The 144,179-nt window shown below is 41.4% G+C and overlaps 2 protein-coding genes across 8 annotated transcripts; one reads left to right on the plus strand and one right to left on the minus strand.

Moving 5' to 3' along the window:
• Positions 1 to 10,519: 10,519 nt before the first annotated feature.
• On the plus strand, positions 10,520 to 104,689 carry KLF7 (Kruppel like factor 7). 7 transcript variants are annotated; one of them, XM_033230533.1, is made up of 5 exons: positions 10,520 to 10,953; positions 12,371 to 12,610; positions 53,984 to 54,617; positions 91,093 to 91,216; positions 98,476 to 104,689. In XM_033230533.1, exons 2-5 carry the CDS (start codon positions 12,509 to 12,511, stop codon positions 98,525 to 98,527), a joined length of 912 nt encoding a protein of 303 aa, XP_033086424.1. In that variant the 5' UTR covers positions 10,520 to 10,953; positions 12,371 to 12,508; the 3' UTR covers positions 98,528 to 104,689. The 7 variants fall into 7 exon arrangements, with proteins under 7 accessions (XP_033086424.1, XP_033086423.1, XP_033086425.1 ...); XM_033230532.1 differs by lacking the exon at positions 10,520 to 10,953 and adding an exon at positions 10,969 to 11,107; XM_033230534.1 differs by lacking the exon at positions 10,520 to 10,953 and adding an exon at positions 11,230 to 11,321.
• LOC117094603 lies at positions 11,059 to 11,870 on the minus strand. The gene has a single exon (XM_033230538.1). The coding sequence runs from the start codon at positions 11,617 to 11,619 to the stop codon at positions 11,071 to 11,073; it is 549 nt and encodes a 182-aa protein (XP_033086429.1). The 5' UTR covers positions 11,620 to 11,870; the 3' UTR covers positions 11,059 to 11,070.
• Positions 104,690 to 144,179: the final 39,490 nt, after the last annotated feature.

The raw sequence follows: 144,179 nt of genomic DNA on the forward strand, positions 1-144,179 counted from the left end.
AGCTGGCGGGATAATTCCTGGTGAAGGATGTTACCAAGCAGAACAACAAGTAGTCACCCCTACTGCTTTGAGGAAGGGGTAGGTACTCACACAGAAGTCACATGCTAGTGGCCCATGGGCCAAATTTGGTCTGCTATTGTGTAGTTTTTTGTTCTTTGTGAAAAAATTTTTTTTCTCGTATATGTGGATTCCTTGTCAAAATTAAAAATCAGTAGATTTCACAATTTTTTTTTTTTTGAAAGATAGAATGATCTAGCAGCACATGGTGGATCTGTATTGTCACAGATGGCTGGAGTTGAGCAGTAGCCATCTCCTTTAAATGCAATGTGCCTTCTCCAATTATCCAACATCCTCACCTGGCCCACCTTACTCATTGAGGATACCTGTCTGGTCTATAAGCATTTGAGTTTCTGATTCACATGCCAGTCTCTAGGGGCTTCCCTTACCCTGAGGGTCTAGACATTTCCTTAGTTTTGTCCTGCAAACATCGGGAGAAATTAGTTAAATCTGTGGAAGGGTGGGTAAAATTCAGATACATGTAGAGACTGGGGATGTGTTACAGAATAACTGCATAACTGACATCACAAATGTTTAAAGCTAGGTCTACATTAAGAAGCAAAAAAAATTTAAAAATTTTATTTGAATTTTGGTTGCAATCTACATGTTCTAAATATATATGGTTCTTGCTGATATCTCCCTAATCTTTGAACCCGTTCCAGTCTTCATAAGTCATCATGGATCCTTGCATTGTATTTATTGATGGATGGATGGACAAATGGATAGAAATCATGCAGGAAGAATGGAGAACATAGAGGAAAATGTAACCAAATGAGTACTATTGTTTCTTTCTATGACATATAATCATATAGTAAGTGTGTAGTAAGTATTCTATGTCAAGCATGGTGCCAGGTTTTAGGGGATGCAAAAAAAGAGCAAAAAACACAGACATGTTCTGAGAACCTTGTTACTTTTGCCCTTATTGTTAGTTTCAGCTTAATAGTTAGGACTCTAAAATTTGAAATACAGGCTCACTGGGTTCAAATTCAGGCTGTACTCCTTCTGTGCTCTGTAATTTTGAGCAATTTACTTAACCACTTAATAAAATAAGGATGATGCCAATAATATCTATTTCTTGATGTTGTTTGGAGGATTAAATGAGAGAATCGTGTAAGAGCATTTAGTACAGCACTCAGCGCTTAGTGAGCATTCAGTAAATTATTCTAAATTAGCTTCATTCAAATACCTGCAGTAGGAACACCAAAATGAGAAAAGAAGGTTCATTTGTGTGGATACACACACACACACACACACATACACACACACCCTCACTCAAAACTGGTCTTACATTCACACTTCTCTTCCCTTTCCTCCTTCTCCCCTTTATCTGCTGCCTCCTCCTTCTCTCTATGACTTCGAAGTTAATTTTTTAAACAATTTATCATAAACTTTTTAAACATATAGCAATGTTGAAAATTTTTTTCCAGTAAATAACCATAAATAGGTGAGATTCTGTGCTCTAGGGGCACTGAGTCACACTAAGCAAAGTTACAAGGATCTAATGGATAAATAACAACATTGCTTGATCAGTGTTTAATGGGAGATGCAGCTAGAATAACAATGGATACCTATTATATTTCTTTCTCCCTTATCCTCTGGTACTTGACTTCTGTCTTTTATTTAGTGCTATTTTTTGGTATTGTAGTTCCTGTATTTTATTGTATTTGTTCATACTTCCTCTCTGGAATAGAAGAATTAAGAAACAAGTATGTAAATAAATAAAAATAGATACTATGTGTTTACAAAGTGAAATCTCATGTAAGTCAGTTCTTTCAAAAGAGGAAATCACAGATCAGAAGGTTGCTATGGTAAAGACAAATCAAAAAGGGGAAATTCATTGTTGTCAAATACTTAGTAAAGCTACTAAAGTAGATCCGTTTCCATTCCAAATTATCTTTAAAGGTCACTTAGGACAACAGTTACCCCAGGGCAGTGTGGAAGAAAGTTATATTTAACCAGTCCTTACTCTCTAGCTTTCCTTTGGCTAATGCTGTCACTAGTTCACAAAAAGGCCATTATTGTATCACCTTTTGAAATGTTACAATATTCAAGATTATAGTTTCTCTTAAAATGTGATAAATGTAACAGTAACTGTCTTAATAGATTGAGAAGTGACTTAAATTCTGAAAAATATATGACTCTAAATCCCTCTGTAAAGTGGGTTCTTTGAGAACATCTCATGTACTTTGGGTAGATTTTGGTAACTTTAATTATGAAAATTTTTCTAGGTGCCTTAGAACTTCTATATTCTTTCAAGCACATTTGTTATCATTTGAGCTAATACCATCTCCTCCTGTTTAGGCCAAGCTGATAGAATCCAGCACAAGCAATATGGTGTGCAAACAATACTAGAGAAAGCAATATTATTTTTAAATTTTATTAAAGATATTTTGTATGTTCTTTAATAAATTGTTTTTTAAAATAATAGTTTTGAACATGTAGAAAGGACAAAACAAAAAGGATTGATTTAACATAAATAGTCCTCAAAGATTGAAAATTGATATCACAGGAAAGTAAAGGATTGGGGCTTACGTGTGGCACAAGGAGAGCTGGGTGGAATTTTACATTTGGACAAATTGGGTAAGAGGAGTAAGCCTCTCTCAGTTATACTACTTTTTGGTCTTCATCAAATGAGATTGCACTGGCTTCCCAAATAATGACCAAATGGAGGCAGAGCAGCTAAGGGCATGCCTTCCATGATGCCCAGTTTGGGAGAAGCCAAAATGAAATGACACAGTATAAAGCATGACCACATGGCTTCAAATAATCTTTGAGCATTGCAAAGCAGGAGGAGGAGATGAGAGTTAGGAGAGAATTGCTAAGCATTCTGAGGTGGGCATTGAAGCATTATTTCTCCCATTTAGATGGCACAAATGGAGGATTTTAAAGCATGTGATAACTTACTCCAGAGAAGAGCAGGGACCAGTATTAAAAACTGTGACTCAGCTGACTTTTCAAAGCATTCAAATAAGCATCCTTCTGGTAAAGAAAATTTAGTCAGATTCAAATGAGAGACTAGTCAGAAAAAAAACAGAAACAGAAACAAAACAAAACAAAATCCTGCTTCTGACATTGTTAATTTTCCAAACTACCGAGATCTATCATATATATAAAAACTCATCATTGAGCACTTGTGGAATAGGTATCTTTCACTTAAAGGAATGGTCATTGTCAGCAAAGTTTGCAGTACAGAGATTTTCCATCAAATCCATCTTATTCTCCCATTGATTTCCATTACGAAATCCAAGATACATTCTGCTGTTAAATCCCATTAACTGCATACCAAGCCCTTTGGAAATGGCACTTTTAAAAGAAAAATGATAATATTCTGATAAAACATTGACAGTGATATTTAACATATTAATAATTACACTGTGTTGTATTCAACATGTCACAACAAAAAATGCTCAGGATGAAACACAACACCATCTTACAAATTGTGCCTCACATGCCGCAAAAGCTAAGAATCCCTAAAATATTAGCAACTTGATTTCTCACTGGCTTCACAACTATCTGGGCATTTGTGTCATTGTACAGCAAAGTTAATCCTTTTTACTGTTAAAAAATTTTTTTTCTCATTTCCTACTGGCTTCACAACTATCTGGGCATTTGTGTCATTGTACAGCAAAATTAATCCTTTTTACTGTTAAAAAATTTTTTTTTCTCATTTCCTACTGCTTCTTTTCCAAAATCTTTGTCCAGAGACCCCTGAAAGCTTGTGATGCTCTTCTTAGATGGTGAAAATCATCCAATTAGGTTCAATCACAGCAGCTTATCCTAGTGCTTGCTGGGATCTCCTATCATTGGAGGAACTGGGCATCTCCTGAAAGCAATGTTGCAAAGGGAAGCAGTAGATCTGATGGAGGTTGGACTGGACACTTCAAATGTCTTTTCTGAGACACAGTACTACTCTCTCAGACATTGATATTGGTAATATGTCTGTGTTTACCATTTTATTTGCAACCTAAGTCCTTTGCATAATATATGTTAAAGGACTGAATGGTTTACATAATATATGTTGAATGACTGATTGAATTCAAATGATGATTTTGTTCTTCATAGAGGATACTGACACTTTAGGTGCTGATAGCTCAAGCTAGAAAAGTGACTACTGATATTTATCTCCACAGGAATCATGTAATACAGGTCATACTGACATTCAAAGTCCAACATTCTAAGGTTTGGACAGAGCATTCTTGACAGTGAACTTTTGCTGGACTCGTAAATTCCTTACCTTTATCATGAGGGTAGGTGAATTTTTGTTAAGCAGTAGATCACTTGAGTTAGAAGGAAGAAGCAAACTGTCTCCTGGGTCACATGCCCATAACTCACAATCTACCAGGCCCCTCTTTTACCCATTTTGTATGACCCACTGTAATGTAAGATGTAACATTAGGGTTGGCTTTGGCATTTGATTTAAAAATAAATGTTTTGTTAAACTATAATATACCCACAGAATTCTAAAAACTAGTGGCAAGATTGGGATGTCTTCTGAAGAAGATAGTAAGAGTTTTTGGTTAATTCACCGAGACCATTTTTTAAAGCCCATCATGTCTAGAAATCTTAGTATGTTAGTGTCTTAAAATTAAACAAACCTAGGAAGTCAGACCCATGCTAACTAAACTCACAAAAAACACACATATTAACTAAAATGTCTTTGGACATTTGCATTGACAATAGCAATAGTACTGCCACAGTGACCAGGCTCCTGTGGTTGTAACCAGTACATTTTTTCCTGTAGGCAGAACAAGTGGGAAGTCAAATTATGAGCAGAAAGTGAGCACACAATGAAAACAGAGAGACGTATTTTTAAGAAATATTTTTATCCAGGACACTAGAGGCCTGAGGAGACTACCATTTATTTTTTCTCAATCATGAAATAACTCTCACAAGTAGCCACATACATGTTCTCATGTTCTTCCAAATTCAAACCATGTTTCTCAGGCAGCCCTGTTTATCAACCTCCGCCTCTATGACACTCACGTTTTCTATGACACAAGCCAAGTTCACACTTTCCTCCAGTGTAGTAAGATTGTGAAGAGAAGAAAAAGTCAGTACACGAAAATATTTATTAATGACAGGACCACTTATAAATTAGTCTCCCACTCAAACGTCCCTTCTTAACACCAGTCTTCTCTCCTGCTCTCACAGTGGCAAACATTTACAATACAATGCAGTATATTCAATTATACTGCAAAGTAAAACTGCAAATCGTGCCAAAAGTGTCAGATTTTATGATATCTGTGAAAGTAAGGTTGATAAGGCCACTGGCAAATAGAGATTTGTAGAGTTAAACTAACAAGTGAAGGTAAAATCAACAGGGAGGGTGACTATATTGCTGCTTCAGAAGAGAATACTCCGAATACAAAAAACTAATTGAGACCCTCGGGGAAACTGATGAAGCCCTCTAACATTTTTACAAAATGACCCTCATTTTGATTATCCTGTAAAAGTCAAATATGAAATAAGGCATGTTGTAAGGTGTGTTGGAGAGAAAAACTAGTAACTTTTCCTCCCTTATCACAAGGTTTATGGCTGCCACTCCGATAACAAAAGACAGTTTAACAAGAGAAAAGTATCACAAATTTATTTAATCGAAGTTTTACATGACAGGGGAGCCTTCAAAAATGAAGACACAAAGACCCAGGGAAAACCGTATTTTAATGCTTAGGTGTGATGAAGGATGAACAGTCATGTTGAAGTAGGATTGGATACAAAGGAGATATGGCCTAATGGTAATAAACTGGAAACTTAGCAAGGCCTGTTTGTTCAGATTCTCTTTGGCCTCTAGGGAGGGGCAGAATACCTGTCACATGAAGGTCTTCAGGGCAAAAGGGAGGAGGTCAGAGAATGACCTTCTTAGGTTTTATGGCTTGCTTTGAGGGAGAGAAATTTCAGTCTCCAATCTGTTTCAGGAGAGAAAATAGGAGTAGGGGAAGGTCAGAGAGAAATTCCTGCTTTCGTGGCTCTCCCAATCTCCTTTGGCTCAAAATACTCAGCATGTCAAGGTGCCATACATATTGGAGTATTGTGTTCTGGGCCCCAAAAAGTGCTTTACATTTTGTAGAAAAATTAAACCAACAATAACTTTCTTGATTTATTCATTTTACAATTAGCACATAGTTGTACTTGCAACATAAATATTATTAAATACAGGCATACTTTGAAAATACTGCTGAGTTTGATTCCAGCCCACCGCAATAAAGCAAATATCACAATAAAGTGGGTCATGCAAGTTTTTTGTTTCCCAGTGCATATGTTATATTTACCCTATACTCTAGTAAGTGTGCAATAGCATTGTGTCTAAGAAAAAAACAATATACATACCTTAATTTTACAATATTTTGCTACTAAAAATTGGTAACTATCATCTGAACTTTCAGCAAGTCATAATCTTTTTCCTGGTAGAAGGTCTTTCCTCAGTGTCAATGGCTGCTGACTGATCAGAGTGGGTTGCTGAAGGCTGGAGTGGCTGTGGCAATTTCTTAGAAAAAGACAACAATAAATTTTGTCACACTGATGCTTCCTTTCATGAAAGGTTTCTCTGTAGCATGCAATGCTGTTTGATAGCATGTTACCAAAAGTACAGCTTCTTTCAAAATGAGAGTCAATCTCTCAAACCCTGTGATTACCTTATCAACTCATTTTATGTATAATATTCTAAATAGTTTGTCATTTCAACAATGTTCATAGCATCTTTACCAGAAGTAGATTCCATCTCAGAAAAGAACTTTCTTTGCTAATCCATAAGAAGCAACTCCTCATTCAGTTAAGTTTTATGATGAGATTGCAGCATTTTTGTCACCTTTTTGGGCTCTACTTCTAGTTCTTTTGCTATTCTCACCATATCTGCAGTTACTTTCTCCACTGAAGTCTTGAACCCCTCAAAGTCACCCAGAAGGGTTGGAATCAACAACTTCTAAACTCCTGTTAATGTTGATATTGTGACCTTTTCCACAAATGAATCACAAATGTTCTTCATAGCATCTAGTATGGTGAATTCTTTTCAGAAAGTTAATTTACTTTGCCCAGATCCATCAGAAAATCACTATCTATGGCAATTATAGTCTTATGAAATATATTTCTTTCATAATAAGATTTAAAAGCTGAAATTACTCCTTGATCCACAGGCTGCACAATGGATGTTGTGTTAGCAGGCATGACAACATGTACAACTCCTTATATATCTTTATTAGAGCTCTTAGATGACCAGGTGCATTGTCAATGAGTAGTAACATTTTGAAAGGAATCTTTTTTCCTGAACAGTAGGTCTCAACAGTGAGCTTAAAATATTCAGTAAACCATCATATAAACAGATGTGCTGTCATCCAGTCTTTGTTCTTCTATTTATAGAACACAGGTAGAGTAGATTTAGTATAATTCTTAAGGGCCCTGCAACTTTGAAAATGGTAAATGAGCATTGTCTTCAACTTAAAGGAACCAGGTGCATTAGATCTTAAAAAGAGAATCAACCTGTCCTTTGAGGTTTTGAAGCCAGGCATTGCTTTCTTCCTCTAGCTATGAAAGTCCTAGACAGCATCTTCTTTCAATAGAAGGCTGTATCATCTACCCTTATCAATGATTTTAGCTCAGTCTTTTGGATAATTTGCTGCAGCTTCTACATTAGCACTTGCTCCTTCCCTTGTACTTTAATGTTATGGAGGTAACTTTTTCCCTTAAACCTCATAAATCGACCTCTGCTATCTTCCAACTTTTCTTCTGCAACTTCCTCACTTCTCTCATCCTTCAAAACATTGAAGAGACTCAGGGTTTTGCCCTGGATTAGATTTTAGCTTAAAAGAATGTTGTTGCTGGTTTGATCTTCCATCCACACCACTAAAACCTTCTCTATATCAGCAATGAAGCTGTTTTGCTTTCTTATCATCTGTGTGTTTATTGGAGTAGCATTTTTAATTTCCTCCAATAACTTTTTCTTTCCATTCACAGAGTGGCCAACTGTTCGGTGCAAAGGCCTAGCTTTTGGTCTATCTTGGTTTTTTATATACCTTCTTCGCTAAGCTTAATTATGTCTAGATTTTGATTTAAAGAGAGACGTCACTCTTCATTTCACTTGCACACTTAGAGGCCATAGTGGGGGTTATTAATTGGCCTAATCTCAATATTGTTGTGTCTTAAGGAATAGGGAGGCCTGAGGAGACGGAGGGGAAAAGCCAGTTGGTGGAGTAATCAGCACGCACACACACACTAGTTATTAAGTTCTATGTCTTATCTGGGCACAGTTCATGGTGCCTCAAAACAAGTACAATAGTAAAACTGATAACTGATCACAGATCACCATTATCAGATATAATAACAAAAAAGTTTGAAATACTGTGAGGATTACCAAAATATTACAGAGACACAAAGTGGGTACATGTTGTTGGGAAAATTGTGCTGATAAGACTTGTTCCAAGCAGAGTTGCCACAAACCTTCAATTTATATAAAAAAGCAGTATCTGCACGGCATACTAAAGCTATGTACAATAAAATGAGGTATGCCCATACAGGACAGAATAAATGCATTTTAGTAACACTGAGTTTTATTTTCAAACAAAGTCTCAAGCAAACCTTTCTTCACTGATTGGTCTGAAATTTGGTCCCTGTTTTAAGTGGATTTACTTTGAGGAGTACTAATCACACTGGGATAATAAAGACTTCCTATACTAATGAAGCAGAACTTTATTGGTGGAAACAGCCTGATGCCTTGAATGTGTCTATTTACATATTAACTTTTTACTATTTTATTCTTAAAAATATCCTCATTTATTTCTAAGCTCTCCCGGGCGGGGGGATAATTTATTATTTACTGTAGGGTGTTTCCTATAGGATTACTTCCAAAGAGTGACATTATTAGAAGTAAAATGAGTACCTCCCAAGGTAATACTTGTGGAGAAGACAGATTTTGGACTCAATTTGGAGGCAGACCTGTATTCCAATCTGTTTTTACCACTTACTAGACACATGGCACTGAGCAAATTACATGCACTCTCTAAACTTCAGTATCTTCATCTAAAAAACTGGAGCACTAATAGCTCCCTCACAGGATTGTGGAGATCAGAGGTATGTGTCAAATGCCAGGTACAAGGAAGGTAATGAGTAAGTGGTAGTGACAACAGTGCAGTTTATTTTGGTTTGCTGAACTGCCAAAGTTCTCTTGCGATCTTAACTTGTTGATTACTTTGTACATTTGGATACCTTGCATGTGTTTTGCAATGTGAATCTTGGGTCTCTAGGCTATGAAAAGTAGCTAAAGATAACTAATATTGAAAATGTGCCTTTCAGAATGCCTTGCTGCATAAATCTCTTAAAATGAATCTAAAATATTCTACAAAGCTTGGAGCAAAGATCATAATGAAGTTTGCAGTATTTGCTTTGTAAAATTTTGGTTGAGTCCTTTTGCAAGTCAGATGGCTAATAGTTACATAGGAAAAGTCTCAATGGAAGCCTCCTCCTCCGGCCCCACCCAAGCAATTTTTGTAAATATATATTGACTTAAAGCTGAGGAACCCCATTTTTCACCATACAAAGCTCAGTGTAGAACAGTGTGGGGAGTCAGAGGCTCTTGGATTTGAATCCCTGCTTGACCACATCCAGGTTGTGAGACCTTGACCAACTTATTTAGTATTTCCAAGCCTGGGTATCTTCATCCATAAAGTTGGGGATTATAAAAGTGCAAACCTTGGGGCTGTCCTTAAGATTAAATGAGACATTGCATATAAAATGTTTATGTACATACGGCACATTCCAAGTGCTTAATAAATGGTAACTATTATTTATAAAATCTTGAAACTCACGTTAACCGATATGTCCTGTTTTATTCAAAAATGGTTATAATGTGACACACATAAGTTTACTTGAGTCTCAAGTACCAAATTACATGGTTGGTCTTGCCTCACCTTTTGCCTCTAGTTTTTCTATACCCAAGTTCCTTTCCTTTCCCTATTATTCGCGAACATGTTTTTTGCCCTAGTGTTTCTCAATGGCTCCTGCCCATCCCCCGAGTTGAAATAGCATGGGGGTCGGAGGAGAGGAGACCTTGTAACAAACTAGCAAGGGGTTTCTACCTTTCCTCTATCTCCAAGATCCAATAGTATATTCTCCTAATGGTTCTATTCGTTTACGTAGCTCAAGTCGGGAGACGATGATAGCTAATATTTAGTATTCACCTAATAGTGTCAAATACTATGCTAGGTGAGTTACCAAAGATATTCTGACTCTTCATAACAATTAGACAACGTGGATGCCACTATTTCTGTTTCTGAGATGGGTAGGTAGAAGTTCTGACCCAGTAATTCGCTCCAAGTCATGCAGCTAGTTAGCTGGCAGCGTCCTTGCACATCTAATTGCAGATGCGTGTGCGTCTACATTAGAGTAAATGTACCAATTATACTCATACAATGAATGTTATGAATCTGGCCAACAGAATTCCAGACACTAACAAGTAAATAAATCAGGCTTTCCTCAATCCCAGTAACTCCTGTTTAATATTCCTCGGCAAATACTGAATTTCAATCTGTGCTTGTTTCATAGAGTAGAACCTTTCAAATGTTGTGTTATCGAGTCCTACACAGTCAACGGGAGGGAAAGAAAGGAGGGTGATTAAGGTGAAGTGTTTCTTCCATTACTGGTAGAACGGTTTCTCATCTCCTAAACACCGAATTCTGCAATCATTCCAAACGTGGAAGCTCAGCTCACAGTGCATTTTGGGGAAGCTTAAACCACACTAACCATTTAAGGTCAAGCAAACAATTGGCCAACCCTAACGTGTATTGTGCAGGGTTTTCATCTCAGATGTAACAGATCTCTATATGTCTACATCCCAACTCCAGAAAACGAGAAATCGAGTTCCTCCTCTCACCATCGCAGCTCTGCAGACAACTCGCTGGAGACCCCATGGTGAGCCTCACGTAAAGGCCTCGCAAGCTGCCAGCTCCAGCCTGCCTCCCACATCTACCTAGGCTCCCTCTAGCCTCTTCAACGCACACTCGAGCAACAGGCCCCTCGCAACCAACTCTAGCCGCCGGACTCCAGACCGGGTCTCCCGCTCAGGGTCAGAAGGCGGCGCGGGAGGGCAGCGGCGGCGGCGGCGCCCGCGGGGCGGGGACTGTGCGCAAGCAGGGGGCGGGCGCAGGCCGCGGTCTCGCTCCGCTCCCCTTTGTTCTCGCCCATTGTGTGGCACTTCCTCCTCAAGCGCTTCTCTGCACCCTGCCAGTCTGTGGGGAGTTCGGGAACGGGCCCTGGATGCCTTTTCTGCTTGTTTTTGAGTACGTGAGGACCTCCCCGGCACCGCCACGCGTGGGTCCCCCGTGCCCAGGCGGAGGCGAGGTGGCCAGTGTCCTTCTTTCCCGCTCCGCGCCCTCGGCGGCTTTCGCGCGGCCCCCTGCGCCGCGCCCCCTCCAGGAGGCGTCCTGACCCCGCAATCCGGACTTTCACCTCCCGACCGCCAGCCTCAGCGCAGCGGCGGCGACGCGCGACCCCTCTGAGGGGCGCAGGCTCCGGACGCACCGGGCTCCGCCAGGCACCTAGTCGAGGGTCGGAGGCCGGCGACCAGCCCGAGCCCATCCGCCCTGGCGTCCCGGGAGCTGGCGCGAGTGTCGCCGCGACCCTCCCCGTCCCTTACGCTCGCGCTCCCCGGCCTCCGGGCGGCCGCCTCAGCCCCCTTATATAGCCCTCTAAAAATAGCTCGCCTCGCACCGCCTTGTAAGGCAGCAGGGAGATCCGCATCGCGCCAATCCGCGCCCGCCGCCAGGGCCAAGCCCCGCCCCAGGTCCCGCTCCGGGCTCCCCATTGGTCCTCAGTGACTTCATGAGCCCCCTGTTTACCTTACATGGTCACACGCGGCCTAATGGACGCCCTCCTCCGAGATCCCACGGCTGCGCGGAGAACCGGGCGGAGGGAGGGAGTTTGGGGAGGGGGAAGAGCAAGAGGAGGAGAAAAGGGAGGGGGAAGACTACAAACTAGCAAGGATGGAGTGGGGGGTGGGGAAGGAAGGGAAGGGGGGGAGAGAAGCGATCGCGAGAGAAAAAAATGCAACCTCCCAAAATAAAGAGCAAAGATTGCATTAGGAGCGAACAGCGCTGCAGAAATAGATGGCAGCTTCGTGTCAGTGAGTTTGCATCCCCCTTCCTGATCCACGAGCTGGAGTGATTAGAGCCCTGGAAGGGAATTGTTACTCCCGTGGAGAAGTCCCCTTTTCCTGGCAGTCGTCTGCACTGTACACGCTGGATGCCTCTCTCCATCCACCCCACTCACTCGCTCCTCTCTCACCTCCTTTCTCCCTCTCCTGCATTGATTTTTTTTTTTTCCTTTTTAGTTGACTGAAACAAAACAAAACAAAAGGGCCACTGGATGTCTGCCTTCTTGGGGGGTGAGCCAGACAGACTGACAAACAAACAGCCCCAACTGTGTTCGGGGGAGGGTTTTGCCTCCCGTTTTGCCCGGCAGCAGCAGCATGGACGTGTTGGCTAGTTATAGTATATTCCAGGAGCTACAACTTGTCCACGACACCGGCTACTTCTCAGCTTTGCCATCCCTGGAGGAGACCTGGCAGCAGGTGAATGATTTAAATTACTTGTGTAAATCGTGTGGTGGCGGCGGAGACGCAGGGGCTGCGTTGGTGTGGGCTCTGGGTCGAAATTTTTGTTTGTTTGTTTGATTTTTTTTCTTTCCTTTTTGGCTGTCTGTTGTTGAAAATGTTTTCTGAAACAGTCATCTGCGCTTACCTCTCCACCCACCCCTAACCTCGTAGTGTGCCGAGCTGAGCAGCCGGTCCGAGCTGCCTGCGTTTCAGTCGCCCAACACACATCCCTGCGCACACGTTGTCGGGTTTGCTGTCCCCTATCAGAGACCTGCCGAACTTCTGGGGTTCGGAGGAGCCGGGTGGGAAGGTGGTTTGGGGTGTTAGCGATTGCTGACAGGGACCACGTTCTCGCATGCATGAGCTCTACCCACTTGGTACCTGAAATCAGGTTCATCTATTTCAACTGGTGCTTACGACCATCGGATGGGGGGCGGGGGGAGGGTGGGCAGGAGCAAAGCGGAGTGTTTTTCAGTAATTAGCGAGTGTCAATAAAGAATAGGAGCTTGATTTTGAGATTAGAAGGTAGGCAAAAGAGAAAAGAGCCCAGTGACAAAAGATACTCAAGGAGGACGGGAAGATGTAGCTGAGGCTGACAATGCATTGTAGGTTTTCCCAGGGTGATGCCTCTATGCGTGTCCTTGTTTCTCTTTTTTGTTTAGGGTCCTTCTCTAGTTAGGCAGCAAAACCTCAGACAAAGACTGATGTGTGCTTCCATGCCTCTGACTTTGTCTTAGAGGACTAGTTAAGAAACTCTTAGGATGCTGAAGGGCACCGATGCCAAGTTGGCTAGCCGTCCCAGGGAGGATGAAGCGGGGCTGGTGACAAGTTCACTGGGCTTTGTGAAGTGGAATAAAGAAAGTGCTGGTCAGTGGAAAGTGCTGGCTCTGCTGCGGAAACAGTGGTTTTTTTCAGCAGCGATTAGGAGCTGCTGAGGGGACATTCTGCAGGAAAGATGGTGGGTGGGGGCAGGGGGACACGGGTATTTAAAAATTCTACAGTGTGCACCATGGAAAGTCCAAGAAGACAGTCCGGATTTGCACATAGGAAGTGTGAACTTGTACAGTCCGTCCTGGAGAAACCCGCTTGCCCTTGAGGGGAGGGCTGTGAGAGGCTCGGTGTGTGGCTGCTCATGTAACTTCTCCGCTTAGTGACAGCAGCTTGTTAAGGCTAATGAACGGCTGAATTTCCTCTGCCGGGATCCAAAGCAGGATTTGCCAGCTTGAGGCTGAGATGTAACAGTCGCTGCTTTAGCAAAAGAGGCTTGGCTTTTGGTATAAGGAGCTGAGTGGCAAAGCGGATCCTCTAACTGTACCGTTGTTACTAGTTCTCTTCTGGTCAGAGGCTGTGAGTTTTCCTCCAGGTATTGGCCTCTGGTGTCAGTGTGTCCACACATGCGTTCCTGTCCAAGGACGCTGGCAGATGCTTGACTGTCTCTCTGTGAACACATACACAGTTCACATATTTTTAGCATACAGTCTTTATTCGATGCATCCTTATCCTTAACAAGAGTGTATCTCATGAAGGGCCTCACTGGATCTTTTTCTTCCTTTTATTTCCAGTGCTAATTAAACCAAAATGTTGCCCGAATTTCATTTTCTGAAATAGCCTTCATTTCACACTGTCAGCCCACTGGTGTGGAATCGGTTGCATATTAACAACTGTCTAGACAGGTTAGAGAAGGGAATCTGTTGATTTAGTCAGCCTGCCCAAGGCAGCCCTTGTTTGTGACTAACTGTTAAGCAGTGTTAGAAGGAAGAAAGTTGGCTTTATTTGTTAGAACGTTCCCTACTGATGAATCATGCAACTTTGTTTTGGTTCAAGTTTTCAGAGTAGTAAAGCCAGATTTGGAGGAAGGTCTCTTCACAGGAAACCTGCTTTTCTAGATCTGGCTAGACCATCCAGGACAAACTCTAGATCTGCAAAGAAACATCACTGGTTTGACAATTAGAGGATGTATTAGATCTATTGTTTCCTAAGAAGCCATCTCTGCTCTTCCTTCTCCCCTCCTCCCCCTGCTCCTCTGCCTCCTCCCCCTTCAGGGAAGCTCTAGTTCAGTTTCTACAGGCAAAGGATTTTTCACCCCTCGGAACCCCCTCACTTCTTGCCTTAACCCTCTCTAACTGCCAGCCACTCTCACCTTAAAACCGTTAGCCAACTTATTCAGCGGCATGCTTATAGCCAATGCTGATGCATAACTTGTGGGGAAGCACTAATAAACAATATATCACTCCAGTGAGCTTTATGCTCTGGACTCCGTAGTCACAACTGCTCTATATAAAGGCGACTAGGACCATAGGTTTACGCTGATGACAAAACCTTTAGCCTCTATCCCTTCCTTCTTCCCCCTCCCCAAACCGTCTTGCTGCTTCTGACTATAAGGGGTGGTGATGGTGATATGCAACTGTTAGTTCCAAATCAACTATCAGATGATGAAATTTTGAGACTCTTTTGCTCAAAACAGCTCAGCAAGATTTCTGCAAAGAACCCCAGACAGGAAGAAGTTTCCTTATGCCCTGGGGTAATCCGATTTTAGAGGTCAAATGAGGAGTAATTATTAGTTGTTCTTCTTAAAGTGAACAATGTACCTGGGCTCGTGGAGATGAGCGAAATGTGGAGCTTCTGATAATCTGACTTGGTTTCTAGAGAAAGAGTGGCTTCGATGATAAACTGAAGAACACCTTTACATTTGAAAATTGAAGATAAATGATTTGGGGATTTTATTTTAAACTTAGGATATGGGATAATTGTCCTGCCTAATAGTCAGTGAGCCTGTGACAAAGTCACTGACTGTGGCAGGGCCACCTCCTGTCAGGGAGATCCTCATTTTGACATTGGATTTTCTGGCAATGATGCCTTAGCCACATAGCTCCAAGTCTGAAAATAATTGTTGCTGGTATAATTCTGAAATCCAAATGGACGTCACACATTAACAGCTCTCCATTCCTGGGCTCTGACTGCATACTTAAGCACTTGGCCCAAGTAACATCATCTTTCTGCCTGTCATATAACTGTAAATTACACTGTGCTCATGTGGTCTATTATTTTATAGAATTCAGCTGACGCACAGTTCTTAAGACTATCAGCCTTAAGCGCTTTGAAAACTTGTAGGAAAATTTCCAAGAGCTATCTGAGCAAAAGTAGGAAAAGGTCAAGGGTAGGACAGAAACCAGGGTTTCTTATGGGGTACCATTTGATATGGGTAAAGGGAAACTCATTCATGACTGTTTTTGCCAATAGAAATCATGATTTTGTTTTTAGACACACTGCTGACTTAGAAAATAAAAAGAATATGATGCAATGCTTTTATTTTCTTCTAGAATATACAAAGACTTTTAGAACTTTTATATATTCTATCTCTAGTCTGCTATTTCATGAGTGCAGGTCAAGCAGTGATGATCTAAGTCTTATTTGGACTCAGCTTTGCATCGTGTCATTGAGGAGCGTCTCATGTTTGCTTGAAAAGTCTTATGGAATTATGTTTATTGTTAATGCTGATTCATAATTGGCAGATGGGGTCAGTTTTAGGTCTCTCTTTGCTCGGAGAAAATTTTCCACTGCTACTGGAAACAAATAAATAAATCATAGAACATTCCTCTCTCCTCCCCCATTCCCCTATTGTTTTAAACTAATGGCATACTTGGCTACTGTAAGGACTAAAGTGTCCCCATAACACTGCAATTTCATCTTGGTTTCAGGCACCCTGAAACAATTTTTATGAGGGCCTTTGGTATAAGGAATCTCTAGGGGAAAACCTACAGAAATGGTTGCATTCCAAGAACAGCCTCATGGTACCAGGGATGGGATTTGGTCTGTGAGCCACATTACTTCTCCTTTTATGTGAAGATCTTGCCTTTGCACTTCCTTCTGCAGGCCTGGGCCACCAGGTGCTGTATCAGCCAGAAGACAAAGCAAACTGTAGGGTCTGTCCGTCCGCAGGTTTGCCTCTGTCCCCAATTCGCAGAAAACCTTGTCATGAATTAGAATTTCTTGGCAACAGCACCACCCAGGGAAATTTGTAGACACAAAGGAGCCTTGCTAGCCACACTGAAAGGATAAAATAACTGGCTTTTTTTTTTTTGTATGTGATTTGTGTGTTCTTCAGTTACTGTAAATCTGTTTCTTTATTTGAAACAGCAACTTGGTAGATGAAATAAAAATATAACTGCCCCTGTTATCCAGAATGTATCTTATCTTTATAAAGATGCAATCACTACATAGATGTAGCCCTACAAATGAAAGCACATGTGACTGCAATCAATCACACTTAGCCTTTCTTTAATAGATTCATTTCCATGTTCCTTTAATAGACACATCTTTGTGTAGATTTAGGGGCTCTCAAACATTATCATTCAGTCTACCTGTTTGCAGTTTGGTATTTTAAAGTGGGCAAACGTTGTAATGTAGTTATTTTTTTACTACATCTGTCCTTAGTAGGGGGAAAAGGAAGTCACTATTCTTTGTTCTCCATGAACTTCCCACCCCCACTCCTTACCCTGAGGAGAATGGGATGTTGGGGTCCCATCCATTTAAAAGGCAGAGCAGAAGATGCAGGATGACAGCCTTGCCCTGAAATGATTTATGTATGGGTATGTCAGAGACCTTAAGCATCCAAATGTGGGCTGCTTCTTTCTGCCAGCCTCTTCTAAACATAAATGCCAGTGGGGGCTAATTTGCCTCTCCACTTAAATGGAGATAGTTCAGAGAGGGTCCTAATGGGGACTTTAATAGCCACTCGCTTATGAATCTTCGCATTCTACTCCCTTCAGAGAATTCTCGTGTTTTAACTTTTTGAGTACAAGAAGACATTACAATCTTCTTTAATCGCTCTCTGTGCCTGTTGAGGAAAGAATACAGTTTCCTCTGGCCAGTCCCATCTGGCTGAAGTTGATAGGATAACTGGTCTGATTCCAGACGGGTCGGTGGATACCCCTTATCTTTTCATTTTATAGTATTGTGCAATGGGCTTTTAATTATCTTTGCTGGACCCCACGACTGGCAAATACAGAAAATGGCTCTGTGATTCCAGTTCACTCCATGTATCAGTTAGCGTATGTGTTAGAATTGCGGTTTGCTGAAAGTTTAGGACAGCTCCCCAACTTAACTTGAATGGTGCCAGAGGGTGAGGGGCAGAGATTTCCTCTCTCCAGAAGTCCCTTTGTTCTCCCAAATCAACTGACTGCTTGCTTAGCATAAACGGTGGGGGAAGGGGGGAATGTTTTAACCCCAAAATGCCAAATTTTACCAAGTACAGTGATTAGAAAACTCGACTACTAATGGTGTTAAAGTTGGTGAAACAAATTAGTGTCTGATTATTCATGTTGCATGTAACATTGACAAGTTAAAAAACACTCCTCTCTGTTATATTGTATACTCGTTTTAGAATATACATATCCTTATTCTATCTAACATTCCCCAAATAAACAAAGTGTTGCCATTACTGAGACATGCTATTACCTAAGATTGTTCGTGATTTTGCTCTGCTCCCACCTTGCCGTGATTTGTTCCTGCTAATTGGCAGAATTATTTCTACTGCCCTATGTCCCTTTAGTATTCCTTCTCGGAGTATTTGGTGTGATCCTAAGAACTTGGTCCTGTTTAAACGTATCATGTCCATCCCGACTCCATTGGAGCAGTACCACATGCTTGATATATAAATGTTATGGCTGAGCGTTTGCAGTAGCCTTGAGATCTGAGTCTAGTATCAGCCCAATTGAGGTGGGAGTGACTTCTGATTTCAGGGGGATACCATTCCTCATTGAGCTGGTAGATGGACCTAGTGTACCTTGTGGGATTTTTGTTGTTTATATTCAAGTATAGAAAATATTCCATAGTAAATACTTCATTCCTGAAGCCCTTGTTATGTGCATAATACTGTATTTGGGCAATGCAAAATTGAATTGGATATACATTCTATCCTCTAGGAGCTTGACTCTAGTAGGACAGAGAATGCATGTTCACAATTAAGTTAAACAGAATAGAGCGTGAGTGCCAGAAAGAAGGAAAGAAAGAAAGAAACATTCAGTTCTGTGTTGGAACACTGACCTGTGCCTGTCTGTATTACCCACATTGTTCCAACCTTGTTTATAAAACATGCTTGAGATTTACTAAGTTCTGTTGTGAAAAAGCTTTCAGCTAATGGCATTTTGTGGGCTGGAAACTTTTAGGGCAGATGAGTATACAGTGTGAATACACATGTCCATAATGGCCAGGAAACAGTGCCCATGTCTGTGCCATTCGGAAATGATTAGAGGTAATTAAAATAATTAACATAGAGCCATATGCGATACCTATTTTTGAATGTGGGTGTATTGACATTTCCTGAGGGTCATTTTGAAAGTCAGGTTCTCAGCCTTGTACCAAAGCGAGGAACATAGAATCTCAGAATTTCAAATCTTGAAAGGGTCTTAGTTTCCTCAATTCTAAAGTACTAGGGTTGAACTAAGTGATTGTTAAAGCCAGAGGCATTCCACTCTCCAAGGTCACACAGCTTATTAGCACTGATGGTTTCAGGGCCCAGGTCTCTCAGATGCCCAGACCAGTTTACTTGCTTTCCGTCACCTGAATATACCTTGACTCACTTCTGATTCTTTTCCCTTTCTTTTTCGCCTTCAAGGAGGCAAGAAAATTCCCTTTTTAGTTTTAAGAGTACTGGTACATGGAATTTTGGGATTGGCTAGGTTCTGGACCAAGTTACTGAATATTTTGGAGAAGGCTTACTTGTGTAATTTGATTCTTTTTCCACTTTTAATGTGTGGTAAATTGGAAAATATTCACTGTACCGACAAAATAGCCCCCAATTATAACTCGAGTCTTATAAAAATTATTGTCGTTTAAATAATAACAAATGGAGTGACTGTATGAAGGGTATGCAATGGGACATATGTGGTGGGGGGTTGGATGGAATGTAGGACTAGATGGAAGTAGAAAGCAACAAACGTGAAATTGCTTTGTTTCTGACACCTCACCAGCAAAGAGAGTGCCCAAAACTTGACCAGCAACCCGTGTGCCAGTTTATGAAAATCTTTTGAAATGTATTTAAATTCTTGAGAGGGTTGTAGCAGTAGTGAAGGAACTCAACCTCTGAGAGGTTTTTCAAAAAGTCTTTTGAGGTCTGATGGATGAAGTAGGCCTCATTTTTACCATTGTCCCTAATGAGGAAAGGAAAATGGAAGGGCTCATTTGACTTTTTTGCCCCAGTTTTTCCCCAGTTACTTTTTGCCCTTCTCTACCTCCTTGAATCTCTGGTAATTATGATGGTGAAAGTTCTGTCCTGGAATGTGTCTCACAGATCTCTTTCACTGCTGACATCTTAGAGGTTAAAATCTTCTTCCTCGTTCAGGGCGTCGTCATCTCCTCACAGCTGTAATCTACATCTCCACCTCCAGATAGGTCCCTGGGTTTCAGGCCCTCATTGTTTTCTAACCGGAAATAAGCAACAAGCAAGATGGACTTTGGGGTTGTTCCACCGTCACTTCAGCTGAACACGTCCTAAACCCCTAACTCAGCAACTTCTTCCATGGACTGCTTCCTTTTTCCTGGTTTCCCTATTTCTTTTAATAATGTGATTATTTGTCTCATGATCTGAGTTTGACATTCTAGTCATTGTAACTCCTTTCTTTTTCTTGAATCTAATGAAAAATTAGATTAAAAGATCTAATTAGCAGAAGTCTAAAATTAGTCGAAAAATCCCATTGATGTGGCTTCTGAGGTGCTTTAGCGTCAGCCTGTCATGGATGACAGCCTTGGCCATTGCCTTGCCACAATCCCTGTCACCTCCCTGGACTTGCCTTTCTGCCACCGTCACCCCAGGTGGCCTGCTTTCAAACTGTTCATGGCTCCCTCTTATACATAGCATGAGGCCAAACTTCCAAGAGTTCGGGTGTTCCAAGACTGGGTCTACATAGTATTTGCAAGTTTCCCCCCTTTTCGCGTGTAGTAAATGCCATCCAAATTAAGTGACCATGCTTTTCCTGCTTCTGTCTTTATTTTTGTTGTTTTCTTTAGCCTTTTTCCTCCTCCTCCCTCTCCCCTTCCTGATTTTCTTTGTCCAAGTTCCACCCATCCCTTAACTTTCAAATGGGTGCCAAACTCCCTCCCTTGCTACCAGCCAACTGTAACTGCTATGATTTCCATACTCTTGTGCAGAACTTTTTACTTCCTCATGATGCTTTACAGTTTTGATTATAATAAAGCTTTTTTTTTTTTTTTTTTTTTTTTTCTTTTCTGTTGTGTCATTTTTTCTGTTGGGTTTATGCTTTAAGGAGGAGTTGATGCCTTGGGTATAGTTTTGGTAGTCAACTTTTAGTGTATCACCTGCTTCTTAGAAAGCTTTGCACACAGTGGGCATTCGATAGTTATTTGAGGAGCATGTTATGACTATGACTTAAGATTTGACTATGCCTTTTTCAGTGGTTCTCAGTCGTGGCTGCACCCCAGACCAATAAAATCAGTATCTCTTTGGGAGGGACCCAGGCATCAGTGTTTGTAAAGCTTTCGGGCGATTCCAATATGCAGCCAAGGCATTGAGCCATTGATGTATAGAGGGTTTAATGGTATATCAGAGTTGGGATTACCTACTTCTATTGAAATATTTAATGTCTTGTGTAATTTGGAATCCACACGGACCGGAGGTTTATAGTAAAATAGGATCATGCTGGTGGATGTGCTTCATCTGGCACTTTTGTTAATAGCAGCTGCCCAAGTGTTGTTTCATCCTTCTTGCTTTGCTTTCCCTCACCCTAAAGTGTCAAAGGCAGTCTCTTTGGCTCACATTTCCTATGACCCTTCAGGAGTTTGCTTAACCTGGTCAAATTCCATTTCTGGAAACTTTGTGGTGTTGGGCTTTAAACTCCATCCTTGCTGGGTTTCAAATAATTCATTCTCAGTAGGCCCTTGGCCATGATTTTCCACTCACCTCATCCTGCTCTATGGTTTGAAAGGGCTGGATGCATGCATGTACATCTGTTGGACGATGCTGGAGAGGCATTAGGTAGCAGCTCTCCATTTTCTTACTGACCAACCACAGTGTTTGGAAGTAGACTCTGTTTATAAAGAATTTCAAAGGATCCATCTTTCTAGTAAGAGGAGCAAAAATAAACTGTGGAAGAATTGCTGCCGAGGACATTCAGGCAAGGAGGCTGCCTTCACACCCATAGAAGGCTTAGCTCCTGTGGTAATGACTGTGGGCGTGTAGTGATCTTCACAAAGAAGCCTTAGAAACGCCTCTTTTTCAAACTGTGATGTTTGCAAAATTGTATGTCCTGTAGCTACATCCTTTCATCTGTAAACTGTCTTTGATGGGGGTATGGTTGGCAAGAGAGAACATCAGGAGAGGAGCTCAGAGCTCAGGGTTGAAGGATGCCTTTTGGAAAGCTCAACCCAGCTGTGAAAACGGCAATTAGCTGTAGAGCAATTGCCCTGCAAGGGAGTGCCCACCTGCTCTTGACCCCGTTCTCACATTCACCTTCCAGAGCCGAGTTAGCAGGAATTCAATGGAGTGGTCATAACATTGGTGCTTATTTTTGGAGAGGCGGCAAATTTGCTCAGCATACAAAGGAGTGGAAATAGATTCTTTCCACCCCAACACCCCCTACCTTTTGAGCTTTTAGCCTTTGTTCATATGGTCACTACAGACCATGTTCGTGAAGTGCAGCTTCTGACTGTGGTGTTGAAGGAGTCTTCTGTGAGGCCCTATGCAGAACGGATTCTCCTGAGAGTGATGAGATGCTGCTCAAGGTCAGACCCGAGTCAACTTCATTTCTTCTAAGATTGTTCAGCCCTAATTTGTACATTCTCCTCCCCTTCTCAAGGTTCTTGCTTTTTTTAAATATGGACCAAGAGATGATTTCCACTGTGATGGGGCTTTTCATGTTTGCATATGAGAATCTAACAAACATCTGCGCTGAGCTTTTGTTTGAAGGGCTCAGGGTGTTTTGCTCCTGGTCTTTTGTCGTTGGCACATTCTTTCTGTAACTAGGGAGCAGACAGATATTACAGAATTTCCCATTCAGGGATGAGAAAATTGGGGCACAGGAAGCTTAAGCAAGTTGTCTTACTGTGGCTGCAAAGCAAATGAGTTGCAAAAAACCGTTAGTGGAATAAACTTTTCTCTTCCCTCTTTCCACTTGGCTAATCTTCCTGTCACAAAAATAATCATCATAGTACTGTCTCATATGTATGGGACACTTCCTAAAGATGATCTCATTTGAGCACCTGTATCCATCATTTCAATGAATGCTCACAACAAGCGTATGAAATGCATTTTCTATTTATCCCCATTTTACAGAAGGAAAAGCTGAGATTTGAGGTATTGAATGGCTTGCTTAAAATCATACAACTTGGAAGTATTTGAGCTGGGATCCAAGCCTCAGCAGGGCCCAGCACTCTTAATTGTTACATCTATACTGACTGCTGTTTAGGTAGGAGACATTAGGGCAGAAGCCAAAGGTTGTGACCTGGCCATCAGTGGCCCGGTATGGATTCCAGTAGTTCAGTAGTTCATTGGTCTGTCTTCTTTCTGGGCTTTGGTTTTCTTATCTGTAAAAGGACTGGACTGTGTGAGGCACTTTTTAAGGTCACAGTGTTTTCTAGTAGACAGATTACATGAAGGCTTTGAAATCAAGCAGAGGTGGAACCTTGAGAAAGTCACTTAACATCTTTGAGTCTCGTTTGTCATTTGTGGAGTTCTGAACTCCTGATGAGAATCAGCTCTCTGACCTAGTGTCTAGCACATAACATCCACTCAACAAATGCTCTTTCCTTCCCCATTTTCCTCTCAATAATAGTACACAGAGGCACAGTGCTCTTTCTCTCAGTGGTGTCTTTGGTCTCTTGAAGATCCCAGTGAGCCTGGAGTGCCCAGGAGATAATAAATGATGGAAGGCAGGGGAAAGCGGAATGCTGGGCATTGGATATGGTGTACCTTTATCCATCGACAAGGGAAACTCTCATTAAGTAATTTGTGCTTGAAACTGGGGGAGGACTAGCAGTACCCATCGCCCCCGGAAACTGGGCCTAGTTTGACATCCTTGGAATTTGCTTGGCTTGCTCATGCAAATGTCCAGTCTGTTTCCCTTTCTTTCTGTCCAGTCTGACTTATGACTTACGTATCTTACATTTTTCTCGCATGCAGTTATTTTTTTTAGGAACCAGAATTAGGCATATATAACATAATACAGTGCTGGTTACTTCACCTGCCATTTCTGCCTTACCTGATGACTGAGCTTACTGCAGCTTATGAGAGTGAATCAGGTTTTATGAGATCTATAAATATCTCAGATAGGATTTTTATTTCATTTCCCCCTTCAAATAAGACGTAATGGAAGCACTCACATACATAAGGAATATTCTTTCTGTGATAAAGTAGGGTGTTTTTGAATTGGCCTCTGAAAAGCAATAATTTGATGTGGTTGTTCCTGTCGGGAATTTTATGGGGGAGGGGAAGAATCATGCATATGCTGCTATAAAACTCGAAGATTATATCTTCATATTTAAGGTTTAGCCTAGCACCTATGGAGAGATTTATTTCAGAGATGCCAGCCCTGTGTGAAGGCTGCATTCTCTCTTTCTGTGGATTATATATTTGTGTTTTCTTAGCTACAGAGAAACCAGGGAAGGAAAGTCCCATTGGCTAGCAGGAGGTGGGCTCCCCGAAGGAACTTTTCGGTTCTTTGTCTACTCTCTTTCCAGCTGCCCCAAGGGAGGATGTTCTCATCCTTCTCTCTACTTCATGATTTTCCTGCGAAGATTTTCCACTACTTGATATATCTCCCTGAGGTTTTTTTTTTTTTAACCCTGGAATTACACTTAAAAAAAAAAAAAAAAAAAAGATTCTTAATAGCCAATACCAGGAATGGAAGTGATTTTTCTCACTTTGCTCTTTGAGAAGCATCTAGAAGGAAACTTGAACACCTAACTTTAAAAAATGTGTTACAAAATAAACCATGACACAATCATTCTAAGTGCCTCACTTTACCCATCTATAAAATGGGCTCTATTTGCCATGTCTTACTCAGGGCAGCACATTTAACTGTGAATTTCACTATTGTTTTTGAGAAATAAAATGTCTGACTCTGAACCTTTCATTGTTGTTTTTCTTTCTTTTTTAGCACAACCTCCCTCTATTTCTTCCCCCAGTTCTCACTAGCTTTGTGTTTAACTAGATGATAATTTAATTTGTTCTTAAAAGAATAAACCATGTGAACTGAGTGTACCTGAACCAAAGGCATGAGGAGGACTTCGGCTTAATGTCATTTATTTTTTTGCTGTTGTTTAACATCATCTCAGTGTATAACGTGATCCTAGCACTTTGGCTTTGCTGTATACACTCACTGCTCTGTGGTTATCATCAAATGATGTGACTTCTCTGGTCCTCAGTTTCCTCATGTGAACAGTGAAGGTAGATTTAGGAACAGTGAGATTATCAGACAACTGAACAGTAAGCTCCTAGACTGAACTGGCTTGAAGATGTGTTTTATTTGGCCAGCATGCATGTTTCAATTCCTTTTAATTTGAATGCTTTTAGACAGATCGTGCACTCTTCAATTAACCCTGTCTCCACTATTTCCACCTGGCTTAATTTCTGATGTTTGGCCCAGTGAGCATGCATTTGGGCTTGTGACTAGCATGTCTCTAAGGCACCTTCCCCTCTAAAATGTTCTGATTTGGGGACAAGCTTTATTTTTCAGTCATAGTCTCAAACTGGCTTGCTTTCTACTCTCACCCAGAACCATTTTCATTTCCTTTTAGATTTCTCTGCCTTGTTGAGTGTCTTTGTTTGGGATTCTGTTTTATAAAGCAATTTCCAAATCGCATCTCACTTTTTCCTAGTCATTCAGGTTCTGTTGTAGATCATCGAAATCTGGGATGGAAAAGACCATCTGGTTCACCCCTCCCCCTGCCTGGGCTTAGTAGTTGCTCTAGAGCATGTTCATTCCTTATTGGTATTTGTAACATTTTCCAATTTGGAAACTGACTCTGATTTTCCTGAGCATGCAGCCTCTTGGTCTAAGTGGGAGTAAAATGAGACAATACCAAACAATTTTTTTTTTCCCATCAGACATCCCTCATTAACAAAAAAGCCTGTTATTGTCACAGTTTCTTTTGCCACTCCCAGAGACCCAGCTGGTCAGTTGTTGTAAAAACTCCATGTGTGTCTGTGTAAAAAAAACATGTAACCAGTTCTTAGTTTTCTTAGTCTGACATAGAAGCATGTTGTAGAGAATTCCATTAACCACTGCAACTGCTTATTTTTTTGTGGAAGTGGATTTTATATGACTTGTTTCACTGAGGAAGTGATGCTTTTTGTCTGAAAAAGTCCAGGGTATTATAATAAAGTACTTTCCTGAGAATCAAGTAATGTGTTTGCTTCCTACCCTTGGCACTCAAATACTGCCAGCAAGGCACTTGGCCTTCCTTTTCTAATGCTTTTAGGATGCTATTCTACATTAGGAGTGTTTTTAAAAAAATGTATTCTTTTATATTGACTTCCTTATATTACTAAGGATATCATTTAGGTTGACCAGATGGTGATTTTTAGGGTCATTCTTTTCCTGATTAAAAAAAGCCATTTAAAAAAATTACTTGCTACTGGGTGTTCCTCCTTTTTTCCAATCTCTGATTGTCTTTTTTTTTTTCTTTTCAAAAAATTTTGAGTGCCAAATAAAGGCCCAAGATTATTACTACTTTGTGTGTGTGTGTGTGTGTGTGTGTGTAAAATTTTTCAAAACCAATGACTGTTTAACTGTGTGAATTAGCTACTATTAAGATATTTCTGAAAAAAAAATTTCTAAAAAGGAAGAGAGAGAAAAAGAAAGGGAAAGGCAGACATTATGTGGTCATAGAATGTCCTTGCACAGTTTTCCCTGCAAAAGAAAACCAGAATGCAAACCAGTTGTCCTCCTACCCAAAACGCGCCTGCCTTTTTCCTCCAGCTTTTGCATCCAGGAGGTCTTTTTTATGTCCCATATTTATAGAGATCAGGACTTCACAAATAGCAGAACTTGAGGAGCATTAGACATCTCTTTCCAATCCCTCCCTGCCGCCCTCCTCAATTTGCACATTACTGGCCTGAGCTTCAGAGATCATTATTTAAATCCAAGCCAGTTATTGGGCCCTTAAGAACTGTGAGCCTCCTTTCAATATTTTAAACATATTCACAGTTCGGGTGTGGTGGCTCACGCCTATAATCCCAGCACTTTGGGAGGCCGAGGCGGGTGGATCACGAGGTCAGGAATTCAAGACCACCCTGGCCAAGATGCTGAAACCCTCTCTCCACTAAATATACAAAAATTAGCTGGGTGTAGTGGCACGTGCCTGTAATCCCAGCTACTTCAGAGGCTAAGGCAGGAGAATCGCTTAAACCCGGGTGCCAGAGGTTGCAGTGAGCCAAGATCAAGCACTGCACTCCAGCCTGGGCGACAGAACAAGACTTTGTCTCAAAAAAAAATTCACATGTTAACACAATGCATGGTGCAGCATGGCTGAGGGAACTGCTTCTCAAAGGGTAGGCTGAGCTACACAGTGCTTCATGAGCACAAAGTTGATAACACAGAATTACCTTGAGAGGCAGTTTTATTCCCATTGCTATTTTCTTTCAGTCCTTCTAACTCAAGGAGACCGTCAGTTTTGAGGTACCATGTCTTTAACACCTCTCTAAGGCTTAGTAAACTCTCCTCACCCCTCCCTTTCACCTCCCTCCCTCCCTTTCTTCCATTGTTTTTTTTTTTTAAATGAAGAGAACAGGTCTTACACTCAGAGCTTTTGACAGGCAAACATCCAGTTGAAAGTTTGTAATACTGTTTTGATTTTGTTGTTTTTAATTTTATGATTATCTCCTATTAATGAACATTTGCAGGAAAAGAATTTAAAACACATGCAGCCTTAATATATAATGCCTTAGTGAGGCAATTAAAACTAAAAATAATAGGGGAATGATTGTACAGATGGAACGCTGGTTTGGTAAAAATCCGTGAAGGTGAAATGAAATTGAAGTTTGAAAAATACTAGTATCGTGGAAAATTCAAGGGATTTGCCATCAGAAAACCTGGAATTTAGTCCTGACTTTATCAGTATAAAACAAAGCAAATTTTTAAATTATGTTTCCCATATGAAATGCAGGGCTTATAATAGTAGGATTACTCTAACCAAATGCTATATGGATGTGAAAGTGCTTTGTAAACTATTACATGCTGTATGGTGTAATTGTTTTCTATTCTGCAGTAGGGGAGGCTTTTGTTTCATGCCTTAAACCATTACTTCTTGTTGGCTTTCTTCCTCTTTATGATTTCTATTCAGTTTTCCGAGCAGGAACTTAGTAACTTTTTATTTGTTCCAATGGGGCTGTTACTTGTGCCTTAATTGTGGTACTTTGAAAAATTTCCTACTGGTTGTCTAAATGGGGACGTAAAACTTTGTAATTTATTTCGTGTGTATTCATGTGTGTTTGCTTTAAACTAAATTTTGCAAAGTAAACTTAGTCTGTGGAATACAGTATTGTGTAACTATTGGATAGATATAATATGCTTCTCTTTATTTTTTAAAATACATTCTTAACAATTATGTTTTACCACACTCATGAAACAATCATGTACATTTATTTGTATGTGTGTGTATGTGTGTGTGGTTTGGGGAGAGGGTGGCGGTGGTATTCAGGGATGAAGGAAGTCTGGGTTTTGGGTAAAACTGAAAATTCTGGGGACTGTTTGCTTCTGAAAGTAGACGTCTGTGTGGCCACAGTGACTCATTAACAATACACTGTCACATGTTGTTAGATAATAAGAAGATGGGGACTTACCTGGATAGGAAGTCCTGGACTTACCTATGTGTCTACTTCCATGGAAACCTGCTAGTTTATGGCACACTGGGGTCAGAATGACAGAGCAGTATGTTGCTCTCAGAGATGCAGACTCTTGTCCCAGCCCACGATAAAGTTGGTAGAAGGTAACTGCAGCTCAGAAGGAAGGTTGAACTCAGACCGAAGGACCACATTGACTGTGTTGGCCAAGCCCCTGTGAACTCCTCAAATTAGTATGTTGAGATTTTCATCCTGCTTACGACAGGTGCTGTGCTGACAAGGATTGGGGATCCCAGGTGTCAGGTAGAAAGCTGCACTATCATACTGCCTTACCTAGAGTACTGGTTGAAATGAAACCATATCTGCAGCTCTGTCTGTGAGAGCCTCTCCGGATGTCTTCCTGTGGCTAGTAACTGTGACAGGAGTGCCTTGTCAACAGTGGACAGCGCCACCGCTGAGCAGAGTCTGAGCACAGGAGTCAGCCGGGATGGATCATCAGAGATTTCTTGGACTACTAACAGTGCTGCCGGTAGAGCAGATATGGGCAAGCCTGGGGTATGGGCCCAGGAGGCCCCTTTCTCTTTGTTAGTCTGGCACCCCTGCTGAACCTCAGCAGTGATAAGTGCTAGAAAAATGTACGGCTAGTCTAGAAGACAAAATCAGAGCCTCCTGGAGAGAGAGTGACAGCTCTGAGTGGGGGTGTTGCTTTTAACAGATTTTTAATTTTTTCTCCTCAGAAAATTATTGAAGACTCTTCTCCAAAAAGAACACACACCAGTTTCTTATTATTGACTATGAAATCAACATGACTGGGTGGGACTGGGGAAAAGACAGATTTATCAGTCCCTAATAGCTGATGGAAACTGCATCCTTTAGGTAGAACACAGAATTGGGTGTAAGGAGACATTCCTTTGTTTTTGTTGTCTTGAACAAAAGGAAGGACAACAGAGGACACACGACGGGTATATCATATATTAAGGGCACCAAGAATTTAGAGAGTGGGGAATCAAGTGAGGGTGGAGGGGTGATAGGAGATCCCTGCCCCCAAAGCAGACATGGCAAAGGAAAACTCAGAGAGCAGGAGTCATAAAGATGGCCCCTGGGAGTCAGACTGGTAATATCAGTGAGTGAGGCAGGCGCAGTATAAGGCACTAGAGAGTGGTGGGAACTATGGTGACATAGAAAGTATAGACCCTATCTGAAGGGGCAGCTGCCATTCAGCTCCAGCCAAACACTGCTCAAAAGAGTTGCAGAACTTGTTGCCAGATCTTTTGTTTTTTTCAAGAGAAGCTAGAAATCTGAATTTTTATATGTCAAAAAACCATTGTGGGCTGGATCTGATCACTAGGCTACCAGGATTTTAGCTCATTACTATCTTTTTGGGTTGAGTAGCTTTGTCTTTATACATCCGTTCAAAGCAAAAACTTGCTTGTAGAATGACCATGGGAAGCAGTACTGCACGGTGACTTGGGAGGAGTCTCTCTTGCTGTGCCTGACTAGGTAGACCCTAGGTCAAGTCGAGTGGGTCCCTGAAGCTCACAGCTTCCATTTCCCTGGCCCCAGACTTCCATGAGTAAGTGAAGGTGAAGAGGGACAGGAATGTCAGGCTCTCGACCAACCTTTGTAGGGATTTGTTGGGACATACCTTTGGCTCCAACTTTCACATGATAAATTAAATTCTGGGGTCAGGAATGTGACAAAACACTTGAGTATGCAGCTGGATTTTTGCCACCACAATGATTTGCAGGGAAGTGTTGCCATAAAATGCTTGAGATCATGAATTGGGCAGACTCCCCATCTGGAGAGCCATACCTTTCTCTGTGAAATTAAATATTTATATACTTTTAAGGTTTAGTTTTGATTTTTAAAAAGCGGATAGAAGCTTACTCAACTAATAAAAAAAAATGCTTCAGATCAAGTGGTAACATTCCAGGTTCACTACAGTTAGCTTTATTGGAAAACATGGTTTTATCTTTTAAGGAAAATCAAACACATCCTAAAATATTTCAAGAACTGGCTGATGTTACGACTTTGGTCAGAGAACCCATCGAAGCCACCAAGGCCAGGGGCTGGCGTTGGTATCCAGCATATCGTGTTATACAGGAGCTTCGCCACCTTCTCCCAATGGCGCCATCTCATGTAGCTATACTAAGACGTATTTTATTTTGAGACACTTTTTCAGTGGGAATTGGGTGGGTGTGGTAGTAAGAACACCTAGAAAAGAGGGGTGAAACCTTTATGGGGCCGGGGAGCCATGGCAGAGGGTGGAGTGGGGGATAGAAGCCTCCAGACTCCTCCGCCCCAGCCACTCTGCACCTGGGGCCTTTCAGCTGTTAAAGTGAAAAGCCAATTATCTTCTGTAAATGAGGGAAAAAAGAAGGAATAAAAGTGTCTATTATGTATGCTGATATGCATAACACTTCGAATAAAAGGATATATAAGCACTTGACAAGTTGAGGGAGAAGGAGGGGAGAGTGCTGGGGGCAAAGAAAGGCAGATTTTTTTACTTTTTATACCTTTTCTGTTCTGTTTCAATGTTTTTGACCTTCATAAATGATCATTGCTTTTAATTTTTTTAAGAGCAATTTGGGTGATGGAATGGTGGACCACTTATGTTACCCTGTGTTTCTGTTTTTTTGAAATTTTATTTGTTAACTGAAAAAATAGCAGGCATCTTAAGAGGACCAATAATTTGGACCACTAACCACTGTCTGTAATTACAGTACAATTGCTGTTCTTTTAATGGGAGCAACAAATTTGCCACACTTCACCACTCTCTTAACCTATTTGAGAAGATAGGTATAGGAACCAGACAGAGGTCAAATATCAGCTTTATTATTAATGAAACTGTATTTATACCCAATTGGTAAGTACGGTCTCAATCTAGCTTCCCCATACTTACCCTGTGCTGAACCCCTTCTAGCCCATGGGCTGACTCATACCGCAGGAAAGTATATGTTGCATAGAATAGCAGGTTGCCAGGAATCTCCATGCCCTACCTGTCCTATCTGGGCATCAGTGGGGCATTCATGTTCTGGCCCCAAGCTGCTTCCCCCAGGGAAGAGGGCAGAGTAAAGCCCTCCAGGAAAGAGGCCAGATGAGAGATGAATGAGCCATGCACTGTTCTCTCTTCTTTTTTTCTGGGATTTTTTCTTCTTTTTGTTTTTTCTTCCAGTGTTACCACTTTCTCTCTTGAGCAGGAATAAGTAAAAGGAAGAAAGGAAGTCCAGAAGCCTTACTTCCAGGATAGCCTGGAAAATATTTACTTGTGGGAGTGGAGACCCCCAAGGGAAACACAGGACAACAGAAAGGGTCCCCTAAGGAGAATGGAGACTGAGAGAAGAGGGAATATTCCAGAGGAGGTAAAGGGGAGGGTCCAGTAAAGCAAGGGAAAGCGGTCGGGTGCAGAAAGCAAGATAGGAAGCAGCAGTGACAACTTCACATTGGTCTGACTCAGGGGAAGGGGGCAAGGCCATGTTGCTCCAGGCCTTGGTACTTGAAGAGCACAGGCCAGAAAGTGACTGGGGGTGGTCAGGGGAGGGGAGTGATCCAAGATATGCTTAATTCTAGTGTGTCTTGAATTTCCCCAAAGTCGCCTGCAAGAGAAAATGGAGAGAATGTGAGGAATATAGATGGTAACCTCAATGGAAGGAAGGGTGATATATATAAAGAGATGAGAACAGGAGAATCTCAAAGACACCCTGGCTACATAGAGGACTTTGTCCTTTATGTATTCACCTGTCCACTTGCCTGTTGATCACTTTATATCAGAATGTTATTTACTTGTAGTCCTGCAGTTGACTGGCCCTTGCTGGAGCAGGGTCCATCACCCATCAGCAAGGAATGAAGACATTAGAATGGTCACACTCATTCATAATAAACCATTGCAACTCTTGAGAAGTAAGTAGAGAATACTTAATATCATCACTGTAATTTATTTCTCTTTGGTGATTCTTTTGGTTCTGTTTCTTTAATTCATTCACTTAATTTCTCTGCCCTTCTTCCTTTCCTCATTCCTTATCTCTTTCTTCCTTTCCTGGGGTCCTTCCATGTGCCATGCACTGTGCTAGGTGCTGAGGATGCAGTGGTGAACTTGACATTGCCCCTGCTCTTGTGGAGCTTAAAGTCTAGAGGTGGACCTGGAAGATAAATAGGCACAGAAGTTTAAATTGTGATTGGGAAATAAGGGGAAGATTGGGGTGCCAGGAAAGAATATTCCTTAGTGACATTCACAGTTACATCTGACATAATCAAGGAATATTTTTACTCATCTTCCCAAAAATGTTCTTCTTAAACTTTTTCCTGGAAGTCTGCAGTTAACCACTCAAAAGGAATCTAAAATGGAACAGACATTTGAGAACACTGACAACTTTCAGACACCTGTATTTCATTTATGATTAGTCTCTTTTTGGATTTTACAACTTCCCATCCGTATGTCTACCTGTAATTTTCATCTTGCTAAGCAAAAATGTTGTCATACTTTATATAGTAGGTATATTGCTAGTGTTGAATAGATGTATTATTGTTTAAAGGTTCATTACAAAAAACCCTCAACTTCTTTCTTAGTATATTTGTAGTATTTCTTCCATTGGAAAAAAATGAGTGAAGTAAAGAATAAGAAAAGTTACTGGGTCTTTCCATGTTACATATTAGATCATGTCAAATAAGAGATTTTGACTGAGCCTGCCAGTAAGGCCTTAATGATATGTTACTGCACAGTATTTCATAACAAAGTCTGTATACGTGTAAGCAGCAGGTAGTTATGGTCATCAGTGGTGGCAATTTGTTTTTATGATATAGATATGATGAGAGTTCCATTTCTTAAGTTCTGCCCCAGAACTGACTGGTGAGTTGTCATTGTACCTGTTGAGAGATGTAAATAATATCAATAAATACTTTAGGCTGCATTTGATTCTGGCTTAGTATGTGGCTAAAGGGGAAAAAACCTTTCTGGGAAGCGTGATGCTTCTTTAACAGCAAATGGATTGAACTGATGCAAGTCTGATGTGCAGCAGTGGGTACTTAACCTTCTATCTAGACTCAAACGCCAGAATTGGAGAAGCTGAAGCCAACCACGACTTCATAAAGATAAGACATTTACTTGATCTGCATGACTGGAGGAAGGATTTGGGGATTAAGATGTGTTTGAAAACTTAGTTGATTTACCTTTAATGTCAGCAGATTTGCTGCCCTGCAATGACAGATACGGAAGCTGCTTGGGGATGGTGGCAGGATGACCGAAAGACCAGCGCACATCTTCAAAGAAAGGGGAAGACTGAGCCGATCTGTGTTCATTGGGTGTCATTGGAGTTGGTGATACTGACTTGGTGATAGAGGCAGCTGGCTTGGGTCATAGGATGTATGCGAGGGAAACAGTGACCCAGCTGGGTGGGAGTCCTAGGCACATCAGAAGGAACACAAGGATAGGGTTGGTGGTGTCATTTCCATGAAGTAGAGCTATTATTTCGTTCTCGTGAAAAAATGTGTAAGTGTTCATTTGGGTACTTGTCAGTAACCCAAGAAAACAGTGAAAAATGATTGACAGTGAATGCTTTAAAATTTGTGACTGCAGATGAAGGAGCACACCATTTGCATGACACATTTGAAACTTCTGCCTTAGGTTAGGCCCTTGACATGACTTTTCACTCGCTGGCATTTTGGAAGTCTATACCAAACGACAGCTCTCTGCCATCCAGCCTTTGCTCAGTCTAGCTATGCTTCCCCCCCACCCCCCCCCGCCCGCCGCCACTGTGACAACGCCTAGAGCAGGGCCAGGAATTTTATGGGAGCCTCTCTACATTGTGTTCATCTGTTGCGCTTACACAGCAGTTGCCTCCCTTGAGTTAAGACTCAAATGAAGCATCCTTTCCCCTGGAGCCAGCCTGCCCCTCCCCTGGCCTCTCTCTCTCCACCAAGGCAGAGAGCAAAGCCCTCTCTTATGATATTGCAGTTAATAATGCTGCTCTATTGGTTTTGTGAGCCTCGCAGTCACAGGGGGAATGTGTGGGGGATGGGCCCCAAGCTGGAAGTGTGCCTCCTCTAACTCTCTTTCCGGCTCCAAAGCTTTTGTTTTGAATCTGGAAGCTTCAGACCAGGGCTGGATTTCCAAAGGTCAAACGTGCCTGCACCTTTTGTCCTTAATGAGTGAGCCTTGCCCTGGAGCCCTCGCTGAAGGCGCCTGCGTTGAATCTGAGTAGTAGCCACAGAAGCAGTAACTCCACAGCCAAATCCATTTGCCTGATGTGCCACCCTTGAGAGAGCCTCCACGAGCCACTGAGGGTTACTGGCCAGGAGAATGTGGCCATAAATGCATGTCTACAGGAATGGGTGAGGTTTCCTCTTTGCTTAGAAAGCCAGAAAAACATCAACAGAGAGAGGCTACAAAGCAGAAAAACATACCCAGGCCCTGAACCTTCAGTTCCCTCAACTGACAAAATATTTGAGGGTTTTACATAAAAACATTTTAACTTTTTTTTTTTTTTGGTAAGTGGAGGGATTTTTTTTTCATGTCATTTCTTCCTTTTGTTCCTCTTCCTTGTTTTCTGGTCCTCCTCCTCCTCCTTTTACTTTAAACCTCACGTGTGAAGATCAACTGATCTCTGAGGAACTGACGTGTCTTGTATTTGATGATGAGACTTTCTTAACTCATTGTTGATCTTGCTTCAGCTACCAGGCAACTCAGAGATGAGTTGAATTCTGTGCTTGATCCAGTGGCATTGTATTTTAGCTAACAATTTTTTTGGTAGTATTTATTTCCATCTTTTTGGGTTTTGTCCTCATTTTGATTTATGTTTTTGTTGTTGTGTTGTTCTTTAAATTGGGAGTATCAATCTGAAAAAGAAAATGCCTTGAATGATTTCTTTGACATTTAGGTACAGGAATATCACTGGGCAACATAAATACGGCTACTGGGTTTCACTAGTATCTTTTGAGCTCTTTAATCTTTCCCTGAGTTATCACGGAAGATCTAGAGAAACAGCTACTGCCTTTTAGAAGTGCATTGGCAAAGCTTAACCCAGAGCAAACCACCAATGTAATTGTCAGCCAAAAATAGAAGACATTTTTTAGGCCCGAGGGGGTGCGTTTCTTGCTGCTCGGTAACGCGTACCCCATGCATCAGAACCCTAGACGGCTCATCCTTTTCCAGACACACAGTGGGGCTTTCACCTCTCTACACCTTTGCTCACACTGTGTGCACTTTTTAGAATGTCATTGCTGCCTTTCTCTGCTTGGCAAAAGTTCACTCATTTGCCAGGGTCTGTTCCAAATGTGACTTCTTCGCAAGGCCTTCACTGACCTCTGCAGGGAGAGTGACTAGGTTCCTTCTTTGTGTTGCCATACCATTTTATTAAGCCTAGTTCTTAGTCGCATGTGCTGTGTTATCTTGAATTGCATGTATTTCTATCTCTCTCTTCCTATGATACCATGAGCGCCTTGTAGGCAGGTATTGAGCTCTGGAATCCCTTGAAGTCTCCAGCACAGTGTCCTATATAAAGTGGAAGCTCAGTAAATAATTGTTGAATTAATTTGAAAAAAGTACAAGATAACAGACCCTGCCCCTGAAAGGCCATCAGAGTTCAAACAGGTGTCACCTGTTTATCTTAGCAGAGCTTTTTCTCCCTAGGCATTATGTTACTGGGCAAAATCTACCAATCTCCCAGTCACCTCAGAGAATAGCATGCAATGAAAAATAATAGTAGCTCCTAATCAAGATTTTTGAAGAATTAATTGAAGAAATATTTATTGAGCAGCTATTGATTATGCTCTAAAGAAGTTTAAAGCTTGGTGCCAGACCTCAAGGCTCATTGGATTTGTCAGAGCTCTTGCCTCTTCCTGCTTGACATTTCTTGGTGCCTTCTCTACAGATCTCTCATTCTTGTGACAAGATTCTTATTGAGAGCAGGAATTCCAGCCAAGTACTGCAGGGCAGGAGGAGCTGAGCGGGGCCGAATGAAAGTGCAGTTCATCATTATTTCCTTCAGCTGGGTCTGTCCTCAAATAAGGGATTTCTTAGGGAAACTCTGTGGGACGTGAGGCTTAAGGTTCTCCAGCTGGTAACTACCCTGAGAGACAGTTATACCATAATTTGGATCCACAGGTAAGAAAGAACTGCCCAAATATGCCTCTGGTTTTTTTTCTTTTACCTCTTTCATTTGGAATAGAAGGCTCAAACTGGCAGCTGTGGGCCCTTTGCTTGTCTTACGCACTCTGACTTTTTAATATTAGTTGCCAACATTTAAACAATTGGGGAGATTTCACATAAACCCCAAAAGATTTGGGCTTCCTTTAAAAACACTTGCCAACTCTGGCTGTTTTCCACATGATACCAATGAGCTGGTGCTATGTAGCAGCTTCCCCTTTTAGATGGCATGTGCCATCCAGTTGACCACAGTCCCCGCCCCTCCCTATTGTCATATTCCTTGACTGTTTCACTAATGTATGTTATGCTCCTGGCCCCTGAATGTGTTTGAATTTGATTCCTAACCTAAATTTATCGGAAGATGTGTTACCTTTTAGAAGAAAGCATCCTCAGAAATAGCATCTATCTACTGCAGCACCCTAAGGACAAGTATGTGGTCTTGTATCATGGGACCTTGTCTAGGAGACTGATCAGAAACTGCAGTCCAGAGTCTGAAATTGAGATACCTGGAGGATGACAATGCTATAAGCAGAGGAATCAGAGTAGGGAATTCCATTTTCGTCATACCCTGGTTCCGTCAACAAACAAGATTTGGTCATGAGAAGTTTATTATATTCACAGAGGATTTTCATACCATTGGGAAGGATATATATATAGAGAGAGAGAGAGACAGAGAGAATCCATTTTATATATCTATATATCTGATTCGTTTTACTAATACTTTTGGTTTCTTGATAAAGAAACTGGAGACTGAAGATGAGATGACTTGAGGAAATGCATAGAGCTAATTATGTAGAAGGAGCTGGTAGAAGTCATCCTGACTTTTGTCTGTGTTCTCTTCATGACTCCACATTGTCTTTGATTTTACATACTTATAAAAAGTCTCAATGTTGAAGGATTTGGTGTCCAAGACTGATCAGGTACCCCTTACAATGAGATACTTAATTGCCTGCTTTTAACAAAGATGGTCTTCTACCACCATACATTTCTGAATCACAGTTGTCTTCCTCACCCATTGACCCACCGTTCTTTTTAGTCTGTTACTAACAGTTGATTATAGACACAACCACTTTAATGTTTAGACTCCATGTAGGGAGCAGGACCAAGTGTAAATTGTGCCCTTGAGGTGATCTGCTTCCCAGAGTTTGATGATCCTCTTGGTTAGAGATGTGTTACTGATGGGAGCAGCTACTGGCATCCAAGATTTTAATACAAGAATGAGATGCTTACTGTTCATCTGTTTTCCATTGCTCCTATTTTTCCTCCTCTTGTTGCTTCTATTTCTTACATGCTTTTTTTTTCCTCATTGCATTTTCTGTTTTGAACAAAAGGGATGAGTGATTGATAATACTGGTGCTGGAAAATGCATTAGTCTCTAAGGACTGGGAGAAAAGTGTTGACTTACTTAGTCCAATTTGTATTTTCATATTTATTAAAATTAGAAAATGCTTTTTAAAATGTTGGATAGCAGGTTCAAATCTCCCCTTTAAAAATTATATAAATTTGAGTTTCTGTGTATTTGGTATTAATCAAATAACCAAAATAAGGTCTTTAGTAAATTGTGTTTATAAGTTTTCTCAATTCAAATCTTAAAAAAATGGGCCGGATGCGGTGGCTTACACTTGTAATTCCAGCAGTTTGGGAGGCCGAGGTGGGCAGATCACGAGGTCAAGAGATCAAGACCATCGTGACCAACAAGGTGAAACCCCACATCTACTAAAAATACAAAAATTAGCTGGGTGTGGTGGCATGCACCTGTAGTCCCAGCCATTCGGAAGGCTGAGGCAGGAGAATCGCTTGAACCTGGGAGGCGAAGGTTGCAGTGAGCCGAGATCGCTCCACTACACTCCAGCCTGGTGACAGAGCGAGACTGTCTCAAAAAAAGAAAAAAAAAATCTTAAAAAATGATTTTAATTCTATCTCTTTTCCTCTCAATGACTACACTTGATGTTGACAGGTTGAAATGTCTGAAATCCCATTTGCCTTTAACAATTCAACCAAGACGTGCAATGAGCAGAGAAAACTTGGAAGTTGCATAATTAAGGGTGTTGTCAAAACCGAGACCACTAGGAGAGATTATGTAGAGAAATGTAGTTGAAAAGCTTATGGAATGAAGTTTGGGATCTGGTGGTTTCCAACTTGAGAAGATCCAAAATATTCATCAGGAATCCTTATTTTTCCAAGGTACTAAGAGATAATGGTTTGTTGGATTTTTAAAATGTTTTGAGATCCCTGGTGGAAAGTTCAGGGTTGGACCAGAAAAAAAACCCTAATTGTTAGTGGCCAAGAAACTCTTCATTCTGTTTCTGGTCTTTTTGGTAGTATGGTTACAGAACAGTGAAAAACTGAGTTTTCTTTACTAAGTTAGGTTCCCTATAAATAGGATGGGGATTTTAATCTTTGCTGCCTATTATAGTCTCACAGAGGGGACTCCACGGTTACAAGATTACAAGGTAAGTATTGACAAGCATTTTGAGATGCTTTTCACAAAAGAATTCTCTGTAAAAGAAAAAAGAAATGTATGTCATTTCATATGGAATGGATTGGAAGAATCCCAGTTTCACCTGGGTGTTAGAGTTGTTATAACTTTGTTCCTGTTTCTGTCAGCCTGTTTTCTAGAGAAAATGGAAGGTTTCTACAGGTCTCTGATTCAGTACATTGTGGGCTGAAAGCTCAGGGTGTGCTTTTAAAACAGTGACTCTAAAACATCCCCTACCTTAGCAAAAATGATCCTTTCATTCACATAGTTGTTAGCAAATCCTGATAGTGTAGATGCCATTTTCATTTTCTTTTCCAAAAAAGCACACACAAGGAAGAACTCAAGTTATTGAAGATCAAGCCAAATAAATGACCAAATTTCATGGCAATCACAGACACAGACACAAACATCAAAATATCTCCTTAATTAAGGCAGCAGCTCTGCTGGGGCCTACGTTCCAGGATTCTCAGCAGAGAAAACATGTTTTCTTTATAGAGGAGTTTTATTAGCAGCAGTGTTCCGGTATGTGGTTCAGGTTAATTAATGATGTAGTCACACTGGTGTCTTGCCATGAGTTTTATTCTAGTAACTAGGGCACTAGGAAATCGTATTGGCATATCTTGTCATGCCAAAAAAGAATTCTTAATTTGGACCATTAAAATACATTTTCATGGGATCTGTCAACAAGGTAGTTTAAGAATTCTTAATGTGGATACTGCCTTAGACTAAGAATAAACTCATCATTAACTGTAAGTAGCAGATAGGGGGTTTCAATGAATATATGCTATTCTTAAATATTTTTTTGGCTGAGATGATTGAGACCTCAAAGACCCAGACCACCCACAAGCTCTGGTGGAGTTGACCTTCATTGTATGAGAAGATTTGTACCAAGGACCACCTTTTTCCCAGGAGAGTTTTTATTAATTTTAAATCATGATGGTGTTTTAAAACTTAATTTGTGTTGTGCATATGTAGCAACCTTCCTTGGAGGTTGAAACAACAAAGCAACTGGATTGGAAATTAGATTTTTCCCCTTATGCTGCTAATGTAGTTCTTGATCCACTGGGATTTCCCCTTTGCATGGGCTGATGATTTCTTTGAAACTATATGGAAATTGGTTCAGACAGGAACAAAGGGGAGAGGGGATGGCAGTGATGATTCAAATTAGTGTCTCTTCTTCAATGAGAGTCTGGTGTGCCTGAAAGTGCATGTCATTCGGTATCAGTCAAGCCACCTAAGGTTAAGTGAGGTGCCAGAGCTACTGGAATCCAAACTTCAGGGTCTCAGCACTGGATTTTTCCCTGTCATGTTGGGTTGAATTGTTAATTTGAAATCTGCAACATTGTAATGGGGTTCAGAATTGGGCTAAGTACAATTTTACTTTTCTTTACATGATAGAACATCAACTCTTCCTCTCTCCCTCATCTTTCCCCAGCCAGCATGGGAAGGATTCCTGTTGCCTGACATAATGAATATAAGAGGAAGAACAGCTTTGTGACTCTGGGAACAACGAAAGATTTAGAGAGAAAGGCATCCAAAAATACATTAAATAGAACCTACACTTCACTGACAGTGGCACACTATGCGCACACGTGCATGCACACATACACTCACACTCATAGGAAGCCTGTACTGCTTATATGCCATATTTCCATCCTCCACTCTTGCCTAGTTCAAACTCCATACCCTCATAATTGGATTTTGGCTCACTTCCAGGTTCAGTGTTTGAGGGTTCTGTATCTGTGAAATAATGATCCTGAAATAAATAGCACTTCTCAGTAAAGATACCTTTCCATGTAAAATTCTTAAAGGGCGTGGAAGGGAAGGAAAAGCTTCTGTGTTTAGGAACTTATGGCAAAGACACCAGGACGGGCCCACATAGGAATTTTGAAGGACCTCACCTGTGTAAGTGGCGTGTGGGGCTTACAGAAAACAGAAGTCCTTGCCAACTGCTGGATTTGAATGGACTTCTTCATTTAAGAGCCTTTCATGTAAGGACTGATAGAAGTGGGGCTGCTAATGTCAGGGAACGAATTTCTGTGACCCTCAAATGCTTTGGAGACCAGTGGCTGGAGTTCTGGAGTTGCCTTTCTTAGGGAGATCCTGTTAGGTGATAGAAATGGGAATAAAGTGGGTTGAGCCTCTCTCTTTGATCTGTTCCCCCAGGATACCAGTTAATAAGGAGTCATCTTGCAGGTGAGGAGAGGGAAGGGGTGGGTTTTGTTCATGTTAGTGAATGCATGATGCAATATGGACTGCTGAGGAGAAAAGCCCTCTTTGTGTCTATTTGAAATGGGCAGCCACGAGCACCCATAACTGACCTCTCCACCCTGAAAACAGGCTCCGTTTGGCTTCTGTCTGATGAGTTCGAATCAGCAAGTGCCTTCTTAGTGCAAAAACTCAAACTGAGGAGAAATGATGAGGGAGCCTTTTGACCTAATAAGGTGAGCATTTTAGGATAGCTTTTCTGGCTGGAGACACCAGCTCACATGTTCCCTGGAATTCCAGGATTGATTAGTGGCTTCATTGGTGCATTGACTGATTCAACTAGTATGTTTTGGATGTCTTTTCCAGGCCCTGTGCTAGGTGCTGGGGATTCACTGGTACGTAGACTAAATCCCTGTTCTCCTGAAACGTCCATGCTAGTAGGGAAAGATAAATGATAAACATGCAAGCAAATAATTTAGACCTTTCCAGGACTTGGTAAGTACTAAAAAGCAAATAAAATGAGGTAGTATGATGAAGAATGAATGGGCTGTTTGGGCTAGTTTCTCTAGGCAGGTCAAAGAAGAATTCTCTGAGTAGGTGACAATGAAGCTAAGACATAATCGATTAGAAGGAAACAGGTGTGCAGTGACCTGAGGAGTCTGCGTTCTCGGATGTGGATGGAGTTACTAGGGCTCTGAGAGAGGGATAAACTGGGGGCATTTGTGCGAGAAGTGTCATGTCTGAAGGGGAGAAGGGGAGGATTAGAGGAGAGTAAGGTCAGATCATGTAGGATCTGGTTTGCCGTGGTAAGGAACTGAGAGTGACAATAGACCACTGAAGGATTATCAGCAAGAAGTTTGAGCCAGAAGGAGTCTTTGAGAGTGTGATTCATCCATTTTTCAGGGAAGGAAGTGAATTCTCTACTCAGATTCAGTAGTTTGCTGGAAAGGGGAAGGGTGGTGTGCGAAAGGGAGGCACTGAACCTGATTCCCAGGCCAGAGTTCTTTTCACCAATAAAACATGACAGTTGAAAATAGCGTTTTGTTCACTCGTCTTAATTGCTTCTCTTCCTGGTGGTTTCTGGAGGCCAGAGGAGAAAAGAGGAAGTGGCAGAGGGAGAGGGCATTCTCCAGGGCAAGGAGACAGCTTTTACTTCCCACACAGGTGCATACTTTCAGGGCTACCCTGTGAACCTAAATTGGCCTCTCCGTTTAGAAATCCAGATCTGTCCCAGACAGTAAGCATTTACATTTTTTTTTTTTTCAAATGAAAAACGTTAGAGACAAGTAAATAACACCTATAGTTACATCTGAAAATACTGACGTGTTCTACCAGAAACGTTGGTAATAAACTCATACACACTGCTTCTGATGTTCCTTTGGTGAAGAAGGAAGAATTTCTGGCTTTTGTGATACTCTTGAATCTCTTCCTACCTAGGATTGTGATCACTGTTGACTTTCACTTCGATTGTTTGTTTGAGAGTTGATTCAATTACTCATTCATTCATTCATTCATTTGACAAATGCTTGAAGCCGGCTGCAAGTCAGGCACAGGTCTGATATCTTTGAGGAGTCACATTCTCATGAAGTTTACATTTTAGATGCTGTGAGGTTTGTATCCATGGTGAAGCAGGAAATTAAACCTTCATAGCATCCTGTAAACATGGATTATTGAGTGTCTTAGGGCTTTTATTAAAGGCCATGAGGTCCCTGTCAGAGGAGGTTTCTTCCAGGTTCTTCACTTTCTTCCAGGTTCTCCAAACTCTTTTTTTTTTTTTAACCACCCAGTGACAGCAGAGCTATGTATCAGTTCCTCTGAACTTGTGCTGAATGAGCCTTTCTCACTGTTCAGTCTTCACTCTCCTATTACTGTTTCGCTTCATCATAGAATTCCAGATTAGCGGGCCCATAGAAGTTCAGCTGGTAGATGAGAAAACAGCCCATTGAAGTTAAAGTCACCCAGCTAGTCAGGGTTGATCTTCCCAACTCAGAGTCCCCTGCTTACTTAAACCTTTATATCCAACAGGTTTACTTCACCTGGATACTTATTTGGTATTTTTTATTTTCCATCTCCATGCCGTCAATAGGTTTCTTTATATCTTTGGAAGTGTATATATTTGGAAGTGTAATGAAAAATAACACTAGTTATTGAACAGCTACAACATACAGAATGTGCACGCCAGGCCCTTCCAAGTACTTGGCGTATATCAATTGATTGAACTACAATGCTTCTGCGTTGTAGGTACTACTATTACCCCACTTTACAGGTGAGGAAACTGAGGCACAGAGTGATTAATTAACTTCTCCCAGGGGGATTGAGCTAGTACGTAGTGTAACCTGATACTGGACCCAGGCAGTCTGGCTCCAGGGCCAATGCTTGGGCCCCTGTTCTTCTGCCTCTCAGTGTGCGAATGGCCAGTCTGTTTCTTTAACTGGGGTGAGCAGCACTTGGCACGCCCACACAGCCACCTTAAACATTGTGGGAAGTCAAGTCCAAGTATCTCAAGTAAAAGTACAACAACCATCCATGTCAGGAAAAACAGCTTAGGGCTTGACTTCATTATGTTTTTGGCTGCCATTTTATGCATTCTGAGTAGAACATACATTCCTCCTAGTGCCCCCACCTTGTCTTTAACATTCCACGGTGGAAGTTCCTTAAAGCTCTCCGTTTTGAAAGCATTCTCTATGATTACCAGTCACTAAATTGCATCTGCCACTGTGGCCCCAATGGGCTTTGAACCTGTTTTTCTTGGGAAATTCAAGCTGCGAGGGAGAGAAAGAACATTGTACACGTGTGCAGCTGTGCTTTGGAGTACAAGAAGTAATCGTATGTGTCTGTGTGTTTTTGTGGGGGTAGGGGAAGGGTATATTAATTAACCCAACTGAAAAGGAGATAACTATGTTCCAGGAGGGAGCCAATGAAATGAGTTTGCTTTAAAAAAAAAAAAAAAAAAAAATCCCAGTAGCCTGAGTCAGCCTGTGCAAGTGATTTGGGAGAGGAAGGGGAGATGATGCAACTGGTTCGGCATGTTCCCATCTTGGCCACTGAGTGTAAAGGGGCCCAGGGAGTTTGAGGAGAGTGTGTGAGTGTGTGTGCAAAGTTAACGAGAGCGGGTGAGGGTGCATAAGAGCGGGCTGTAAAACAGGATTAATAATCCCTTGTCAGACCTTTCCCTGTTACTGTGTTTTTCAGTAATTTTGGTTTGAATGAGGGCTCTCTAGCCAATTAATGTTTATTTGTTTCCTTTGGCAAGATACATTGGGGGAAGGAATGAGATTGGTGAGTTTAAAATTTTTGTTTTGTTGTTGCATTTTGGAAGAAGAGGCGAGTAATGTGAGTTTGGGTTTTCAATGATGGCTCCCCCCCTCCCCCTCTTAAGAGGCAGGAGGCAAGACATGGCCAGCTGGTGCCTTGAACTGACACAGGTGCAGAGGCTGTAGGGGGTGGGGAGCCAAGAATAATTACAGGTTTCTGAAGCATCAGGCCCTGCCTGACACAAGCGCTCGTCAAGAAAACTGCTCTTTATGGAAAATTAATAGGAAGCTGAAAAAGCGACAGGGCCATTGTTGTTCTTGGGAAGCCATCACTCCTTTGAAAAGAGGCCTCCTCCCAAGTCCTTGGGCTCTTGATGAACTGGTTAGAGTCCTCTCCTTTCAGAGCAGGGACCGACTAGTTGCCATTGTCATGGGCTGTGATGGGTTTTTCCCATTGGAGTGTCTCTCCTGCATTTTCTCATTCTTAAATCTCACTTTCAGTCCAGATCTAGCCCTTTGCACTTACCAGTAGTTTGGGTAGGATTATTTTTTATTGACTCTTTGAGGTGTGAATTTCATTTTGTCCATGGAAGTGTGATGACCCAAGCAGGGCCATCTAATGCAATTTGCTTTCAATCTATATGTGACAAATGGGGTTTCCACCAGTGTGTGCCAACCTGAATAGGGGCCTGGTTGGGAGATGAGGGCACAGGAGATGAGGGGATAGCATACAGGAGCATCTTCTAGGCCCTAGCTCTGCATAAGCAGTGTTGTCTCTTTACTACTCAGAAGCTGGAATTTAGGTATAGTCCAGTGGCCAAGTAATAGTGAGCAACTCTTCTAAAGGGCTCCCTGCAACTGTGGGTAGAGGCCAGGCCAATAGATTCCCAGTCAGTGTGTTCTGCAGAGTAACATCTGGAAAAACAACTCTAAACCAAGTTAGAGAAGCCTCTCTGTGCATGGGCCATCATGTCCCTAGTGGTTGCATTGAATTTTGAGGATCACAGACATTATGAATGAGGAAAGTGCTTTTCCAAGTTGTTGGAAGTGTAGGGGAACCCAGTGCCTTCCTTCAAAGGGTGTGAGGCCTGGGCCACAGCTACCAGCTCTGCCCAGGTTATGTGACTTTAAAGCTCACTTTGACAGTTAAATTAGATTTGAGTTGTTTTGGGAATTTCTTTTATGCACTGCAACTAAGGAATCCTTGGAAGATGAAAGGGGTATTTGAGGCTGCTTTGCATCATGTGCCTGGGGAAAGTAATTTCAAAGACATCACCCTCTCCCCAGGCCTTTAATCTTGTCTCCTTTCTCCCCTTCACCACCCACCTCCCCAAGGAAACATATACAAACAAATATTTTCTTTGTTGAAAATAGGAGAAGAGAAACACAGAAGAGGTTTTGATAGAAATTTTTCAACTTTCATGTTTGTTTAGAATTAAATTAGTTTTCACAGCATTGTCTCTCAAAATTTACAAATTACCAGAGGGAAATATATAGCTTGGTTTCAGCTCCAGCAACCAGTCGATGTGAGAAAGTCAAAAGCAATGCAGTCTTAGCATTTGTCGTAGTCCCCTGGTTATTTCATGGAGTTCAGCAATCCTGACAGTAATGTGTAACACTATTGTACTTCTGAGGTGTGCTATTGATGTGGGTTTTCTTTTAAGCTAATAGCTAAAAAAAATTCAGTAAGATTTTCACTCATACTGTCTACTTGATTATCCACATTTTCTAGACAAAATTCATTCTCTCCTAATATTTCCTGGTCATGAAAGTCAAGAAAAAGTGAACATGTGCTTAATATCTTGTTAGGAACCACTTTCTAGGTCTCACAAGGTGGATTCTTGCACTGGTTTATTTATCCTTTCTGCCATAAGGTGGATTCAGTGTTACCGCCTTCTTCCTCAAGCCTATTTACAATGTTGAAACCCAGAAAGGTAGGCAACAAGGTTCAGGTGCTTGGAATCTGAGATTCTCTGATGGACTTCCTGAGTTTATTAAGCATAGTACATCTTTCTCCTCCTCCTCCAACTCCTGACAAAAATGGACCAGATCTCCCTGGCCATGCTTCCCACATCCTTTCCTGTCTTTCAATTCTGACTTAATTTTGAAAGCCTAGAAATGTGTCGGAATCATTACATCATGTCATTCTTTAAAGAGAAAGAGAGTCACAAAGTTCCCATCAATATCAGTCTTTGCAATCCAGATTTTCAGGTTGGTTTCTGGAGTCAGAGAATCTGTCTTTTTTGCTAAAAAGTGATATGTAAACACATCTAATAAGTTGGAAAATAATGAGTATTTTAAAGGTGGCTTGAAGAAAGAAACCCACATTTCCCTCCTAACAGTAAGTAGCTTGTTTTGTGTCACTCTGAATTTCCATTCTGGGATGTTTGAAGATTTCAAAGCACAAAAACGCGAATTGAACTTTGGGACCCTCCCAGGAGAAAGGCAAGAGGTTTGTTTCTTTCTTTACTTCAAACTCTTTGGGGACCATGACACCATGGTTAATACCACATGACAAAAACCACACAATAAATGTCAGAAAGGGGCTCCCGTGGGCAGCCAAGTGTAGTTTACCTGCTTGTGCGATTACTTGGGTGAACATTCTTTCTGGGAACCAAAGTCCATCCCTTCCTCACCAGAAGCATCATCCTCCTCACCACCACCATCATCATCATCATTCAGGCCCAGATCTGATCTCAGAGGGAGCATGACTTTGCAAGTTTCCACATGGTGGAAAGCTGCAGTTTCCCATGCTTTTGTATCTGCATTATCTCCCCAATTTATTTAATCTCTTTGTACTTTTAACTCTTGGCCCTTTTAGGCGAGATAGGTGGAATGATTGAGATTAAGGGCAGCTGGCTAAAGGACCACAAATGACTGAAAATTGATTAGAAACATTGACTGTAGTTGGTGGCCTTTTATTTCATTGACTGTGTACCAGAAAAAGTCATTAGAAAATTGCAATTTCTTTGTTTCTTTAAATTTGTTTTACTTACTAACTTGAGTATACATGGATCCAGAGATTCCCAATAATTACCCAAAGTGGCACAGTTATTGGGTAGTAGCAAAAATATTATACCAATGGTTTTGTCTTATGTTCAAATTAAAAGACACAAATAAAAACTAGAACCTTTTACGTTCCAGATAATTTGTTTGAAAAGTGATGGCAGTGAAGCGCCTGGACTACAGTCTGCCCCAACTAAACATGGTTGTAGTTATAGTGGTTGCAATGGATGGGAGTTGTGAGACGATGCTAGCTCCTTTTTTCAGAAAGTTCTAACTCTTACAACTCTCCATCACTTCAAACACTTAGACATATCTGCCGTGTGAGAAAACAGAGGTAGAGGTTTAGCTCTAACCACTTAACTTTACTGTTTAGGAACATATGGTATAAGAAATATCATTGCTCTTAAAATCATGATCTTAATAAACCAGACATCCCACCAATCTGTGGACTCTAAGATTCATTTTGGAAATACTGTTTAATTGTCCAGGATTGAAGAGGGGTGTCTTTCAACACTTGACGGTCAGTGTATTTTCTTGACTCCATTTTTTCCTAGATTGGGCTCCCTGAAGGGGATAGACTGTATGTTGGACTTTGAATGAAAGAACGATGAGTGGGAGGGAAGGTGAAAGGAAGATTGTTTCAAGCATATAGGCATGGGAAAGGAAGGACAAGAAAAACAGGTGAAGGAGACCCTTTAAGGAAGGGTTTTAGGGGAAACAGTCAAAGTGACAGGAGATGTTTGCAATCCTGACTGGCAGGTTTCACATAATTGATGATGAGATAAAGACAGGTTGAACAGAAGCCATTTGGTAACCTTGGCATCGTGCCCATATATGACCAAGTGTTTTATATTGTTCTCAAGGCTGTGAAAGTAACTACCTCTTGCCAGCAGCAGAGAGATTTTGATAAACTTAATATGTGCCACAAAACTTGAGTTATCCTATTTTCTTTCAACTTCTGTCTCTGGAAACTTTTGCGTCTGAGCAACAAAAATGAATAATGATGATAGTGGATTACAATCCATAGAATAAAATAAAAATGAATTCATACTGATACAAACAAATGATTGAATAAACAAATGGAGAGGAAAAGTCAGGTCCTCGTAGGAAAATTATCATAGATGTAGTAGGCAGTAATAGGTTTAAAGTCTATTATTTTTTAACTCGGTCTTGGATTATTACTTTTAATAAGTGTGTTGCAACAAGTAAGAAGGCTATGAAAAGCATGAAGAGAGTATTTAAAAAGGTTTAAAGATGATCAGTTCAATACAAATTTCAGGTGATATTTATTAGGAAGCTAGGCGAAGCCATGCATTTCAAAGTTGAGATATCAAGAGAGTCTTCACAAAGCTCCTCTGTGACTCATCAATATAGAGGAAAATCACTTTGCACTCGGGAACATTTTCTTCCCATTGCTGACTGTAATGAATTTTTTAGGGGTTGGGGGTTGATCCAGTAGCTCAAGCCGTAAGTTGTATGGTTAGGTCAGGCCGAGGGAAGCCTTGTACCTCAAAGGTGAGTGCCAGACAGGCATAATTTATGTCATTAAACTGACATCTGCTGATGCAGATTTGGAGTTTGCTGGCAAGAGTATCATTCAAACAGAGTAAATCTCTGGTTCTGGTGGAAAAACATTTGAACTCTATATCCAAATTTACAGTTTAGGGACACTTTTAGCCTGCTCATGGTCTTCGTCTCTCTCTCTGTGTTTTTTGAAGTTAGTTTAGACTTACAGAAATGTTGCAGAAATAGTACATAGAGTTACCAAATATGGTTTGGCCAGCTTCCCCTAATGTTATGCAGCCATAGTTCAATTATAAGAACCAGGAAGTTATCATTGATATAATACCATTAACTAATCTATACACTTCCGTTGAATTATAATATTTTTTTCACCAGTCCTTTTTGCTGGGTCAGGATCCAGACCAGGGTCCATTGATTGCATTTAGTTGCCATATCTCCTCATTCTCCTCCAGTCTGTGACAGCTTCTCAGTCTTTCTTTGTTCTTTGTGACCCAACACTTAAAGAATAACTGGCTATTTCCTTTGTAGAATAGTCCTCAATTTAAATTTGTCTGTTTTCTTGTGATTAGATTGAGGTTATCCATTTTGACAGGAATATCATAGAATAATATTGTATCTTTGTCAGCATATCATATCAGAGGTACATGTGATCAGTATTACTTGTTCCTTGTGCTGCTAACTTTGATCATATGGCTAAGGTGGTTTCTTGCAGGTTTCTCCACTGTAAAGTTATTATTTTTATCTTTGTAATTAATAAATATTTTGTTGGGTGGATACTTTGAGACAAGGCAGATCCTTGTTTCTCATCATACATCTGTCTACTGGTTTTAGCATCCATTGGTAATTCTTACTTGTAGAATTCATTATTACTTTGCTGTTTGCCTAATGGTGATTTTCTATTTCCATCATTCCTTCTGTGTTTTTGAATCATAATTTTACTGTAATAAGGAACCGACCCTTTCCTTCCGTCTTTTAATTTATTCAGTTATTATTTATTTATTTATTTTCAGTTGTTTATTTATATCAGTATGGATTCAGGGATATTTGTTTTATGAATTATAACCTAATATTATTCATTTGGCCATTGAGAACTCCTTTAAGTTGGCTTCTGAGTCTTTCTGACATGACTTCATCACTTTATGAGCACGTCCTCATATTTTGGTACCACAATGATATTCTAGGCTCAACTTTTATTTTCATTGTTCCAGCCCTTCAAATGACTATTTATCTAGGGAGTCCTGGTTCCCTTTATTAGATAATAATATTTAGAAACCAAGATCCCTGGGCTAAGTGTGCTTATTGCTACTGGGGTTGATCTTTGCCTGTAGCCTCTTTCAGTGGATGGAGTTAGGAAATATATATATGTATACTCTCACATACATATACACATTTATTTCTCAATATATGTATGTGTGTGTATATTAAAATCCATGAGGAAATACTAATACCTCAATTCCCATTAAACATCATGGGCTTTTTTTTTTTTTTTTTTTTTTTTGGTCATAGAATCTTGCTCTGTTGCCCAGGCTGGAGTACAGTGGTGCAATCTTGGCTCACTGCAACCTCCATCTCACAGGTTCAAGTGATTCTTGTGCCTCAGTCTCCCGAGTAGCTGGGATTACAGGTGCACGCCACCCCACCTGGCTAATTTTTTGTATATTTAGTAGAGATGGGGTTTCATCATATTGGCCAGGTTGGTTTCAAACTCCTGACCTCAATTGATCCATTTACCTCGACCTCTTAAAGTGTTAGGATTACAGGCATGAGCCACTGTGCCCAGCCTATCATGGACATTTCTTATGAGAGTTCTCATAATCATTTACAAACAATGTTGGAAATAAATGTTCTCATTGACTTGGAAATAATCTAATAATAGAATCCTCCTCGTCCTTAACATTTTAATCTCCATTACTCGTGATGAGAAAAGTCTTTAACCACCTCACCCTGGTTTCCAATTGACAAAATCTTCCCCTCTACCTAAGCTTCATCTCCAGCAGATATAAGAAGTGTATTTCCTAAGACAGCAATCATTTCATAATGATTTGACAGGGCTGTTCTGTACATCCTAATGGGTACTTAACGCTTCTTCAATTTTCAGAAGGAATAAGAATGCCCTGTATTAGGATTGCAAGTTATAGCCACTCTGAAGTGGTCCAGATTTTTCCACAGTTTAGTGATCAGGTGTCTCTCCATCTTTACATCATAAATATGACTTATGTGCTCCTGCAATTCACACCAGGACATACTGGATAAGTTACTTAATCCTCCCAGAAGAGTGTGTAAATGTATTTAGAATATTTCAGCCCCACAGAACTCTGAATATGAAGAGATCTGAACCTTCTAATAGTCACAATTTCTTAGTGACTTTTCCATCTTTGAGCTGGATAGTATGTAAAGAAATGGATACAAAAACTCTATGCACAGGCACTGATGATTGAGTATGTAAAAGTCATTGTAGAGGAGGCAGGGAACTACCTCAAGGACATCTGATACCCCATGAGTCAGCGGTTTTTTCTTTTTGTTGTTTTTGTTTTTTTTGTAGAAACAGGGTCTTGCTGTCTTGCCCAAAGGGCTGGAGTGCAGTGGTACGACCATAGCTCACTGCAACCTTGAACTCCTAGGCTTAAGTGATTCTCCCACCTCAGCCATCTGAGTAGCTGGGACAATAGGCACAAGCCACTGTGCCCAGCTACTTTTCTTTTAGTTTTTGTGGAGACAGGGTCTTGGTATGTTGCCCAGGCATCCTGATTTTTACCTAAAACATATCTGTGTCTCAAAGATCTGGTACTGCTGTTTGGGCAAAGCTCAAGAAGCATTGCAGTTGTATTCCCAGAGATACGTATTAGTGTCATTTCTAAGATTTCCTCCTCAGCATGGTACAGGGTAGGGTTTCAAAGATGGCTTTTGAAGAGTAGAAGAGGTAGAATGATCAAAGTAATAGTATAAGGTGGGCTTTGTCTTTGACAGACATTATGTACCTGTTAGGTGCCAGGCACTGTGCGTGGTAGGTGATAATTCAGAAAGGGAAGAAGAAATTTAAGGGAGATTTCAGGAGTAGGATCTTATAATTCAGAAATGAATTGAATGGAGCGAAGACTGAGGGCTTCAATATTGGAGAAATGTAAGTGATAATTTCTAGCAATGAGATGAAATACAGAAGGGGAAACTTTTGAAAAGTGGAGTTCAGAAAAGAAGCAAGTGAGGATAATTCATATTTCTAGACCTGAGAAGGTCATCATATTGGTTTCGAACATAGAGTGGTGGGAAGCTACTGAGTCAGAGCTATTATTTAACCAATAAATAAAACAGAATCAAAACTTACTTTTCCACTAAGCTTTCCTTGATTCATACTACATTACTATAGAGTATAGAATTAGGTGTCCACTCAGCCCCTAAGAACTTAACACATTTTATACTATTTTTGGTATCATATTTTTATGTGAATTTATGTAATTTTTAGCTTGTGGTTTTTCATTCTATACCTGCATCACATGGATCTACTGCTGTATCTTCTCCCTCTACCACATACAAAGCCTTGTACCTTGCTGTGAGCACAGTAGTTGAATGAACACTTGTGACATGAGTGTTGAATGAAGATTGAAACCATTCATTAGTTCTTACCATTGAAAATCAACAGTGAGACCCAAAGCTGATTCACAGTTAAAAATCTGATTTTCTTATTCAGTAATGCAGAGTTTTACCGGAAGTGTGATTTAAAACCAGTCTTTTGAAATGTCACCAAAATAAAATCCTTGACAGATACAACACTACTAGGTATATCATTAAAATATATTCTTAATATAATAAACGCCTAGAATAAGAACATTGGTTGAAAACATAGGAGCTTTACGGGGGCAGTACATTTGGAGCTAGTCACATTTTAAATTTGCCATCAGTGGTTCTTTGTTGAATCCAGAAGATAGAGCAAATTGAGCTGATAGTACAAGTTAGCAATGTAGTTTTATACAAGATTCTGGAATTTTAGGATTTTTGAATGAGGAGGGCATTAGAATACAAACTTCTTAAATATCTACTTTTGCCATAAAAGCACTCCCCCATCTTACAAAAACTTATGAGTGCCATGGATGAAGATTTGTTGAAACTGAACTTTTTGGTTCTTCTTCCCTGTTTCTTTACCAGGTGAAAATTTTATGTTGAAATATATTGGGTCCTATCTTTAAGTGGTGTGAATAGCTATGTTTGAATGTATTTTTATCATGTAGTCAGAGACACTGAACCGTTGAAATGGGATTTATGCCCCTTGCCACAAAGTATATAGCATTGTATTTTAAATGACTTGCTATAAACAACAAAGGTTTTGTCTTGTGCCTCAAAAGTTTTATGGTAGACATTCTTTAGAACAATATTCTTTCCTGCTGGTTATGGAATCCATCCCCAAGGCAGGGCTTGCTGTTGATTGATTGTTACTGAGGTCACCTCTTAGTTTGAGTGAACATGGCTTGTTCTTCAGGGCAAGTGGGAAAACGGACTGACTTGTGCGATGTGCTCAAGTCTGTTTTGAATAATGAAGTTGGACTCTGGGAAGTCTTATCTTAGTATGAAAACCTTACCTGTTTCTATTTGCTTCTTGCTTGCATGAGAATTTCTAGAGGGGGAATTGGAGCGTCTTACCTTCTGAATTGGATTGAGGGGCAAGAGATCATCATTTGATGTTCTCCGGAATCTCAAAGGTATGAGATAGTCCTTCTGAGGCTCTTGTTCTCCTTCAGCTAGAGTAATTTAAATCATGTGATGTGACCCTTATGAACCCTTCAGAGGTATTCAGAGAATAAATAACAAGGTCAGACCTTCTACTAAAGTGTTTCTGATACAAGCCATGAAACCAGTCTCTCTGCACCTTCCCCTCTGCCTGTCAACGTGTGGCCTCATGGTGTTCTGTGCCTCTGATGGTTGTTTCTCTCCCTCGTTCTTCCTCTCGCAGACATGCCTTGAATTGGAACGCTACCTACAGACGGAGCCCAGGAGGATCTCAGAGACCTTTGGTGAGGACTTGGACTGTTTCCTCCACGCTTCCCCTCCCCCGTGCATTGAGGAAAGCTTCCGTCGCTTAGACCCCCTGCTGCTCCCCGTGGAAGCGGCCATCTGTGAGAAGAGCTCAGCAGTGGACATCTTGCTCTCTCGGGACAAGTTGCTATCTGAGACCTGCCTCAGCCTCCAGCCGGCCAGCTCTTCTCTAGACAGCTACACAGCCGTCAACCAGGCCCAGCTCAACGCAGTGACCTCATTAACGCCCCCATCGTCCCCTGAGCTCAGCCGCCATCTGGTCAAAACCTCACAAACTCTCTCTGCCGTGGACGGCACGGTGACGTTGAAACTGGTGGCCAAGAAGGCTGCTCTCAGCTCTGTAAAGGTGGGAGGGGTCGCAACAGCTGCAGCAGCCGTGACGGCTGCCGGGGCCGTTAAGAGTGGACAGAGCGACAGTGACCAAGGAGGGCTAGGGGCTGAAGCATGTCCCGAAAACAAGAAGAGGGTCCACCGCTGTCAGTTTAACGGGTGCCGGAAAGTTTATACAAAAAGCTCCCACTTAAAGGCCCACCAGAGGACTCACACAGGTAGTGGTACAAGTTGGCCGCACGTGGTTTCTTCTCCTTTCCCCTCCTGTAGCCTCCTCATGTGGGAGGGCTCCTCTTTGTTCTGAGGAGTGGCATCCCTGCTGATGAGGAGGTGATAGACAGGCGGGAGGGCCCAGGTAGGGACAAAGAATGACTCACTTGTTACCTTAAGATCTCAAGATGTCCCAAGTACAGGACGTGGGTTTGTCCCTACAGTGCCAACCACAGCATAGAATCACACAGTTCTGAGGATGGCTGAAGGGGGCCCTGGCAGTGACTCGTAGCTGTTTGTGACACAGACACTTGTCGCTTTCCTGACACTTTGCATTGTTTTGCGAGTGTAGCTCCACAGTTTTGATCAACACTGGGGTCTGAGGATGCATTTGAAAGCATTCACAGTTAAACAAGGTAGCCAGGGTGTCCCTATTCACTCTTTTCCCAGCATCCTGATTTTTCATCAAAGTCACCAACAGCAGGAGGGTTTCAGAGTTCATTAGATGTGATCATTCTATAATTAATTGGCATCTCCTCTTTTGCATTGTTCTCTGGCGCGTGCTTTATGGAGAGATGGCAGAATTGCTTTTTAATGAGCTTGTTACTGAGAAGTTGCTAAAGTGATTACATTGCTATGTGTGTGGTAAGAGCGGGTAGGGGAGGGATGGGGATTGTGTATTTTACTCAGGGCATCCTAGTAGCCCAGGAAGAGACACCACCCCTAAGTTCCAATCATATTGGTCTTTTGAGCAATGGGATAATTTGGAAAAGTGGGGTTTACACAGAAAACAGTGAGACTTGTATTTTTCTTGGAACTGGTCTTTGTTCTCTGCTTTGAGATTGAAGCTTAGGGGTGGTGTCTCTTCCTGAGCTACGAGGATGCTAGTAGCAGTTACTGTGATTGGTGGCTTTTAAGTGACTCTCCATCAGTGTGCTACCTGTGTGGTTTTTGCATACTGTTTGCATGCTGCGAGCTGAATAGGGAAAATCCCCAAAGGTGTAAGTGGAAGTATAAAAGCATTCTTGGAGAGAAATCAGTGATGGCATATAAGCTAGGAAAAGTGTTGGGTGCTCTGGGGGGCCTTCTGGGCTGTGCCACCAAAGAAGTGTGCAGGGGAGAGATTGTTGGCTGGAAAATCAGAACAACCTGGGCTTTAGTTCTAACTCTGCCACTATCTAGCTCTGTGACCTTGAGCCTATTCCTTTACCTCATCAGAGCGCATTGTCCACAGCTGTTGAACAATCTGACTCTTAAGGCATCTTTCAATTCTAATGTTCTGGAGGTCTATGAACTGTTTTTGTGTAGTAGAGAAGAACTTTCTGAAGTTCGAATACATAATGTGTGACAGAGGAAATCGCTGTTTTGAACCTCAGAGTTATTCCCATGGGAGAATGAAGACTGACATTACTTCCTTGCACACCAGGACTTGGGCCTATACTGCTCTAATTCTGAACTTAATTTTCCTGTGTGGCTCTTGCTTGGTTCATGGGACAGTCTCCTAACATAATGATTATATCCCGTGACTCAGGCGGAGACCCACTCATGGTTTCTCATCAGAATTTGGGTTCCAGTTCACCACTCCACATACACCAAGGCTAATGTTTCATGCTATTGTCAGGTTTTGCTTCTTTGATATTGTCCTGAAGGTAGTTTTTATTGATATTTCTTTCTTTCTAAAGTCAATGAGTAAAGTAATGGCAAGACATTGGAAAGACATTGCAGTGCTCCCAGGCTGAAGTGCATGACTCATCTCCTGGCCCCTCCAGGAAACCAGAGAAGGCAGAAAAGGGCAAGAATGTTGTGTTGTCTTGGGGCTGTGGAGTTCATGATTATGGACACTTTCTGAATTATTGGCACTAAGGGCACATCCTGCTTAGCATGGAGGCTGGACAGCTCTGGGAAAGCAGAGATTCTTTTTAGGGAGTCCAGAGCATTTTCTTCTTCTTTCTTATCCCCTCTTTCCAACAGAGATGTCAGGAGGGTGACTGTTAGGGTTGATGCATTATTTGGTGCTTTGTTTTTTTGAGCATTGTCTACTCAGAGTGATTACCAAGGTGGAGCTCATTATGTTACCTGGCACCTGCAACTCCTTGCCTTACGTTGGACTAAAGTGGAAAGACTCCTATAGGGAATTCACTCAGGGAGGCACCAGCGTTATTAGAAAAGCAGTATTGCAAAGCAGTTAAGAGCTGAGCTTTGTGATCAGGTGGACTTGGGTTAATGTCCTCGCACTATCGCTTCCTAGATTTATGACCTCATTTCTAAAATAGAGACAATTGTGTCTACCTCCTAGTTTTTTTGAATATTAAATGAGCAGATATCTGTAAAATACTTGTAAAAAAACAAAATACCTGACAGATAGTAAGAACTCATTACAGATAGTAGTGGGGTTGATTATAGCTATTACTATTGTTGTTGATATTAGTGATGACTGAGTGAAAAAACAGCTTTGTAAGCCAGAAATAAGCCAGTTAGCCAAAGTTAAATACTGTAAAACAGCAAGAAGCTTTTTCCCTCTTGCTGCCAGTGGTTATCAATGGGATGTGGGGTGATGACACCTGTGGACACAAGTTACGGAGGACAAACCAGACATGCAAGCATTAGCCCATGGAAGTTGGCAATAAGGCAGAAAGATCATGGCTTTCCTCCCACAACATAGTAAGCAGTTGCCTTGCATCTGCGGAAGCATTTTGCCTGTAAAACCTTCCTCAGAGACATGCACAGAAGGGAAAGTAGGTGCTACAAGAAAGAGAAACAGATAAAAGGGGAGGTAGAGATAAGGGATGGAGGGTGGGGAGAATATGAATTAATTTGGATTAAATGGATGAGAATCAGAAGTATTTATTTGGAATTGGTGTGAATTGGAGCACATGGGGAACTGAAAACAAAGGTGATAATTTATGTGGTGTAGATGAACTAAGAATAATGAAAAAAGCGTGAAGGATGGAATCAAATTAAGTGCAAACATGTAAAGGAAATGGACTGGTAAAAGCTCAAGGGCAAAGGTATATGGAGATGGGAATTCAGGTTGGAAAGAGGCTGCTGATATAAGGCCTGGAGTTGGGAGAGCTGCTGACCAAATGTGGAAATGAAGATTTTTAAAAAATGGGCTCTGGTTGGATTCAGGCAAGCTATTTTAACACAGGACTCACTTTAATTCAGTCAAAATATTTCTTACCTTCCAGTGGGGGAGGTGTTTTGATACAGGAAAAAAAGGGAGATAAGAATACCATCCCAGAGAAAGAAATATTTGCATTTTATTCTCTACAGTTGCAGATACATGCTATATCTCTTCTATGTGGTAATACATTGCAAAGGAGAAACAGTGAAGAAACGAAGTAAAATAAAATGTGTGTGTCTTCCTCTTATATGCATAAAGGAAGACAATACATGTTGGTAACATGGATTTGCTTGCATTGAATAATTTTTAAGGTGTTATTCATTTAATCTTTATATAGATAGAATTTACTGAGCTGAAAAAGATATGCATTTTTTTCCTTCTGTGGCTGTGTTTTGAGGATGCTGAATCCTTCAAAATTTTTGCCCTGGAGGATATTAGGCAATGAGGTGATTTTTTATTTATTATTTTTTAAGGTAGCAGATGTTCACATTGGTAGCTAGGGCACAAACACGGGTTGCCCAAGGAAGTAAAGTTAGAGATGGGGGTACTGAGCTGGAGGTGCAGGATGATGAGGCGAGGACTGGGACAAAGGGAATATTATGAAGTAGCAGGATTTAGTGAAAGGAAGCATATAAAAATGGACATAAGGGCCGAGCACTGTGGCTCACGCCTATAATCCTAGCACTTTGGGAGGCCGAGGCAGGTGGATCACCTGAAGTCAGGAGTTCGAGACCAGCCTGACCAACACCCATCTCTACTAAAAATACAGAAATTACTTGGGCATGGTGGCGGCGCCTGTAGTCCCAGCTACTCAGGAGACTAAGGCAGGAGAATCGCTTGACCCCAGGAGGCAGAGGTTGCAGTGAACCGAGATTGCACCACTGCACTCCAGCCTGGGTGACAGAACGAGACGCTGTCTCAAAAACAATAAAAATATTTTTTAAACGGGCATATGGTTTATTCATTGGGAAGAGCACTTAGTGTTGGCATGAGCGTAAAAATGTTCTTAGCAGCCAAGCCATTGTAGACCTTTCTCTCCTACTCTGTTTTCTGGTCTTCATATATTTTTCTTTCTCACAGATTCTACCATTGTGATCATAGTTGTATTCATCTTCTTGAGTCAGCTAAATAATCCTTAATATTTTGATGAAAGGTAACTTTCACTTCCAATGTTAAAAAAAAAAAAAAACTTCATGCTCATTCTTAGCAAAAATCAAATGTTAAAAAATCTTAATAGTTTCTATGTAAAAAAGGAAAGAAGTATTTTCTACATTTCTTCTTAATTACTTCTGAGAAGAGATAAAAACCTTTCATTGAAATGGTGCTTTGTGCTAAGTGAACAGACTTTTCAAATTTGAAAATGCCTATAAAGGCACGTCCACATTTATGTTACTACGCGTGAGTCATATTGGAAAAGTCAGGACAACGGCCAGTCATTCGATCTTTGATTCTTGGTCGCAGTGAAGGGAGATGTGAAGAAGCTGTGTTCCCTTTATGTGCTGCTTGGAGGACTCTGTCTCTAGACTGAAGTTCCTGTCACCTAAACCATGGGTGGTGATAAGCATTCTCTAGATTTTGTACTGAACAGTGTAACAGGATGCTTTTCAGGTGGAAAAGTAATACAAATGTGCAGTTTGCTTAGCATTTTACATTTGCTTTGGGGCCCATCTTACTGAATCAGAAAGTGGCACAATCTCTAAGTTTAATCAGAATTTAGGGAACTAGTTTATTTTCAGATGAAAAGGTGACTAAAAATACTACAAACAAAAAGACCAGTGTAGCATTCAAAAGGCAAACAGAAGTGTTATGTCCTACATGTAATGAAAGGCATTTAAAGTTTGAAATACAATTTATTTTACTTATTCAACAAATATATACAAAGCACTTGCTATGTCCCAGACATTGTTCTAAATGTTTTACAAATATTAACCCTTTTAATCCTTATACTAACCCAATGACGTAGGTACCATCTTATTTTATAGATGAGGAAAGTGAGACCCAGAGAAGTCAAGTAATTTGCCCAATGTCACACAGCTCATCACAGATGGTCGGGCAAGGATTTGCACCAAAAAGTATTGCTCCAGTAGGAGTGCTCTTAACTTCTGTGCTTACTAATGAAGGGGAAACAAGTCAAATGAATTTTTAAAAAGTAACCCGTTATTGAGAGGAAATTAGAAACGTATAGTTTAAATACAAATGGACAATGAAAACTAAATATCCTCTCTAAATAGGTGGATATTAGGAGGGTCCTTAAACATAGTGCCTCATCAGGTGACTGAGAAGCAGTACAAGGAAATTACAAAGAAATGGTCTTCCATTTCAAGGCATATTATTGTTACTGATAAAGCTACTATTTCATGGTCGTTACTATTTTCATTTTTTTTAACGTTAGTATTAAGGAGAGACATGCCAGTCTCAGTTCACGTATTAAAATGACAAATGTTAATACTCTGTCCCTATGAAATAAGAAAGGTCAGTATTATCACAATGTGGGAGAAACTGAGGACCCCCCCCCCAGAAAAAAGTAACTTAGTTCAGGCTGTGCAACTCCCTGTTGTTAGAAATCAAACTGGACCCATGTCTCCTGACCTATAGGCCTACATCCTTCTCAGTAGATTGTCTTGCTTCTTATTTACTGTTTGTGTTCCTCAGTCTTTCTGCGAACAGGTATTAAGTGCCCATAGATGTCAGGCACTGTACCGTGGAGTGACCAGCAAAGGAGACCAGGGTGGTCCATTCGGGAAGGAGTGCTAAAGGGCGGTGATGGGTCAGTAAATGAAAGCAGGGTCTTGCATCGGCAGTCAGAGGCAGCATGGAAGATCTGGAGATAACAAGTCGCTTTTCTCCTTCTGGACAGAGTGTTTATTGATGCTGTTCATCTTTTTAAATGATGCCAATGTGATAATATAGTGATTTATATAAATAGAAGCCCTAATTCAAGGTCAGGCATATCAGCAGGATAAAATTAAATACCTCAGTGTGGAACTGTAGGGGGTTCATCGACCACTTTCAACCTCCTAGTGCCATAGATAAGAATTCTTTGAATTTATACAATAGCAACTGAAATGGGGGCAATTTTAAGACATTAAAGGGCCTTTAATATGCCGAGACACATGGCTGCTAATGAAGTTTATCCATGTGTTGAGGCAGAAACTCATTAAACCCCGATTGTGGAATGGAAACAAGAATAAGGGTTAAATGTTCAGTTCACAAGGTGGAGAGAGCTGAATAGGAGGGTTTGATCATTTTGATTTAGCATATTCAAGAGCTTAAGAGAAGTTTGAAAAGAAAGGGTATGAAGTGAGGTGGTGAAAAACAATCACTGGGAGAATTTTCTGATTCAGTAAAATCTTAAAACTTTACCGCATGATAATTTAGCAGTGTGATAACTCCTAACATTTATGAAGATAAATTAATGTAAATGTATATTGGGAAGCATGGCTTAAACTCAGCATATACACAGCAAGCACATTTATTTTATCATTATATTATGATAATAAATGTAGGCTTTGTGGGACGCCTATTCCAGATGTCCTTTTAATGGATAATTGATAGTCACAAAGCAAATAAGTATGTTAAAATAAGAATGGAGGAGAAAGAAAAACATGAAATTAATGAGTATTTCATCATAAACAATATTTTTGAACACCCACTATACATACACTAGTCCCTCTCTTATTGCCCAGGACCTTGCTTTTTGACACAAAAGCCTGAAATATAGTTTCATGAAATCACTATATTTGGAACCTGATCTCAAAAGAGAATATAGCCTGGGTGGGGGATGTGGGGGAACTGGGAGGAAGGAGAAGAGAAAAGAGGAATCTCATTTCAGAAAAGGCAGTGAAAGTAATAGAATTTTATAAATTCTAAGGTTTCAAGGGTAGGCAAGTTCTGTTTGATAGAGAAGAAAAAAAAAAGGGTCATGAGAAGTCTGTGCAAATGAAAAAATGACATTGAGAAGGCCAAGTGTGAACTTTTAGAAAAACTGTTCCTTTTAATAAATCGATAATGTACAGAGGCTGTTTCTATTATAATATAGTGTTAATTACCGTCATGATCATGGTTATCCTGTACATCTAATATAGGAAGGTTTGAGGAAAGCTCTGTGGAGCTTTGTAAAGAGTGAAGGCTAAGATGACGTTATAAGAATTGATGGTAGGCAGGAATTTTCTATGTTTCCTGAAGTTGAAACAATAATGTAGTGATTGTGTTTGAATTAGAAAAAAAAACCCAGAGTTTAAGAAACTCATATATTAATTTTTTTAAACAAGTTTGTTTTGAATGATCATCTTTTTAAAAAAGTTAAAATATAAAGACAGATGAAAAATAATTTTAAAATGACCTGTCTTTCTTTGAAAAATATTCAGCGTGAATGTAGTAGAAATTACAGTTGAAGCCTTGATAACGGATCATCAGGAAACAAACTTTTCATATAAGGAAATTAGTTCCGATGAGTAAATGCAGCTGTTTGGGAATCTGGTCCACCAGGGGCAGAATGTGTCATGTGACACTAAGCTCTGGTACTCTGGTACCGAATGGAGAACGCCTAACCCTTTCCAGGCAGGCAGTTTCTATTTGTCTTCACCCTGATGGAGGCAAATTGGATGGCCCTGACCAAACTTGTTTTCTAAAATACAGGTCTTTTTCTTCTGCATTCCCCACCTAAGAACCTAATATCTGATCCCTTCCTGTACTCTGCCACTTTCTGTCTTGCAGCCTTCCTCTGGCCTTCACAGCACAAAGGATCTGGTAGCAATACACTGTAGACTGTTGTGGTCGGTGGATTATACATCCATCCACCAGTGTATAACACTTTAATCTTCTATTATTAGTTTTTTAACCTTCAACTAGGGGAAACTTCATAGAATTTCAGTAGTCTGTAAACAGGTAGGGAGACATGATGGGGGAGTGTTGGGAACTGGGATGGCATTCCCCCACTTCATTCCAGCAGCATCCCGTCTACCTCTCCTGTGCTACTGGATTTTCTACATTTTCTGAAAGTGGCTTCCTTTCAACAATTTGTTAATGTATTGACATGACGTTATTAAGCTAAATGTTGGTCAAGGCAAGATCACTTAAAATAATTAGAAGTTGGTGACTTTTTAGTGTGCTAGTTATTCAGCCAACCACTGATGGAGTTACTCCTCATTCCTGCAATGTCTCCATGTTCAGTCACCAGTGGTTGGTTATATAATGGAGGTGAAAGCACTTCAGTTATTTGAGAATGTCTGCAATGAGAATAAGCTTAGCATGCTTTGTTCCATGTTTCAATTCACCCTGCTTTCTCCTTCAACATGTATATTTATGGAGCTAGGTGAGCTGGGGACTAACCCAGGATTGGACTCCATAATCTTGTAGGGGAGGAAAGATCAGAATGCCCGATTGCTGGTTCCTTATGAAGCCTCAGTCCAGCTTTGTCCTAAACCAAGCTTCCTTGGCATACCCCCTTCTTTTTGCACCTCACATCTTTTTTTTCGTCCCTTCAAAAGTTATCTGCATTCATGTAAGACCTCTTTTATTTTGTTTGCAAAATAAAATACATTTACAGGTTAAAACTCCTTTTATATTCTAAGCTACTCATCTGGTATTATGAAACATATACTGAGGCTTCTTTTGTTGTTTCTGCCTTTAAAATGTATCCTGTTTCCATTACTATAACATTTATGGAATTCAGTAAAGTGGTACATATTGTTTTCAGGCAAATAATGTAAAACGATGTTTTAATCCCAACTTTGTTGGGCCATCATAGTTTTATTTGTTTCACTAGGTGAGCTAAAAATGATAAAAGCTATCAATCATTTTGTTGCAGGCAGGAAACCAGAAGCCATCTTTAGTTAATAAAGAACTTGGCCGGGCGCGGTGGCTCAAGCCTGTAATCCCAGCACTTTGGGAGGCCGAGACGGGCGGATCACGAGGTCAGGAGATCGAGACCATCCTGGCTAACACGGTGAAACCCCGTCTCTACTAAAAATACAAAAACTAGCCGGGCGAGGTGGCGGGCGCCTGTCGTCCCAGCTACTCGGGAGCCTGAGGCAGGAGAATGGCGTAAACCCGGGAGGCGGAGCTTGCAGTGAGCTGAGATCCGGCCACTGCACTCCAGTCCGGGCGACAGAGCGAGACTCCGCCTCACAAAAAAAAAAAAAAAAAAAAGAACTTGACCTCCATGGTAGAGTATTGGCTAGTTAGGTGTCTTAGGGTGTCTAATATCTTTCTCTGGAGCCCTTGCTGTTTTCCTAGCAGGGATGTTTTGTAATAAGGACTATAGTTTGTTCTAATATGGAGGCCAGTGTTACATGAGAGTGGTTCTAGGAGTCTAGCAGATGCCCTAAAAAATGTAGGGATTCTATCTGTGTCCTAATGAATAGAACCAAGACAAAGCTTGACTCTGGTACATATCCGAGGGTAAAGAGCACCAAGATATGGTAGGAAATATTTTAGAATAACTATGCAGTAGTCCCGTTTAAAAGGTTTCTGTCTTCATTTTGTGTGTTTATGTAATTTAATGTCATTTCATGGAATTCGTTGCTTGGTTATGAACTTACAACGTGGTGTTTTGGATCCCCTTGCTATGGGATATGCAACATCCTTCACCTGTACTGAACGTCTGTTGCAGAAAGGAAATAATGATTCCTCATATTGAATTCTCAATTGGTCATGAGCGTGTTGAAACTAGTATTGGTATTTTAAAAAGAGCAACAAAAGATATATCTCCCTTCCTTGATATAGGTAATAAGACGTTTTATGTTCCTAGTGTTCAGGAGAGAGTGTCAGAAAATCAATATGAATAAATTCAAGTACACAGAGGATTTACCCTATTTGAAAATGCAATGTGTGGCAAAATGACGGTATATATTAAATTTTTTTGTTTCACTTGCATGTAAATATTAGCGTTTAGAAAAGGTGTCATAGGCTACTTATAAATTTAGGCAGAGGGCAATTTGCTGGCTTTTTGTTTTTTTCATTCTTTGTTGTTGTTTAGTGTCTCAAGGCTTACAGCTAAACTGAATTTGAAACTAAATACTGTCATTACAGAAGATTTTTCGTGAGTTCTTCCAATTTCTCTGGGGATAAAATAATGGTCGCTGGAAGCAGTGGAGAAACAGTAATTAGGGCAAATAGTAATACTGTGCATGATTGAGGAAAATGTGAGAAAGGGAGGGGGAAAATGCAACAGACAGACTTGTACATCTTGTTACTAGGAAACCACATCAGCATTAAATACAGTGTGCTAATTGGCTATCCTGTTTCTTCCTGGGTACCAGCCGGGGCCTGCTACACAGCTGTTTCTGCTCTTTCTGGTTGCTAGGTAACTGCATCATTTGCTCCCCCCACCCCCACTTTGTATTCTGGAGGGTAATTGTCTACTTCTGCTCCTGGTGTTGCTGCTGGGTACCAGTCTGGGCCTGCTGCTCTGCTGTTTTCCAGAGGGATTTAGTCAGGAGGGAGGGGAGGAAAAGGGAGAGGAAGATATGCTGGCAATTAATGGAGCATAAGTGCAAATTCTACACAATGTCTGGCACCTGCGGCCCCTCATCCTGCCTTCTCAACTAAATCCTTTAGCTATGGAAACACATTAAAGTCTTGAAGTCTTTCTTTCTCGGCATACCTTATAAATATAGTTTAAAGGAAACAGGACATTTGAAGACATCACTTAAATGACAGCTTTGGTCTTCTTCAGGAAAAAAACTGGCAAAATATTACATACCTGTATTTTGATATGAGTAGTAATAGAATTTGTGCAGATATTTAAAATACTTTACAACAAGATAGCATCTTTAACATCCTAAGGATAGTGCCACCTTATTTCTTAATGGACCAAATTACTCTGTAGCCATTCTTCTTGATATCAGAGTATAAAGTAGGAAATAGAATGGACTAAACACATTATGGGATTTTCCCAACTGTTTTATGATGAAGGAGTAAAGGGAGGCTTCCAGATACTTGACTTTCCTATTATGGGTTTTATTCCTTTGATGTGCACAGCACATACCCTGGTGCTTTTCAGTGGGACATTGCATTTACATGGCCATAACACATTTTGCACCATAGCCGCTTTCCTGATGGCAAATGAACAAATGTGATGCAAAATCTAAAGTCAATTTTGTGATTTAAAAAACAAGTAAAAAGGTAATTACTTTACATATAGTTGTCATCTCTTGTTGAAGTAGAAGTTTTCATTTCATCATTATTGAAATTCTCACTGGAAGTGTGACAAGGAAGATTCTTTAGAAGTGAAGTGATGCTCCAAGGAGATTTCACTTTAAATGGTTGAGAAAGTGTATGTAAATTGGGGCCCCTTGAAGAGGCAGCTTTATTCCCCTGGGAAGGAACTGTTTTATTGAGAAAACTCAGAGCATGTTGTATGACTGTGCACAGAAATAGTTAGCAAAGGCAACTCTTATTTGACACTAATGGCTGTTAGTGGTTTCCCATACTAATGAGATCCACCATACCCTATCACAATTGAAGCAGAAGGAGGCCTAGGCTGAGCTACAAGCCCTTCCACCATAAGATAAATTCAGGCTTTATGGAATCATTTCTACTTAAAATACCCTTAACATAGCAGAAGACCTCCAGCTAGGCTAGGTGATTGCTAGAAGATCGCAGCATCAACACCTATCTAAAGGAAACCAGTTAGCCATTAGTAGTACTCAAATTGCAAAAGAAAATTTCGTTATCAAAGAACAACTTACAGAGGGGATATAATATTATTTCTGCTATCTCTGTTAAAAGGACCAGTTGTTAATCACTCAAAAGCATTTGCGCATTAAATGAATTAGCCATTTACTTATGAAAAACCATCAGAAGTCAGAATATCCCTTTGTCACTTGACAGGTTTTATATTCTGACTTTGGGAGGGGGAGGTTTTGTTTGAGTATTTCATCTTTGTTGACAGCAGACTGTCAGAACAACAACTTTCAAGGACATTATGGATTGTCCCTATTTGACTTAAGCAGGGTACAGATTGAAAAGTTCAAAGAAGTCTGGGGAGTTTGTCTTACCCAGCCCTCTTCTTCACTGATCGATTGGATGTGCTTATACAGCCTCACTGTGGCTCTAGCAAGACCCTGGAAACCCAAGGCAGGAGTCTTTGAAGGCTGAAGGTGGTCATGGTTAGTCCCAGTGATACATGGACATCAGTGCATGCTTCCGAGCTTCCTCTCATTGTACTCTTCTGGGAGAGCAGATCTTTTTTCTTTTGATGTCTCCGTGTTTAAAATAGTGAGAGTGCAGGCATGCAAGCAAGCATGCTTTGGGGAATGAAGAAAGGTATTCCATGGAGCTGCTTCAACCCCTGGTTTTCCTCAGTCCTGAAAACCTGCTCTGCTAAATCTCATGGCCACACAAAACTGCTACCTTTGACATCAAGTAAACCGGTTGACAGAATTGGAAAGGACGAATCTGATGGCTGCTAGTCCCCCAGCAGGGCTGCTGCTAAGCCATAATATGCTTGCGTGTGAATTAGAAAAAGGTGCCCTTTGCATTGGGCGGTTTCCCTGTGCTTGAGGAGCAGAGCCCGATTCAGCCCCCCTCAGCCTGTAGCTGGACACCCTGTGCTCAAAACCTTATGTGGCTTGTGCACACCGGGAGAACATTCCACACAGATGGGCCTTCCCTGAACTTTTAAGAACTTCTGAGGCTAATAAGGGCATAGCAGGAATGGGAAAGTCACACAACGATTCAAGGAGTGTATTGGGACATCCTATCAATGTCTGAAGAGGCCATTATGTGTGACAGCAAATCTTTGGGTCCAGCCACTCTCCCAAAATGTGAGATCATTAGTTGCCTAATGTGGTGGTTCTCAACCAGGGGAGATTTTGTCCCTTAGGGAACATTTAGCAATGTCTGGAGACATTTTTCATGGTCATATCTGGGGCTGGGGGTATGCTACTGGCATCTGGGAAGTGGAGGGCAGGGATACTGCTAAGTATCCTGCAATGCCCAGGACAACTTTCGCAGCAAAGGATCAGGTGGGCCCAAGGGTCAACAGTGCCAAGGTTGAGAAACCCTGGCCTAATGCAACCTTAGCTGTCCTCTTCTCTGTAGGTTGCTCTGCACCACTTGCAAAACATTTCCTAGTCCTTTTAAGATGACCCACCCACCAGGTCTTACCTTCTTCCCTTTTATGATCTTTAACAATATTGACTCAGTGGAAATATTGCATTATTTATTATTTCTGTCAGGACTTAGATGATGTGCCGCTTTTCCCCTTATGATAAGAAAGAACTCTCCCTACCTCCACTAAACGCTTAACCTTCTAGATTGAAGATTCGTGATTGTGACTCTTCACAAGCCTCATGCCCTGCCCTTTTGCAGAGGGCTCCTGACCTGTAATAATTTGAGATTTTGCTGAGGCAGAGTTTTGATCACATCAGCTGCCAGGCTGGTACGTGGGAGGGAGGTGCTTTGCCAGGAAGTGGGCCTAGCTCTCCAGGCGCTGAAGAGCCACACCATCATATGGTATTGTCATTCTCCCCTTGGGTACAGTGGCCTTGCTGAAATGTAATAATTGTTTCCTCGTTACCAAAAAGAAGATTAACTGTTAGTGAAGAAATAAGAGTGACGTGTTTTCTGTGGGAAAATAAAACTTTTATTGGGAAAACTGTATATTGCGCTGGTGTTTGCTACCTCAGTGCATTTCCTGCTATTCACTGTTCTGGTTCACACCAGCACCATGAGGAGCACACTGGAAGCTTTTAGAGTGCTTAGGAAGAAAGGTGCTATTTCAGGTAGAAGGATTTAAATGGCCTTATCTAATGGACACATACTTTATGTCTGCATTTTGTCAGGAGCTGTGAATTATGCATTGGCTCTTTCAGCTACATTCACATGCATAGAAAATAACATTGTCAGACGTGTCATCCCCAGATACAATGGACAATATGCTATTATAATTGTATGGCATTGTCCTTGCTGTTTGGAGATAATACTGCTGACTTTATTCCTCTCATACATGTGAATGTGGCTGTAGGGAGTACGTGACAGCTGTAGCTTTTACATGTATTAGCTTATCCCTTGCCACTTTAAGAGATTGCCATTAGTGAGCTGGCCTCGTGGGGTCATGCTAAGTGCCATGTTTTGGATCCCAGTTGTTATCGGACCTTAGTTTTAGACCCAGTAGGGAATTAGTAATATCATCTTGATGACCTGAAGATGCAGTGGGTTATTTAGTCAGCTTCCCAAAGCAGATGTGCTAAAGAAAGGGTAGGCTGAGGCATTCCTACTCAGATTGGCTTTGGGAGTAAGAAGGCAATTGGGTACCAAGCCTGGGAATGACTGCTTCCATGTTAGTGCATTACCCAAGTAAGCAATAATAATATAACTTGTATTGATCTTTACAGTTGCCAAGTGTTTCACATACATCCTTCCGTTTTACCTTCACTTACTGATGGGGTAAGTCTTCTTATACCCATTGTACAAATAAGGGAACCTAGGCTCAAAGAATCATTTTTCAGAGGTTTCACTGCTGAACCATCGCAGAGCCTGCCCTACTCTGTTTTTCCTTTAGAGATCAGTTATTTATTTTGGGGGCCTAAGTTAAAACAGTACAAATGAATTCAGTTTTGTTTATGGTTCAGAAAAATAAATGGCTTAATATTTGTTGTTATTTTGCTTGTTCAGTATAACTGCTAATTCAGAATAGCTAAGAAAACTAAGTGATTATCTTGTATATTCCTACATTCTGTCTATTTTGGTTGAACTTAAGAATCCTTGATCTTAGTTGGTTTTCCCCTATTTTAAGAAAGAGCTGGCTTTGAAGATGCAGACAGACACAAGGTATTGATTCTTGAAGTGATATCTCAATACTAGTGCATTTGCATATTTTAGATAATTCTTGATGAGAAACAGCAAATAGAAACTTTTCTCTGAACCTCTTGAAAGAATGCATCTTAGCAATCCTCTTTATTACTAAGCTGGAAAATCCAAATGGCGATGCTTTAAAGAATTCGAAGGAAGCTATGGATGAGTGGATCTTGGTATGTGAGTTGTATGCCCCTCTCAGTTACACCAGAGCTTTGCTAGGTGAGGTTGAAGAAATGATTTCTGTGCATTTATTTTTGTTTGTATGATAAGTGTAGAATTCAAGATAATTTTATTTTATCTTTGTTTTTGCCCAGTTATTTGAGGATATTTATGGATGGGTTAGAAGTCGTAAGAATAAAAACCCTTGGTAAATACAGGAATTGTAAGTCTACTCATGGGCAAAGATCCCATACTCAGGTTATGATTGTGCTTGATATGTGCAGAAATCTCTCCTCTGAATTCAGAAAAGCACACAGTGAAGAAGAATAGCTGCTTTCTAGCATTCTGCCAAAAGGATCTACAGGAACCTCAGAGTGAAGGGCACTTATATTATCTTCCAGAGATCTGAGGAAAGAAAAGGTATTAACACCAAAAGACATATTCCTGGAAGGCGGAAGGAATAACACACATTACCCCTGAGGGCTCTACTCTTTTGAGGATTGTTTGTCTGTAGATATTTTTGTGTGTGATCCTGTGTTCCCCTACAAGTTTGAAGTATTTTCAAACTTCCCCTTTTTATTTCATTCTACCTGCCATGGAAATAACCTTAATAAATCGTTAGAATTGGCGGGGCGCCCAACCCAATTTGATAATAGCCTTTTCTTTGCTGATAACTGGCTACTAAGCATTTAGAATACTTTCGAGCCCACCTGTGTATCTCCCCCCCCCCAGTTAGATCTTAAAGTTTTTTGTGTGTGTCTGTGTGTGGTTTTCCTGGTGTGCATCTTATCCAAAAAGAATAGTTAATGAGCAAAGCCAGAAAGAATGCTTTGCAGCCAGGGAAAACTTTTCATACATCCTTCCCACTCCTGTCGTTGTATGAACTACAAGGACCATGGGTACAAAGCTTGTGGGATCAATTACCGGTACGCATTTTTTTAAAAATCTGTTGTGAGAAGAGTAAAGCAATAATTAAAATGAACTGAACAGCTCTATTGCTCTATTGAGGCGTTAAATCTTTGTGTACACACAATCACATTGTGCAGACATAGGTCTTTTTAGTTGGGTGACTTAGCGAACTCACTGAAGTTTTGAGGTCTCTGGGTCAAGGGCCCGTTGTGACACGGTTTGAGAGGTCACCTGCTCATTTGTGTCTGTGTTCTGCTGCAGAGAGAATTCTTGAGCTGGTATGGTTCCTTGCCCACCACAGCACAAAGAAGAGCTGGCTGGCATTTGGCAGATAGCGGTCTGTGACAAGGGGGAAGGAAATTGCACACAAAGCAAGACGGCTGCACACAGGAGCTAGTGGGGAGTGCTTGGGAACCTCTGGGGCCCAGGCAATGATGCGGCTTGAAGGTGGAGAAAACAGCAGTTATACAATATAAATGTGTTTATGATTACATTGGGCCTATGCTGTATAATTTTACACACACTCATATTTGTGATTTGCGGCCACAGCTCCATATGGAGAAGAAGCTTGCTAATTTACCCAAATTGATAGGGATGCCACTGAAGATGATCAGAGTGGTAGGAGCAGTAGCTGAGAAAAAGTGGTCTCCTAAAACAAAAATGGTGGGGGTACTACTATGTCAGAGGCATCCGTTGTTCATTTATTTTGATAAGCAGAGCTTGGCTTTAATTATTCATGATAATGCTTGCCCTGGAAGGAGCAGGCCTCTGATGCCACAGCAGCTGTCGGGTGCTGTTTGGTTCTCTGTGCAGTTAACACTAAAACAACCTGCTTAGCCTTTCTTGAGATTTGTCATGCTTTCACTTGGGAGAGGTGAGTTGCCCTGAAGTTTTGTTTACACCTGATATCCCTTCCTAGGGGGCAGGTATTGACTTGGCTGGAGTGGAAGAGAAAGCCTGAATGATAACAGCCATTTCATGAAATCCTTACAAGGTAGGTGGTGATTTTCCCATCTTAGGCATGAGAACGTGAAAGCCTAGAAGATCCCAACAGTAGACATGCCCAGCTCATAAGTGACCAAGCTGGCTTTTGAGTCTGGGTCTGACTCCAAAGCCTGTCCCCTACAGCATTATGCTGGCATTTTCTAGAGAACAGGCCAAGAAAGGGACAGTGGAGCAGACCCCACCCTTCTTCCACCCCAGTCCATCCCACTCTCTGTGCTTTCAGCCTATTTCCCAGTCTTAGCATCCATTACCATCATTTCCGACAGCTTTCCAAAGCGTTTCTTGACTTGGCAAAATCTTGAGGCACTTCTTCTGGGAGCTCTTCAGAAGGAAAGCACTTTGGAACAGCATGCACGAGTTCCAAAGTCCCCAGAGCATGTATGATTCATGCTTCTTGCAGGAGAACTTCATGGAGACAGGCTGTTGTGACCCTAGGATACTTGATAGACCTTTTTTTTTTTTATAGATGCGTAAATCCAGACGATGAATGCTGAATGGCCCGTCCACTCAGCTCATAGCAAAACCCTGGGAGGCATCCCTGATACATGTCCTTTCAATCAATTTTTTTTTTTCATCTCATGGGTATTGCTTTCTAAATATGTTTTACATTTGTTTGCTTTTCTCCGTCTCTGCTGCTATAAGCAAAGTCATTTGTGTTTCAGGCACTATCTTCTTTCTCCTGGGCAATTGTAGAACCTCCTAGAAGTTGTAGAACCCTCCCCACACTGGCTCATTGCCTTTGGCAGCCCATTCTCCATTTTGTAGCCAGAGTAATGTTTTAAAGTTCAATTCTGATCATGCTATGCCTCCGTTTAAAAGCTCATAATGGCTGCCATTGTTCTTAAAGTACAAATTCTTAAACATGATCTCTAAGACCGCTTTCCCAATAGAAATGTAACGTGAGCCACATATATAATTTTATATTTTCTAGCAGGCACACTTAAAAAGTAATTAATCAGTGGCCGGGCGCGGTGGCTCAAGCCTGTAATCCCAGCACTTTGGGAGGCCGAGACGGGCGGATCACGAGGTCAGGAGATCGAGACCATCCTGGCTAATACGGTGAAACCCTGTCTCTACTACAAAATACAAAAACTAGCCGGGCGACGAGGCGGGCGCCTGTAGTCCCAGCGACTCGGGAGGCTGAGGCAGGAGAATGGCCTGAACGGGAGGCGGAGCTTGCAGTGAGCTGAGAGCCGGCCACTGCACTCCAGCCCGGGCGGCAGAGCAAGACTCCGTCTCAAAAAAAAAAAAAAAAAAAAAAAAAAAGTAATTAATCATACTAATTAGTTCTAATACTGTATTTTATTTAGCTCAATATATCCAAAACATTATTTCAACATGTAAATAATTAATAAACAATTATTAATGAACGATTTTACATTTCTTTATCTCTTTCTTCTATTGGAAAGCCTTCAAAATCTGGTGCGTATTTTACACTTAGAGCATGAATCAGCTCAGATTGCTCACATTTTGGGTACTCAGGAGCCACCTGTCCTAGGGTCTAAGAGACTGTTCATGCAGGTCTGTTTAAGTCCTTTCACAGTCTGGCCACTGCCTGTTCTCTCAGTCCCTGCAGAGCACACAAACTGATACTCCTCTTTGATCAGCTTCTTGGTGAGGTGTGGGAGAGAATGTAGCAGAGGGCTGAGAGGACGTCACCCCTGCTAATGAACTGGAGGAAACAGCCCAACGTGGAACCATCCGCGTTCTCCCCTTCTGCAGGGCTTTCTGGAACAGCAAATAGGATGGACTGTGATGGAAGAAGGGTGGGGTCTTTTGCTTCTGTGTCCCTTTCCTGGCTTCTAGAAAACCCCAGCATGATGCTGCAGGAGAACAGGCTTTGCAGTCAGACCCAGACTTAAAAATCAGCTCAGCCACTTATTAGCTGGGTGTCTGTCCCTGGGCTTCCGTGTTCCGCTCACTAAGATGGAAAAATCACCACCTACCTTGCAGGGCTTCTGTGAAATAGCACAGGTAAAGCGCCATAGGGCTGCCTGATATGTAAAGAACATGCCGGGAACAGGGATGTTATGACCTGGTGTTTCTCCTTCACTCCAGACTAGTCAGTACCCACCACTCAGAAAGGGGAGGCAGGTAGAAATGAAGCTTCAGCTCATCTCACACTGAGGTGCGGGTTAAGAATGAAATCCTTGCTTTGCTGTTGGCCTTGGGGGTTTCCATTTTTGGTCTATGTAGAACTTGTTAAGTGACACAGATTTTTTTGAGAAGGTGAGGGAATGAAATGAAAAACATGCTGGTAAAGTTAATATGAGGTATTCTCTGAAAAAAAATGTTTCTACCCACACAAAGGTCTAGCAGTCAGTAGTACCGTTCTGTGAGCTGAAAATGAGACCATGGGTTCTAGGGGAGGGCAGATGAGTTGTAGTTCGCACTCCTGGCTTCCCATCTCAGTAGATTCGATTCCTTTGCTTATTCATTTTTAAAAAGTTAGAACAACTATTATATAGATACGTCTAAATAGTTCTGACATTCTTTCCAGTTGAAACATTTGTTTTATCAGAAAGTATTTCCAAAGGGAATATGAGCATTGATTCCACTTTAATTGTTGTTGCTTATATAAAAGGCAGAGTGAGGTAGTGGTTAAGCATGTGGATTCTGAAGGTAAGATGGCCTGAGTTTCAGTCTTGACCGTACCACATATAAGTTGGGTGAACTTGGAGAACAGCTTAATTTCTCCAACCCTCTACTTCCTCATCTAGAAAATGGGGAGGGATAATAGCATTAGGGCTATTGAGAGAATTAGAGGACAGAATATACACAAAGATTCTGTAGTGCCCAGCATATAGTGAGGGCCCAGTAAATATTAGCTAAGAGCTAATTTTACTTGGATTTAAAAAGCCGTATCACCCGTTAAAGGTGGGTAGAATTGGACCACAAGTCTGCTGATGGTGATTATTTGAGGTGTTTTCTCTGCAGAGATGCATGTATTGTCTAATTTGTTTATGTATAAAATTTTGTACCTTTCTCCTACACTTAGTTTTCTACTATATGTATATCTACACGAGGAAGGAAAATACAGACATTTTATCAGAGATTGATTCTGCCATTCATATATTTATATATCCAACAGAAAAAGCCAAATATATCTCAGCAGATGAGATACGAGATGTGGTAAAATATGCAGCGTATTGTAGTAGTGTATGGGCTTTGGGCAATTTCTCTCCATGTGGTATTGGGTTTGTACTGTTTGGTTAAAACCCTTTGGCTTTCTAATCAATGCCACATTGCAAGTTGAGGAGTTGAGGCTTGAGGTCTTATCTTTGATGGCTGAATGAAACACCAGCCTCTGGAGGTGGTCTGCGCCTACCATCTCAAACAGATCTCTAACCATCTTAGCTAGAATCAGGTGATTGCAGGCTCTTTATTCACCAGAAAGGTATATTCAGGTATTGGGTGTTAATATGAGCCATGTTGCATAAAGGATTTTGGGGTAAAATATCTTAATAATTACCCTGCCTGTATAGTGCTTTGCAGCATATGAAGCACTTGCACAGAAATCATCTCTCTTCACATTTCACAATAGTCCTGTGAGGGCTATGCCAAAGAAGGGATCAGCTATATTTCCTGAGGACGAAAGTGAGACTTAAAGGTAGGTAACTTTCCTGAGGGCACATTATAAGTGGTAGCAGCTAGGACTAGAGCACAGGTCTCCTGATGGTGAGTTGTGTGTGTGTGTCTGTTTTCCAGTAAACTGTACTTGTACACATGGGGCAGCATCTTCAGAACTCTGACAACCTTTCTGCAGAAAAAAGGTGAGATTTCCTTTGTTCACGTATGTTATGCTTTGAATTAATTAGATCCTAAATGAAGCTTTTATGACAAAGACCCAAGCTAACAGGAGCTTAAAGATGTAAGATTTCTTTTTCTCTTTAATATAAAGTCTGCACTGAGAACTGTCAGAAGCCCAAACTCCTTTTGCATGTTTGACTGTTTGGATGTTTGGATGGTGACTGTTGGTCACCCATCCCTAGGGTTTCCATTCCTAAGGTATTGCTCAGGTCCGTGCAATTCCAGATGGCTGCCACCAGGCCTGCTTTCCAGGAACCTCGTTTTCATGCAGGTGTTTTGAAAGTGTAAAGCAGAGGGGATGTCCCTACTTTTGGAAGTACAGCTTGATTGGCCGTGATGGCTCATAGTTGTAATCCTAGCACTTTGGGAGGCCAAGACAGGTGGATCACCTGAGGTCAGGAGTTTGAGACCAGCCTGGCCAACATGGTGAAACCTCCCTCTACTAAATTAGCTGGGTGTGGTGGCGGGCACCTGTAATCCCAGCTACTCGGGAGGCTGAGGCAGGAGAATCACTTGAACCCGGGAGGGGAGGTTGCAGTGAACTGAGATCATGCCACTGCACTCCAACTTGGGTGACAGAGCGAAACTATGTCTCAAAAATAAATAAATAAAAGTATAGCTTGACATTGCACTTGTCACTTCCACTTATGTCTCATCAGCCAGAAATTGGTCATATGTCAACAAGCAATTGCAAAGGAGTTTGGAAGTACAGTCTTTATTCTGGGTGGCCATAAGCTCAACAAAAACCTAGGGATACTCTTACCTAGGGATAAGGGGAGAATGAATATAGAGGACAACTGGCAGTTGCTGTTATGCTTTTAGTCTTAATAATCCTTTTTTAAAAGCCTTTAATGCAGACATTTTAACAGAAAACTCTTGAGTTCTGAAATTCTAAATGTATGAAATGATAAGGGTAACATCCTAGTACATTGTAGTTTGTGGCACATTGCAAGATCAAAATAATTGCATGAAAACTAGGTTTCTGTGGAATGGCTTAAGTTATGAATGGAAACATAATTTACATTTTGCGTTTCATGAGAATATTACATTATTGGAATAATATGAAGTGACTGGGAAATTAATAACTTAAGCACAAAAGCATATGGAGTCAGATTAACTGCATCTTAATATTTCTTGCACCTCTTTTTCCCCCTTCCGAAGTATAAAGTCACATTACATTGACATTTTCCTCCCAGAATGCCTTCATTCTTCAGTAGAAGAATGAAGAGAAAGTATTTTGTGGCTGTGAGTTTAGCACAGACAAAAGTTAAGGCTGTTTGAGGTTAGAGGTATATAGGATGACAGACTGTGTGGGGGTGTTTCTACATATGTGGGTGTCAGTATGTTTGTACTGAGTTGTTTGCAGATTGGGGGGGAGGGCAGGGTGTGTGTGTGTGTGTGTGTGTGTGAATGTGAATGTAGATTTCCCGGGTGGTTTCAGTCATTGTATTTTCTTCTTAATGATTCCTATTAGGGAGCAGCAGAAAGAAGATGTGAGAAGATCTAGGTAACTGCCTAAAGGAAGGTTTGGAGGTGGACCAGTAGTATATGGGTATGTTCATGCAGCCAGGTTAATTGAGGATCTTTGACATGTGTCCAGCATTCTAAGTCTTGGGAATACTAAGGTGAATAAGCCTGGCTTCTGCCCTTAAAGAGAGCATTTGGTTTTGTGGAGCTACAGAGAATGTAAACAATTTACTCAAACAATATGATAGTCTCTTCTAGAGGAAGTTAGGTGAGCAGAAGGAAGGAGTGTCCAACTCTATCAGAGTCCATCTAGAGCCACTTCCCACAGGATATGCTTTGGAAGTACTAGGACCACACATTGTGCCAGGCTCTGAAGACACAACTATGCACAGATGTGAGGGTCTGGCCTCAAAGGAGTCAGTCTCTTGAGGGGACAGTTTGTCATCAAGGCTCCTTAGGGTTTGGCATTACCACCTCTTCAGTCCATTCTTAAGGGTCCTCCTCACATTACTTACTTCTTGACCTCAGGATGATAAACCACTATCTCTTATCTCTGGGCCTTTGTGCATGCTGTTCCTTCTCCAGGAAATACTTAGTGCCCTTGTCCCTGGTGTCCTTCAAGTTTCAGGGAGGCTGATCATCTCTCGGACACCTGCCGTAATAGTCTTACCAAGTCTTAGGGATTTTCTGTTTTCACGTGTCCATGTTACACACATCTATCAAACACATTGAGTCTCTTTGTATGTATGCATGGTGCTTTCCTAACTGGGAGCTGCTCTAACGTGAAGAGCCTTTCCATTTAGCTTTAATCTCTAGCAGTGTCATTGGTTGGCATATATTAGAACCAACAATTAATGCTGGTTGAATCTAACTTGTCACACTGAAGAAACTGTTTCTTTCACTGCCAGTGAGTTAGACCAGAAGTCCAAGTATTTGACTTTTCCTGTTTACCTGTGGACAGAAGTGAAGTGTTTCGGAGATAATGCATGTTAGGGTTTATGAATCTGGAAGGTAAGGTGGTAACAAAGCTTTTCGTGCTGTTGGATGTTGATGGTCTGATGGTCTCAATTAACAAACATTGTATTGAGTGCGTGTTACAGTGTGTTTGAGCCTGTGCTGGACTTTGTGAGTGATTACAAAGAGGCCAATGAGAAAGCATCTAGCCCAGTGCCTGGACATACACTAGATGCTTAATCAGCATTTATTCCATTGGGGGTATAAGGTGTCCTTGTTTTAAAAGCACTTTTCATTTAATGTGGGTGGGGAGAAGCAGGGCAAGGGATCAAGGCATAAAGACAAATATCTATGGGAAATAGTAAATAACTGGCCAAAGAGTGAAAACTTAGATAAGGGTATAGTTTTCTGAGGAGGAGAAATCCTTGGGGATGGGGTGACATGTGGAGAATAGGCACATTCTGAGCAGAGGACATCCCAGCGAGTGAGAAAGGCTTGGACGGGAGCTGGGGGGTAGGGGCTGTCTAGGGATGTTTGAGACTAGAGGGTTATGTAAGAAGTGATGGGTGATAAGGTAGAAAAATAAGTGACATGGCTTTGTGTACATCTTTTCCTGAGTACATAGGCAGTGGTATGTGAAGAGCATCTATCCTAGATTATCATGTGTCAAAATAACAAACAAATGAAAATTTTCTTTTGGGGTTACTCTTTTCTTAGACTTTATATTTGAGTAAGGTACATGTTTGGGTTGCTTTAGGTAATGGGGAAATTTAGTCTCTTAAAAAAATGTTTGATCATCTTGGAAGATAAAATTATGTAGACATTGATGTTTTAAATCTTCACGGATTTGATATTTGCCTCTAAAAAGTTCTAGAAAACTGGATTAATATCTATTCAACATGAATGGTAGCTGGTCCAGGGAGGGCCCTTCTCTCCATGATCTGGATGTAAATTATCTAATTTGGGCTTTTCTTTTTTTTGAGACATGGGTCTTGCTGCGTCACCCAGGCTAGAGTTCAGTGGTGCAAACACAGCTTACTGCAGCCTCGGCCTCCCCTGCTCAAGTGATTCTCTCACCTCAGTCTCCCAAGTAGCTGGGACTACAGGCGTGCACCACCATGCCCGGCTAATTTTTTAATTTTTTGTAGAGACAGGGACCTACCACATTGCCTGTGCTGGTCTCAAACTCCTGGGCTCAGGTGATCTGCCTGCTTTGGCCTCCCAAAGTGCTGGGATTACAGGTGTGAGCCACCACATCTGATCTCATTTCGGCTTCTTGAAGATTGATAAAATTGCCTTTATTTTTCTAAGTTTAGAGAAAATTACCATATGAACTATTGATATACTTAAGCTACTTCTCTACCATCTGCATTTATATAGTCAAAGAATATCAATTTTCGTTATCGTTAGCTTAATTGAAACAAATTTAGGATGCTGAAGCCACTTTATAGCTTCTAAAAGCAGATCTTAGGCGGTTTTTGGATTATCCTTTCTGATGATTTTTTAAAACACCGTTGATCTATCTCTTTTCATATCTATCTATATGAAATATATATATCCAAATAATAAATGATTTAGGCGTGTATTTCCAAAATTTTGGTTAGCAAAAAAGAAAAATTTAGTGTATCCAGGAAAGTAAATTAGGCATTGTCAACTATTGTGATACGTACCAATTGGTGACCACCATGGGTCCCTGATCTGATAAGGCCTAGTGTAGTCTCCCTCCCCACTTGTCCTGGCCCTCCATGTCCCTGCATTTTCTGTGGTTCACAGACACACAGCCCTCTTACCTGCCCTCAGGCTTCCCAAAAGCCTCCCCAGTAGGGTGTCATGCAGGCCTACCCTCCCTCAAAGCTGTGTGGTCTCTGATTATCTTTTTCTTACTACCACCCTCCTTGCAAGAAAAATGAATTCCTTGGCTATACTCACTAGGAGCTGTACACCTGCGTCGCCAACCTCTAGAATTGATTGGATTTTTAGGGGAAGTTTCCTTTTCAGTGTTGATTTACTTCTACAGGGTGTACTTCTGACTTAGTGCTGTCACTTTCAGACTGATGCCTTGATATGACCAGTGCTTCGAACACGTTGTTTGGAGGAAAAGTGAATTTTTTTCTCTTCATTCTGGAAATCTTTTAAGGTGATTCAAAAATTAATAGTTTGGGAACAGACACAGTGGCTTATACCTGTAATCCTAGTGCTTTGGGAGACTGAGGTGGGAGGATCACTTCAGGCCAGGAGTTCAAGACCAGCCTGTGCAGCACTGGGAGTCATCATCTCTACAAAAAAAAAAAAAAAATTAGCTAGGTGTGGTGGCACCAGAGCCTGTAGTCCCAGCTACTTTGGGAGGCTGAATTCAGGAGTTCAAAGTTGCAGTGAGTTGTGATTGCACCCCTGCACTCCAGTCTGGACAACAGCGTGAGACTGTCTCTAAGGAAAATAATAACAATAATAATAATAGCTTGGTCATTGTAGTAAGAGTCTTTTCCTGTATATGTCCTTTGCAGTATGATGATCTTTACATTTGAAAGCAGAAAACAAAGGTTGACCAAAGGTGAGTTTAAAATTCATGTTTTTTAATAATCAAATTTCTATTTAATACATCAAATTGAATTGTGAGAACTTGACTTACAGAGTAATACCATTGCTGCTAAATGGAAAAAAAATGTTCTACAAATGAGTTTCAAACACATTCACATGGTGTAGTTGTCATCTTGAAAGGGAAAGATTAATGTTTTTATTAAAATGTAGTATATACCTAGCTTTTAACTTTATTGTAACTGGTAATCACCAAAATATATTTAAATTTCCAAGATGACATTCAGTTTTATTTGGATTTAACTCCAAAAAAACTGATAAAAATAATTTTTGAAGTTAACCTTGAAAAACAAAAGGAATAAAAACAAAGTAAAATGAAAAAAAAGGCAAGCAAATTAAACTTGTGGCTTAAAAAAAATAAATATAGAATATAGTTTCCGGCCGGGCGCGGTGGCTCAAGCCTGTAATCCCAGCACTTTGGGAGGCCGAGACGGGCGGATCACGAGGTCAGGAGATCGAGACCATCCTGGCTAATACGGTGAAACCCCGTCTCTACTAAAAAATACAAAAAACTAGCCGGGTGACGAGGCGGGCGCCTGTAGTCCCAGCTACTCGGGAGGCTGAGACAGGAGAATGGCGTGAACCCGGGAGGCGGAGCTTGCAGTGAGCTGAGAGCCGGCCACTGCACTCCAGCCTGGGCGGCAGAGCAAGACTCCGTCTCAAAAAAAAAAAAAAAAAAAAAAAATAGAATATAGTTTCCCCAAATGATCATGCTTACCTCTTTCAAAACTTGAGAACATACAGCTTCAGGTGTAAGTGTTGTTGAGGTCTAAATTCTTAAGTGAGTTTACGGTCTCTTGAAAATTATAGTAATATCTAAACAGTTATGGGTTTTTGTTTTGCCTTGTGTTGGGGTGGTGGGGAGCAGTGGTGTTTGTTGGCTAAACCTCACTCAGCCACTCAGCCTACTGGAAACTACTAGAATACTGCATACATTTTTTTTTTTTTTTTTTTTTGAGAAGGAGTCTCGCTCTGTCGCCCAAGCTGGAGTGTAGTGGCCGGATCTCAGCTCACTGCAAGCTCCGCCTCCCGGGTTCACGCCATTCTCCTGCCTCAGCCTCCCGAGTAGCTGGGACTACAGGCGCCCACCACCTCGCCCGGTTTTTTTTTTTTTTGTACTTTTTTTAGTAGAGACAGGGTTTCACTGTGTTAGCCAGATGGTCTCGATCTCCTGACCTTGTGATCCGCCCGCCTCGGCCTCCCAGAGTGCTGGGATTACAGGCTTGAGCCACCGCGCCCGGCCAGTTTTTTGTATTCTTTAGTAGAGACGGGGTTTCACCGTATTAGCCAGGATGGTCTCGATCTCCTGACCTCGTGATCCGCCCGTCTCGGCCTCCCAAAGTGCTGGGATTACAGGCTTGAGCCACCGCGCCCGGCCAATACATTTTTAATTAAATAAAAAATAATGTATGCCATTCCTTGGCTTGTGAGAAACACAGTACAGTGTTTGAAAACACGTGTATTGGAATCACAAATTACACATTGCAAAAGCTCTTTAATTTTCAACAGCTAAATTTATTTCATCATCTGGGTTGGTAACTAATTTTCATGACCAACACAATCTCCAACATTTCAAACAAATTCACCGAGAATCTAACACTTTGTCTCGAAAGAAACATTTTAGAAAAAGTTAACAGTTGTTAAAAATGGCACATGACCCCAAAGGATTTCTTTAATCCTGTGTGTTTCCGTGACTGTGCTCCACGAGGCAGGTTGGGCTCCAGTTTAAGTCTTAGAGAGAAGCCCTGTGCCCTTGCCCTCGACATACAGGTGACAAAGTTCTCTGTTTCCACATCTCTCACTGGCTTCCTGTGTGTCTGTAAACTCCCTGTTGATATTACCACTATGAATAGCAACTTTAGTAACAAACACCGTTAATAACACTTTTTATTCATTTGGGACTTTGTAACTGACCCATCACTTTCAGGAACTAGGTTCTATCGAATCTTCATGACAATAGGGAAGTGGGATAGTTTTTTTTTTTTTTTTTTTTTAATTCTTTCCCCACACAGTTAAGAGCCATAAGTCCCCAAAGAAGTTATTAAATACCTTTACAAGGCCACACTGCTATTATATGGCAGAGCCAGAACTAGAATAATCTAATTTTTGATGCTGAGTTCCTTTTATTTCCCCACTACAGCAGTGGTTCTTGAGGTGTGGTTTCTGAAACAGCAGCATCAGCATCATCTGGGAATTCGTTAGAAAGCAGATTCTTGGACCCTCCTCTCGTGAATCAGACCTACTGAATCGGAACCTCTCAGGGTGGGGTTCACTAACCTGTGTTTTAAAACAAGCCCTTTTGGGAATTCTAATAAATTTGAAAACCACTGTGCTGGAGGACTGCTTATGGAAAGAGAGATGGATATAGGGGATGAGAACAATTTAAAGAGAAAAATTATTTTGTGTTTCTTAACGGCACTTTTATGGGTCCTGTATATAAATAAGAGTATTATCTGAGCATCTACTGTGTATAAAGTTTGTGCTAGCCACTGTGGATAAAGTGGAGAACAAGTCAAATGTGGCTCCTGCCCTCACAAAATTTACATCCTAGCCAGAGACTCCAAACATTCTATTAAGTTTATTATGCAAACATTCTATTAAGTTTGGGGGTGGGGTGGGGATCAGAGAAGGCTTCTTTGAGCCTTTTGGTTTAATGACTGTTTCTTAAAAGCACCAAGCTGCTTCTGCTCCTAGGGCCTTGGTACGTGCTGCTTTTTAAACCTACAGTGCTTTCTTCTCCCTGCACCTGGTTAACTCCTTCTCCTTCATATCTCGGCTTAAATGTCACTTCTTCAGATTCCTGAACCCATGCATAGAGATGCTAAAAACAGATTCTGATACAGAAGGTCTGAGATGGGAACTCGGAATCTGCGTGTTTAATAAGTGCCTCAGGTGATCGTGATGCAGCAACAGGGAGGAGATCCCTCGAAACAGAGAAGGGCTGCTGTTGGCATTTGGTGAGGCATTCAGGGTCTTGCACACAGCAAGGTTGATAGTAATAAGAATAAAAGTCAGGGGTGGAGAGGAGAGATTCCACAAAGGTGAAGTACTTGGACTTGTTTACTGAGCCCTTTCTTCCCTAGCTTTCTCACAGTTAAAAATAACTCTAAGATTTTGAGCCTGGGAGAGTGCTTCTACCATGGGTTGGAATGTAGAAAGGGGAACACTGGGATTCTAGGCTGTGGGCTGGACATGGAGAAGAATACAGGAAGGATGAGCTTTTAAGTTTGAGTCGATGGGGTTTCTACATAGAAAATATATTTTAAACCAGTGCTGTCCAAAATAGAAATACATGCAAGCCACATATGTAACTGTAAATTTTCTAGTAATCTCATTTTTTAAAACATTAAATAAAAGGTAAATTAATTTTAATATGTTTTACCTAAATTAATATATCTAAAATATAATCATTCCGCAGAAAATCAATATTTAAACAGTTATTAGTGAGAAATATTTTACATTCTTTTTTAATACTAATTCTTTGAGATCCAGTGTGTATTGTATGTTTCCAGGGTGTCTCATGCTAAATTTTCAGTGGTGAAAGTTAAATGCAGTTCTACCAAAATAACTGTGAAATATTTTTACACTGCTTCAATGTTTTAATCTTAATCTTAATTTTAATTAATTAAGGTTAAATTAAAAGTTCAGCTTTTTAGTTACCTCAGCAACGTTTCAAGCGCTTGTTGCCATGTGTGGCTAGTGGCTACTATATTGGACACAAATACAATTGTTGTCAACATTTGCAGGATTCAGTCAAAATCTTTTCTAACCTCTCTCCGTCTTCTGAAGTAGGAGCTGTACCTCGTTGAGGATGTGGTTTAAATTTTGGATTACAGATTTTTGAATAAACATTTTAAGATAGTGAGGAGTAAACCTAACCGAGGCCCAGTTACTGGTTTTTAGTTGTTCTAAGAATAAAAACAGGCCGGGCATAGTGGCTCACGCCTGTAATCCCAGCACTTTGGGATGCCGAGGTGGGTGATCACAAGGTCAGGAGATCGAGACCATCCTGGTTAACACGGTGAAACCCCGTCTCTACTAAAAATACAAAAAAATTAGCCAGGCATGGTGGCGGGCACCTCTAGTCCCAGCTACTCGGGAGGCTGAGGCAGGAGAATGACGTTAACCCGGGAGGCGGAGCTTGCAGTGAGCTGAGATCGCACCACTGCACTCCAGCCTGGGCGACAGAAAGAGACTCCGTCCCAAAAAAAAAAAAAAAGAATAAAAACAAATAGGGCAAATGTTTGCATGCTCTGTAAAGTGACTGGTGCACTGTGTAAACTCAGGTACTTGGACCCGACCTTTGGGTAAGGAAGTAATGGATGAATGAAAAAGCCACATGGATCATCAATGAGCATACATTTTGTTTTATGTTGTAGCTATTACAAATGTTTTGAGAATTCTAGAAAAGAAAGTCCTTGTTTTATTTTCCGTCAATCAGATACGCAAAAAACCTTGAAAAAAAATATTTAAGATCCAGCTGGAATCTAAGAGGGGCTCTGAGACAGTTTTCCAAAGCAGATTCAGTGACTTAGCATGGTTATTTTTTAGTTGCAGCAGCTACACCTTGAGAAGACATTGACAAGCTACGGAGTGAAGTTTATCGGTTACTCTGTTTACAGTGCTAAGAAAGCTTAGTGACACTTTCTCTACAATTTCTTTATTCTCCAGCTTGCTTAAATTCTCTAGTGCGACTGAGTGTGATGTGAAAGCAATTGATGGGTCTTCGCTGATTTATTCTAGATGTACTAGGCAGCAATATAAACCCACTGCAAAGTATTCCTCCTTTCCGGTTTTCTTTTCCATTTCCTGATCTGCAGAGTTTCCAAATTCTTAATCCAAGTCCTCAAGAGACCAGGACCTTGATATACCTAAATGTCTAGAACCACATTAAAAAATAAATAAATAAAAGGAAACAGGTAAAATTAGTCTTAACAGAAATCTAGGCATGTCAAAATCCTAATCTCTTTAGAACTTGGATTAAGAATTTGAAATTTTGTAGATGAGGAAATGAATGCAGAAAATTTGTATTAGTGAGTTTATTTTCAACAGATTTTAAACCTTGAGTGCAAGATTCTGCCATGTGTTCATATTTTATGCTATACTCTCTATCTTAAAGGCAAATTTATAGCACAGTACGTTTGACGTATCACTTATGCTGTCTCAAATACATCTTCAGAGATAAACATTACAAATGAGTTTCATAAAATGACGCACTTTGCTTCCCAGGGGGGATATTGCTCAGGAGACTAGGTTCCTATGTGTGAGATTAGGTTATAGGAAGTTTTCAGGATCCTCGTCTTTTAAGCTGTGGAAGATTGGGAAGAAGTAGAAGTGATATTTTTGATGGTAAAGGAAAACTTACCACATTTTAGTCCTTGTCAAAGAAGGATGTCAGATTTAAGCTACCAAGCAAACATTTCCACTCTTAAACCATTGAATATCTACAAAGTAAGGGATTGGAAATCACACAGGCTGTTCTGCCCCTCTAGGTGTACTCTCAGGTTTTTGTTGCAAAGCAGGATGCTTTGTTAAATTCACTTAATGTATTGGATAGGATTGAGCCAAGCACTGCTTTAGCACTGTTGGTATCACAGTGAACAAAATGGATGTCTGCATGCATCTTATGCTCTGGTGGGGGAAACAGACTATAATACACTCAAACAGTATGCAGTTTCGTTTCAACGTAATTAAGTGCTATGGAGAAAGTGACAGAATCTGTTGTTTTACAGAGGATAGTGAAGGAAGTTCTCTGAGAGGAGGAGACATTCAGGCAGAGACCTGAATGAAGTGAGGGAGCAAGTGTTCCAGGCAGAGCAAGGAGCCAATGCAAAGGCCTCAAGATGGGAGACTGCAGGCAGGGCAGCAATGTGGTGAATCGGGGAGGGGAGCGTAGGAGAGGATATTGGAGAGGTAGCCAGGAGCCAGATCATGTAGGCTATACTGTATAGCCTTGCTTGGCTTTTGACTTTTTTTCTGAGAACGATAGAAAGCCATTGGAACATTTACACTTTAATTTCATCTTAACCTTTTTTGGGTGAATGTCTTTGGCAGTCTGGCAAAACCTGTGGAACCCTTTGCAGAATAATGTTTTTAAATGCATAAAATCCAGTGGATGTCAAAGAGACCATTTATATGGAAATATATAGACTAAGGCCCCCTGTAAGAATCACTCATGCTCTGATTTACATTTTCAAAGGATTGCTTTGACTACTATAAATTGAATAGACTGTAGGAGCCATGAATGGAAGCCCTAAGACCAGTGAGATGGTGGGGCTGAGAGCAAAGCTATTTTTATTTATCGTACAGGGCAGTGGCCAAAAGTAGGGTTGTGCAACACAGTCTTTTTGAAGGCAAGAAGAAATATGTATGACTTCTATTTATATTTGATTTATTCTCATTTTTAATTGGTCTATTGAATATATATTTTATAATATCCTAATAGGACATTAGTACATCTGTATGATTCATGACTAAGCCTACATATATCATCGATGCATGCTCAAAAGGTATTTATGGCAGTGTTTTTTGATCAGTCAATTCTGATGATCACGATATAGGGAGAGTGACCCTGTAAGAAACTAACAAAATGCTACACTGGTTTAGACCACATTTCATTTCAGATGAATTTTGTGGGAGAACGCAAGTTCTTGACATAATTTAACCTATCTAAATGTCAGTCCTGTTTCTCAAGCACCCTTACCTCCCCTTACGAGCCCTCATCTGGCTATAAGTCTGTTTTTACCTGATGAGACTTACTCTCACCTCTGAGGTGGCATGTACTCCCCCAGGGAAACAAGTATCCTAGAGTTGTTGCATCCTAGGGTTTTTGCCCGACAGGGAAAGTGGTTCTTGATATTCACCCTGACATTTAGGAGGTCCTGAGGGTGTCCTCTGCCTCCAGCATTGTGAGCTGTGGGAGGTGTCTTTGCCTTCACTCACATGCCCTTCCTGTACTGGAGTCCTGGGTTTTTAAGTCTCTCTTCTATCTGTCTGTCTCACATAGACCACTCTTGGGCATTTTTGTTCACTCTAGAGGTGCAGTGAACTGAACAGTGTGCCTCATTCCAAGTGTGATACAGCATAGTGTTGTGCAAGGCCATGGCAGTTTCTGTTTTATACCCAGGAGAAGTATCTGGAGTCGAGGAAGAAGTATCTGGAGTGGAGGCAAGTGAAAGAAGGGAGAGTAAAATAGAAGAGCTGATCTTGCATGAAACCTGCTCCAGTACCACTGACGTGCAGTTTTCCTCTCTCTCGTAAAGCCTCTCTTTTTTCCTTTTGTAAAGAAAGAAATTCAGCCTTTGATGAAATGAGCAGAAATCTTCAGGTAGGCTTTTAAGGATGAAAACAAATGTATCATGGCTAGAGATATGTCCACCCCCCAAGATCAAGCTGTGGCTGTTGGTGTTCAGGGAGATGCAGTCTTGGCCATGCTGAAAATATTAACAGAAGAATTTCGCTGACCTGCCTTTCCAGTAGGAATTGGTTTACAGAGGTGGGTATAAAACCTGGAAACAAGGCCAGTCTAACTCCACAATTCCTGTGCCCTAAATATAAAGTCATATTCCCAATTATTTGTATTTTTTCTGCTTCTCTGATTTCTGAGTTCTGCCTTCAGGCACTGCTCCTTCATTGGGTGTTCTCGATTATTTTTAAATTTTTTATTAGTATTTGCAGGAATGGCAACTTGTCAGTAAACTAGCCAGATGGTGGGAAAATAGCTTGATAAATCACTATAATAGTAACATGGCTAAAATGTCAGGGCACAAAGGAGCCTGTCCTCAGTATTATTCTGAGTAGTGTTTGCCGCAAGCAGGAAACAATGTCAGGTGATAAGATTCAGAGCTAAGTCAAGCTATCTGCAGTTTCTCAATAGTGGACACAGCCACCAGGATGCTGAAATAGCTCCTGGGTTGGAGAGTTGGTTTGTACTGGGAAGTAACTAAGAGTTTAATCATTTTCTGGAAAATAACTACATCTTTGATATTATTTGTCAAAATGAAGCTAGTTAAAGGAATTCAGCAAGGGGAAAAGCAAACGGTTGAAATGGGAAAAAATGCCCAAAGACATCCACTTCAGTCTTCTTCATTGTATCTGCCCTTCCTGTGTCCTTCAGAATGTGGTTGCCTGTGATAGACAAGTCAGTTCGATTATGGGATTGATTCTGGGGACTAGATGTCTCTGGTTGTTGCTGTAGAATTTCATGGAATTTCCTCGGTGCCTCATTGCATTTGGGGTGTATTTGGTCCCCAAGGTTCCAGGAACCTCCAATTTTAATTACATTTGAAGGCCTTCATGGGCGGAGGGCACTTTGAATTTCCGAAGTGTTAGATGCCTCATTCTCCTTTTGTTGTTTGTGCCAGATTTCCTCTTGAAATAACAGAGCCTAGTGGGTGATCAGCAGCGTTAAATGCATGATGCTAACATGTCTGTCCTGCAGGGTACTGGGATCTCGTACTTCCCCTTCTGTGTCCTACTCATTCAGAATAGTCCTAAAAAACACTCCCTGTTTTGGATTCATTCTCCATCAATATAATGAGAAAATATTTAAAAGACTCTCTGTTTCTAATATTTCAGGTACCCAGAATGTCTCTAGACTTGGCTTTCTGGAGCCATGAGCTCTGAAGGCCTTTATTGACAGCAATTTCAGGCTTGTCTTCCTAATAACCTCTGTGAACACAGGCAGAGGAAAGGGAGTTGAGACAGGAACTGAGTACTGACTGCATGCAAGGCTGAACAAACGTTTCTTACACACAACTGATTGAAACCTCGCTATAAACATGGGTTTATTAATAAGCTCACCCTCGTTTAACAGACAAATATACTGAGTTCTAGAGTCTGGAACGAACGCAGCAAGATCCCAAGTATGCTGATTCCAAAGTTTATGTGGCACCTCCACTTGGCTACCTTTTCTTCAGCTAGCACATCTTTTCTAAACTTTTGGCTTAAAGGAGTCAGAAGATGAACTTTTAACACTGCTTAGTGATTCGTCCTCTTTTTTTCCTGTTTCCGAAACTGAATGGGTTTCCTCCTGTGCCTCCAGCCCTCCTTCATGTCCTCTTGGTTCCCTTTAAAAGAAATGCCTGTGTTTCTCGTTCCTCTTCTCTGTGGGTCTGACAAGAGCAGTGGCTCACTAGGGCACCAATTTAATGAAATAAAATTTTCAAGCATGTTTGGTTTGATTCTAGGTGATACAAATAAAGAATTGTGAATGCTTTGTAGTCAGGTTTAAAGGGAAGGGGAAAGGTGGAAAGAAGAAAGTAGGTCAAGTATAGTACCTGGGTAATGTCTCCTTCAGGGCTGCCTAGTAAAGATTTAGCTTTTAAAACTGGGGAAATAATAGGATGCCATAGTACTTTGGCACCTAGGTATCCTGAAATTTTGAGTTTGGCAGTTTTTCATGTTTATTAGTTATATGACTCTTACATATGCCAGACGTTGTTCTAATTAATATATAATATGCATGTGTGTTGATTTATCTTCTCTAAACCCTTTGAGGTACCTATTGTTATTATCTCTGAGAAAACAGAGACACATAGAGGTTTATTAACCTGCCCAAGGTCAGACAATTAAGGATAGAACTAGAAGCTGAGCTCAGGAAGTTTGGCTTCAAAGCTGTTAACCACGTACTAACCTGCCTCTCAGTGACAGGGCTCAGTAACTCAGCTTCATGATTTCACAGGTTTCCGAAGATCATTTTTCTTTTTAATTAGAACCAGTCCACCATACAGTTGGAATGGTAAATATTTGTCATGTTTGGTGACAGATGTGATGAGTTAAAAAAAGGTCTAAGGCAAAGTCATGTACTTTCTCTTACATATCCTTCCATCTGTATTTACTGTGTGAAAAGGTCACTTGAGCACAAGTGTTTGAATTTCATGCTTATAAGCAGCTTCCCCGTGGCTAAAACCTTGCTCTCCAAATTGATTTTTTAAATATTTTACAATAATACATATTATTCTCTAATAAGAACACTCTGCAGTTGTTAAGCTATGAGTTTCCTAACTCAGACTTTTGTGATAGTATTTTCCATAAATGCCAGGGATTGTCAAGTGATTTTTGTTTTACTCTCAAATTGTAGACCTTTCTCCTCATTGTCCATCCATCACATTTACTGGAAGGAACAGTGGCTCTGGGAGACCTAAGCTGTTTGCTTTGTCAGTCAGCTACCTGGCTGCAGCTTGTGGTAGGAGGGAAGGGGAGGGAGAAGACTAAAAAGCCTGAAATGGCAAATGACTGTAGGTTCTGAAGAAAAATAGAATTAGAAGCATTTGTGGTTCAGATGAAAATAGCACATTTCCTTTCTGCCTGGACTGTGGGGGTGAAAGTGCTCCGGGGAATAGAAAATAAATAAAAATTGATCCTTCACCAGTCAAAGGAAATGCTCTGACTCTGGGAACTGAAATGACAGCTCCAGATTTGAGGATCTGGTGAAACCACTTTTGAAGGTTAACAAAAAAGAAAACAAAAAACAAAACACCAGGAGACTTGGGAAAAAACCAGAAAAACCAAAAAACTGTGGTATACTGTGTTAGGAAATCTAGTCTTTCGATTTAAACAGCCCTTTCCCAGGCCTGACCAGCAGGTAGCACAGGCTGGTTGGGTGTAATCCCTTTTGTTCCTGCTGCTGACCATGGTCTTTCCATCTCTGCTTACAGGTGAGAAGCCTTACAAGTGCTCATGGGAGGGATGCGAGTGGCGTTTTGCACGAAGCGATGAGCTCACGAGGCACTACAGGAAACACACAGGTGCAAAGCCCTTCAAATGCAACCACTGCGACAGGTAAAGAGAAGTAGAAACTGATGGGCTAGGGAAGGGACGTGGGGAAGTGGGTTGGAGGGTGAGCTGCACCCATGTGCTTGGAGTTATCACAGGTCTGACTCACAGACATTTGGACCTGGTAATGCCTTTTACTTCTCCATGGGAGGACCAGTGAGAAGAGGGGGTGCCCTCTTGCATGAAATCAAGAGGTGGTGTGAATTCTTGGTTCAGTTACACAAGCATTTACTGAACACTAGCTTTAAGCCGGAAATGGTGTTAGTCACTGGGTATCAACAAGATGTGACAGATAACTTCAGTATAATATGAAAAGTAGTGAGACAGAGAATGGTCACCTGTAGAGACTTCTGATCTTTGTATCAACCTCAATACCACTTTCCCTCATCTATAGTAATAAGAAAGAGTAGAAAGCTTGTTTAATGGAAGGAAGGTTAGGGTTCCTATCACTGTAAGACTTTTCTCTGAACTATTATTGGAAAAGAATTGTACTGAAGAGAGTTCCCATTCTTTGGAGCCCAGATCATTCTTTCTTCCTTGAAAATAGGTACAAGGGTTCAAAAAATGACGAGGCTTTGAGAACTTCTCCTGTAATTCAATTTTAAGCCTTCTGCATTTGATAGTAGAAGAAAGAGCGCGTAGCAACAGATACTACCCAAGTAATAGTATCTGACAGCCCTGGCATTATCAACCAATAAACCCCAAAATGGAGACTCTGCAGGCCAAGGTGAAGGCAGGATTAGGTTTAGACATAATCAAATAATGGGCTTGCATCTGAGCGTGTTATCCTTCTAATCCTATTTCTGTGTTTAAAAGGAAGCTTAAGAAAATTAACCATCTTTTTAATGCAATACTAAAGGTCTCCGTTATGATGAGAAAAATGCTTCTAATACGATAAAAGCCCCTGAAAGCCTCAGGGTTCCCCAGCTTGCAGGATGGCAGCAGGGGCCTGGCTTTTCTTGGGAGGAAATGCGATCGCTTTTGCATCCTGCCTCCCCCAGTCCCTGTGTCCCACACCTCCCCCTCACCAGGCCTTCCTCTGTAGTAGTGTTTGTTTGGTGAATAGGGAAGAGGTGTCCAGACTGGTCATGCTGGCTTAGTGCTCCCTTAGGATGCTTATAAAGGAGCAGTTACGTTTTTCTTCCTTCTTTTTTTTTTTTTTCCTTCTTCCTGGGAAGCTATTTTCCTCTTATCTTCATTCTCTAAGTACTAAATAAAGACCCCATGCCTCCTGGAGCCCAGAGATAACCTCCCACCCCAGGGCTGAGGAAGTGTACTTCATGCAGTTTATTGTCTCCCATTCCCTTGGAACTCTGTTCTGCTACCCAAGAATACAAGTCATTGTTTCATTTCCATCCATTACCTAGAAGTCCTCCTGTATTTAGATGAATCAGCAGCTGTCTTCTACACGGTATGCTCCAGCAGAGTTTCTCCTTATTCCCCATCTTCCTTCTATTTCCATCTCAAGTTTCTCTGCTTTGTGCCTCTCTCACTCTGGCTAATAAAGAAGCCCTGCAGGTGGTGACTGTCCATAGTCTTTTGAAGGAGAGTGTTCTGTTATATCAACTGGGACCAAGATGAATGCTTTGTGAGTGGTCAGAGTGTGAGTGGTCAGAGTGTGATGGTAGCATGTACACACAAGTTGCCCAGCTCTGAAGGGTATGGAGGCTGTTACTTGGAGATTGTGAGCATTATGGGTTGCCATAATTCTTGGATGTGGACAAAGAGTTCTTATGGGGAAACTGCCAAAGTTCGTATTCCACTCTTCAAATCAACTGACTTATTGAGACATTTACAACCTTTCAGCAACTGATATATTTGGATTTAATCTGGTCTTTTGTATGATTTACGTGGAGAAATATTCCAAACCGATTGGTTATTTCATTGGAAGAGATGTCAGAGTTGGGTGATTTCATTAGTCTTTTGCTTTGTTTTCTTCATCAAAATCACTACAGTTTCTGGAGCTAGAAATTTGCTGAGCAGATGGTACAAATTCTGCGACATGGTATTTGTGGGAGATTGAGTAGATCAGCGTCCTGTGACACGGGCCAATAGTGCATTTTTGACAACATCAGAAATGAGAGTTTGTATTCTCATTAGTGTCTCATGACAGGCAGCACCTTGGCGTTTCAATTGCGGTGACTGTGCTAAGAATAGCCAGGTCTGGGAGACGACATGGGGAATTGGAGTGGTCCCAAAGCAGATGAAAGGAAAGCCTGGAGTGACCGGGAGTTTGCATTCCTTAGAAGATGTTTACCTTCAGAAACAGAGGGCATCTGTAGCCCTTGGCAGGACATGGCATCCTATTGGTACCGCAGTATATATGAGTGCACTGCCTCTTATCTCTTAAAATTTGAACAATCACACTGCCCTATTTAGAAGCTAAATAGGGTTTAGACTTCCTTTCCTTAAGCATGTACCAAATCTAACGTATGCTTTTATTTTGCCTATAGGGTAGTTTTAAAAAATTCATGACGTTTTTGGTTTGGTGGGGTTTTTTTTGTTGTTTTTTTTTTTTTTTGGCCAACATTTAAAATCGTTAAATGTCACACAAAAAAGTTTGTATTTCTTGCCTTGTCTGGAAAAATCAGATCTGGCCACAGTGGGCTCACATTCCCATGTGGCTGTAATTGGCTGGAGCTGAAGAGCAGTCATTACCCATTTGCCATAGCCATGTGATGACTATTTTTCCACTGTTCGAACCACTCCCTATGGCTCCACAACTCAAAGGCAAGCCATCGGTTGCCAAGTATTGTCCCGCTTTCTGTTGTTTCTTCTTACAAGAAGAGCTTTACTTCTTTGTATCCATGCCTTATTAGAAGTGGAAGCAGATAGCCCAAGAGTGCTGTGTTTCTTACAGTTGACCCACGACACTTACTTTATCTACCCGGCCTTACAGACATTGGGTTTTGTGACTTCTGGCTTCAGGTTTGGGTTAGGAAAGAAAGCACAGCAGTAGTGTCATTTCTTCACCATCTGACTGGACAGTGCAGCCCCGCTGAGTGACCAGTGGCTAGAGGGATAAGTGGTTTTTCAGCCCACAGAGTTGGAGGCTGCCGATGGTGGTAAACAGGGCTCAGTTTCCATCAGTGGTAACATGCAGGCCCTCATTCTATCGACTGACTCGATGCAGTTATAATCCAGGGAGAACGCTACTAGCGTAGTACATTCCAGATCTTGGGCAGTTTAGAGGGTGCATTTTGATCTTTATGTCAGCCCACTTATAAGTGGTAAGAAATACCAGCCCATATCTTAGCCCCTTGGTCACCTAGGAGACTGCTGTTGACTTAATCCCTATGTGACTTTAGTTTGCCTTTTTCCTTTTTTTTTTTGTTTTTTGTTTTTTTTCATTTGAGACAGAGTCTCGCTTTGTCACCTAGGCTGGAGTGCAGTGGTGCGATCTCGGCTCACTGCAGCCTCTGCCTCCAGGGTTCAAGCAATTCTCCTGCCTCAGCCTCCCGAGAAGCTGGGATTACAGGTACCCGCCAGCACACCTGGCTCATTTTGTATTTTTAGTAGAGACAGAGTTTTGGCGTGTTGGTCAGGCTGGTCTTGAACTCCTGACCTCAGGTGATCCACCCATCTCGGCCTCCCAAAGTGCTAGGATTACAGGTGCGAGCCACCACACCCAGCCTAGTGTGCCTTTTTCATAAACGAGAGAAGTGACTGTGGGGTTAACTAGTTCTCCATTATGCATGAATTTCAATCATGAAGGACCTTCTTATTTAAGGTTACTTGGCTGCTGTAAAGTTATGAATATTCTCTAGGGATATATTACCCTTAAAACTATTTGATTCTGTACTTCTACATGCCAAGTTTATCTTTTACCTTTTACTATTCCTATGTGGAATTCAGTAAGTATAAATTAATAAGTGTAAATTAATCATGACTAAGTACCTTACTGGGGTATTGAATTTAAATAAAAACCTCAATAGTAAGGGACCTGGTCTAATCTTAAGCATCATACATTTTTTGGGAATTTGAACAAATAATGATGCTCATTTGATTGAGTAGGGGTGCAGTTCCATTTCCTACCATGTTAAAGATTTGGTTTTCTTTTTTCCACTTTTTTTCCCCTGAATTTGAAGGATAAAGGGAGAAGTTTATACATATATTGCGAAATACCCAGTAATTGGTAAAGGCAGAAACAAAGCCGAGCACATACATTACTGAATGGTTCTTTCAAATAAAGCTCTGTATTAAGAATACTAATTTCCCGAGCGTTCCCAGGATATAGAAAGGAAAGGAAAGGGGTTTCCCACTGCCAGGCCCTGCCTTCACTCCTTTCCATCTCAAATCCCTGCATTTCTCTTGGACAGGCAGGCTCCTGGGTGTCTGTGTTGTTGCTTCTCACAGGTACGTCCTCCTCAGGCCTGACCAGCTTAACCTCAGGATTAATTTTCTAGTTGCTGCCTTGACCACTTGCCACAAATTTAGTATCAGGTTTATTTACTTTTCAAGTTTATGATCTTACATTTCTGTAGGTTAGAAACTTCTAGGTTAGAAGTCCAACAAAGGTCTCACTGGGCTAAACTCAAGATTTTGGCAGAGCTGCATTTTTTTCTGGAGGCTCTAGAGGAGTATCCATTTCCTTTCCTTTTCCAACTTCTAGAAGCTGCCCACATTCCTTGGCTCATGATGCCATTCCTCCATCATTAAAGCTATTGAGTCCTTCTCATGCTGACATCTCTCTGGTTCTCTCTTTCAATTCCTTCTCCCACTTTTAAGAACCCTTGTGACAGCATTGAGCCCACCCAGACAGTCCAGAATAATCTCCCTGTTTAATGTCAGCTGATTCATAAATTAATTCCATTCACAGCTTTAATTCTTTATCATGTAACCACACATAGTCCCAGTGTCTGGGCATGAAGTGTAGACATTTTGGAGGGAGCATCATTCTACCTACCAGAAGCTCCTTAAATTGACAGCCCAGTCCTCTCTTCTTCTCAGTGTGGTTAAGCAGATGTGACTGAGAGTGTGGGCTCTAGCGTCAGACTACCTGTGTTCAAATCCTCTTTCTGATGAATATTTTATCTGGTAGTGGAAATAAGAATGGTACCTTCTTTATAGGGATCTTATAAGGATGTTACATTTAAAAAAGAAATACCTACAAACAGAATGTCCTAACTTGGATCTTCTTTCTCCAGGTTGTTGGGATAAAAGAAGGAGGGAAAGAGAGAAAAAGAGGGAAGAAGGAAGGCAGGGAGGAAGAGAGGGAGGGAGGGAAAGAGAACAGACAGTGGGCAATACTGAGTTGTACCCTCGGGACAAGACAGAATTATGCCAGTTAGATGCTAAATTCCCTGCAGGCTATGTTGCTTTTCCTGTGTACCAGTGACACAGAGTACTAGTTTTTAAAGAAAACTTAGTGACACTCTTTTATAGCAAACCAAACCCCCTTTAGAGGCATCTCTAAGGGATTATCTAAATACCTTTCTCATACAAAGTCAGGGCTGGAAGTACGTGGGTATAATTGGAATTGTTATTATGCAGCATGTTATTGGATTAGATTGTTTTCTGTTGTACTTTTCCCATTTTTATGTGGTTTTTGTTTTACCCTTGTCCCATTTCACCTCATTCCCTTGGAGTTCTATCCTACACATGTACCTATTTAAGGAATGGACACAAACAGGGGGTGTGGAGAATGTTGCGGTCAAGGGAAAGGGTGGATATTTTTTGTTTGTTTTAAGAATGAACAAACATAGGGAAATCCTGCCCTGAACAGGAAACCCTGCTAACCTGAACAGTGTAGCTTGCTAACATTCTGACAGGAGTTTTGGACTGTAGGGGTGTCTCAGGCTTCAGGGAGCCTGGGAACTTTCTCATAGGTAAGAAAGCAGCTAGTTTCAGGCAAATGATCCAGGGGGAAAGCATACACTCAGAGCTCAGAATGACTGCTGTCATATAGGCTGACTTCACTGAGATTTCATTCAGAACCTGAGATTGAAGCCTACAGGTATTTGGAAACACCCATACTATTCGTTAAAACATACAGAAACCTGACTTAGACTGCAGTTAGCCTCCAAGGGTATTTATGAGCTCAGGTAACTGAGAAGAGCAGAATTAGATTTGTCCTTAGGCTTTGTTGGATCCAGCTTCTCTGATATTATCATCAGGACTCTTTCTATCCCCCAGATCCCTTTTTTCACTGTTGACTTCATTCTCAAGCAAACTCTTTCCCACAATGGCAGTATAGACCCCAGTCACTCCAGGATGCCAGTGGAAAGAGAGCCTCTCTCTTCCAATAATTTCAGCAGTTGTCCCAGGGCTGGTTCTCATTGACTTTTACAGGTCACATGACTGTTGCTTAGCAGAGTACTGTGGCCACAACTTCAGCCTCACACAAATGAGAATGCAGAAGGGTTTCTACCCAAGCGAATATCAAATAGCTGGTGTTAGAGGAACGAGGAAAGAAGATGACCACTGGATCCACTCTGACATGAAGAAGGCACTCAATTATGGGCCTTAGGTTCCAAGAAACACCTTAGCCTCAGTTTCCTTCACCTCCCTCCCTTCCGCCCCCAACACACACACACAAAGGGTGAGAATACCTAGATGGAGATAGAGGGTTGGTGAGGATGGTGTGATATTGGGAAAACCCTTAGCTCAGTGCCTACATACTGTAACATACTCAGTAACTGTGAGCACCCTTCATTCTTTTTTTTTTCTTTGTGACTTGAATATAGAATGTCTGATAAGCCTGTAAGTAGTATCACAAGCAGTATTTCTAGGCTTTCATTGTAAAGCTTAGGATTGAAATCTGGGTGTTGAAATTTCAGAGTTCTACCGTTTGATGATACAGACTAATTATTCTTTATTATATTTACAGTATGCAGGCATGACATGGGTTTCAAAAGCACTTTCCCATTCTTTTCTTCTTTAATAATCACAATTATGATCCTAACAGTTAACATGCACTGAGATCCTACAATGTGCCAGGCGGTATTCTAAGTACCTTGCATGGATCATCTCATTTAATCCTCACAACCCACCTATGAGATAAAGGCTGTAATTATCCCCACTCTACTGAGGAGGAATTACAGTACAGAGAGGTTAATGTACTCAGAGTCACACAGCTATTGGAAGAGATGGGATTTAAACCCAAGCATTCTGCCCCTTAAACTTACCTTCCCAACACATGGCCCTGTTTCCTCAATGCATGTACGCTGTCTGTTTAAAGTAAGGGAAATCATTTCCTAAGGAGTGATGCAAGTCAAGCTGTTTGCTGGGAGCTCTCTAATATCCTTGTTGTTTATATCTCCTAGGTGTTTTTCCAGGTCTGACCATCTTGCCCTCCACATGAAGAGACATATCTAAAAGACCGAAAGGCCAGAGTTGCCGTGGCATCCGCTAGTGTCTAAAGGAAACGGGCACGCCATGAGGCAGGGGGCTGGACTTCAGGCGGGGACCCATTGCCTCGCAGAAGAAAGTTCTCACTTATAAACCTCTGTACACACACACACATACATACACACTCACAGACCCACACACATACACACTGTCATGCACTCAACTATATTTAAAATGTATACGTCTATTCTTTATGCCTTGCCCTAGCCAGATGGAAGAAGATGAAGAAGGAAACCAGGTGAACTCAGCAAGGCAGACTGGCTGCTTACTTCAGCACTATTGGAATTATTTCCCGCTGTTGCCAATGGAAATCAAAGAAAATGGATGTGACATCTCTGCAGGTGGACGGCAGTCCGAGGGGCTTATTTAACTTGCTTCTCAGTGCAACTTGATAGGAGAATCCAGCATCTTAAAGTCGCATATGTGTAGCACTAATGTTTCTTTTTAAATAGTTGGGGGAAAATGACCTAGAAAACCAAATTGCAGTTTGGTAGCCAAAATTAACTCTTGGTTTATTTGTCCTTTGTGTGTGAAAAGTCCTACTATTCCGTGCGTCAGACTTCCTCACAGAACTGTTGACTGGTTTTGGTTCTTCTTAGTACTATTGAGATCTTTCGCGTCGATCCCAACGGCCTTAGCGGCGGCAGACTCTGGAATAACACCTTACACCTTTCTGGCCTGCATTTCTGTAGACTTCACTCTCAAGGGAGGAGTTTTCTTTTCTTACTTTTTGACTCTTGCACACCATATGCACTAGGGATTCTGGAAACTTCTAGCATGACTGCAAAGTGGCCAAGAGAATAAAGTCCTTGATGATAAATCACAGTATATCCCTTGAGCCTCACCTTATTGCCAGTGCTAGATTTTTTCTTTTTAATCTCTCCATTTTTGCTAACGAAAACTTGAAAAGCTTATTTGGAAGCTTAAATGTTTTATCTTTTCTCCATGGACTAAACTTCTCCAGGACTCTCTCGGCACCTGGATGTCCAGCTCTCGAAGCAGCCAATCAGATGGGACATCACAGTTCTCTCATCCTCCTTGAGGCATGATGACCTCAGCTCATAGTGATCAACCGTTGTGCTGTGTGTCATTGCTACCCTATAACCAGTTACAGCATAGATGTCGCTAGTCTCAGAGGGCAGCTGCGTATTTAATTTAACTCTGGTTTATGACCTGACAAAAAGCCAAAAATATCACTCTTTCCAGGAGTGGGGAAAACTGAGGATGCCTCCCAAGTCTAGTGGCTTCACAAAAGATCATCCTATCTTCTCTCTCATGCCCACTGAGCTCCTGTTCCCCGACTTGTTACAATACACAATTTAAAATGCCATTGTGGGAGTGAAGGGTTGACATTTAAGGAAAAGGTTGAGGTGTTTCTCTCATGGGCTGTCTAAAAGGAGAGACACGTTTCTTTCTTTCTTTCTTTCTTTTTGGCTAGGCCCACCATGACTTGTGACCGAGAACCCCCAGGATTAACAGAGGCCTCACATTTACTCTGCAGGCTGACTCCAAAGGAGTCTACAGTCCTTACTTGTCATACCACACACACACATCCAATACTGGTCTCTACCCGCATTCCTAGCTAGCTGGCACAGGCCTCAACTCCAAAGACTGCCTTTAGGACCATCAAATGGCCTATGCAAGCAAGCGGGGTGGTTATTAGGACAGATTGTATATTTTGTATATTCTGGGACCATCCCTTCAAGACACGTCTATAAAACAAAATGGCGCTTGGTCCACACACGGTTGCTGCTCCCTCCTACCAGCTGGCTCCCCTCCTGTCCTCCTTTGACTGTTTGACTCATTGACTGTTAAAATGCCACCCCATACATATTTGGGATGCAAAACTGAAGTCAAAAGGAAATAATAATATAAGAAACACAAATACATATATGACAGCAACCTTCAAGATCTGGGTTTTCAGCTTTCTGCAACCTTTTGTTTTCACTGAAATGTTGAAACTACTCGTCTGAGGGCAAAGGAACCTCCTCACAAACGCTGTAGCTGCCAATTGGACACTTGGGGCATTTCAAGGTCTGGCCCTAAGAATTTACTTTCTCCTTTTCCTTTTTTCTATTTAGACCAAAAACAAAAAAAACAAAAAAACAAAAACAAAACAAAAAAACGAAAAAAAAAAAAAACAAACAGAAAATAATACAAAACAAAAAAAAAAAATAAAAGAAAAAACACCTGTTAACACACACACACACACACACACACAAAATCTGTCCATTTGCCGGAGGCAATTAAATGTATGTTAGTTGGAGGGTATTAAAAAAAAAATCAGTTTTATTCCAAAGATTTAAAACTAGACATGACTTAAAAACAATTTCTGGAGCACTGCTTGCTGACAATCTCGTAGTTCTCTACTGCATTTGAGTGCATTTTGTGGCCAGTCCATCAGGGCATACCATGGGATTATATTTGAATGTGTGGTACATCCTTCCTGGATGAAGGATGTGTGAGGGACCTTGAACCTCAGCTGTATTAAACTGTAGCGCCTCCAGTCAGTGCACTAGATGAAACTTTTAGACACCCTGAATTCTGTTGGTTCCTTTCTTTTCCTTTATGTAGCAGCCTCCAGCATGATTGCACGCACACGCCAGTGATGGCATTAAGCCATGGCCACCATGATTTGCAAATGTTCTCTCCCAAGCTGGAGCTGCTCTTGCCTCTCGAAATGCTATTATTAAGGGTTTATAATACTTAATTTAATTTTCGAACTGACCAATGCAAGGCTCTATTAAAAAGAAAGTTTAAAAAATGCAAAAGAGTAATCATTGCTTGTTTGCTCCCTATTGTCATCTGTGGTCTCATTTGAATGTGGCAGAACAAAGGCCCTTTGGTCCTCATCAGTGTCTGAAATGTTCAGTAATTTCTCTCTCTTTTGTATCAGTGAGGTCCTTTGTAATCTGCTCCTGACCTTTCTTGGAGCAGGGTGCATTGACACTCAATGGTGGTGCTTGCTTGCTTCGGAGTCATTTGTTGACTGTGAGAGTTGGCCTAAGAATTTGGTGGGTGCTACGTGGATGGCTTTGAAACTGTTCTTCTTTAGCCCAGTTGACACCCGTGAATGATGACCAGTCCTGATCATTTGGAAATGAATTTGTAATAAAATGTCCATCACCTCTGCAGTGGCAGAGATGATTGCTAAGAGCCTCTAAAGTGACCAGGTTTTCCAAGAAATAACCTGAAGATGTTTTGCTCCCAAGAGGACTGGTATTTAAAACAGTGCATTAATGGACATTTGAAACACATTAAACCCCTTTCTCATCTCAATTGTTATCTCCTAACACTCCAGGGGATCCCAAGTTTGAAAGGAAAAACCGGTTCTGGTGTTTCTGGTGGTGTCCTAACAAGCATGCTTTTATCCAGGGTTCAGAGTTGGACATGTAGAAAAAGAGTTTCTAAGCCACTGACAATTTTTTTTTTTTTTTTTTTTGTAATTTCAAATTATACTTCTTTCTCCTACCACATGGCTGTAAGTCATAGACATGGAAACCTGAAATTAGAATGCTGCTCCTAGCTACTGGCCTTCTGCCCCACCTGTGGTTAATGGCTCAGCTCAGTGCCTGGTGGTAATGAGTATTATGTCCAGAAAAAAGAGATGTTCAGATTCCATGACAAAGCTGCATTTTTGTAAAAATATTGGAGACCCCAAAATGAACTTCATGCTGACCATTTCCTCCTCTCTGTGTGCTTTCCCTTGCAAAGCCCTTCAAATATCCTCTTCACTCGACGCCATCTCCTCTCCACCTGCACCTCTTGTGCCCTTTGTACATCTTTGATTGCCTGATGATAACAGGGTAAAAGGACAGCCAACCTCATGCCTGATTAGCAGAACCGAATCCTAGTTTTAAAAAATCTTCTCTGGCTTCAGAGAAGATTTTATAAGGACTTGTGTTTGGGATAAGCTTTCCAGATTATCCATGTCTGTTTGCATCAAAGGGGAAAGAAATGGGGCTTTCGGATGGCTCTTCCAGTGCATTCGGAACATTGCCTCTTGCCTTCATTCCTGCATTTTATGGCAAAGCCAAAAGAAAGAAACTCAAGTTGCAAGAACAAAACCCAATGACTAGTTTTGACGGTTCGAAATGATTTCCTTTATGGAAGTCACTTCATAAAATGTTAAATAAAAAGTGGGGAAGTGCTTTTGTCTTCTCTTTTGCATGAGTTGCTTTTAGGAGCAGGAAGAAGGTAGGCAAAGTAAGATAAAGATGCAACACATTTAACTACAAAAATCAGATTCATTTTTTAGTTTATTGTAATTTTTTTGAAATCAGGAGGGCCAGCATTTCTGGCTGCAATTTTGCACCCAGAACATTGCCAAAATGAACATTCAGTAAGTAGAACCTGATTGAAATTTATTCCTGGAAGCTTTCCTTTGCATTTTGGGGAAATGGCCGCCTGCCAAGCGCAAGAGTTGAGGGGCAGGAGGGGAGGACTCAAATTCTGGGTGTCTGGATTAAATTTCGGTGAACATGGTGATATCTCAGTTTGAAAACTAGAGGGCCTATCCTGAGTATACATCAATGTCTCTTTGATGGCCTACTTTCCTCAATGAGGATCTTTGGGAATACTTGAGATGGAACAACAGAAACGTGTGAAAGGAAGCATAAACTTCTTGTAAATAACGTGACCTCCCATGACGAACTGCCTGAGGCTTCAGGGTTTTTTCTTGCTTTTAACACTCTTAAATCTCCTCTGTTGGTTCCTAATAGATCCCAGAAAAGGGAAAAATAAAGCTGCAATTAACTTTCTTATGTGCATCCTTCCAATATAGTACTGTATTCTTCAGGTGTTTTGCATTTAACATTAAAGTCCTCGGGAAACAGTGTCAAAAACAGAGAGAAATCCTGGGCCATCACTTCACAAATATCCCAAACGAGATATTCTTTTCAAACAGGGCTCCCTCTCAGTGGTCATGAGGGAAGGTTAATACGTTCTTTGTTGGGGACTGTTTATACAATTTTTTTTCAACTGTGAGCTTTGGAATCGTAACTTGCTGTGAGTCCAGCTTCTGTCTACTGCCATAAGATGGACCCCACGTCAGCATAATGAGGGTGGTATATATGCTCGCACCTAGACATGTGCATATGTACCTGTCGTACCTTCACGGAAGGAAAACAGGCTACTGACGTTTCGGAGGAGTAGCCACCAGTGCCTAATATCTTTTGGGGGGGATGGATGCTTATAATTGCCAGTATATCGAAACCACACTGGGAGTTCCACATAGCGGGGAGGGGTTGGGGGTGGGCAGAGGGGACATTTTAAACCTAGGCCTTTGGACTGGAGGCAGAATGATTTCTGCAAACCTAGGTCCTGAAGGCTTTGGGGCTTATTGGCTGGTTCTCAACCTTTTTGTTTTTTCTTCCCAGCATGCATTTCCTATCTAAACCCAGACTTAGTTTAATTTCCTTGTCTTTCACTTCTGCTTCATTCCAGGGAGGAAAAATACACCTGTTAATGGCCAAGATCTCCTTGCTAACACAGAGGCAAAAATAAATGTCTAATGTTTTTGAAGCCTCCCCTTCCTTTCCACAAGCCCTCGCCCGCCCCCGCATCAAGCTCCTTCTCCCACTTCCTTCTCCCACACAACTTCCCAGTCACCACAACTTTTCTTTCAAATCTCTATTATCCTCTTAACAGTTGCTTGAATAACTTTATTTTTGCACTATACATTTTCTTTTTGCCAGATGTGTCTAACAAGTGTGTTTGGAGAGACCTACTCCCAGCCCCCTCTCCTTCCCCGCCTCCCCCCGTCACATTCTCTCAGGCCTTCTCTGGTATTTATAATATATCACAGAAGTACCCAGTCTTATAGCCCTCGGTTATGCCTTTTTTTGACATTTTATTTTTTTTAAGCTTTTTATATATATATATAAATATATTACTTTGTCAAGTTTTTTTGCTGTACAAAAGTCTTAAGATTTAAAACTATTATTTGTATTATATGATGGTGGTATGTTAATGTTACAAAATTATTAATGAAGAAAAAATTTATTTTTGTTACTGGTCTGTTTCATAATTCTTTTTTAAATTGGTATATTGTAAGATATCTATGCAAAAAATGTTCTGTGACGCATTTTTATTTAAGAATGTAATATGTGTAATAAACAGTAGAATGTGTTTGGCCTTGGAATGCGTTACTGTATTTCTCCTTAGCTTGTTTCACTGGGGAGAAAAATCTTCAAAAGACGCAAGTGGGTACTTACAGACTTTGTGAAAGTTTTCTTTCTTGGAGAAAGGGAAAGCAAAAGGTTGTATTAGGTTATCTTCGTTTAGGAAGTTGTGTGTGTGTGTGTGTGTGTGTGTGCACGTATGTGTGTATTTTATAGTTGCACTGAGGTAGCTCAATGCCTAAATAAGAAGGGTCATTGAGTTTATTTCTTCAAGAGGAAAAAGGGAGCCAGTTGTTGGAGGTTATGAAAAGCAATATTTTAGAATGAGATAGATTACAAGATGTTATTTGTTTAGGGGGTTGGGAGAGGCTTATTGAAAGCAGTTTATTTGGTGAGCAAAGGAGGCAGTTTGTTCTGTGATGGTGTTTCATAGGAACCTATTGGGAAAGGATATTTGAAGTAGTTTGTGAAGGAAGGAGGAAGGGGAAAGATCAGAGGGAATAATTTAGGTGAGGGGTAGGGAGCAGTAAAATGGCAGGAGATGGTTAGAGTGGGGAGGAAATGGGTAACCGGAAGCCAGGAAATCCCGCTGGCTGTGGAGAGTACAAAAAAGTAGATGGAAATACAAGCAGCTTCAGACCCAGAGAAGAGAGGGAGATGAAAGCCCCAGGGAAAATTCTCAGAACTGAAAAGAAAATTACTAAAATCTCTGCCACATACTTGACTTCCAGGAAAGAGCATCACCAGTGAGGAGGAAGGTAGAGAACCCAGCTGGTGGTGTCGCCTCAGCATCCCGAGCTCAGCGATTCCCCAAGAGAAGTGGTGTCATTCACAGGAAACAACAGTAAAACACATTTGTCACATGGGACACAGCACTAATCAAGCTTTCTTTGCAGTCTTTGGACTTACAGAAGTGGATACAATGGTGAATAACCTCTATCCCTAATCAAATGAATCTGACAAGAAACTTTTCAATAAATGTTTACTTTAGAAACCATGGCTAGTGTGACTGAACTTGCTGCATGGATACACACATTTCTCATGTCCCTGAACAGGAAACAGGTGTCAGGAGTGTGACAGCGGGTTTGGAAGGGAAGCTGAGTGATCATGTTCTTGCTCTCATAAAACTCAAGGTGAGAACAGTAGGTGCTGCAGGGGCTGGGAAAATGGTTTTGAAGTGTTAAGCATCAGCTGCCACATCTCCCGAACAGGCAAGTGAGGTGGGCAACACGGCAGCCCAAAGCTGACTGACAAGAAACCACATGATGTAGTGGGGAAAGCACAGCCCCTGGAGTCTGAAGACCTGCCTCCTACTCCCTGTGTTTTCAGTAGCTCTGGGACTAGATGAGTAATTTAATTCTGATAACCAAAATCATTTACCTGGAAATTTCTCTGAGTGAGGAAGGATAAGATAGCTTGGCAATATTACCTAGAGGAAGGCTTATTATTCCACTTCCCTGACTTACAAAAAGATGTCAAATTGAACATTTTAGGTGAAGGACAAATTGCACTGTACTGAAATGTTCAGACGAGAGGGTGGTAAGTCTAATCTATCTGCCATAAGGAAATGAGATGGTTTACATAAGTGAATATGCTAAAAGACTTAAGCTTACATATTTAGAAATGAAATTTTTGCTTAAGATTGGACTAAATATATATATTGCCCACTTTACAACCTTTTTGAGCATCCATTTTTACAATATAATATAAATTCAGGGATGACTCCAGACTGTGGGGTTGCTTGCCCTGGCACAAAATGACTTTATACTTTATATTGAGTGATTCTACTTTCTCTTCTGTGTTCTCCCTATTTAGAAGTTGCAAGTTCTTTGTGTGTCATCTTCTAGAAATATTTATCTCCTAGTCAACTAGACGATCAAATAGGCAAGCTTGGTAACAAGAATTCTTAAGTGCAAAAACAACTATAATTTGAATCCAACAGGCGGAAGTCTGAAAGTGTAACCTGGATGTCCTAGGGGGAAGAAGGTATGTACCAGCTATAATCTGAGGTTGTGTATGGAGTTGGGAATGCTGGGGTAATGGAAAGAAGTCACATCAAAAGCAGAGTTCAGTGGAATTGATAAATAATTTATTATTTCTAGCTCATCTTCCACTTAAAGGTTTATGTCCCGTCCAGCGGGATCCTTAACACAGACCTTGGAGGAGGGGGTGGGAATTTAGAGAGACAAGAGACACAAGAAATGGAGACAAGACAGTATCCTGATCAAGTCTCGTTTATTGAGGGCGTTGGTACATTTTATATAGGATGGTAAGAAAGAGGAAGTGCGGCAGAGCAGGCAGGGAGAATAATGAGAGACGTCACCAGGCGCATGCTCGGTAGACTTAGTCTTTCCTGGGCGCGGGAAGTTATCTACCCGCGCGCGGGAAAAGTTAGCTCGCGCGGGAAAAGTTCGCTGGCGTGGGAAAAGTTGATGATGAGGAACCAGGAAGTGCGCCATCTTGTCTCCACAATGCGGAGCTTAAGCAACAGAGGCCGCAGCAATTTCTGGGCCTCACGGCTCCGGACAGGTTTAGAAGAGGAGATGGTTAAAACTTTTAACTAAAATAAGATTTTGATGTCACTGGCAGGTGATGGTTTTCTGTTTTATCCATGAGCCAATTCCTAATTCCTTCTCCAACATTAAACATTTTATGTGAGATTTTAAAAACTATCAATAGTGACTGGCTTGAACTTAACCTAATAATTTTTTTGCCTGATCATGATATGGCTATACATACAACAACACTATATTTAAAAATGATGAAGTGATGAAAGAGAAAGTTACAGGAGCATGGAAGAACAAAATTTACGTTTGTTTTATAAACATTTACTTATGTTTAAGAAATATTTCATTTTATATACACACTGCATTTGAGTTGTCCAATAAGACTGCATACACTGAATAGATATTATTCATCACCATGACCATTTTCTCTCACAAATGGTAAAACTGGGGGCACAGAAAGACAAATGTTGCATTATCTCACTTATATGCAGAATCTAAAAAAGTTGAACTCATAGAAGCAGAGAGTAGAATCATGGTTACCAGGGGCTTTGAAGTGAGGAGGGGTTGGGGAGATGTTGGTCAAAGGATGTAAAATTTCACTTTTACAAGAGGAAGACAAGGACCTATTGTACAGCATGGTAACTATAATTACTAGAAATGTATTTGTGCAAGAATCACTAAGAGAATAAATTTTAAATGTTCTCACCACAAAAAATGGTAAGTATATGAGGTAATGCGTATGTTAATTGTGGCTTGACTGAGCCATTCCACAATGTATACACATTTTAAAACAGGTTGTTTACAATAAATATGTATGATTTTTATTTGTCAATTAAAAACATAATTCAAAAAACAAGTAGAGAAACTGGGGTTCAAAGAGGGTAGGTGACTTGATCAAGGCCCAGGGAACACAGTAAGTGGCAGACTTTTCTCTATACCTCACTGCTTCAAGGTGAGGAAGAGTCAACTCGATGCTTATGTACATGATGTCTCCAGACATGGTATCACAATTGACATCATTTCCTCATTTCCACCTCACTAGACACAGAAGGCAGCTTGTAATATCAATACATCACCACATGCTACCATTGGAGGCGATCTTGGCAATCTCCTTCAGTGTCACCATTCTACTTGAGTCAACTGAGGCTCAGAGAGGTTCCACCTTGTCCAGGGTCATATAGCACATCCTTTGCAGAACAGGAGTCAATCCAGGGCTATTGATATGCAGTGATGCTGTCCTGGACTTGGCAGTGTTTCTTAAACTTCAGTTACTTGAGCACAACCTTCAAGATTCTTTTATTATCCTTGCGCTATTTATTACTTCTTTAATAGTTTTTTTAAATTGACACAACTTTTAAAACCCAAATACCTGTTTTAGCTTTGTTCTCAGCAAAAATATCCCCAAAACTACTGGTCTGGTAAGCTATTTTTCCTTTAAATACAAATGAAAATAAATAAATAACTCAAAATAAAAGTACACATCTTTGTGTTATATAAAAGCCCTCAGTTACTACTGGTAGCATTTAAGAGGCACTGTTCTGTGCCATTCTCTAAAATATATGCTTTACCATTTCTCTTTAGCTACTTATTTAGTCCATATGATGCTCCTCAGAGCACATTTCAAATTGAATCGAAAACTAAGTGCATGTGAAAATTTAATAAAGACTGATTTGATGACTGGGAAGTTACTTAAGGATGCAGAGATCTCCTAGGAAGAAAAAGATAATGTGGCCTGTGAGTGGAGCGAATGCACATTCTCTGCCTCATTTTCCCCTGCTTGGAACACCCATTCCCTCAGGTACAGGCACTTTCGGTGGGTGGGCTCGTGGCCACGTCCTGCCATTGTTCTGGGGATGGAGCCCTGAGCATTAGATCTTGACTGCTCCAAGGAAGTCTTAGCCTTTCCCCAGGTTTCCCAATCAACAGTCAATGCCCAGAAACTAATGCATGCTGTGAGGCACAGCTTCAAAATGTGCTCACCTTCATGGGACAGTTCTGAGACGCCCAGGCCACTGCCTGTACATGCACACGAACACACAACTCAGCCCCCAAAATATTTTTCCAATCGGGTCCCAAACACTTGATATTCTCTTATTAAATATTTGTTGTTTTCACCTAAGGGTTTTCTTATTTTTAAAATTACAACTAATCAGGAACACATCATTCTTTATGCCTTATCTATCATATGGACCTTAAAGTTAATGCGTTTATTCCATCCATTCACATGAAAAGTTTTTGAGTACAAGGAGGATGAGAGGTAGGGAGATAATGGATAGCAAAAAAATAGAAGCGAGTGCCCAATTTGGGGATTCAGGAGGTGGGAAGTGTAAGTAATCAGGCAGGCAGTTTTTTGCCCATCACTGCAGAACTCCAGGATAGTCATGCCATTTCATAAAAGAACTGAAGCAATATTTTCCAGCAGGCCAAGTCTCCCACATGACCAAAATGAGAGTCTACAGGAACCTGGGTCTGCAGAGCTTACCATAACAAAGAGCTACCAGCAAGTGGGCAGCTTCTTGTTAGATAATAATGGCAATTACACATCCCTACTTGCTGGCCTTGCTTCTGTTCTTTAAATCAACAACTTTCAGCATCCTTATTTTGCTGTGAGCAGGAAATCAACAGTCTTTTATAAAAATGAGGATGTGTTTGAGTCACTGGGGGTATATTTAAAGGATCATCATTTGTGAACTCTAACATCAGAACCAAAGCAATGATGACACATGTTTTGCAGCTTGACGACAACATTCTGTTCTTGGGGTTAAGTTTGCAGACTGTTCTGAGAAGTACATGAACTAGGATTATAGGATTGCTAGTCAAAGCACGCAGACTATTAGAAATTTTAAAACTCTGATCTTATTTACATGCTTTGGTGAACTCATGGAAACAAAGACCAAAAGATTTACCACTGGAAACCTTAAGTGAATTGATGCTGTCTCAAACTTGTAAAAAATTATTTTCTCTCTTTCCTTAGAAATATCTAACTATACTCCAATGCACATATAGTACGTATAGTACATGATGATAATATTAATTAATGGCCAAAATGTAAATCTTGTCTTTGATCCTGAGAACTGGTAACACCTTTCTGTTCCCAATCTTGGTTTCCTTGTTTTCATTTTTCTTCCCATTTATTCTCTTTTCCTGTTTTGCCTTTCCCTCTCCTCTCTACCTTCTGATATCTGCAAAAAAAAAAAAAAAATCACAGTGAAGAACCACCTCGTAAACCCACATTGGGCTTCCTTCTCTAGTGTCACCCCAATGACATGGCCCCATCTCGCCTAGGTCATCCTTCTTCCTCCTCCCCTCTTCCTCTGTACCTTTATAAAGTCATTATCTCCCAGTTAGAGGGTGTTCATTTTTCAGTCTAATTTAGAATGGTGCTACCAAGAGAGTGATTTGGGTTGTTTTGCTGATCCCCCTAGGGGGAATTAGAAACAGGAAACTGCAGGCTAACCTGGAGGATTCCAACACATGTCTATTTGTTAAACATTGTGATACGCCAGACAGTAGGTCAGCACTGGAATGCATGTTGTATAAGGTGTGTCAATCACATACTTACAGATTTGAATGTTTCTTAACAAGACACATGAGCAATAAAAAATTATAATAATAAAATAGCTATCTTATGAATCTTAGAGAGTTAGAATTGTAAAATACCAAATATAAACCTTCTCTCTTAGTTCCAGTCCATTCCATTACAATATAGGTGGGCTTTGATTTACACAACATAATTATTTTCCAAATAGAAATGGACTTCTGTTTAAATGCATGCAGAAACCTACCGTGTGCAATGTTTCTTAAGGTGTGGGCCAAGACCACCTGCATCAGAATCATCAAGGGTTTTTGTTTTTTTTTAAATTCAATTTTCTGAGTTTCACCCCAAACCTGAATCATACCCTCTGCAGGGTGGGGCTTGGACATCTGCAGTTTAACAGGATCTTTCACGGTCATTCCAGACCACTTCAGTCTCAGAAACACTACTGGAGAGGGATCATTCTGTGAAGCAAAGCAAAGCAACATTTTAATAAAGAAAATAAGCCTTCTCTAGTTTTCTAAAAAATATGGATTTTTAAACATCTGTACTGATGATTTGTTTAAAGTATGGTGTGTCTGTTCATTGGACTGCATATGTTTGGGGTCTGTCACAAAGAAAACTGCCCTTCCACCAGTCACTATGGGGTGACTTCCAAGAAGACAGCTGTTCAGGTAAAGTTCCAGGAACCCACTCTTGAAAGTGTACTGAAATAGACTGTCCCTGGGACTCTTCCCAGAAAAGACATCTATGGTGGTAACTCTTTGGGGATAGTAGTTTTTATTTTGTTGAGTTTGATTCAGTCCTTTTATATGGACTTGGCATCTCATGCCCTTTGCTGAGATAATCTCTGGCCGAGGCCCCAAACCGAGCATAGAAATACCTGTTACTGGCCAGGCGCAGTGGCTCATGTCTGTAATCCCAGTAGTTTGGGAGGCCAAGGCGAGTAGATCACTTGAGACCAGGAGTTCCAGACCAGCCTGGCCAACATGGCAAAACCCCATCTCTATGAAAAATATGCAAATTAGCTGGGTGTGGTGGCACACACCTGTAATCCCAGCTACTCAGGAGACTGAGGCAGAAGAATCACTTGAACCTGGGAGGCAGAAGTAGCAGTGAGCCAAGATCACACCGTTGTACTCTAGCCTGGGAGACAGAGCAAGTCCCTGTCTTAAAAAAAAAAAGAAAAGAAAAGAAAAGAAAGAAAGAAATACCTGTTACCAAGACTGAAGAACTTGCGTGCTTTACGATGTAAGACTACAGTCTGTGTCTTACCCTTGGCCTCTCAGGAGCCATTGGCACCCTCTACATTGCAAGTCCTCTTTGTTTTTTAAAACTTTGCCTTCTTCCTCACTGCCATTTTTATGCCACTGAAGCTCAGATTTTAAGCAGAAGCTTCCCGGGACCAAGAGCTTGAGGAACCCGAGAGCGAGAGAGAGAGCGAGCTTGAGGACCCCGTATGAGTCTATTGTCTGTCAACAAAGCATTTTGAGCTAAGTCCAGTTGTATGTCCAGATATTTTTAATCAACGAAATTGGAGGAAGGAATATATGTCGTAGTTGGCGAAAATGGGCTTTTGTATATTCTGAGAAAGTTATTCTAAGAATAGGCCTGTGGAAGACCTAGCAGGGAAAAATATGAGCAAAAGAGGAATTCTCAAAACGCCTGTGAAATCTCTTCCTGAAAATGCTCAGAGACAGATCCCTGCTTATCTCCTTCCTCTGACCTGCAGCACCCCAGAGATGATGTGGTTGGCTCATGGAACAGGAAGGGAATTGCCATAAATCTGAGCTAATTTGGAAAGGGAAGGATGGAGCAGATATGCAGCAATCAATAGAACGACATCTTGTTTTGTGGTAAATGTTTACTGGCTCTGTTGCTGGAATGTAATCCTGCTGCATCAGAACATGGGCCATTAGAGGTGAAATGAGTTCACATAACGTCCTCTCTGTGTAATTGGTATGCATCATTCCTCTGAGTACTGGAGCCCACGGTCTCATGATTCCAACTAGAGAAAAGGTTTGGGATGATTCTCTACATCTTTACCTTTTATTACTTCATGATTCCTAAGAAAGAGAAAAATGACCAATTTCTCCTTCCTTAGCCCGCATCTGCAGGATGGGTTGTATAAATGCCACTTAACATTTCCTTCCACTCCTGAAAGTGTAAACAAGGAGAGGAAACCACAACGAGAACAGCGACTAAATTGTTCCTTCACTGACTAAGCTAGAGGAGGGATGCATGGCTCAGCTGCTGAGGGGAGAAGGAGGCGAAGCATGTGTTTCCTTGTCATGGAAAGGAGAGGGTATTAAAAATGCTTTGACTGAAAAGCAAGTGCACTAATTGATTGTTAATGACTACACAGCCCTAAATGTCTGGAATTTGGTTTAGATTCAATGTAATTTGACATTTGCCAACCATTATTAAATCCCTTTGATGCTCTCCCTGTGCTGCGCTGATGAGCAGCTGATTGGCTCTTGGGGACAGAAAATGTGAATGGTTGGGCACCAAGTCAACAGGGTGTCTGGAAGACAGCCAGTTCACCCACGCCCCTCAGCCTCCCCAGGCTCGCTGCTGTGGCATTCTCCATGCCTCGGTCTTCTTGGGTCCCCTTTCCTGTTTCTGCCGGCTCTATTCTCTTCCATCTTCATTCTCAAAATGGCATTCCTTTTCCAGCAGCAATTCACTTACCCCTTTAAAAGCAAAATATATCCTCTGCTCTATTGGCTGCTCCAACTCAGACGTCAACATCTCCTTGCAAAGAACAAAAATGTACTGCAATTGTATCAAGGTAAAAAGATTAATAAAAAAGATGTAGAGGGATTATATGAAATCCTGTTGGAAAAATCATCCCTGTGGAAATTTGAGAGTTATCAGGGCCTCTCCCTCTCTCTCATTTCATTTCATTTCTCCTTTTCTTTGTATGTTTTCTCTGTCCTTCCTTCCACAAACAAACTTCCTTGCCTCCTCACCCATTGCATATGGCCCAATGTCACTTCTATCATAGCTGCCTCTAAACTTCCTGAGTTCCAGGCTCTACAGAACCTGTTACCTAGCTCCTCACTGACACAGTCTCTGGGTCCCAATTCCAATTTCCCATGAGAAAGAATTTAATTGGCTAGGCTCCTCAGTGGCTGAATCAGCTGTTGCCCTGGGACAAGGCCAAGGCACATGCGTTTATCCTTCCAGAACCAAGGCTGAACCATAGGCAAGAAGGAAAAGACGGACAGCTCAGGTGTGCTTCCTCAGCGCAGTGCAAGAGCCTTTCTCTTTATTTTGGGGTCAACTCTCTCAGAATATTCAACACAGCCTTGCAAATAGTTCTATTTGTGTATTCATAATTTACAGTGTATGCCAGCTCTTGCATTGACCCACTCACTTTTCCAGAACTACCAGTTGTTCATCATCCATACTTCTGCTGCATCCTCTTGCAAAAGTCTTAAGGGGTAAAAATCAGAGCACTTTTCAAGACAGTGAATCAAGAGAGAATCAAGAGGAAAGCTGCATAATGAAGGAAAAAAACACATACATTCCATTACAGTAAGGACAAAGATGAGTTTTCTTATTGCCAGGTGTGAGGCAACATGGTGTACAGGCAGAAATGATGGTGCAGGAGGAGTCAGGAAGCCTTATCCTAACTCTAACTGTGCCTCTGATGAGTTTGGGACCTGAGGCAGATTGCTTACCTTTCTGGGCCCCATTCTTTCTTTTCTAAAAAATAAGAAGAATGGATTAAATGAATTTTAAAGTTCTCTTCTCTTCATAAATTCTGTGATAATATAATTTCAAGAAATATTTGATGTAAACATTATAGAACAGCAAAATAATTTGAATGGTCCTAGAGAACTGTTTATCTTTTCCATCGTTCTTTTCATTCATTCAACAAATATTTATTAGGACTGTTTTACATGCTGGCAATCTCTGTGCTAGGCTCTGAGTACACAAATGACAACAGATACAATCTTCCACTGAATGCACAATTCAGCTCATGGGGGAAAATCTTTATCATCTACATTGTAGTATCTCTGAGGTAAGCCTTCCTTTTACATTAAGTGCTGTTTTCGCCTACCAAACTGATGACATGTGGCTTCTTTTTTCTTGCCCTAAGTGACTGCAGGCTTCATTCTCCTGGGGAAGCCCTTGGAAACCCCGACACCCTAACTGCTGCACAGAAACACGGACATGGCTGGAGAGAGACACTGGGCCTCTTTTCCATATCCTTCTGTGTCAGATCTTTCCAACAGGACTTCCTCTTCTGGTTTAGAATAACTTCCAAAAACATCAAAAGCTCTATATTGCAAGATAAATGTAAAAACATGGGGAAGCACAGCCAGATACTAATTATGAATTATCCGCCATGTTTTCCGTCCAAGCTCTATTAGCTCCTGGAGATGATGTTAAGAATTACACGATTTAATGCATGGAGAATGAGGGGAGGCAGGTCTGGCACATGTAACATGCTTGATAAGTGCGGGCTGTCATTATCGTTACTAATAGAAATTCTCATCATTCTGGGGGTGGGTTTTCTGGATCTGAAGGTAATCATGCTCGTTGGAGAAATGCGCATACTGCTCACGCTCAGCCCGAAGCTTGGAATGTGGCTTCGGCTTTGGGGTTCAGGACAGGAAAAACAATGGTGGGGATCTCCATTTGTGGCACATGGCCCCTCTCTTTCCCCTCCTCTTCTGCAGCCCCCCGCGTGTCATGTCCCCCACTCCACAGGGAGCCAAGGCGCCCCTTAACAGGGGGACCCTCAGCGAGCCTGGAGCAGGTGTTTCCCAAGTTCCATCCTGCTCTTTGTCCGGGGACTTCATCCTTGAAAAGCTAATCAATGCATTCTCAGAAAACAGAACCCCGGTGGGAATGTTTGCCATTTTCTTTGCTAAGTGTTTTTGTTGTTGTTGTTTCCATATTAGAGGTCTGATTTCCTGCAATTCTTGGAGAGCACTGGGAGGAAGAAGGGTGAGGAAATTGGGGCAGGGGCGCAGTGATTCAGCGCCCACTCATTTCTGTCCCCTTTCCTTCCCAACGGCAACCAAGAGCATTTAGGCGTCCCTGCCTCAGTTATTTTGGTATAGAAAGAACAATGACATGGTCTGAGCAGAAGATTCAACTCTTTCCCCTCGGTTCTGTCTCTCACCAGCTGTGTGACTTTCTGGGGGCGTCGCCTCCCTGGGCCAGTTTCTTCAGCCCTTAAAAGGAGACAACACTTGCTTGTTCAATGACTTGGATTTCCTTCAAAATAAAATGTCAGGAAAGTCTAACATACCGTTATTATAATAAAAAGCTTCTGTCTTGGGACGTAGCACTCAGTGCGAGGTGAAGAAAAGAGAGAGAAGCTGAGAGAAAAGGGAAAGTTACCGAAGAGTGTTTCAGAAGAATATTCTGCCGGGCGCGGTGGCTCAAGCCTGTAATCCCAGCACTTTGGGAGGCCGAGACGGGCGGATCACGAGGTCAGGAGTTCGAGATCATCCTGGCTAACACGGTGAAACCCCGTCTCTACTAAAAAATACAAAAAAAAGCTAGCCGGGCGAGGTGGCTGGCGCCTGTAGTCCCAGCTACTCGGGAGGCTGAGGCAGGAGAATGCCGTAAACCCGGGAGGCGGAGCTTGCAGAGAGCTGAGATCCGGCCACAGCACTCCAGCCTGGGTGACAGAGCGAGACTCCGCCTCAAAAAAAAAAAAAAAAAAAAAGAATATTCTGAGCCATTCTTCCACCCGTCCCCCATCTCTCTCTAAAGGGAACTTTATATTGGTTATCACAAACCAGTCACGGGTGGTAGTACTTCTAGTACTGTAATAGTAAAGCTGATTTGGTTAATTCGGCTTGGTTATTTAGATTTTTTAATAACAGCTCTAACAGACATAAAATAAACAGAAAACAATTTATCAAAGTAATTACTAGCAAAGCTAGGACAATAATGTTGAACTATTATAGTGAAAGCTGTACCCATTTTGGTTGTTATGTTACAGCTCTTCAAGATCTTTAACATCTTATCTCATTTAAGAGTCATAATAAATCTGTGAGGTCAGGAGGGTAGATTTTCTCTAAACCCAACTCCCTATCTTATCTGTTCTTTGTTTTTTGAATGAGGAAACTGAAGCCCAGGGAGGTTCAGTCCTGGCAGTCCTAAGCTATAGAGCTAAGGTCAAAACATCACTCTTCTGGCCATTCTCTTTCTCACCCACTGTATGCTACCAGCACTTCATTAAGCAAATTTTACCCTACTGTAATGGGATATCCAAATATTCGGTTCACTTAATAGATGCTTATATTTATAATTGAGTTATAAATATTCTGAAGGTTTGTTCAGAGGGTAAGTTGAAATATATTGTTTAAGTCCATTTTTAAAGCTAAAAACACAACTACCTTTTTGTATTTGGTCATTTATAAGGCCAGGCATTTCTGTTTAGTATTGTAAAAACTGTATGACACAGGAATTGGGATTAGGATTAATTAATTCACTAATTTAACTAGTGAGTAGACAATGAACTAAAGATTGTGTCAAACATTGGAGATTCCAGAGATGCACAAGGCAATTTCTATTAGTTAGAACTGAACATTTATGTTTACTTATTTATTTTTGGTGGTGACAAAAACTCGAAGTGGTCTGTGCACAATGGAGAGTTCATTATAAGGACTCCAGGGTATAATTTATTATAGGGATACTAGGGTGTCTTTGTGCAAACCCTAGCAGTGAAACATGACTTCTAGAACAGGGGGTTCAAGAGCTCAGGACCCTCCATCTCAGCTCTGTTCCCCTCAGTTCACTTATTTCATTCTTCTCTTTCTAAAGACTTCCATTGATTTTGCCCTTATTGTCAGAAAACAGGGCTACCAATTGCTCTGAAACTTCGTGCTTCAAAACCAGAGACTAAATTCTTTTTCTCAGTTCCAATTCCAGAATTCCCGAGGAAAGCTACTGATTAACTCTGGGCCAGGAGCTCACCCTACACCAAATGACCCTACCCTGTGGGGTGGGATTCTCTGCTTCTGTCAGGTGCCCACCTCCAACCCATCAGCAGGGGCAAGGTGTGGGGTCACACTGGACTAGGATGGTGGATCCTATGATAACCACATGGGTGTAGGTGAACAGGAGCTGTTACTGGACGGTGGACGTGGGGAAGACAATCCCATTAACACTGGACAGTCCCTCCCCTCCTGAAGCTCCCAATCTAGCGATCTATAAACAGATGACACTATAATGTCTACATAAGCTGGATTCGAGAAGTGTATCACATTGCTCAAAAAACACCGAAAAAGGAACAATTACTCTGCTTAGAGAGAGGAGTCAGGGAGGCTGTATAGGGAAAGTAAGGTTCAACCTGAGTCTTGAAATAGAACAAGAAAATCATCAGTGAGGAAAGGGCATTGCAGGCAGAAGGAACCGTGTGTCTGGAAGCCCAGAGGTATAGAATCCCATCATGAATGAGTGAAAGAATAAGGCTGGGAAAGAAAACAGAACTGTCGGCCGGGCGCGGTGGCTCAAGCCTGTAATCCCAGCACTTTGGGAGGCCGAGACGGGCGGATCACGAGGTCAGGAGATCGAGACCATCCTGGCTAACACGGTGAAACCCCGTCTCTACTAAAAATACAAAAAAAAACTAGCTGGGCGAGGTGGCGGGCGCCTGTAGTCCCAGCTGCTCGGGAGGCTGAGGCAGGAGAATGGCGTGAACCCGGGAGGCGGAGCTTGCAGTGAGCTGAGATCCGGCCACTGCACTCCAGTCCGGGCGACAGAGCGAGACACCGCCTCAAAAAAAAAAAAAAAAAAAAAAAGAAAACAGAACTGTCTTTCCCTTTGTGCCTGTGACCCATCCACTTTCCCCATCCTTTAAGGAGCAAATGAGGCCCTAAAATAACAGAAACATGTTTCACGGAACCATTGGCTTTTCAGAGCATTTTTATGAATTCATTAGTTTCACACAATTTTGTCATGGTGTAGGTAGTACACACTTTTTTTTTTTTCATTTTATTGATGAGAAAAGAAATTTTAAAAGGTTGTGATTTGGCTGTCATTAGTTTAGGGTTAGAGCTGGAACTAGAACCCAGATTCTTTTTTTTTTGAGATGGAGTCTTGCTCTGTTGCTTAGGCCAGAATGTGGTGGCATGATCTCGGCTCACTGCAGCCTCTGTCTGCCAGGCTCAAGCGATTCTTCTGCCTCAGCCTCCCGAGTAGCTGGGACTACAGACACACGCCACCATGCCCAGATAATTTTTGTATTTTTAGTAGAGATGGAGTTTCACCATATTGGCCAGGCTGGTCTTGAACTCCTGACCTCGTGATGCATCCACCTCAGCCTCCCAAAGTGCTGGGATTACAGGTGTGAGCCACTGTGCCTGGCTGAACGCAGGTTTTTAATATATAACTCACTTATTTCAACTCCCTCCTCCAGGTTTTCCTTTAATGCCAATTTAAGGGATCACATCTGTGTCACTAATAATTCAGTCTGTTATGAAAAAACACTTGGATGGTCCCAAATAAGTTGTATATATTTTATTTTGGTCAGCTATTTAAAAAATCTTCTAAAACATCCATTAGAGAAAATTTTCTAAAAGAAGGGATTCTTGTCATCTGGAATGAGAGGGAAGGGGGACAAAAATGCCCTTTCAAGAACTAGCTTATTCCTATGATTCTTTCGTTATAGCAAGTACGTGCAGGTTTAAGTGAGTCACATAATGTGTAAAATGAGTGGGTGATCATTTTTTCACTGTACAAAAGGATTGCCTGCTTGAAGCCACATGAAGACAGGGAATGTATCACATTTTTGAAGAGCTAGAATTTGTCCAGTGTGGTCTGCTGTGCCTGGTACATCGTAAGTGCTCAATAAATGTTTAATGAACAAACACAAGGAATTTTTTCTAAAAAAATAAGGTGACAATATAGATATTTGATTAAAAGCAAGAGTCAGATATGCTTGGGATCAATTTTTGGCTGTACCACCTACTAAATGTGAAGCAATTGTCTCCTTAGCTATAATATGGAAATAATAATGGTACTTAATTTCAGCATTGCTTATTTGTTGAATAAATATTCATCACGTAAATAGTTATTGAGCATCTATGAAGCTAATATGCACTGTTCAAAGTTAAGGGGCATGTATTTCAGAAAGCAGAGGTAACAGGGTTCCTACACAACAAATAAGGAAAAAAAATCTGTGAACAAGTTAATTAAAATTGTGATGCAGTGCTGCAAAGGAAATAAACAGGGTAATGCAAACTTGACAGTGAACGTGGGAGCACTTGAGGTAGAATGATCTGAAAAGGCTTCCCTAAGGAGGTGACATCTGAACTGAGATCTGAGGAGAGGAGAAGGAGCACCAACGGTAGAGTTTTCTGGGCAGAGGGAGCAAAAGCAAAGCCCAGGGAGGAGACAGGAGTGCAGAGCTGGAGGACAGAGAGGAGGCTGCTGGGGACTGAGCACACAGAACAAATGGGTACTTGGTGGAAGGGAGGCTGGAGAGTGGCCAAATCATGGAGTGCCTTGTATGGCAAGGTGAGGGATTGCTCTAAGAGCAATAAGGAGCCACTGAGGGATTTAAACAGAGGAGCAGCCTTATCTGATTTACATTTTTAAGCAAACACTCTGTCTCAGTAAAGAGAATCAGCATCCATCAAAGTGATTATGTGAAAAACTTGAGTCCCTCTTGGTTCCTCAGTTCCCTCTCCCGCCATCAGCAAACTCGGCGAACCTGCTCTCTAAAATATACCCTAAGCATCTTAATTTTTCTCCACCTCTACTAAAATCACTTCCATCTGAGCTACCATCTCTTGTCTAGGCTATCTGTGATGCTACCTTAGACTCTGTAAGTTTGAAAACTTATTAGATTTTCAAGGGCTGAGGTGAAGTAGGCAGTTGGAGATTTAAGACTAAAGCTCAGGCTGGGTTACATAAGATAACACATATAAAATATCTGCCAAAGCACCTGGTTTCTAGAATGTTCTTAATGCACATGGTTTTGTTTGTTTGTTTGTTTTTGTTGTTGTTGTTGTTTTTTAGTAACATCCATTCTCCCAGTGCATTTTGACATGATAAAAAGATCAAGGGATTTAGAGCAGAAGATTTGGGTTCATGTCTTAGTTTAAAAGAAACATGGCTTTGGACAAGTCCTAATTTCCCTGAGCCACTATTTCCTCGTCTGTGAAATGAAGATGCTGAACACTTGTTCTTCCTATTATACAGGGCTCTTGTGGGCTTCAAATAGGATGATAGATGTTAAAATGCTTTGTAAGCTGAAAAGCAGCTTTTCATGAGCAGTCAACTGCATGAAATTATATGTAATTCACTTTCCCTGTGTATGTGACCTCTCAGGTTCCTATACTGTACGGAAACATTATAAAATACATTTTAAGGCCGGGCGCGGTGGCTCAAGCCTGTAATCCCAGCACTTTGGGAGGCCGAGACGGGCGGATCACGAGGTCAGGAGATCGAGACCATCCTGGCGAACACTGTGAAACCCCGTCTCTACTAAAAAATACAAAAAACTAGCCGGGCGAGGTGGCGGGCGTCTGTAGTCCCAGCTACTCGGGAGGCTGAGGCAGGAGAATGGCGTGAACCCGGGAGGCGGAGCTTGCAGTGAGCTGAGATCCGGCCACTGCACTCCAGCCCCGGCGACAGAGCAAGACTCCGTCTCAAAAAAAAAATAAATAAATAAAATACATTTTATTATAGGGCACTGGGGTCTTTAGTTTACAGGAGTCCGAGATTCTTTTTTTTTTTTTTTTTTTTGAGATGGGGTCTGTGTCACCCAGCCTGGAGTGCAGTGGTGCAATCTCGACTTACTGCAATCTCCACCTCCTGGGTTCAAGAGATTATCTTGCTTCAGCCTCCCGAGTAGCTGGGACTACAGGTGCCCACCGCCATGCCCAGCTAGGGAGTCCCAGATTCTTAAATCTCAGTCTTATATGGCCCAAACCAGCACTGTCCAAAAGACCATTCTTCTAAAATGGAAACATTGTATGTCTGCACTGTCCAATAGGGCTGCCACTAGCCATTGTGGATATTGAGAACTTGAAATATGGCTAGTGTGACTAATAAATACTACTTTTCATTTTTAAATTTTAATTAATTTAAACTTCAATTCCCAGGTATGGCTAATGGCTATTGTATTGAAGAGTACAAGTCCAAATGCTCTACTTTCTTGGGTCCTTATCCGTAAAACAAGAACCCAGTAAAATCTTTTCTAGTTCTATCTATGCTTCTATATGCACAGTTTTGAAATAGATAAGCCAATTTGGATAGAATAAGGGTTGAATCCTGAGTCGCTTTCTTTTTTAAACTCTCAAGTGTAATATAACACTAGGCTTTTAAAAAAAATTTGATAGCTTATCTATTTATCAACAAGAGGGAAGACTTTAAAACAATGGCAACAGTCTTAAGTAAAAGGTAATCCTGGAAGATGAACTACTTAAGAAACATTTTCCTGGGAGTTATATTTGGGTATCAAGTAGATTGTTTGTTCCAAAGTGAACATCGTTCATTTTTCATCAAGAAAGATCACTAGAGAAAAAATATTTGGAATTGAATAAATAAACGAATGGCTGCCGTGGGGGTTGTTTATATGATGCTGTCAGTTGTGAGGTCACAGGGCTTCCATGATGAAGCTGGCACTAATTTTGTCTCTTTATTTAAGAACTGTGTTCCTAAACTGAATATTTAGAATCTAAGGTGCCATCTAATTTTCAAAAATAGAAAGAAATGGAAGGCAACATGATTGAATTGTTTGGGTAAAAAGTGGGAACTCAGAAGAATGGAACCCCAAGACAATTGAAAGGACTAAAGACGAGAGATGGAGAGAAGTAAGAAAATCTTCTGAAAGGGAGAAATGAATACAGTACTGAAATCAAGAAGACGGAGAGAGAACAGATTGGGGTAGGCGGCGTGAGGATCAGAGAAGAAATTCCAGATTCATTTGTGAAAGACACCAGGAGCTAAGCTTATCTATGGGGGAAAAAAAGGAGCAAAAATGAGAAAGACCAGAAAAAAAATTGCTTTGGAAAGAACGATAGTGACAAGGTAGTGAGGACAAGAAGGGACAGCTGTCATCTCATTTAATTAAAAAATTATTAATGGAACAGATGGGATAGCCACACTGATCCTTTACAGATAAGGTGCTACTATAAAATTTCAGATAATAGCAGTGGAAGGCTGAAAAGTTATTGAGAGCAAAAGTAGTAAGAATGCTAATTTAATTGATAATAACATTGTACTTAGCACAATGCTTAGGAATTTAAAAATCACACATTAAATAAATTTAAATGACTGGTTATCATCTAATTATGGTTGTTTAAATAATGTAATATAATTAAATGCTTTAAAAAAAAAGCTCTAGTACTTTTAAATGATCCCTCTCATATTCTGAATTCTCCTTTTGAGCATTTAATGTTCAACACTGCGGTCCTGGTAGAGGTAGTATTATCCTGACAGTCACACCTTTCCAAACATATGAGGTTGTTGAGTTAGAAGATAAATGGCAAACTTAGCTTCGGAATGCCTTATCATTATTCTCCATCCTTTATTCTTCCATTATCAGAATAGGTAGCTTCTCTCCTCAATTACTTTGTCTCTTTCCTCTGTGTTCCCTCACCAAGCAGGGTTCCCTAACGTGTCTCCTTGCCCTCATCCTAAAACAGCGTGGCATAAATCCTGCTGGGCTAAACTGAAAATAGGTCATCCAGGAGCTCAGCTATGCAAGTGTACTTCACAAAAAGATGTCTGAGTTTGGGGATTGGAAGTCAAGAACCATAGACTTGCGGCTGTGACCACTTTGCTGACGATGGTCGGAGGTGAGAAAGGCAACACTTTGCTTTCCTGACTCTTCTATGGGGAGTGAGTCCTGGAATTTTTCTTACTCTGAGTAACAGCCTCGCAGTGGGTGGAAAGAAAAAGACAAAGCAACTCACTTTTTAAAAAATACCTTTATTTTTCCTGATAATACATGAGTGTTATAAATTGTTTAGAAAAAAAATACAGAGAAAGTTAGAGCTTTCATAATCCTACCCAGAGACAATCACAATCAAGAATTTGATGCATCTGTTTCCAGAAATGGACATATATACTGACATAAATGTGATATTATCTACGGACTGTTATATAGATTCTTTTTTAACTTCATGTGTAGTGGTCATATTTCCACATCAATATGCCATACTTCATTGAATCAAAAATACCTGTAATTGTTTTTTTTTTTTTTTTGAGACGGAGTCTTGCTCTGTCGCCCGGGCTGGAGTGCAGTGGCCGGATCTCAGCTCACTGCAAGCTCCGCCTCCCGGGTTCACGCCATTCTCCTGCCTCAGCCTCCCGAGTAGCTGGGACTACAGGCACCCGCCACCTCGCCCGGCTAGTTTTTTGTATTTTTTAGTAGAGACGGAGTTTCACCATGTTAGCCAGGATGGTCTCGATCTTCTGACCTCGTGATCCGCCCGTCTCGGCCTCCCAAAGTGCTGGGATTACAGGCTTGAGCCACCGCGCCCGGCCAAATACCTGTAATTGTAAGATTATGTGCCCATTAAGAAGGAAAAAGTTGCTGCTGATTATAAGTGGCAGACTCCTTTCACTAAAAGACATGTCCTTATTTCAGAGATGCTAAAAGAATAAACAAGCATCTTATAAATGATGAAATACAGTATTAAAAACCTACCTTCACCTTTTTGACAGCTGCATAACATTGCATTGTATGGCCATATCATAAATTACTTAACAATCCCCCAGTATTGCACATTTGTGTTGTTTCCAATATTTTCATGAATTTCCTTAATGAATATCTTTGCACACTTGTTAGGTTAACTTCCTCAGTCTGAATTCCGAGAAGCAGAATTGATGGATTGCACGTTAATTCGCTCAATGTAGCCATTCTACAACGTATACACATTTCAAAACAGCATGTTGTACAAGATAGATATATACAAATTTTGTCAATTTAAAATTAACTAATTAGTGAAAAGAATTGTACAGATTATTTTATCACCCAGGAATTAAGCCTAGTACCCATGAGTTATTTTTCCCGATCCTCTCCCTCTTCCCACCCTCCACCCTCTAGTAGGTCCCAGTGTGTGTTGTTCCCCTCTCTGTGTCCATGTGTTCTCATCATTTAGCTCCCACTTATAAGTGAGAATCTGCGGTATTTGCTTTTCTGTTCCTTTGTTAGGAACAGATTGCTAAGGATAACAGCCTCCAGCTCCATCCATGTTCCTGCAAAGGACAGCCCCATGACATGAGTTCACCTATATGACAAACTGGCACATGTATCTCTGAACTTAAAATAAAAGTTGAAAAAAAATTACAATGAATTATAACTTTCCTTTGCTAAAAAATGTAAAAGAGTTGATGAATTAAATAAGTACGTAAATCCTGTTTACACCAGATGATACTGGTTTGCATTCCAACCAGTTTTGTATCAGGGTGCATAGTCCCTCAGGCTCTCAGCAATTGTCATACTATTAATATCTACTTACGCCTAACCTGGACCTCCAATAAGAAAAGTCCAAAGCTATACACCTCATTTGTCACTCACTATTATTCTTGTCTTTTGTCTTGGCATTTCTCATATTCAAGAGACTTCAGGAATTTGACATGATGATGTCCGTGGATGATTCCCTGATAATCGACAAAGCCCAGATCTGTTTACTTGTAAAGAGCTACCTTTAACAACAGGGATGTATGTGATGATCTACTTTATTACTCATTATCTTTCTGACAGTAACAAAGCCTAGACAAAGATCATGAATGTTTGGATGTGACTTAATATTAATAGCACCAGTAACTAGAAGTTAGGTTTTGGGCTACTTTCCTGAACTCTTGTTTATTTGATCTGAAATCGCTGAACCCACACCGTGTACCAGGTTGTAGAAACACAAAGATGGGCAGCTTAACAATTCTGTCCTGGGAACCTACAGTCCAATGGGGGAGATGAGACATGCTTATATATAAAGTTATAGAACAATGGAAGACAAGATCATCAATTTCATAAGACAGGATATTATTTAGTGTCAAATGTGCAGATATTAAGTCCAGAATTTGAATGAAATCTGGAGTTAGAATGCCCTGTCCCTCTGAGAGGCACCAAGCCCAGTGCTAATGTGCCGTGACCCTCTGGAAGCACAAAGATGACACATGGTCAATCCCTTTATAAGCAGCATCTGTGTCCTGTACCGTCCCTCAGGAGTCTGCCGCACGTCAACAAATGCTCAGTCTTTTCCTGGAGCACCAGAGGCACAGCTGTACCAGTGTCCTCTGTGTCCTGGAGGGGAGGAGCAGGACCATTTGACTCCAGATCCTCTTTGGGAAGAGTGCCCCGAGGGCAAGACCCACAGTCCTAGGATGCAGAGAGTGCACGACTGAAGGGCTGCTATGCTAAGGAAGTGCTAATTTATCGATCACATTTCTATGCCAAGTGGCATAGGAACTAAAGTCCCATCCAAAAAGCAAGTTTGCCAGTTAATCAGCAATTTAAGTTTTGGGGCATGTGCCTCCCACACCAAATTTCAAGAGAGGGAGAGGGAGGGTGGGAAGAAAGGGGGTGGGTGAGAGAACGTTGGCCTTTTTTTTTTTTTCTTCTGAAGCCAGATGCACATGGTTTTTAGGAGGCACCACATCATGGTCCTGCTTCAGGGCTCTGATTTAATAAGGATGGCAAGAAATAAATGATTCACTTGCTGATATTGAGAGAGTGCAAATGCACCTGCCCCAGGCCCCCCAAGTCAGGGCATATGTTTGTAAATGACATGCAGGCTGTGAACCTGTGGGTGGAGCCCCAGGTGGGGAGGCTGGAGAGACAACTGGACCACATCAGTGGATCTTAATCAGAACTGTGGACCAGAAAATCCAAGGATGTTTCAGAATAGATGCAGGTCCTAGCTACACTCCAGATCTCTTGAATCAGAATCTTGGGGTGGGCAGGGCATTGTTTTTCCAGAAATTCCACCGATTAATCAGACATGTTGCTTTGGTTAAGAATCATTAAACTTGCTAATCTCTAGCCAGAACTCTCATCTGTCAAGAGAGGGCAGGCAACCTCATTTCTGATGTATTAGGACTTTCGCGTAATTGAAAAATTAAGAAAAGTCAAAATGGGGCTTAAAAATCATTTAAATAGGTAAGCACATTTTGAATCCCATAACCTGTGTTTACATTTAACCTAATATCACTGAATATAGGATTGCAATACAATTTAATCTCACAAGATAATTAAAAGATTTATGAAAAATTTTAATGCTTAGGAAACCATAGGCAGTGTGATCCAAAAATGGAACACAAGTTTAAGGTTGTGTGATGAATGACTTCTTTCAGTACTGTCAGGGTATCTCTGAGACTGAAGATACCATCTCATTTGGTGAAATAATTAAAGTATAAATTTGACCCTCTTCATTAATGTAAAGCAGAGGCTGCATGGTCATCCTGCCTCCTCTTCTCATCCCCCTCCCAGGTATCCCTGCCATGGAAGTTGTGGACTTCAGCTGTAAATGATCGAAGACCCCTTTGCTATAATGTTTGCAATAATGTTTCTGGACTGACTACATTACCCCCCAGGGGGAGAACTGTTAATAATAATATTAATAAGAGCTGCTAACATTTGCTGAGATCTTACTATGTTTTAAAATCTTACTATGCTAGGGGAAGAAAATAGATTTTCCTTTCTATCCCAGGGGTTCAAGTCCCTGAGAGTTTACAATTCAAGAGATGCAGTCTGTTTTCCAGAGCAGGCTCCACAGTAACCATGTTACAAGTGTAAAACTGGTTTTTCTTTTCTACTCTTTCAGACAGTATATTGGCTTTCCCATAATTATATGTCATCTCTTTTTAGTGTACTCAAGCACCATTCAGGCCCCAAGTCAATGACACTGAACATAGTCTTAAGATTTGGTGACCAGAAGTACATAGAACTGGAGAGGTAAGACTCTAGACAAAAGTGAACAAGTGCTTCAAAATAAACTGAGAACAAAAGGGTGAGGGGAGATCTTGCAAGTATGCAGCCTGCAGGGAGAATCTGGTCCTCATGGGCCAGGTTTTTGCCATCTGCTCCTAGGCCAGGCACCTTAACCCCTTCCCACTTTCTTTACCCTTTTTGGAGTCAAAGCAGTTATGTTCTCCTTCACTGAAAGAGAACCCTTCTATGAAAAGGGTCCCTCTGTTGACAGAGATGTATCCCTAACCCAGGCCCTTCATACTATTACTTCCCGAATTCTCTGCCAGAGACTTTCACATTCCTTATTCTTTCTCCATCTTACAGCTTCATTCAGTAGAATGAAGACCCTCAAGACCCTCAAGACTCAAGGTGAGAACAGCCTTTTCTTTACTCTGCGATTCCCCCTATGTACTCAAGACGTAGCTTTTAATGATCTACTGCAATAGTTTGGGGGAGAAAAAAAGGATTCTACAGTGATGGCTTCCATACACTGGTCATGCCACCAGTGTACACTTTGGTTTCTATTCCCACTGTGCTCTGATGCCACCACTGGCCGTGATGCCACTGCTGGCCCCAGCAGTGTCACATTCCCTGATCATACCCAAGCCCCCTTCCTCCTGGGCCTTGCCCCAGGATTTGGGACACTCAGTTTCTGGTTCCTCAGTGTCCACCATTTTGGTTTCCTCAGACCACTCCTCTGTACCTTGCAGCATCTGCTCTTCCTGATCTTTCAATACAGTGATTTTTAAAGATTCTGCCCATGTGTTCCCTCTATCCCCTCCCTCTTGTTAACCTCACTTACTCCCATTTTAAACAAATGACTTCATCTCTATTCATCATGTCCCCAGCCTGGTTCTAAACTCTGAACTAGCTTTTCCACCTTTCTTTGAGACACCTTCAACTGAATATTTTTGAAACTTCTTCTTCATTTTCAACTTTCTACTTCCTAAAACTAAATTGGTCAGTGTTCTCAATTTAGTTCTTAATCTTTTTCTCCTGAATTTCCTATTTCCATTCATTTCTTGATCTAAAGACATCTCTTGATCTAGAAATAGCTCAAGGTAGTTCCAGGGGGCAGGGATGAGGGGAGGGTGGGCTCTGCTCTTACTGCCATTCAGGGATCAGGGTGAGGGTAAGTTCTGTCATCTTCAGTGCATGGTTTCTGAGGAAGTCCCAAGCATTGACATCCAGATGACAAGAGGAGAAAGAGCAGAGAATTCTGTGTGGAGATTTACACAGATCAGGCCTGGGAGTGATGCACATCATTTTGCTCACATTTCATTGGCTAGAACTTGGTCACATGGTGTAATTGCTAAGGAGGCCGGGTAATATTATCTGACCATGTGTCCCGGAGAAGATGGGTTTTAGTGAGTAGTTAGCTGTCTCCCATCCTCCCTGTAACCTGTGTTCAAAGACTTAAAGGTGGTGTCCTTTACTCCTTCTGATCTCCTTCCCTTTTCCAGTTAGTCACCAGCTCCTGTTATTTCCTCTACAATACCACTCATCACATCCAGCCTCTGTTTTCTATCCTGAGTGTCACGCCATCTTAGCCCAGGCCCTCATGAGCTGTATCTGGACAACTATAATGACCTTCAAATTCCAAGTCTTTCTCCTTTCTTTTTTTTTTTTGAGACAGAGTCTCGCTCTGTCACCCAGGCTGGAGTGCAGTGGCCGGATCTCAGCTCACTGCAAGCTCCACCTCCCGGGTTCACGCCATTCTCCTGCCTCAGTCTCCCGAGTAGCTGGGACTACAGGCACCCGCCACCTCGCCCGGCTAGTTTTTTGTATTTTTAGTAGAGACGGGGTTTCACCGTGTTAGCCAGGATGGTCTCGATCTCCTCCTGACCTCGTGATCCGCCCGTCTCGGCCTCCCAAAGTGCTGGGGATTACAGGCTTGAGCCACCGCGCCCGGCCTCTCCTTTCTAATCTCTCATTCATTCCACAAATATTTATCAAGCACTATATTCTGGGCACCATGTTAACAACTAGAGGAAAATAAAGAAATGGATAGACCTTGACCCTGCATTTTTAATCTCGCACAGAAAATAGGTTTTAAAAAATTGCTGCTACAAAAAGTTAGCTGGGCATGCTGGCATGCACCTGTGGTCCCAGCTATTTGGGAGCCTGAGGCAGGAGAATCGCTTGAACCCAGGAGATGGAGGTTGCAGTGAGCCGAGATCGCGCCTCTGCACTCCAGCCTGGGTGACAGAGCAAGACTCTGTCTCAAAAAAAAAAAGAAAAAGAAAAAGGTTGCTATCACATTAAGTTATTACTGCTAATGGGGAAGTGCAGGGTACAAGAGGAACAAGTGGGAAGGCCCCAAACTCCCTATTATTTCATGGAAGCAGGACATGTCCCCTTCATTGTTCGTTGTTCCCTGGCCTGCCATTCTGTTTTATTTTTATTACAGTCCTTAACATCATGTGAAATTATCTGTATATTTATGTTTACTTGATGATTCTGTGTCTTGTCCAAACCAGAATGGGAACTCCACCAAGAGCAGAGACTGTGACTCACTTGTCAGCAGCAGGTTCACTGGGTTGAACAGTGCTGACACATGGTAGAAAGCAATCTAGGGGCCAGGCGCAGTGGCTCACGCCTGTAATCCCAGCATCTTGAGAGGACGAGGTGGGTGGATCACCTGAGGTCAGGAGTTCAAGATCAGCCTGGCCAAGACGGTGAAACCCTGTATCTACTAAAAATAGAAAAATTAGCCAGGCATGGTGGCACCTGCTTGTAATCCCAGCTACTTAGAAGGCTGAGGGCGGGAAATCACTTGAATCCAGGAGGTGGAGGTTGCAGTGAGCTAAGATTGCGCTACTGACTCCAGCCTGGGAAAAGAGAGAGACTCTGTCTCAAAAGAACAAGAAAAGAAAAAGAAAAAAAAAAAAAAAGAAAAAAGAAAGGGATATAGTCTGGGGATTCAGAGTAGGTTTCTGGAAGAAATGATCTGTAGCATGAAGACAGAAAGATGCACGCAAGCTAACTAGGTTGGTGGTGGGAGGGAGGAATCACCGTTCAAAGCCAGGAAGAGAGAGAACATGGCTGAAATTCAGTGTTGGGGAGGGGGAGAGTTGAAGCTAGACCTTGCTTGTAAACCAGGTATGTAGGGTTTAAATTTTCTCCTAAAACCAATGTGGCTCATATTAGGATTCAATTAGAGTTTTAGACCCCTCTACTGCTCTTTGTAGAATAAATGGCAGGGCTGAGGGCTGGGGAACATGTGAGAACGCAGGGAAGACAGCCTGGTAGCATGAGCCAGAAGAGGTCTGGTGCCTTCCAGATCAACTTTTCAAAACTATTAGCTCAGATGATATTATCTCCTCAAACAAAAGTGTCCCAATGGTGACTGTAGCAAAACCTTGGATGATTACTACATTTTTCCACTTGTATTTTATGTTTCCTAGTTCAAGTCCTACCTCCTCCTAGAGGCTTTCCATGATTCCCCCTACTCTAAACTGCTGTAGAATTTTATATTTATATAATTCGTCATGAATGCACTGTCCTATAATTTTCGTAACCTTTGCAGTTATGCCCAACCTTCCCCTAACAGATTTCTAGCATCTTCAAAAACTGACTTTTGTTTGTTATTTTATAAAAGTGTGCTTGTAGAAATGTAATTTGAACAAACTAATTCATGCTAGAGGGTTTGTCAGTGATTATGACAACTTCCCCCATGATACAGGAATCTCAAAAGAGGAAAAAGTTCTTCAGGAAAAGAGAAATGTTTAGTGTCAGGCCTCTGAGCCCAAGCCAAGCCATTGCATCCCCTGTGACTTGCATGAATACGCCCGGATGGCCTGAAGTAACTGAAGAATCACAAAAGAAGTGCAAATGCCCTGCCTCGCCTTAACTGATGACATTCCACCACAAAAGAAGTGAAAATGGCCAGTCCTTGCCTTAAGCGATGATATTATCTTGTGAAATTCCTTTTCCTGGCTCATCCTGGCTCAAAAAGCTCCCCCACTGAGCACCTTGTGACCCCCACTCCTGCCCGCCAGAGAACAACCCCCCTTTGACTGTAATTTTCCTTTACCTACCCAAATCCTATAAAATGGCCCCATCCTTATCTCCCTTTGCTGACTCTCTTTTCGGACTCAGCCTGCCTGCACCCAGGTGAAATAAACAGCCGTGTTGCTCACACAAAGTCTGTTTGGTGGTCTCTTCACACGGACACGTATGACATTTAGCCCCATCTTTCTGAGAACATATCTTCTTAGGATGTTACAAAGTACAAATATGGTCCATTGCTTCACCCCAATGCTATAGACAAATCCTAGTGAGATTTCTGGCACCCCAGGGAGAGATTTTTAAGTAAAAGAAGATGTAGATACCCTACATTGCCTCCATGGATATCCTAAAGTCAGTGCACTAGCACCTTCCTGAAGATGAGTAGCTCCTTCTTTCCTCTGGAACGTTCAAATGTTGACAATCACGTACTCCAGCAGGTGGAAGTGGATTTAGAACACATGTGGTCCTTTGTCTGGGTCTTTGACTGACAGTCTCACAGAGCAGGGTGGCAGGGAAATATATTTTAATTCTAGGTGATATTGGAGAGCCACCCAATTGTGAAAAGGAGATTTTCTCTTCAATGCAGCCTTTCTCTTCCTATTTCCATCCTCCAAAATCCAGACCATCAAGGCCAGACTTGCAATTCAGAGAAAGAAGAGCACCAGAGGGCCCAGTGGGGTTTTTATTTCTGAAGTGTTTGTGCTGCAAGGGGTCAAAGAGGGTAGGGAATTGTGTTTGGAAGAAGCAGAGTAATTGTCACCTGGGAAGCCAGTTATTCACAAACTCTAGGAAGTAAAAATGAAAAAGCCCTTTTATATCAACCCACGTCTCCCCTTGTCAGGGCAGAATTTACCAGTGATAATTGCTGCTGAGGTGAACATCTCAATGTTAAGATATCGTTTATTCCCCTTTCCTTTGTCTTTCAGACCACACTTACATGTCTTCTATTTTCTCCATCTGCTATTTCTCATTTTCTTTTTAATAATAATTAAACTAGCAGGCACTTATCTTTTGTAGGACTTACCTTTGCATTTGTTTTGCTTTTTGTGTGTCACACCGTCATTGCAGTTACATGAAAATACTCCTTTTTCATAAAAAATGCATTTTTGATAGCTCTTATGAGAAGAGCTTATTTTTGATAGCTCTTATGATTGCAGTGTTAAATCATTACATGATTTGCTGGTTTGGGGTGTAAAGAGATGTGGTGTACATGTGGCTTCTCAAGGGCTAACACACACGGATTATTCACCAGTTTGTACAAGAAGGTAAACAAGAATATCTTTCTTTTTTTCCCTTCCAATAGTCAAATTGAAAACATGGTATCTGTTAGACACAGAGATCTAAACGTGAATTTAATTGGAAGGTTCACTGTATCTCCTGCTTTTTTGAAATTCGAAAATAGCATTTTGTGCACTCAAAATAAAATAAAAAGGGAGCTAAACAAACAGTATCAGTGTTGTTTAGACGCAAGCACTAATTGGCTAATCTGCTAGTATTCTTAATTCCTTCCCATTGCCACCTCTTTGGGAGGAGTATCGAAGACAAGTAGCTAGAAAAAGAAAACAGGAAAATCAAAGGATTTTCATCAAGCACAAACTGGGTAAGCTGCCCCTGGATCATAGAAAGTTGACCGTTCTTATTTCTGAAGACACCCTTGGGCTGAAGGACCAAATATGTTTTGCACACTTGGAAGCAAGCTGTGGGCTTGCAGGTTCTTGCTTATGCCTATTTCCTGGAGGCCAGGGTGGCATGTTAATACACTGCGTGACCATTTTGGACTCCGTACTTGGCAGACTGTCATTTCTTTTGCTCAAAACCAGATCCTGAGAGAAACATTAACTTGATCCATGCCATAAATCAAGTTCTAATACAGGGCGACAGTCTTAACCCCTCTCTTCCCAGCTCCGCCTCCTGTGGAGCTCCTCTGCATGCTTCTAATACTATTGAAATGATTCAGAGAGCTGAAACTGGGCTGTTATTTTTATCACTCAGTCCCAAAGGTAAAATGTTTAGCTAATTTGGTTCTTATTCCTGACCCCCGCCCCCCACCACCATATTTAGACATGGAAGGAGAAAGGCTAAGAAAAGAATGTGCAGGCAAATCAGTCTGAAAACAAAGCTTAGGAAAAAAATGGAGAGAAAAAGGAGGGAAAAAAACAGCAGAAAGGATGGAGCATGTGTCTAGACAATCTCCCTTTGTTAGCAGAAGGCTCCCCTCCTCCTCTTAAGACTGTTCCTTCCTTCACTCTTATTAATTTTTCTCCGCAGCTTATCTCTTAGCCCTTGGGTAAGAAAAGATCAGAGCCTGAGCACACCTGCTCCAGAAGCTGTAATTCTCAGCATCCCAGGCCTGCAGGGAGCTCAGAGAATGAGAGGCCTGCAGGCATCCGCAGGCGCCCAGCCCGTGCTCCTGAGTACATGGCGGTTTTCTCATCCCGCACAAGCACCCTGTCAGACATTAATAGTTGTCCTCGGACGGGCGCGCAGTAATCCCAGCACTTTGGCAGGCTGAGGTGGGTGGATCACGAGGTCAGGAAATCGAGACCATCCTGGCTAATACGGTAAAATTCTGTCTCTAGTAAAAATACAAAAAAATTAGCCGGGTGTGGTGGCGGGCGCCTGTAGTCTCAGCTACGGGAGGCTGAGGCAGGAGAATGGCGTGAACCCGGGAGGCCGAGCTTGCAGTGAGCCGAGATGGCGCCACTGCACTCCAGCCTGGGCGACAGAGCGAGACTCCGTCTCAAAAAAACAAAAAAAAAAGCCGGGCGCGGTGGCTCAAGCCTGTAATCCCAGCACTTTGGGAGGCGGAGACGGGCGGATCACGAGGTCAGGAGATCGAGACCTTCCTGGCTAACACGGTGAAACCCCGTCTCTACTAAAAATACAAAAACTAGCCGGGCGAGGTGGCGGGCGCCTGTAGTCCCAGCTACTCGGGAGGCTGAGGCAGGAGAATGGCATAAACCCGGGAGGCGGAGCTTGCAGTGAGCTGAGATCTGGCCACTGCACTCCAGTCCGGGCGACAGAGCGAGACTCCGCCTCAAAAAAAAAAAAAAAAAACAACAAAAAAAGTTGTTTTCAGCTCTGGACATTTCTTTTTCCCCTTGTGTCCTTAAGACATGGATCCACTTTAATGCTTCCAAGCAGAGGAAGTAACCCCCAAAGGTTAAGGTAGAGAGTGGGCAAGGCTATTGAAAGGCACATTGCTTGGACTCCTCAGTGACCACACTCAGGAGTTACTGTGCCTTACCATATGAAGTTGGTTGTTATCAAAATGTTCAGAGCCAGTATGACCGGTGGATTAAAAACTAGGGGCATGAAATGAACATACTTTCTAAACAATGTTTTGACACTTGTTATCTATCTTCCCATGGTCAAGTTACTTAAACTCTCTCAGCCTCAGTCTCCTTATCTGTAAAATGAGCTTGATAATAATAACACTTACTTCAGAATGTTTTGAGAGCATTAGGTAAGCTAATGTGAGTAACATGCTTAGCATAACATGGGCTGTATGTAAGGACATCAAAAGCTGGGTTGAGTAGGGAGAAGTGCTACTGTTACTGTTTTGCCCTTATTATTAATTTTAATTATTAGTGAGATGACCTGAAATCTGAGTGATGGTTTAATCTGTAACTGTAACAGTGTCCAAAGAAGATTCCCAAAAACAAACGGAATGGGCTGTGATAGAATCAAAGGAGGAAAACAGTAACTCCTCTTAAGTATTTTAGACAGAGGGAATTAAATACACGACCTAATTATGCAGGCTACAGAAGAGATGAGAAACCAAACAGGAAATGGTGAAGCAACTCAGAGATTAACAGGAAGCTGCTGCCACCCTTAGGACTGAAGAATCGCAGGGAAAAGGTGATGTTACAGAAGTCAGACGCTAGGGACTACCTGGTAGGAGCTGGAACCTCAGAGAAAGAGGCTGCGGGAGGGCAGCTCCAACCACAGAGAAGATAGAATCACTACTGTGAACTGTGACCTGAAGTGGAAAGAGAGAACTTATGCTGGGTTCTCCCTTCCTCCTGCCCTTTGGTGCCTCCCATTGACTGAACCTAGCCAGTAGCCTGTTGACAAAGAAGCCTAGGGAACAAATTGTGGAGCCATCAATGTGTACAGACTCAACAGAGATGGATTTCAACCTTGAAGGTGAATGAACTCTTCATACCTATGAAACTGAATAAAGAACTACTTGATATATTCAAGAGGAGCCATTTAGATTCAGGGTTTTGGCATTTAGCTGGAAGGTGTAAAGATCTAGAAGTTCAAAGCCAGGTGATTATTTTGTTATAAAGGTACTTGAGTGTAAAATGATAAGAAACATGGAAAAGAAGTGCTGACAATCCTATACTTTTTGGGAAACTGCTTCTTCTGCTGCTGCTGCTTCTTCTGCTTCTTCTCCTTCCTCCTCCTCCTCCTCCTCCTCCTTCTTCTTTTCTCCTTTTTCATCTAGAGAGTTCTTATCCACAATCATTTTAATAACTCACCAAAAAGAGCCATTATTATTTATTGGTGCCAGCTGTGTAACTTACAGACCAAACCACTATTATCCATGGTGAGAGAAAATGGCTTAGCCATCATGGAAGGCCAACAGTGATTCTTTGGCACGTTAAATGGTACAAAGGGGAGAGAAAAAATATTAGTGTCTTTGCTTTCTGCAGAGTTTCTTTCAAGCTGAGGAATGTTCATTTGAAAATAAATCAATCCTAAGTATGAGAGAGAGAGAATCAATCTGATACATGCTGTAATGTTCAACAGCACCTTGGCTTCATCTGTCTGTCCTAGACCATAACACTTGTTTCTTATAAAGTGCCGGGCTCTGGCTCTCTTCCCAGTACAGAATGGGCTTCCTAGCCATTTCATTACCAGAAATTACAATGATCATCTGCCTAACTGGGAATAGCATTATCTGAAACACAATTAGAAGTAAACTGAAAATCTAGGTGGCCTAGTGATGACTAATCAGAAATATCACTGCCTAGCACATCATATCAGATTATATTTTCAGGATCATCACAGGTTTTCTTCGTTTTCAGAAGCACCTCAATTGCCATTAACATGGCTGGAGGAGTGAAGTGGTTTATCAATATCTTCAACTTAGATATCAAGAAATTAAAACACCTCTGTTTCTGGGGTCATCAGAAACAAAGACCCTGCTCACAAAATGTCTTGGAAACCCCTATGTATATAACAGTGATTTGGTCTATTCTGATTCTAAGTCTGGAATTCTCGCCCAGTGGGAGTGGGAGGAAAGTAACTCTGAAAACAGGTCTGCTAAGGGCTAGAATAGCACACACTAATTTAATGAGGCAGCAGGGCGCATGCTCCAAGGGAAGCTAGCTACAGGAATTTTCCCAGAAGACAGAAAGCACTGGAACATGGCTCTATTTGCAACTGGAAATGAGTGTTGGAAAAATCACCTCCATATGAGTAATGGGGACCTAGCCTCAGGTCACTGACTTTGCCAGGGCAAAGTCCCTTCCCTCTAAGGCAAAAACAAACCAAAAAAGGAACTGTACATTTGTTTTGCCACAATGGAAGAGAATGTTCCAAAGTCTGTTATATGTGTTTATCCTTGAAATAATGTAGCCACATGACAATGGAACTTTTGGTCAAAACTTGGTTCAGATTAACCCAAGATGCTGAGGACCCCGTGGTCAGACAGGAAAGCCAGTGGCCATATCTAAGGTAGTCCAGGAGAGAAGGATTAAGAATCTTGACTAGCAGCAGCCCAAGCCTCTCTGGATTCTCTTTTTCAGGGCTCATCAGAGGAAGTGACAATAACACTGTGTAGCAGTCGCCAGTAGCAGCATCCAGTGGGGGAGATATCCGGAGTTGCCTAAGGACAGCCACGACGGCTGGTGAGTGAAGCCATCCCTGTGACCAGAGCAAGGGTAAAGAATAATACAATGAAGATTTAGTTTGTATCGGCACTCTCTGTGCATTAAATATAAGAGACATGTCCCCAAATGAATTGCAGTCTTTTCAACAATGATGCTCTAGGAAAAAGAGCAAATATTGACACTTCAATAATGTTTGCCCAGCAATCAGTGAGCTGTATACAGCACTCAGGGTATCTATGTTACTGGAATCAATTAGGAAAAGGGAGAATTGATATCTGTCAATGAGAAATATATGGTAACTGCTGACGTTACCGATAACGTGGCCTCTGCAAATCATTTCTGAAGTCCCAGACCTGCCGACACTGTCATTGGTGCTTAGGGAATCTGTCTGAGAACACAGCCCTAACTTCAGTTGTGCTGTCCACTGTGCTTACCAGAGTCTTTCCTCCAATATGCAGTTTCCATGCCATGCAACTAACTATTCCTAGTCATTCATTTGTTCATTGATTCAGCAAATGTGTTGACAACCTACCTTGTGCTAGCACTATTTTAGAGTTCCTGGTTGGGAGGAGAGGATATAAACAATGAAAAAGTACATAGTAAGTGATATATTGTGTGAAAATGAAGAAGTCATGTGAAGATTTGGGTAAAGAGGATTCCCTCCAGGGGATCAACTGCAAAGGCCCTGAAGTATCTGTCAACTGCCTTATCTTGACACTGCTAGTGTGTTTGGTTGATCTTTGGTCTCTGGTTGCTTCTTAGACTGGTTGCTCCTTCCTTCCTTCTTTTCTTCCTCCCCACCTTCTTCCTTCTCTCTCTTTTATTTTATTATTTCTTAAGATACACTGTTAGAGTCTTTTAAGGAAGTTGATGGCCATGAAGATCCTACACCATAAAGACTTATCTTCCTATTAGATCTGTGTTGTTGTTATTCAGATGTCTGTCTCTCTCAACATATAGATTTTTGCTTCCTTGAAGATAAGGATACACTCAAGTGTCTTAGATTTTTATGGATTTCCCAAAGTAGCCAATGTAATGAGGGGCAGATAGGAGAGGCTCAGCATAATGAAAGTTGGCTCAGTCTGAAACACTATGAGCTGGAGAAGCTTATTGATGCAAATGTGCCCACCAAAGATACTTTTTAGATATTTTTGGACTATATGTTCTTGATTGCTCTCCTTTTGTTTGTTATATACTTAATCTATCTCTAGGGAACTAACATTATTTAAAGTACCCTGGGGAAGAAAGCCCTAGAAGTCGTTGATGGTTTTTGTTTTGCTGCCTTCGGAGTATCAGTTCCCATCCTGTGAAGTAACTATTAATGTCTATTGATAAAAGCAGTCCAGTAACAAATAGTTTTTATGTGAAACTAGGTATGTACAGTGTAGTCAAGCTGGATATTGGATCATGAGGTCAGGAGATCGAGACCATCCTGGCTACACGGTGAAACCCCGTCTCTACTAAAAAATACAAAAAAACTAGCCGGGCGAGATGGCGGGTGCCTGTAGTCCCAGCTACTTGGGAGGCTGAGGCAGGAGAATGGCGTAAACCCGGGAGGCGGAGCTTGCAGTGAGCCGAGATCGCGCCACTGCACTCCAGCCCCGGCGACAGAGCCAGACTCCGTCTCAAAAAAAAAAAAAAAAAAAGAAAGATAAAGCTTGTTAGCTTCTCTTAATAGAAGATGATTCCAAAGAGCCAACTAATGATTTATATAGATTTGGGGAAAGCCCCAAAACCTAACTTTTGGAGCCAATAAAAATTTTATTTTCTCACTGCACCTCTTTTGAGAGAGGAAAGATGTCATGCCCCTGGATGAGATGGGGTGGTGGGGTTTACCGTAAATTCTCAGCCTGTGTGTTTTAGGATCACAGCTTTGGCACCCAACCTACAAGCAGTGTAGATGAAGAGGGGTTTTATAGCAGTGGGCTGGTGCCATAGTGATAGGATGGTTGCTAAGGATGTCATTATCACTCTGATTGCAGGAATCAGAGTGATTGAGTTAATTGGCATGACCTCATTCTGGTCCTCAGGGCCTACCTGTTCACAAATTATAAAGGAGAGAAAAAGTTGATCTTTTTATAGTGTCAGGAGGCAACACCTGTTAACATTTAACATAGCATTTGAAACCAGCTATAATACACATTATTTATCTACCTGTTATCTTTTCCTCACATTGTGTCCTCCTTCTCTCTACTACATAGAATTAAGACATGCCCTTCTTAAAAAAAATTTTTTTTTCATTGCTCTATTTTTCTCCATTCCCTCTAGAGGAAGGGGATTTTTTTTTTTTTTTTGTCTGAAAATCAGCCATTAAACTGAAGAAGGCTCAAGGAAATGAACTGAAATGTCTCGTAGGAAGAAAAATAGCACTATGAAGATGAAAAAAAGCCCAGGATAATGGAGATTGATCACTCGATCTATCTATGGCCTCAAATAAAACTGATTGAATTTAACATGTTAGGTTACAGTTAAAAAGCTTAGTTGCTTCAGTTGGGGTAATATAGTTTCAGATTTTCATAGGGAGCCATTTATTTATTTTTGCATTTGTGAGTCATTTAGTCATTCCCTTGTGAGTGAGAATACATTTATTTTCCTACTCCCTGCTGTTAGGCGTTCTATTAATACCACACTAGTTGAAATAAATGGAGCAGTAGAAACTGTTTGGTGGTGAATTTGTTTTTCAGATTTTTTTTTTGTTACTGCTATTTTGGTAAGTCGGCTTTCCAACCCCTCCAGTGGTTTAAATAGAGTAGTAACTTCTCACCCTTTCTCTTCTCTTGCTTCGTATTTAATTGTTGCTTTTGTTTCAGTATTGACAATTTCAACACCACCTGAAGGTGTATAATCCAAGAAATCCAACAGCGGATGTCTGGTAAAATATTCCCAATCAAGCACCAGGATTGTCAAAAAATTATGGACAAAGTGACGGTTTTCTTAAACATCAGTTTTCTCTCCACCTGTTTGTGCTCTCCCCAAAAGGAAAATCCAGCCTAATGAAGAGAGGAATTGTTCCCACATGTTATAAAGAAGTAGTAGCATGGGTCATGTTTTCCAAAATTCTAAAAGGGGATTTTCAGATGTACTTTATTGTGCTGAAACACAATAAGATTTGCTCATGCGCCTTTGCACTAAAGCTGAGCAAAATACAACGTCCTTGTTATTCCGGACAGCTAATTACTGTCAGTAATTGTTGTTTGTAATGAACGCCACGTGGGATAAAGCAGGGTGGGGGTGGGGGCTGGTGGGAGGGTCCGCTTAGGCTTTGAACCACATTCAGCCCACTGAGGCTGATTTAACCCAGCCGCAGGAGGGCTCCTATGGGGACACGTCCAGAAAAGCCCCAAGGGGGACTGGAGGAAAGCACGTGGATCTACACACTTTCCAGCACCGGCAAAGGTCAGGCAATAATCGAATCACTCTTCCTCAGCTTTCATTTCATCAACTGCACTGATGAGGATGGGGGAGGGGGCATGAAAGAAGGGGGCGGTAAGAAGTGGTCCATCCCTCATCCTAAGGTGGGGGAGCAGGCTGGACAAGGACATTCCATTCTATTTGCTACTCTCACAGAAGCCTTGGGAAAGAACAAAGAAAGAATGAAAAGGAGACAGACATGCTGGGCACGCGCATTCACAAATACACGTGCGCACGCTCACACACACCCCCATTTGCAATAGGGAGTCAATAAGAGCAGAGATAATTTATGCTGAGGCTTCAAACAGCAACCTAGAAGTGTAAAGTGGGGAGGGAAAAAATCCTTCGCATTTGTAAGTGTTTGGCTGCCCTCTAAGACCTCAAATTGTACCTATGACTGAAACAGGTAGAAACACGGTATCACCTGAAAGTGTCAAATGGGGAAACCGAGGCTCAGAAAAACCAGTGGATCCTCTCAAAAACACAGAACAAATATTCAGGGAAGTGGCGACTAAATCTCAAGTCTGTGTCACGAGCTGGTGTTCCTGAGACCACAGGGCCCCACGCAGATGGCATTAGTTAAAAGCAGCACATTGGAGGAAGCACTAGAGATCCGGAGCCCACACGGTTCCCTGCAGTCTACTTCATAAAGAGACTTCACGTCTTGGCGAGGATCTTGGACTGTCTCTGATTTCTTTCACTTGTTTTATAAAACCAATAAAGTCATTGAAACATTTTACTGGCAGTTCTGGGTGTATTCTAATTGTCCTGTAGTTGGAATTCCCGTTACTGCCAGGGAGAAAGCAACCACTCCAATTCCCTGAGGATTACTTAGGGGGTAGATTTATGGGGAGGAAACAGGAATGGGGTTGAGGCACAACTTCCTAAAGCCATTTTCTCTGATTTGGGGGCAGAGGGTGGAGAGTGGCTTTTGCCACAAATTTCCTGCCTGCAATTCTTAAAAATTTTCACCATTTCCTCCACCACTCCCATTTTCATCAACATATTTGAAATCTCCAAGGATCACTTTTCAGAGCCTATCTCATCTAGAGGTGAACCATTGCCTCTAAATGCTAAGGCGAGTCCCAATCACATTCTGCCCCTGTCTAAGCTGGCTGCTGGCTGGGAGAACCAGTTCCAGTGTTTGCCCCATCCCAGCCTCTACCAAGGTTAGTTAATGAATTTGAAAAGGAACTCGCTGCGGGCCATGGTGACTTTGCATTGTGCTGGAGACAATGAGGGTAGTGTTTGCTGGCTGTGGCTCTCACAAGCAAATGTCACTGAATGTGTTTAGAAGGAGCATGCTTAGTTGGACACTGTCATGCTGTAGGAGCCAAAATCAACTGGAAAAGGAAGAAAGAGTGTAGAAGAGTTTTATGTCTCAGTGTGCAGGGTGTGGACTTTGGTCTAGGTTAAAATCTCACCTACAATAGATTTCGAATCTCAGTCAAGTTATTTAACCTCTTTTGTGCCTCAGTTTCTTTATCTGTAAGAAAAAAAAGACTAGTACCTAATTTACAAGTTTATGATGATGATTCAGTTATACTATGTGTATCAAGCATTCAGCATAGTTAGGAACATAATTAGTACTTGACAAACCTTCACTTATAACAAGCCTTGCTCCCTAAGCGTTCCTGTAGCTCAGTTGCCCTTCCAGCTGCTTATTTTGTAGAACTTAAGTAATACCTTATGAAGTCATCATAGGGAAATGAGGGACCTAAACTTTTTTGACTTTATATTTTTCTATTGATGTTTTTTCTAAATATTAATACCACCCATTGAGGCAGTTAGAGAGAATGAATGTTGCAAAATGAATCTTTTATAAAGTCTTCCAAATGTTGAATTTCCCATTCTGCTTAATCTTATGATTTAGTAAATTAAATACAATACCATTGAGTGATGGGTTTGCCATTATTAACTAGAGACTGTCAAGTGCCCATCTAGTCCCCACTATTTGTAATATTTTGGCAGCTTTGTGGTCGAAACAGGCAAACTCCATTTTGGTGGGGTGTGGAAACATCCAGTCTCATGGTTAGACAGGGCACCTTTAACTGCAGGAAGCTAGAGTACATAGGAGGCATTGCAGCCTGCTTGCCTGGGCAGACTTTTTAGGGACTGTCCAGCTGCTGAGATGTGAAGCAAGTCCATTCCGGCTGGCAGGGAGCAGGTGACAGCCCAACCATTTCCTGCCATTGGAGGAGTTAACACAGAGTGTCATAAGATGACACCATGAGGGGGTGAGCACAGGGGTAGAGAGTTCGAAGCATTCAGACATCCTGGCAGGTGAATAGCATCAGGGATGTCTTAGGGAGACGGAAGGGTCATAGACATCAAACTCCCTCCCTTGACAATGGTGGAAGGGTGCAGAGGGAATCTGATTCAGGCCCTGGTTCTCTAGCAAGCCATTAAGACAAGGCTTCAGGCTTTGGGTTAGAAAGCCAGCTGTCAGGACTGGAGGGCAGGCAGGGACCTGATCTTAATGGCAACAGCAGAAACAATATTAGGCACCCTGGGCACTTGACAGCAATCCTTAAGCTTTAGTAGGTTAATTCAATGAATCCTCACCACAAGCTTATGAGCTGGGTATGATTATCAATATGCGCATTTTTCAGAAAAGGAAACAGGCTTAGAGAGAAACTTGCCCAAAGACACACAGCAGATAGCAGAGCTGGGATCAAACACAGGCAGTTGAACTCCAGAGTCCACTCTCAGCTACTGTGTCAAACCGCCTCTCAAAGCAGATACTCCTTAGAGGGTTACAGAGTCCCAGAACCTTGACCAGGGACAAGCCTGCAGGTGAGTGTGGAGAGGCCCCAGCTACCGGAAAGGAGGTATGCAGGGAAAATCTAGGCTAGGCCTGACACTGTGTCACAGTGTCCCTTAGAGAAAGCATCTCAGCTCTTCTCAATAAATGGCAGTTTGTGTTCCAGTCAGGAGTTTCTTCTGTTCTAATTCAGATCTAGGAATTTTGGCTCAGTCCTAACCCAGAGATCCCTCAGGAAACCAGATAATTTCTGGCACTACTCTGTAGAATTTAAGCAGACTCAAAGATTCATCTGCCATGTGGCCAGATCATAGTGGAGCTCAAGGGAGAAAGTGAGGCGTATTTGTCTGCATACCAATGTACAAATCTTTCTCTTTGAAAAGAGAACTTGGATTGATTGAGGTTCTACAATATGCTTTACATAAGGAATTGCTTTTTTTTTTTTTTTTGAGACAGAGTCTTGCTCTATCGCCCAGGCTGGAGTGCAGTGGCTGGATCTCAGCTCACTGCAAGCTCCGCCTCCCAG

The sequence above is a fragment of the Trachypithecus francoisi genome, unplaced genomic scaffold (assembly GCF_009764315.1).
Source record: "Trachypithecus francoisi isolate TF-2019V2 unplaced genomic scaffold, Tfra_2.0 Lachesis_group13, whole genome shotgun sequence".
NCBI classification, from domain to species: Eukaryota; Metazoa; Chordata; class Mammalia; order Primates; family Cercopithecidae; genus Trachypithecus; species Trachypithecus francoisi.

Coding starts and splice junctions, on each gene's coding strand:
- KLF7 (XM_033230533.1), top strand. CDS start 12,509: ATGGACGTGTTGGCTAGTTATAGTATATTCCAGGAGCTACAACTTGTC. Junction 12,611..53,983: donor TGGAGGAGACCTGGCAGCAG/GTGAATGATTTA, acceptor TTCCTCTCGCAG/ACATGCCTTGAATTGGAACG. Junction 54,618..91,092: donor CCAGAGGACTCACACAGGTA/GTGGTACAAGTT, acceptor CTCTGCTTACAG/GTGAGAAGCCTTACAAGTGC.
- LOC117094603 (XM_033230538.1), bottom strand. CDS start 11,619: ATGGGCTCGGGCTGGTCGCCGGCCTCCGACCCTCGACTAGGTGCCTGG.